We start from the raw sequence: 134,884 nt of genomic DNA on the forward strand, positions 1-134,884 counted from the left end.
TGTCTCTGTAATGTGGTAAAGTACATTTATAGGACTTCTTAAATCCACAAAGGCCTTGTGTGGAGCAGTGGAATTCCTGTATAACTTCAGGGCATATTTCCCACTACCTTTTGCCACTGTTTTTCAACCCATTCTGGTTTGCTGTTCCCTGAACATTTTCCACTAGAGGTTCTGTGACTCTAAGGATGTCGTAAATATAGATTTTTCACATGGCAAAACACAAACTGGAACTCAAAATGCCCTGTGGTTTTTTTTAATGTTGCTCTCAGTAATCATCCTTAGAAGTGGCCTCTTAGAAACCACCAGTCAAAGTCTGCAAAAAATGCTTGAAAAGCACTGCTAATTCATTGATTTTTCATTGAAAACACCTGGGTATTAATGGTTTTACTCTTTCTTTTATAAATGATTAAAAATAATGTAATTTTATTACAAACCTACTAAAGGCTAGTTATTATTACAGAAGCATCAAAATAAGTTAAAAAAAAAAATAAACAGAAGGGTGAACTTATTGCTGTCTACCACTTTCTCCTGAGAGGCAGCAGAGAGAAAGGTGCTGATCTCTTCAGTGACAGGGGAAGTTCAGATTGAATATTTGGAAAAAGATCTTCACTGAGAGCTTGGTCAAGCACTGGAATAAGCTCCAAAGGAAAGGGTCATGACCTCAAGCCTGTCAGTGTTCAAGAAGTTTGGACAACACTCTTAGATGCACAGTTTAACTTTCACGTTCCCTTGTGTGGTTGTCAGGAGCTGAACTCGATGATCCTTGTGAGTCCCTTCCACTTCAGGATATTCTACGAAAAACTGTGCTCTGAGTGTCACTTAAAGCCCACCCACAACATTCAAAGGACAAAACTCACAAGTCTCTTATCACTCTGGACCTGTAATCACACTGAACATCAAAAATTGTGTGAGACCCTCATCCTAAGTGGCCACAAATGTTTCTACTGTGAAACTACAAATCTATGATGTCCCTGGAAATCTTTGGCATGTTGTCACTTATCAGTTGGGTTGAGCTCTTCTGCAGATCAGGGTGTCAGTAGACACCCTGCACAAGAATTTCTAATCAAAGCCTTCTATTTGCTCTGGAAAGTGCTGTAGGATCACAGCTGGAATTCTGCCCAGTGCTGATGTCAAAACAAGCAAAGCCAGCAGCAGATCGGAGATGAGAGATAACTGAGAGCAGCTTTTTAAATACATCTGTGTTTTAAGTTGTCTCACTCTCCATTTGAAGTCAAATCAGCCCTGAGCATCCCCAGCAGGGGATTTAGATCCTAAACAGAAGAAATGCCTGGAATTTGGGTTCTAAGAGTTTGAACAGAAAAATGACGAGAACTAGACCTGGGTTTTACACACAACACACCTCAAAACACAGCAGCTGAGGCCAATAATTCAACAAATTAGTCACTGCCAGGAGCCAAACACTTCTGAAAAAGGGCACTAGCACTTGGGATGTGACTTTCCCTCATAGTCCAAGCAGCAAAGATACTCATTAGTGGGATGAAACAAAATTCCCGAGATTTACTGTATTGGGTTGAAGCAGTTTGCCACAGGGATTTCTTAAGCTGTGATAAATAAGAGCCCATTAGGTTTCTCCTGGTGTCCAGGAGAGATTGAATGATGTTGTACAGCATAATGGAAAGTTGGCTAATCAATACTGTGCTATTTTTCAATTTAACTGTATTAATTGTGCACACTGTTTCCATTTGTGTCTGGAAGAGAAATAAACAGGTGTGAACATCGATTCCTGCTAAATAACACTATTATGGAAGAACATTATTTAGGCATGTCTGAGCCCCTTTGCCATTGTTCTGGAGAGTCAGCATTAAGGAGAGGCCTCTTCTGCTCGTTACCCATGAAAATGAAAACTCACTAAGCGGGACGTCCATCATGCTCTAATAACATGGCAGTATTTCCATGTATCCATGATCTCTGAGTGATTGGGATGGGTAGCAGGGTGGAAAATTAGGCCATACCTCAGTGGGCAGTCACTGGGTCTTGGCTGTAGGCACAGGGAAACAGCTCACCCCTTCCAATCCGTCTAAAATGATCCCAGCAATCTCAAAGTGATGGTCTCCTTGCCTCCAGAAGGCAGCGTGATGGAGTGGTTGGAGCAGCACCTGCTCACAGACTCTTTCCAGCCCTTTCTTAGTGCTTGCTGAGCCATGTGCAGCAAAGCCATTATCTGCAAACACCTCTCCCCCTGCCCAAATCCATTCCACACAAGCCAGAGACAGAAGCAGGTGCCTCATTCCTCGAGTTACAGCCAGAGAAAACTCCTGAAAAGAAGCTTTTGACCAGCGAGATTTTGACAGGTCAGATTTTACGCTTTCAGTGAGAAATTTGTGCGCATGAATCTTGCACCAAACATGGAGCTTTTGCACCACTATAACCCCTCTGACAGTAGCTCCATCACAAGGCATCTCCAGCTCACTGCCACCTCCCTGTGCACAGATGGGACCCAGTCATTATCCCCAGTCTGGCACGGCCTCACTATCAGTCAAAGATGCACAACAGATCCATCACATTATGGTTTTTAGGATGTGAACTAATTAGGTGTCTTGAAAATACCATCTAAGCTTCTTCATATTTCCATTTTGCTGCCTTGGGGGTGTAATGGATGTCCAAAGCCATTTAAGGAAGGAGGATTCATAATGTCTGAGGAAACAAGCCCGATAATAAATAACAGTAATAACAGTAAATTGCAAACTGATAGCACAAAAAATGATAATAAATAACATCTAATACGGTAGATGTTTATCTAATGAGCATTGCCATTTTTCTGTTGACATCAGTAGAGGTGCACTGGTTTTCCCTGCTAGGACTTTGACCCACAGATTCTATAAAAGGTTGTAGAAGTGCAAGATAACTTTATAACCAGACAGTAGCAAAGCAAAGATACAAGCCAGGGAGTACCTTTCACAAAAGGGAATCCTGCTGCCTTCAAAAGCAGCGGTGAGAATCCTTGACCTAGTGGTACATCAAAGGCTGCCTGCTTCAAACACTTACTCACCCATATGAATTCTTGCATAAAAATAATCAATCCGTTGGTGGATCCACTGGCTTTGTGCAAATATCCAGGGGGGAAGGGGAAATGTAGTAGAAACTGTGATATCAAACAGAAGTAAGAAATGGCCGGGGTCTCAGAGTGCCAATGACCAAAACAGAGAAGGCAAATAAAAAATGAATAAAGAGACATAGGAGAGCACAAGGAGGTTGAGGAACAGGGTGACTAAACTGCCTTGCTTCCAACAGGCAGACCATGATGTTGAACTCCAGCTCGGTGCTTTATGCACCGTGGGATTTTGCAGCCCTTCTGCCCAAGCCATGGCCATGGCTTTGTCACTGCAGCAGCGGACAGAGGAAGCCACAGACTGCCCTGGAGACATCAAAGATCCAAACCACTGGCTGTGGGAGCTCTGACAGGCTTCTCACAGAGAGCTTTCAGGCTCCCTTCGGGCACTGAGCAACTTTTACAGAAAGGAAAACCCTGAATTTTTCACGTCCATTAACATAATTCACCCGCATCCTGCCAGCCTTCCCTTCTGTGACCTGAACACAAAGAGTCAGTCACACACTATGCAGATCTCCACCTTTGAGAAGTTTAGAATTTGTGCTGCAGGACCAAACTTTGTTGTAGAACCCCAGGATGCTTTGGGTGGGTTGGGAAAGCTCAATATTTTGCTATCCAAGCCAGAGACTCCAAAGTCCTGGTATTTAAAGTCTCTTGTGACTGACAATGTTCAGACTGACAGAAAAGCTAATTAGTCTGAGGTAGCTTGGGAGTCTTTCTGCTGAATTCACAAGGCTTTGGGATCAATCAACTGGGCTTTGTGCTGCCAGGAATAAAAGACACTTGCCCTGGGCTGCTGTGACAGGCTTTCAGCAGCTTGTATGAGTCACCACATTTAAATTTCCTCTCCTTTTAATGTGGTGCAGGTTCATTTGACAGCCATTTCGCATTGTTTTTCTGCGTCAAATGCTTTGGCAGGCCCTTTGGAGAAGACAGGTGCCCAAAATACATATTTTAAAACCAAGCTCCGTGAAATCCTCAAATATTAGTTGTTGGCTCTCACCTCCCAAATTAAGCTCTATTTTCTTGGGGCCTCTCAAACTATATGGCCATGACCAGCACTCCTTCCACTCCTTCTCAGCTGGCGGTTGCAAGTCACATTAATTAATTAATTTCCTGGCTGTCCCAGGAGAGAAACAGGTCATAGATTATTATCATTAACCCCAAATTGAAAGTGTGTAAACTGAGGCATAGCAGGATCAAGTGAACTGCTTAACAAGGCCAAGATTAAACAGCTAACTGCTAGGCCACCACCTCTTCAAAGAAAAGAGGTAAAAAGTGGTTGCAGCTAAAAATGTGACCAAGTAGCTGAACACTTCAGACCCTGTGCAGGGGGAAATGGGGATCCACATCACCTGGTAGCATTTGTGTGAAGAGGATATGAGAAATAATCTGGAATTGTTTGTTCCTGGAAGGAGAATATGAGGAGTAAGTTGTCCCAGGCACTGCAAGAAATCAATCTATAGAGAAACGGTGATCCAAACAGAAAAGGGGACATCAGAGCAGCTTGGGAAGAAAATGGGAGAAGCCAGGAGCAGTCCCAGGAACTTTTAACTTTCCCCTGAACACTAATTGTCTAAAAGTGATGTTTGCCTGAATCACAATGACTGAATATAAATTCTGTGAGCTGTGGTTTTGTTATGACATGGCCAGAGAGCCTTTCCTTGTGGTCATCATGTGAGGACACAGGCCAACTCATGCCTTATGGGGGTTTTTACACCACCTAAAGAAGGTTTGGGTGAGATGGGACTGCTGGGTTTGTTTCTAAACCCCACAAAATTGGGCTACAGCCAAAACCCAGACACACGAACTGGGAAGAACTAACCCAGTTCTGATGTTGAGTAGGGATCAGTGCATTGCCTTTGATAAGTTATATTTAAAGCCTCAGGTGTTCTGAGAAACTCAACCAACTTCTTCCTAGTCAGACTTTTCTTTCTCCTTTCCTTTTTATTTATTTTTTTTATTTTTTACTGAAAGATGCAGGCAAGTGAGAGGAATTCTGTTTAAAAGACAGCTTTCCATGAGTAAAAAACCAACAGAGTGTGAACATGTAGAAAGCAAGAAAGGCATCAAAATACAGCCAGACCAAAGAATAGAAAAGTGTCAGGCAGGGAACCTTTATTGTGAGTGCTAATCCAGCAATCCCTCCTTTTCCAACACTGTGATATTGTCCACTTGAGATGTGTAGGCTTAGGGTGAGTTTTATTTCTGTATTTACTTGTCACAAAGTACATTTTAATGGTTGACTGAGGAAGGGGAAAGAGATTTTCCCACCTTTGGTCTCCAGACACATTCAGACAATCCAGTGTGAATCCTTGCAGAGCTGTTACTGCAGGTCCTTTTAATTTAATGCCACAGTCTCTGTTGCTGAGGAGTCTGATCCCTCATAATCAAGGATTGTTTTATCTTTATAAGTCATATGACATGATATAATTTATATTTTATAGAAAAGGAGCAATTGGCCGGGGATAAATCAGAGATAAATCACTGAGATACAAATGGAAAACCTGAATTCTTCATTGCACACTTTGGAAAACAACCTCCATTTCCTCTAAAAGGGAAGTTAAAACCAAAAAGTTACTCAGAGATGTTTCATAGAATCCCAGGACAGTTTGGGTTGGAGGAGACATTAAAGATCATCTCATTCCAACCCCCTGCCATGAGCAGGGACACCTTCCACTAGACCAGGTGGCTCAGATCCCCATCCAGCCTGGCCTTGGACACTTCCAGGAATGGTGTGTCCATCCTTGGAATGGGATTTACTGAATGAATTACTGAAAACTTCAGTAATTACATCATCTCCACTATTGAAGTGTAAAAACTAAGTATCCCAGACTGATGAAAACTGCTGAAATCCTGGGAAAATGGGGACCTGAGCAAGTACCAGTAGTTGCTGAATTCAGGGAAGGATGATGTTTTATTAGTGCGTGGAATCACATCTTGTTTGCACAAGTTTAGATGCCTTACTGATGGATCAGCTTAACACATTCCAAACAGAAGGAAAAGGTTTTGACCCTCCAAAATTTCCAGTCTTTAAAAGGAGATAAGACACAAAGCCTGGGTATGTAGGACTGGACTTATCCAGAACCTGGACTGCAGGAGAAAGGGAAGATGGGAAAACTCTACAGATGCAGAACTTCATCAGATGTGCCAAGAGCTCGTGTACTTTTGCAGCTCTTCTACTCACCTCCCATCAGAAAAGTTTACTTCTGGATGGTTGTTAAAATTCAAGGGAGTCAATAAATTGTTTTGCATGAAGGAAACCAGTTTTAAGCCATCAGAACCTATTTCTAATTTAAGTCTTGTGATAGGATCATAGTAAATGGGAATTTGTGGTAATTTTGGAAGGGAAGAGTGAGCTGTGTTTCTGGTTATTTACCAGAAAATCCCCCTAAGCCTGCAGGTTATCACTGAGAAAAAATACAATGTGGTTTCAAAAATTAAACATCAAAGGTAAGAGGTGCCATTACCATCCTAACTCAGAAGCGGGGTAGGAATACAATCTTTAATTCATAAAAATGAGCAATAATTACATTGTAATTAAGCACTCTATCAGCAGATGGGGAGCTGCAGTCCTCCTAAAATACCTGTTTTCTGGATGAAACTATTGCCTCTCTGCCACATCAATCAAGGGTTTGCCCTCACCACCCTCCCAGTAAAGAATTTCTTCCTGATATCTAAACCTACTCTCCTTCAATCTACCAACCTTCCATATCTCTATCATCTATTTAGGATCTTTTAATCACCCTTTTCCCTTTGATATACAGACTATGGTGCTTAGGTTCAAACTCAACTCTTGGATGACTAACATTAAGGTAATTAGATCAACTAAACCTCTAAGTGGTTTGGGGTTCAGTTGTAAGCTTTGTCACTTATTCTATCATGTCCCAAAAAACCTACTTCTTTCCAGCCCTCTGATTTAGGACAGGGATATTTTATCTTGTCTATTTACTGAAGCAACATCTATTTCCTTTTTGGCCTTTCAAAAAGGACTTTTCTCTATAAAATCACTGCGGCTCCACTTGGAAATCGTGTGTGTTGTCATGAGCAATAGGCAGGTGCATTAACCTTTACCAATTAAAAGATTAGTAAATATCCTTCAAACGTTGCAACCAGATAGATGCCATTTTCCTCTCCAGCCTCCCATTTCCAAGCACTGCCTTAAAAACATTCTTGGCATCTTTTCCTTTTGTCATTTCCATTTTTGTGGGAAAATTCTGAGGGGAAGGGAAACTACAGTATTTGTCAGCTGAAATAAATTAGCGTAGAAAGTGTTTGCTTCAGGTTTCTTAATGTTCATTCCCACGACGTAAAAATTTATGATTCGAATAAAATGAAATAAAATTACAAAAGAAAAGAAAAAAAAAAAAAGACAAGAAAAGGTAAAACCCCTGAAGTTGCACTTTTATGGATTTGCATATTGTTTTTTCAGAGGAAGATTCACATCAGGCAACAAAGGCTGAATAAATCATTAGGTACAGACAGAGGAAATGCTTGAAAAGAAATGATTTGCAACAGATATAGTGTAAAACATTACCCACAGCAAATGTTGGATCAGCATTATATATAGAGCTGCCACTTCTGAATTTTATGGGCTTCTTGGGAGGTTGCTTGGGAGTAGTAGTGTGGTCTCTCCAGCACAGGGCTACGAATCAGGAGATCTGGACTCTATTTTCAGCTAAGTCAGTGCCCTTACAATGTCAGCTAAATAAATTACTCCATTTCTCTATTTGCCCTTGCAAAAGCTAAAGGTGAGCTATTCATGCACATGAATTTTGAATCTTATTTAGGAATATGATACGAGATCTTGGGGTGGAAGTTGTTACACAAGTGAGAAATAGTCTTTGTATTAAGGATTTTGAATTATTTCCAAGAGGAAGTTGGCAACTTTTTAGGGTTGTGGGTATTACATAGCAAGATTCAGTCCAGTTTTATAGGGCACAATTATTTGTGGTGGAACAGCCTCTCAGAGGATATAAAAGTCCACAGCTTGGTTTGTAAGCAGATTATATGGATAACAGGTATTGCTTGGGTTAATCTTTTTCTCTCCATCTCTGCAGAAACCAGCAGCAAGAGACTTATTCCAGACTGATTTTTTTTTTTGTCCTTTCTACTTGTTTTTATTTTAAATGAGAGCTTTAGGAGAAAAAAAATAAAAATCCGAGGACATTTCAGCCCTTGACTGCCCATAATTTCTCATCCACCCAGACTGGAGTGATGAAGGAACCTGCATCATGCATATCCTGAAGCTCTGAGGGAGTTCCCTCAGGAAGTTTAAGCAAATTGGACATCGGTTTTATGAGACTGGTTTCATTTTTTGTCATCTCTGAGAGGTCTGTGGCAGCACTAAAAGGGATTGGAATCCCTTTTCACCTTGGGAGCACATTATTATTTGAAATCTCTCACCACTTAGGTATGTGAGTTAGGCTAGATATTTCCCTTAGCTTGAAAAATTGAGTTTAACTCAGAAATCTTCTTCTGCCTCTGGCCGGGAACCATTATTAGATTATTTTCCTAATTACGGGATTTTTAAAGAGGTAATTTTATTTTACAAATGTGAGGCTGTTTTGCACTTTAATTAACCTTTAACTTTGTTGTCCACAGCTCTTAATCGAAGATGATAGGATGAAAGAGTGGCCAAGGCAATGTCTGACTGCTGTGTGCATTAAATAGTTTATACATTTTACATGTCATGTTTTCCTCACTCCAGTGAATCACGGGTGTAAGCTGGACCCCTAAATGCTTTCTGCTGTTGCACATATCAACCACCCATTCTCACCTGGTCTAGTGAAATGTGTCCCAGACCATAGCAGAGGGGTTGGAATTAATTATTTCTAAGATCCCTTCCAGCCCAACCCACTGTGATTCAATGACTCCATTTGTCTTGAAGAAATCAGGTCACACTGTCTGAGGCAGCGAGTGCCAAAAAAGGGGAAGAAACAGGAGATCCAAATGCACCATCTCACAATTTAAGGAGGCCAAAACCAACCCTCACACCATCTGTAAATAATCTGCAGTATTATGTGGATGGTCATTGGAAGGGACCAGCTAATTCCCTCACTTCTGTCAAACAATTTGGGGGTCAAACACAAGCCCAGTACTTCTGGGGTTTTCTTCATAGAAAAATTTCCCAGTGTTTCTTTAGCTAGGATTTTTAGGCACAAAGGCTTGAGATGGTTCCAATGCAACGCTATTAAGTCAAGAGAGGCTTCTGTAGCAGGAGGAATTTGAACATCTCCTTTATATCAACTGCAGAGCTGAGTGCTGTCATCACAATACACAAGTCTCTTGTAACTCCATATGTCCAAGCACTAAAACATGCCCTTGCCCTTATGTTCTCATGTAGGTCAAATCTTTGCCTTGCCATCACTGACAGCAGCTCCTTAAACCAAAGAGAAATGGTCTCTTTGTGATCAGTGTTATTACAATGAATTTCAGGGGAAATTATAATAATGGAGCACTTAAAAGTAAAGAGCCAGCACTTGAGCTGGCTGGCTATTAATTATAAATGCCAATCTCTATCAGGAATTCCTTTTTATGTAAAACCAGTCTGTTCTGAGTGCTATTTTAGTGTTAATTAGAGAGAAGTGAAGATGAAGTGTTATGCAGTGATGAGCATTCATTACAAGGTCTGCTGACCCCCTGTGCTTTCCCTGGGGGTGCACTGGGAGAGCCCCTGTTTTAGCACGATGCATTTATGACCTGGATGTTTTGTCCTAAGGAACAGTAAAGATCTGTAAGAATGAAACCTAGAGAAGCTTTTTGTCCCAACACGAGCATCTATGAGCATCCATTTGCAGCATAGAAAAGGTAAACTAATGAAATAATCATCCAGCAGAGGCCACAGAGAGGATGAGGGGGCTGGAGCATCCCTCCTGTGAGGAGAGACTGTGAGAGCTGGGCCTGTTTGGCCTAAAGAAGAGAAGACTTAGAGAGGATCTCATCAATACTTATAAATATCTCAAAGGCAGGTGTCAGAGGATGGGGCCAGACTCTTTTCAGCGATGCCCAGCAATAGGATGAGGAGTAATGGCCATAAACTAAAACACAAGAAGTTCCACCTCAACACAAGGAAGAACTTCTTTCCACGGAGGGTGGCAGAGCACTGGAACAGCTGCCCAGGGAGGGTGTGGAGTCTCTCTTTCTGGAGATATTCCAAACCCACCTGGACATGTTCCTGTGTCACCTGATCCATGTGACCTTGGCAGGGGGTTGCACAGGATGATCTCCCTTCCAAACCTCACCATACTGTGATTCTGTGATTATGAGGTAAATATTTTACGTAAATACAGGAAAAAAATTAATATTTACTAAAATTACACTAAGCAAGGTTTTAACAGTGCATCCACAAGCCAGGAAGCAGAGAAATGAATTGAACATATTCAAAAGAACCCTCCCTGAACAATCTCTACATTGAAGGCTTCAGATGCCAACGCTGATTTTGATGTTGGTCCATGTCTGTGGAGTCCCTGCCCAATCTCCATACACTCATTAAGAGACCCCAACCAGCTCAACAGAGACTGTGGGTCAAAGTCCAGTAGAAACTCACAGTTCTTTCCAGGTCACTCCTGGACATGAGATCTCCAGAGATCCCCTGCAAGCCGAACCATTGCTGAGATTCTGTGATTCAGTGACTGGTGATGTTCTACAGTGTTTGGTACTGGTGCCTTCACAACCTGCTGTAGGACTGCATTGTTTTCATCAACCCCTGTACCCATTCCAAGGGTCAGGTTGATTCAGGTGGAATAAGAAGGATGAATTTTAAAACCAACTTCATCTTGTGAATAGAAATACAACAGCCAATAACTTTTTTTTTTTGCTTCAAATAGACACTAATAAAAATCATCTGAACCATGAGAGTGAATCAAAGTGATCACTCATTTGGTGCAGGACCCTATATGGCCAGTTCCATATAGTTCACATAAAGGTGTAAAAAGACATCCAAAAGCGCCCTATTTATGATAACTTGCCTATAATATTATTAACTTTTTAAGTTCCTATGACTTGTAAATCCAATTTTTTCCAAAAGTTTTCTTCTCTTCTCTCCAAATGCAGTCAGATACTCCTATTAACTACAGAAAAGTGAGCATTTGGTCTAAAAATATTGCCTGCATCCAGAGTCCTGAAGATTGGGATATAACCTTTCTTTGTTCCTGAATTTTCCTAAGTATCCCTTTAATTTTCACATGCATGATAATGAGCCTCATTTCTTTGCTGACTGCTGCCCTTATGCCTCCTTTTCTGCCATTAGAGAACTAAAAGTTTGGAGAATGTAATTGTAAAAATCATGCTTTAATGTAAAAGGCTCTAGAGACAAATGTCAGATTTTATTTCCGCTCCAGCCGATAATGGCACTTGATAGAACCATTTATAATTTCTTAAGAGGGAGAAATAATTCTCTTGAACTGATTTATTCATACAAAGCCATTTACTCTTTCCCTGTATGCAGCGGATCAAACTGAGTTATGTTCCCTAATTGGCTATTGATATGTGTGGGGCAACTCTAATGATGCCCACCCACATCCTCCTTTGTAACCAGTGATCCTCAAAAGGGGCCCGAGACCTTGGATAAGGCAGCTGGAGACCTGCTGATATCTCCTCTCATCCCCCCAACCTCTCAAAAATAAAGTCATTCCGTACAAAAGAGCTCTAAAACACACAGAGGACTTGAAGGCAGCGTTCCCTCTCAGTCCTACTGGGATATGTTCTGCTTTGGAGGACTGAGGGTTTTCAAAACCCTCTGGGTGGTGACCTCTTGATTGCTGCTGGTTCACCCTTCCTAATGAAACCTCTGCCTTGAGTGTCCCGGCTGAGGGGACCTTTGCCAGGCAAAAGAACCCACGGCTGTAGGTCTGAAAGGAGGGAAGAGGCGCCCTTTGACATCTTCCCTTTATAAATAGGCACAAAGTATGGCAGGGAGGCTTTAAAAATAACATTCCTCTAAGAGAAAGGGAGATGAAGGCCGAGGGATGAAATTCTGACCCCGCTGAAGTCAGGGGAATTTTTCTGACTGATTTCAGCTGGGCCAAAGCCTCATCCAAAGCGCTGATCCGTTTTGAGGGGCTCACAAGGGCTACACAGAGCTGGAAAGGGCCTTTGAAATTGTACTCAGTGCTCCAAGGTGGCTGGGAAATCACCAGCTCTGGAAATCAGGGAAAATGTCACAACAGTGTCAATTATTTCAGCAGAAATGAACCGTTAGAGAAAGTGCCCCCAAAAAAACATACCCTAATTGCTGCTTTAGCTTGTCACCTTATACAGTAACAAACACCTTGTGTGGGCTTGCTTATATGTTTACATCCCTGAAATTTTATGCTGCTGCTTTTTGTTGTTGTTGTTTTTCTGGGCTCTGTCAGAGTTGTTCTGCTGACTTTTACCAAAAAAATCAATCAGTAAAGCCAGGGAAGATTTTTCTTTGTCACAAACTGCTTATAAAATATGTCACCACCCTCAACATTTGCAAATATTGTGGATTTCTTGGAACAGCGCACTCCATGGTAACCAGTGTCATTGCCTCCTGAAAAGGATGATCAGAGTAAATGTGAAAACTAATATTTTTTTAAGGTAAGGCAGCTATTTCTGCCCACAGTTATCAATTTAGCTGAATTGCACCAGCTGGTGATATTACTCTTGTAACATCTCCGTGTTCTTATAAATGTTAAAATGCTTTTATTTCTTGCTTGGCTGTTTTATTTCATGCGTACAACTGCCACAAATGTAATACACAATTATTCCCTGTCTGAGAAGCTCTTCCCACACACCCCTGTACTTCACTGTTCCTTCAAATGACTCTTTTCCCTGTGTTTTATGGGAAGATATTGCCCTTCTCTGATTTCCTGTATAGCCCACTGGTTCTTTCTTATTAAACTCAGTGATCCTCAGATAGGGGTTGCACCAGTACAATATTTAACTGTAATGGAAATTCGGCAACAAATTCCCAGAAGGATCTTTGAAACTTTATCCTTTGGCATTATAATTACTTTCTGCTCTTCATTCCCCCCCCAAGTTCTTTTGTTTAAAGTTCTTCGTGGAGTCCACAACTAGTCAATCTCTGTGTGTGCTCAGAGCAAATGCACACAGCTCGTGGCTTGCACTTTGATATGCCAGCTACTTTTTCCTAGCTTTTCTCCAAAAGGTTGTAAATCTGGAAAGAAAAAATACTTCTTCTACGGGTCATCATAATTTTTTGATGCTTTGAAATAAGAGAAAATATTGTTTTTTTTTTTTTAAAGAGAGGAAAGCAAGTGAGAGAAAAGGGAAAAGGAAATTCAATTGGTGTGAGAGAATTCAACTAAAAATAATATTCTATTAACATAGGAATATCTCTGTGTCATAAAAACTACGTCCTTTATTGAATACACTTTGTGTCTCATAGTCATGAGTGCACAAGCCTAGGTTCCTTTACTTACCTCCTCTCTTGATTTCAAACCCCTCTGATCACACTACAACTCACATGTGCTCTGCCTACATTCCAGGAGAAGGGATTATGGATCTTATTAATGGCACTGTGTCAGACAAGCCTGGAGACTCGTACCTTTTACATGCCTGGCTTCCACTGGCATGATTGCAATTAATTTCAGCAGCTAATTACATCCCTTGCACCCATGGCAGTGGAAGATTACAAGTGTAGTTTCCACAATATCATTGAATCTTTTGTAATCAGATTTCAGCCAGGCCATCAGCACCCTTCTGATCAAGTTTGTAAGCCGTGGTTTGGCTGGGGAAGTTCTTCCAACTGAAATCCATCCAGCAACCAAATTTATGACGGACATCAAAAACTGCATCGTTATTTCTTCCATTGTTATATCCTAAATACAGGGATTGAAATCTGCAGAAGAGACCTTAGAGATCACCTTGTTCCAATCCCCCTGCCATGGGCAGGGACACCTTCCTTTGATTCCACCTGTTTCCTGTGTGTGCCTTTGGCCAATTCACTTGTTCTGTTTTTGTCCCTTTGTTTTACAGATAAGGAATTTGCACTTCCCTGCCACAGAGGATTGATGAGATGGTTGGAGTTTTTAATTCATGAATTAATAGCCAGATACTACAGATTCCACTGTGGAGAAAGTCTTAAAGAGCTGGGGCTGTTCAGCCTAGAGAAGAGCAGGATCCAGGGAGAGCTTGTAGCACCTTCCAGTACCTAAAGGAGCTCCAAGAAAGATAAGGAGGGACTCTTTATTAGGGAGTGCAGAGAGGATAAGCGGGAATGGTGTTAAACTGAAAGAGGAGAGATTTAGATGAGACATTGGGGAGAAATTCTTCCCTGTAAGGGTGACACAGGTTGCCCAGAGAAGCTGTGGCTGCCTCGTCCCTGGAAGTGTTCAAGGCCAGGTTGGATGGGGCTTGGAGAAACCTGGGATAGTGGAAGGTGTCCCTGTCTGTGGAAAGGGATTGGAACTGGGTGATCTTGAAGGTCCCTCCCAACCCAAGCCGTTCTCTGATTCTCTGATCTGTGGTCTGTGATGTCTGAGCGCTGAACTAAGAGTGCTGTAGGGCCTCAGCTTTCATTTTCACGTTGCTGATCTGGACTGGAGCGGGAATGCTGGGAGGGTTAAAGGCAGCTCAGACAGGAAAAGATCCAGATGGACACTGCCTTTCCAGTTTCCAGGTACCTCGAAAACAGGACTGGGTTGAATCTGGTTTTTTAAGAGCTGCACCAAGGAACTGCTTGCAAATATCTGTACTCTGCTAACACAGAGGATAGAAGTAGAACAATGCAGTGACATATAATGAGATTAATCCTAAGGTAAATGGGAGATGGATATCAGGAAGGGATGACTATGTAACACACAGAAGTGTCTAAATGGTCCTTTTACACATGATCGTAGAAGTTCTATGATTTACCTCGAGAAACAAAGCACTAAATTTTTTAATGACCCATTAAATGTTGCTTTCCAAGACTATTTACTATGAGCAACTGGAAAGTGGCTGCAACTCAAACTCAATTCTGTGGCCCAGAGAAATTCCTATTGGTTTATCAATAAACCCAAACCCAATAATAATAATAATAATAATAATAATAATAATAATAATAATAATAATAATAATAATAATAATAATAATAATAAACCAAACAAAACCCCAAAATAAAAAACAAACAAAAACCAAAACAAATGAAATTATAAATAATAGACCTATAAACATTGAAACATTTGGAATACTTCTTAAAATTTCTCCAGATTAAAAAAAAAAAAAAATCTAATATTCAATGGGTTAGAGAATTCGGAAAAGAGACTTACTCTGTAAGTAATTTCTGGAAAAGGGGGAAATGTTAAAGAAATACTGAAGACTTTCCTGCACCACACAGCTGCTAAGCTATGCACAGCCAATACCATTTCTTAAATTAACTCAGCAGAAACTTTTCTGAGTTCCTGGGAAGAACATAAACATCAGCGAAGAAATGAGAACAACACTCTGAAATTCATGAATAGGCTATAACTTGTTGTGAAATATAAGGTCAAGTTAAGCTTGGAAAAGGGCATTTTTTTTTAGTTCTGAAGATAAATAGAACTGAAAAAAAATTATACATTTTATTAGAAGAAATAAAAAAAATAATCCCACACCCCAGGTATCTTTGCAAATGAAATTTGAGAGCAAGTAATGGAAAAAAGCAGAAGTTGTCATAGTTAGAAAGCAGAGTTTTCAAATCCCTCATGTCTCATGAATTTCATGACAGGGTACTCAGGCTGAAAACTGAAGGAACTGCAGATTTCTTCATGGGCATTTGTGAGAACTTCTGAAATGCAAATGAGTGCCCAGACAACTGGCAGGAGAAAATCTGAATGTTCATCTTTAAAAGTCAGAGTGCAGAGAAATCCCAAGGAACTCTAGGCCAGTCAGCTTAACTTCAGCTCCAGGAACAATACAGGAACAAATAATCAAACAAATTATCTGTGTGTGAGCACTTGGAAGACAACAAAAGGATGAGTTGAAGCCAAAATAGATTTGTCAATGCAATATTGTGCCAAGCCCTCTAAAAGTCATGCTCTGACAGTGTGAAAGCCTCAGAGATATAGAAAAGCAATAGACATCTTGTGTATTAGATTTAGAAAGGTGTTTGACACTATTTCTCATGGCATTGTTATTGGGAATATGATCTAAACAGAACTAATGAGGTGTAGGTGCACAGCTGGTAGAAATACCACATTTGCAGTGGGATTTTCAGTGGATCTCTGTCAGAGGAATCCCTGACCGAACTGTCAGAGACTTATCAGTCTTCAGAGCACAGTGAGTTAAAATATGAAGTAAAAGATATGCTAATCTGATTTACAGATATCACTGTGCTGGGTGGGGCTACCAGGAGGACATGGTGGAAAACATGCTTAGCATAAACTCGATAAAATTTTCTTGGCAAACTGGAGTGACAGTCTCAAAAAAAAAGAAAAAAAATTACATTGAAATTCAGTAAGGACAAACACATATTTTTATCCTTAGAGTGTGAATAACCATATTTTTTTTTAGGTAAAAATGAGAAATGCAGACTAGACAGTCTCTGTAGCAGAAGATCTAATTTATCACCAGTTCACAAGCTGAATAGGAGTTTAGAGTCACACAGATAAAAGACAAACACTACGGAGAAATAGTTCAAGGAGCACAAAATGCTTTGTGTTTTATGTGTTTCACAAGAGGCATGTGGAACAACCCTTCAGTTTTGCCCACAACTAGCAGAAATAATGTGCTTTCTTGGCTGATATTAGGCCATTTAGATGCTATGCATAAGTCTTCCTGTTCACTTAGCTTCTGTTTCCATAATCTTTAAAAGACAGCTGAGAGAGCATGGAGAGTATGTCATATCAGCCTAAAGTAGGTCCTTACTCTGATCAGCTGAAGGGTGGTCTTGGTTCCATCAGCCATCTGAGTTGGATCTCCAGTGACTGTAATGGAAGCCGTGGGTTCATCTGGAATTCTGCTTCCAGACTTCAGAACAGCCAAAAGCTGCATCCACATCAGCCCTGGATGTGGCAAGGTGGCTCAAATTCTATAAGGGAGATTTATTTTAGACATTGCAGTTACAGCTCAGTGAAACTTGTAGGGCATTTGTCACCCCTCACACCATCTGACACTTCCTACAGTGTTTTTCCTGGCTTTCACCTCCTTTTCAGAAGGATGTGAGTCTTCTGTGCCTTCTCTGTCATATCTGCCAGCCCATGTGGATGTTTTGGACACCTCAGGGTATCTCAAACAGTGCTAAATGCCTGTACTTCACTAACTGAGTTGACATCCCCTGACAGTTAAATTTTAGCAAACCCTAGGGGGAAAAAAAAAAAAAAAAGAAGTCTTGTGGGGAAGGTGAAGGTGGATGGAAGTTTTCACAGAGATGACACGTGGATTTCATGGTTGGATGTCCCTAGAGAAGTGCTTAGGCAGACATTCCATTAGATCTTTTTAGATGCAGCAGAGTTTACGCTGCCTTGGGGCTGAAGGAAGGGCTGGTTGACAAGGTTTCTCCCAGCCTTCCTCTCCTTTGTGTTGTTGTGTGTAGTGCTGAAGATGGAAGCTGCTTCCTCTCTTGTTTTGGAAACGAGCTGCAGAAATCTGATTGTTCACTTCCCAGCTGAAATGCAGTGTGAGCTGACTGATGGCGAAATCTGTGCCCTGCCATTCAGACTTGTTCTTTTTTGTTTTCCCCTCGGTGGTGTCTCATTGTGTGAGTCTCTATTTGGGTTGTCTGAGGATGTGTGAACTCCTCTTAGAAAAAAGCAAGGAATAGTTACATACACTTTGTCTGTCATATCTGCCTATTACTTGCCAGCTCTGTGGCTCCTGTTTTCTCTCTCTCTCCATGCCTGTATATAACTCTCTTATCTTTTTCGTCCACCAAGCTGAATCTATTTTTCATTTCCTACAGCGATCTTCCTTTGTTTTTCACGTCTACCAAAATACTTCATAAAATCTTCCCCATTGTGGCATCCTCTCCTATCCCTAAACATAAATTCTCAGTGCCCAGGGCTTAGCAAGACACACCTAGAGACTGTGACCTGTTGAAATCAGTGCAGAGCAGGCTCTGCAGACAGGCTGAGAGGGGTGGGGTTATTCAGGGTGGAGAATAGAAGGCTCCAGCAAGACCTTGGAGCCCCTTCCTGTGCCAAAAGGGACTACAGGAGAGCTGGGGAGTGGCTTTTGATGAGGGCATGGAGTGACAGGACAAGGGGGAATGGCTGTGAGCTGAAGGATAGAGTTGAATTAAATATTAGGAGGAAATTCTTTACTCAGAGGGTGGTGAGGCCCTGGCACAGGTTGCCCAGAGACGCTGTGGCTGCCCCAGCCCTGGAAGTGTTTAAGACCAGGTTGGACAGGGCTTGGAGAAACCTGGCCCAGTGCAAGCAACCTGGTCCCTGCCCATGGCAGGGGGTTGGAACGAGATGATCTTTCAGGTCCCTTCTCACCCACACCATTCTATGGTTCTAAGGCCTGGGCATCTGCTCTATTTCCCTGTTAAAAGAGAATTTTTCCACCCTTCTGCTGCTTTAGACACACCTTTGACGCCTCTTGGATATGAGGGACGCTGTGAACACCCAAACTCTCGTCTCTATTCATTTATTGTCTCATCTTTCATGAAGCCTGACATGATCTACCCTTGACTCCAGTTACATGGAAACACAACATTTACTCCTGCAAACAAGAAACCTCTGGTTTGTACAATAGTTGCAACTTAGAGATGCCTAAAGAGGCAATTTTTTTTTGCCGTGGTTAAAGAATTTTGGAGATTTCTGTGTTTAAAAAAATGTTAAAACAACTTTTTGCTAGAGCTTTAATTACAAACTATGTTGACAACGTGACAAAATTACAACCTTTTAATTTTAATAAATCTTTCACATTTAAATTCTCATCTGAGATTTTTAAGACACTGATATAATATTAAAAAAGAAAACCTTAACACATTAAAAAAATCAAGACAAACTACAAAGCTGAGATAAATGCTTGGCAGATAAAGTATCAGGGCTTCAATTAGATGAGAGAAATGAGTCATCAAAATTTTTTCTGATGGTCATGTCAAAGCAATACGTGTAGTATATAAAAATACTAGAAAACATTTTTAAATTTAATTTAATAATTTTTATTTGATTTCGGTTTAATTTATTTTACTGTTACACACATTTGGTAACCCTGAAACATTTTGAAAAGGCACAGTTTTTGCCATTTAATTTGCAGATTAGAGACACAGAATCACAGAGTCACAGAATATCCCGAACTGGAGGGGAATCACAAGGATCATCAAATCCAAGTCCTGGCTCTGATTTTTTTGACATGTTGAAAATTTTGAACTTATTAATTTTATGAATCAAATCTTGCACCACAGTGAAGTGATTTGGTTGGAAACCCCCTTTTTATAACCCAAAGCAAAGGAATCAGTAACTTATATTTACTGGAAATTTTAAAAGGAGTTAATTTCACACTTGAAATTATTTTCACCCTCATTTTGAAATTTATTTACCTGGGTGGGGCTTTGAGCAACCTGGTCCAGTGGGAGGTGTCCCTGCCCATGGCAGGGGGTTGGAAGTGGATGATCCTTAAGGTCTCTTCCAACCCAAACCACTCTATGATTCTGTGATATCATGAATATCAGCCTAAATATTAAAATTACTCCTCTAAGGTGTGTCACATGAGCTGGTTCATGGATTTAATCATATTTGTACATGGAGGAAAAAGTTCATAGCAAAATTTGCCTTAATGAGTGAGCAGTGATAAACAGGGACATCAGTTAAATTTGGAAGTCCTGGGATTTATAGATGAGTCATTGTTGTTTTTTTTCTGCTGGCATTTTCCTCTTGACTCTACCCCAGGTGATGCATCAGAAATTACATTTATATGAACCCTTGCCTGAATCTGCTGGTAATTGTCCCACACAAGGTGAGGGTTATTGGAAGCAGGTTACAATAAGGCTCCTAAATTCCTGATTTCATAGGTCAAAACATCAGTGTTTTAGAAAGCTGTGGCTGCTTTTTACCCTGATGGGCTAAGGCAGGGCTGCTGGTGCTTGACCGGATTTAAGAGTTCATTTCTCAGCAGTCAGTCACTTCTTAATCCTCTGAATGTAAAAAAAAATATTTAAAAAATTACATTAACTGAGAGTGGGGAGGGGGCACCTCTGTCTCCAGCTGAGGTGCTGTGCTGTTGATTGAGTCTCATTCCCCTGTTACACCATCAGATTTCATCTGTAAGGGACAACAAACAGTTTTAGCTCCAAAAGTCATCCCTGGTGTCTTTGTTTCCCTTGCATTAAATGCCTTGCTTGTGATAAATTCATGCATGTTGAAATCCAAGCAGTTTCTGTGTTTTTTCCTCTGGAAAAACAGAGGTGGAGGGAGGAGGGAGGTGAGGGGTCACTCTCACTGAGTTCCCCAGTTGTGCCAGCCCAAATAATTCACTACACCAGGGAGAGAAGCCATGGCTGTGGTGATAAAAGAAACCTGCAGGAAAACAAGCCAAGATCCACCTCACACAAGTGGTAATAACTACACAAAGTGAGAGAGGCATCAAAACTGAGCCTTTAAAGCTCCACTTGATTTGGTACTGACCTCCTCTGTTCCCTTACTCTGGCAATTCAGATAGTTTGGAAGCAGATCAGATCCCGCTGAAACTCCAAGTCTGACACCTGCCTGAAAGAACTGGCAAAATAAGACAGAAACTCACAAAATATTGATCAGCTGTCAGCCAAATCCTGCACCTCCTGCGCCTCCCTCAGTTCTTGGCTCACGAAGCTTTACTGCTGGAATCATAAAATTAATTATTACTAAGGAATTTCAGTGTAATACTCCAATCTTAATGTTTGAACAAAAAGCCTTTAGTGTTTTGAATGCATATTTAAACCGGCGAAGCATAAATTTTAAAAGCAATATCCACAGCAAGATGACAAACGTGTCTTGTTCTTGTAATAACTTCAGATCTCTAAATTAGGGATTGGGGTTTGAAGTAATAACAATGCTTCACGTATGGAGAGGCTTTTCATCTACAAGGAGATAAAGTTGTCTTTCATGGCCCAGGCGAACACAGGCAGGTGTAATTGCAAATACAGACTTTGATTCAGTGGTCATTCAAGTAAATTGAGGTTATTGGTGCTTCTGCAGTCCTGACAATTTGGAATTCCCAGCCAGCAAGCCGTGCAGGGAGCTGCATGAATGAATGAACACAAGGAATAGTCTGCAACCAAGCTGGGGAAGAGAAGGAATGGAAACAAACTGTCCTCCTCTAACGTATACATAGCAGAGGTATCGAGGTTTGTGATTCCAGATTATCATCAAAGAGGTAATTTCGTGTCTATTTACTAATAGAACTTGGGAAAAATGGTATGAATTTTTAAGCCAGAAAATAGAAGAGGTATGTCCCCAAACCATTCTTGCTTGTTTTCAGGCTGGAATGTCTGGCAGAGATAATTTTATCCAAGTCCTGTCTGGTGGCGTTTTCCTGTGCAGCCAATGTCAGACTAGGTTTTGTTTGGGGATTTCACTGGTTTTTTTATGTTTTACTCAGCAATTCTACACAAAGTGACCTGCAGCTCAGAGCAAAAGAATTCACTTTCCCACACTTCCTCTTTTTCCATGTTAATAAACTCATCTGGAGGCACTGAAAACCCAGCTGGACATGTTCCTGTATAATTTGCTTTAGACTGGACTAGATGATCCCCAGAGGCCCCTTCCAACACCAGCTATTCTGTGATTCTGTGATTGCCCATTGGTTTGACATTCCAAACAAAAATATTCAGCTGTTGATCAAAAAACCCTTTCTCTTTTAGTATCTTACTGTAGGGTAACTTTAAAAAAAATCTGACATTAAATATCAAGCAAACACCATAGGATATTCTTCTTCAGTACCTCTTATATTTAACTTTTTCTCAGCCATAATCTCATTTCCCTTCCCTGTTCTTCTGTAGTATCAAGCCAGCATTGATGAAGAGATACTGATTCTCATCTAAAAAAATACCATGTACTGTGGCAAGTTGATTGAATGAGGATGATCCAAGATCACCGACATACTAGAGGTATATACAACTGCTGTTTGTATTCTATTGGTTTACAAATGTGAGACTTAGACATTTTAAAAAGGGACCAGCAACACTTTCCCACACTGGACTGTGGTATGACAAGCTAAACAGTGATAAAGTCATAGAACAATTTTGCTGCATTTTCAGAGACATTATTGTTGAAGGTCTGGTTTTAGTGGACTGGAGGTAATACTGGCTGAATGTAGAGCATGAAAATGGCCAAGCAGGTCCTGCAGTCTTATGGTGTGTGAGAAAAAGAGTCAAGTTTCTCAAGAAACCATGCTAAAAACACTACAAAAGCCCAACTATGTATGAGCATAACTGCAAAAAGAAATGTTGGTCTTTTAGCTCCATAGAAGCTACAGTAGAGTTTGAGGTGAAGAAAGACACAGAAGTCTTGAACCAGAATCTGCGTGGTTGGATGGACAGAGTCACCATCCCTGGAAGTGCTCAAAAACCACGTGGACATGGCACTTGAGGATGTGGTTTAGTGGTGAACGTGGTGGTGGTGCTGGATTGACGACTGGGTTTGATGATCTTTTAAAGGTCTTTTCAAACCTTAGTGATTCTACTGTTCTGTGAATACAAAAGAAGCTAAAGCTGACCTGACACAGTTTATGTGTTGAAGAACACATTTTCTGTCCTAAAAGCTCCTTAGGGTCCTTTAGTCATTTTTGCACACCCAAATTTGAGCCAAACATGCACACAGCAGCAGTGTCAGGCTTGAATCCTCAGACAAAAGGCTTATAACACTGATGAATTCCCCTCACCTAACTCCAGACATCTACAGTGGGGTGTCTGCCTCAGAAATTGCTCTCCAAGCTCTTAAAATAGTCAGTGAAAAGCTGGTCACCAGAATTTATATTGAACCACACACAGGTGCCTATTTGAGGGGATGAATCACATCCTGAAGTCATTGACTACTCAAATGAGCTCTCTATTATCTCTGACAGGAACCCAGGGTGGTTTTCTCAGGTGTGCGCTGTGGATACCAGCTCCTGAAAATCCTAATTTAGTATATTTTACAGTCATACTGATTTCTCATTAAAGAATCATTCTCATTCGTTCCACTCCAAGCTGTTACAAAACCCATCTAGATTTCGGGGATGAGCTCTCAGGTACTCCATGAACAAGACAGGAATGGGTAATTGTCATTTTGTAGCCATAGGAAATCTGGTGTGTAAAATATGTGTTGGAGAAGTCAATGTAGTTGAATCCATTTATTCCTGCACCAAGTAAAGTATCTCTGTGTCCAACATTGTTATTCAGCAGATGTGTCCTGTGGCCAGGGCAGACACCAAGATTACCTTGTAAAGCAGCTGTGCTAAAAAAATGCCTGTTTCTGACCAGTCATTAAGTCAGTACTAACTCTCCCTCAGTCAATAGGAGCACAAGAGTGTAAAATTTATGGGGGATGGAAGTTGCAAGAATAAACTTTTTTTTTTCCTGTGTTTTGTAAACTGTTTTTGTAAACTTTCTTCTCTTGTGAAAAAGGATTATAAACAGACTGATCAGGGAGTGAATAAAAGGGATCTGATTTTATGTTGTCCTGCAGCTTCTCAGATCCAGTTAAAACTGAACTCAACTGTATTTCCATGAAATATTTTGATGGTATTGCATAACTTCAGAACAAGTGGTGTTTCAAGACCACACACGTTTGTTCCACATGGCAAATTTATACCATTTACAGTTACAACATACCAGTTATACCAGTTACAACAGAGATTTTTCCTGGCACCACTTCATGGTGATTTAGGTATTATTTATAAATACAAAATCTATTTTTATCATCTTCACCATGAGTTGAAATTAACTTACATACTATTTTGTCAGCTGAATGCCTTCAATCATGTATTCAATATGTAGCTGGTACTTATGATACCTTAATATGCTTCCAAGGAATGGAACATGTTAGATGGGAGTAGTAAAGCTCACTTGCTCCACTTGTCTCAGTGAACCACTGTCCAAAAGTTGTCCCTCCCTGCTTGTTGTCCCAAAAGTTGTCCTTCCTCTCTAAAATGGAAATATTAACCTGCTTTCATGGACACTTGGGCCATCTTTATCCAGAGGTCTTCTAATGAATACGCTGAAACCTCCAACTGGCTTTTCTTTGAATTAATGAAGTAGATATATTCTCTTTTTTTTCTGGCAGCAATTGATGGCTTTACTCACTGTAGTAAAATAACTGTGAGGATTTAAGGGGTTTACCAATTGCTCTGCACAATGACTGAGTGCAACACCGATTATGAAGAAATTCTCTACTGGTGAGGGTGTGGAGACACTGGAACAAGTTTCCCAGAGAAGTTATGGTACCCCATCGCTGGAAGTGTTTAAGGCCAGCTTGGAGGGGCTTGGAGCAACTTGTTGAACATAACAGTGCTGGGTAAATGGCTGGACTCGATTTTAGAGGTCTTTTCCAACCTTAATCATTCTCTGGTGTTTGGGGTTTGGTAGCAGGCAGTAAGCAGAGAAAAGGTGTTCATTACTTTTCAGTAAAGTCCCTGTAGTGGGATGAACACTCCATATGGTCAGGCATCTTCGTAGGGGAGTGAGATCACAGTTTGTTATCAGACATCACTCCTTTGGCATGTTTCTCTCAGAAAACTTCCAGCTCCCCCTGGCCAGGAGGACAGGTCGTTACTCGAAACAAAAGAGCTTTCAGTCCATGATGCACAAGTCATGCCACTGAATCTGGGCCATGGGAGCATTTGCTGTCTGGTCTAAACTGCTCCTTGAGTTCCCTCCCTGCACAAGGGAAAGGGAGAAGTGCCTGCAGCACGAGAAGCATTGCTGCGTTAAAAGACCTACTTTAGGATGGGATATAGGAAGCAGGAGCTCACATATGCTTTGCTTTTACCAACTCAGCCTGTCTGTTTATCCTAGGACTGTCATTATGGTCTCTGCTTTATTACATTAACTCAGCAAAAGCACACACATGTGTCAAGTGCTTCAGTGAATAGACTTAAGCACATGATTAACTTTAAGAGTGTGCTTAAGTACTTGGCTAAATCAGGACTTCTATGTTTTCTCCTCTCAGTACATCTGGTCCATTTGCATATATTTTCCATATAAAGAACTTCACATTCATAGCAAAACGAAACTATTTCCATGCTTGCACATTCAGTGGTGCTGCTGCTGTAGCTCACTCAAGCAAATTCAGTCTCTCTGCCCTTCCCACAAGTTTTCAAGCTGGTTGTTCTGACAACTGCAGGCATTGTGCCGGAATGACTCAGTGGGCAACCATTTGGGGGACTGCATTAAGGCAACATTTAAGCTGAAAAGTAATCAGAGGATCTCAGAATAGGAGAATGTTTTGGGTTGGAAGGGACCTGAAAGATCATCTCATTCCAACCCCCTGCCATGGGCAGGGACACCTTCCACTGGACCAGGTTGCTCAGAGCTTCATCCAACCTGGCTTTGAACACTTCCAGGGCTGGGACAGCCACAGCTTCTCTGGGCAACCTGTGCCAGGGTCTCAACACCCTCACAGTAAAGAGTTTCTTCCCAATATCTAATCTAAACCTGCCCTCCTTCAGTTTAAGGCCATTCCCCTTTTCCCTATCACTCCACGCCCTTGTGGAAAGCTCCTCTCCAGCTCTATGTAGCCCTCTTGCTGTAGAAATATAATCTCACATATTTAAGTGTAGTTTTGGTGAGTTGTTTTATTCTGGATTAGTTTCTGGTCTGCAACCTAGCTGCAAAAACCACAGATAAAACAGTTATGGGAACATGTGATCAGATTTGGAAGATACTTAAACTGTCATCAGCCAAAGAAATGCACAAGAAACTGCTGATTTGAAGTGTTGTGGGCTATGATGAATTCAGAAGGCATTGTACTACACATGTTCTTTGCAGGATATTTTTTCTAAAAAAAACCCAAACTATTTAATTGTTTCAAAGAAAATGGTAAAAATCAGTGGCTTCATTTTCAGCTAAACTAAAGAGCAAGCAAACTATCAGGCAGAATATCTTGGAACTATTGTAACCATTGGAAATTACATATAATGAGAATGAAGCGTGAGAAAAGTCCTGCTTAGAGCCAAAATAATTCTACAAATGCATTTTTATTTTTCCTGGTTTAGATAAACCAGGTTTCCCATAGTGACAACATTCTTGTGCCAGCAAAGACAGGAGAGCAAATAATGAGCGTTCTTAAAGGTTAATTTTGATCTCAGGTCATATGTGACCATACTGGAAAACAATAATCACTGCAGAAAAGAAAGGAGCGTTTGGGAGCAGTGCAGCTCTTCCTCTGCACTCTGCTGGGTCAACTGGATCAACAAAATATTATTGGATTGGGACATTTTAGGACATCTGAGTAGGTTTAAAGACCTGCCGTCCCTGTAGGAGTCAAAGGACAATATGAAGCTCTCACTTGTTTCAGTTCCTTGAACTACAGTTTTGTATCCCCACAGTCTGTTTTTAAAAGACAGCCTGGCAGACAAATGTGTGCTGCTTTTAATAAAAACATTTATCCCCAAGGAATCTTTTCACTGTCAAAAAGCAAATCAATAAGATTAGCTGAGATTTAATGTGAAGCTGATGAGATAAAAAATATTTGTTTAGTTTTGTTGTTCAGTTCTAGTAATTAGTTTATGGTCTAATAGCCTATTATTGCTTAATGTTTTACTTTTCTACCAATTAAAAACCAATAACTCCTTCCTCTGTGACGCATGAATTTACTCTATGGCCTCATGTAGATGAGACTTGCAACTCAAAATATTTCTATATAACTATTATGTTTTAATTCTATTGAATTAAATATAATTAATTGTTTAATTTAATATATTTTAATTCCAGAAAATATTTTGAAGGATCTTATTAAACCTAGTTCCCTCAGGAATCTTTGTTATTGAGTAGGAACCATGTTCCTTCATTCATTGTCCCAGATATTTACCTGACTTTCTTATTTTCTGGTGTTGGAAAAGACATTTAGACCAAAAATATAAAACCTGAGGATCTTTTGGGAAACTTTAATTTCATTTTCAGCCATTCAAAGGTAGAATTCTGTGTCTCAGGAGTTCTGACTGACTCTATCTCCCAGAAATTGTGACAAAAAAAATTAGTAACTGTCTGGGATAACAAGGCTTTGCACATGATCAAGGGATTATAACAAGTAAAAGCTGGAAATATTCCTGTCAACTTATAATTGCTCATAACTGAATGATGTGAAGATATTTTTAGCTGCTATTTTAAATCAATATTCTGATTGACCAGTTATTTGTGTTACAATACAGGCCAGAGTCTGATCTGCACTCAGAGTGTTTTTATACTCCATGCTGTGCAAAGCAACACGAAGTTCCTACACTCATAACTCAGTCTAAAGAGAACTTATGCCTGAAAAAGGAGGCAGAGAGAGATGAAACAATATACTCTGTCTGTGTGGTTTCCAAGCAATCTGATAAGCAGATAATGGACAAAGTAGTTTAAGCCTTAATTACTGTCCCCAAACCCATTTTAGACGAAGCCTATCAAAGAAAGTCTTGAAAGGTTCGTTTGCTCTTTTCTTCAAATAACGCTTTTCCAGCTCGTGATACAGAAAAAAATTAGAATTGATTTGAGCAGAAATAGTTTGGCTTCTTTATCTGAGAGTGTGGTTGAGTGGATTAGTTGTTGTCACACTATCAACATTTATGAACCATCACCTAAATTAAGCCAAGGTTTAGGTGTAAACAACTGCCTTGGTTTATCATAGTTTGGTACTTAAGGGCAACCACTGTCCACACTTGAAAACTCGAGGAACATAAATTACAAACAAAGCTGGATAATATCCCAATTAATGCATCTTATGAGATGATTAAGCTCACATTACTATTGAGTAAATCTCCCTGGATTTTTCCTTTTTGTTTGCACAGCCTGCAGAATTTATCCCCTTTGCTGATTTAATTACCTCTGGCTATGTTTACACTGACATTATTATGAGATGATAGAAGAATGAAGAGGAGTGTCAATTACTCTCAAAGACAATGGAGTTAATCCACGTGGATAATGGAAAAGGTGATGGAAAGATGCATTGTTCAGGAAAACAATTAGCACAGGCACCTTGAGCCCTAAATGGGTTATCTTTTGTAAATCCCCCAGTCACAGGGAGCAAACCCAGTTAACACATCATTGTTTAGTTCAGCTCAATTAGAGTCCACAGTAATTGGTAAGAATATGTTTTACATGAAGCAACATGCAGTGCAAGCTGATATTAACTCCCAACACTGCATCCCACCATGAGCAGAGACAGAATCAGAGGGGCAGGAGTAAAGAATCATGGAATCATAGAATCATTAAGGCTGTCAAAGGTGTCTAAGATCATCTAATCTAACCACTAACCCCCAGCAATGTCAGGTCTACCACTAAAACACATCCCAAAGTGCCACATCTACACATTTTGAACACTTCCAGGGCTGTGACTCCACCACTTCTCTGGGCAGCCTGTTCCAATGCTCAGCCATCTGTTCAGTGAAGGCATTTTTCCTTTGTTGAATCTAAATATCCCCTGGGACAATTTGAGGCCATTTCCTCTTGTCTTGTTGCTTGTTACCGGGGAGAAGTACTTTGGAAAGGGAGGCAAAGTGCACAGCACTGACCCTGTGTGAATGAGCCGAGTGAAAATGGAGAAGGTTTCATTCCTCTTACAAAGCAGCATTGCTCTGAGTTTCTCGGAGACTTCCTGGTGGTAACGAAGTCATTAATTTCTACTTTCATATTCACTTCACTTTAGTGAAGTGTGGAAAACATGAATGAAGAGCTGTCAGCTGGAAGATCTCACGTTACAGTGCACCTTGACCAGATGCAGAGCAGGCAGGTCAGAGAGGCAAGGCTGTAAGGGGAAGAGGTGGTGAGATTTGTTCCTGGTTCAGAAAAACACACTAGTCAAAAATTCAACGTGGATGAATGGTTCACATTCATTGAAGAAAGAATATTTGGCTTATGAACGCTACCTGCATCCTCTTGTGGCTTTTCCTTATATTTTTATACCTGGTTCTGCTGGCCTGGCAGGAAAATCTTTGGGAATATCTTATTACCCATCTGAAATGTGTAGTTGTCTTGTACGAAATGAGAAGGACATTCCAGGGAAGGGCAATGGTGCTGGTGAGGGGCCTAGAGAACTAAGTCATATGAGGAGTGGCTGAGGGATCTGGGGGTGTTTAGCCTGGAGAAACGGAGACTCAGTGGAGATCTCATTCTTTTCCACATCTACCTGAAAGGATGGTGTTGCCAGGGGAGGGTTGGCCTCTTCTCCCACAAAACTAGTGATAGGACAAGAGGATGCGGCTTCAAGCTGTGCCAGGGGAAGCTCAGATTGGACATCAGGAAGAATTTCTCCATGGAAAGGGAGTTCAGGCATTGCAAGAGTTTACCCAGGGAGGTTGTGGAGTCCCCATTCCTGGAGGTGTTCAGGAAACAACAGGACATGGCACTCGGTGCTCTGGCCTGATTGACAAGGTGGTGATCGGTCAAAGGTTGGAGTCAATGATCTGGGAGATCTTTTCCAACCTTAATCATTCTGTGAAAATAATAGTGCTAAGAACATTTCATTTCACCACGTTTATGTAGATGAATATCCCCACCTTAAAGACTACTTGGCTTTTAATTTGCTGCAAAGCATCAGGCTCCCCATCATCCTCCTTCTTGCCTGGGAAAATATTGTTAGTCTGAAGAAATCTAATTGCAGAAATCATTAGGCTGCTAAACACACTTAAGCCTGCTAGAGGTTGCTATTTAATCCTGAGTATTCCTTTCCTTTGTACAGCTGTCTCAGGAGAGACAAGCACAACCTCAGGGTCTGGCACCAGCTTGTGGTGCTGCCACCAGAACCCTGTGCTGGCAGGTTGTCTTTCTCAGGGGTTGTGTGCTGCAGGTTCATCACACATGTGGATGAGACTTCAAAGGAGAGACAGCAGTGAAGAGAGGAGGCAGGAATTACCATCAAATTCAGAGTTTCTTCCTCTTTAGAGAGCTGATAACCACAAGGTCTGGTGAAGATCTTCACAGCAGAGGAAATGCAACACAAATAGAACACCAATACAATATAACTAGCACAAAGAACACACAGCACCTCTGGCTGTGGGATAAAAAGGACCTGGGGAGCTGGACTCCAATAATTCCAGAAGGGGGATAATCAGAAGTCTTGGACTTCTTATGGAAACTGGCACCGGTACAAAGCACTTTTCAGTTCAGTACAGACACACTATTTTACCCAGTCATCTTTACAACCAACCTCACTATCACCTTGTAACTCTTTTTTGAGTCTTGCCCTTCATTTTTGGAAGATTCACCTCTAGATTCAATATTTCCTTCGCAGAGGAAAAATTATATTCCATCACAACATCTTAAAGTGTTCCTCGCCACGTATTTGAAAACTCACAAGTGCATCCGGTTTGCACAAGAAACATCTCCTTGCACAAATGTTGTTTGCTCATGTTCTGACACAGAGGTTTGTCTACAAGATGAGATGCCAAAGGAGATTTCAGGCAGGTGAATGCTGGTGGCAAGATTTGAGTCCCATGGAGTATTTCAGAGGCAGTAAATCTCCAGCTCAAATATAACTATAGTGAATTAATTCATAATTACCACTGAACTGAACAGCTGATCCTCAGGAGCTGAAGCTCAGAGGAAGGCACTTTGATGAACAGATGTAACCTCCAGGATAGCACAAAGCACAGAGTTTCACACAGCCAAGAACAGGCAAAAAGCAAGAACAGAAGAAATAATTAATCCCTGAAATAAACAAGTAAACAGGATCAGTGCAAGACCCCTTTGCCAAATTAGAAGTGGAAATACTGACAGAATGGAACGAGGTAAACATCTCTATAGACTAATACAAACCCAATCTCTGTACTTTCTGCATTTTAGCTACAAATAAAACCAGGACTTAGTTACATTAAAATAGATTGCTATATATTTTATACCATGCATTAAGACAATTTTTCACTGGAGGTTTTAAACACCATATTAAAAAGTCCTGAAATCACTCATATCAATTGGCTGTGGGCATAATTGAGCTGTATAAAGATTATTGCAATACTTTTGCAACTATAAGAAGTAGTATAAATAATAAGGTGAAATAAATCTTCCTTCCACTTCCCACTGTAGAAAAAACCGAACTTTTCATCATTTACTTCTGTGTTTTTGCCACCAAAACCATCAGTGCAAAGAGACGAATTGTTGTCTTATTCCCTTTGTTTGATTCCTTTGTAAAAGGAGATTTTTCCACATTTGTCCCTTTGAAATTCTCCACTTCCTGCTTGATCCTCACTAGAATTTGCTCCTTTGCATTTTCCCTTCAGAGGGATGTGCACTGAGTGCACCCAGTGACTACATGAGAAAGTTTCATAGGGTTTTTTTGGTTGGGTTTTGAGAAGTTTCTTTTGGTTTTTTTGCTTGTTTTCATGGCGGTGGCTCTGATGCTTTCTGAGAAGAACGTGATCCAGATTTAGTCCTGAAGAAAACTCCCTTGAAATATTTCAATCTGTATAGCAGCAGACTCTTCCTTGTGATGTTTCCATGGCTGTGCAGGCTTGGGAGGACACTCTTCACTCTCCAAGAGACACACTCACCCTTTCCCTTCAAGGGATGACAAGGGCACCCAGTGACCTGACATATTGTGGTGCCAATCTATTTCCATAAATGACCCAGGTATCCCCCTGTGAAGCAATTATATCACCCACCCACAGTAACAGAGGCTCTTATACCCACAAATAAAATGTCAGAGTGGCCATGAGAATCCAATACACCACCTAATATGCTCCTGCAGTCCAATATATTTCATTTACAAGCCAATATATTACCCAATTTATAACCAATCTGTCATGCCCATGGATCAATACAAATCATGAAAACATACATACATAACACACTTCCCATAATTGAATTTTGTGCTCCCCAGACTCTCATTACCCTGCCACAAACTGCTAGAAATAAACACCTCTTATTACCTTCAAGGTAAACACATTGTCAGGGACACCAGGCTACACACCTTTCATACAGAATCCAGGATCAACTTTCCAGGAAGAACATGAAATGAGGAAAAACCTGACTGCAGTTTGCAAAGTCTGCAAGAGATTTCTCCATATATCCTGGCATATCATCCATTTTCAGTGGAGAAAATGAATAGGAGGTCATTTAAATTGAAACATTTTGTAGTTCTTGAGATCTGGAAGAACACAAAGACTTCCATGATTACACTTGGTGTTACCATGAGCCAAACCTGACTTTTATCCCATCCATGAAATGTGATCAGCATCTTTAGTGCATGTTACAAGTAGATCAATAATGTTATTCCTGTCAGGCTATCCCTGTAGATCTTGATAACATCATTCCTGCCAGTTTATCTGTGAAGATCTTGGCTGGGAAGGAATCAGGTGCTCCTAAAACAACCTGTCTCTGTCACAGCTTGGGAGCACATTTATCAGGAAATCTGGCCTTTTGGTCTGATGGAAAGAGTTCAGAGCAACTCCTTGCTATAAAGTTGGATATTTTTGCAGTTGCTAAGTGGGATTATATATCATAGTTGGATTACAGATATGCATATGGATTTATTGAGAATAGAAAGCATTCAGTTCACATTAACAGCAATTCCTATTCCACTTTAGTTGACTAATTCTGATTACACTTTCATTGGAATTGTAACTGTAAAATCTGATTTTTTTTTGCTGCAATTTAAAGATGAGAATAGATTTTACAATACACTTTTCCCCCCCCCATCTTCTTTCAACAGATTTAGATAATTGAAGGCAACTCCCATCCTCTTTGAGGGTATCTTGTGCTCTCAGACACATCAGCTAAGAAGGGCATCTCATATCAAAAGTGTAGTGTATGTGGTAGGAACTGAGAATGAAGCTGTTGTTGTCGTGTCTTGTATTTAGGGAAGATGTGCCTGCTGCATACACATGACTGACATTTCCAGGTATCTTGTATATTCATACTTTTTATCGAGTCTTGTTGAAGCTTTTCTCCTAATTACAGGGTTTTCTCCCAGTCAGTTTGGTTGTATTTGTTTATTGCATCCAAAAAATGCAAACTGTGCTTAAAAAAATCAGAGATACCAAAGCTCCTTCTGACAGGTTTACATGTAACATCTTCCAAAAAAACAACTACACAGCATTCATGTGCATGTGCTTTAGAAGCTGGTGCACAGCACAGGACTGACAAGTGTGGAAATTGAATTTCCTCTATCTAAAAACAGATTTTAGAGCAGAGCCCTACGTGCTGCCCATATGATGGTGTCTGGTGTTGTATCGTGATCTTTTTGAGCTCAGCACATGTTTTGTCCCCAGTCCTTCTGCTTTTGGGTCATTTTTAACTCCCTTCTCTGGGTTTGCAGCTTGTCCTACTCCTTAGCAGGAGACAGAAAGAGGATCAGGCCTATTCACACTAATTTAATGTATTCCCTTTAATTTTGCCTTACAAGTGCTGTGTTGGAGGACTTGAAAAATCAGATCTTGCCTCCTTGCTGGGAGTGTCATTGCCCCAGTCTGTCACTGTGACTGTCATTTATCAAGCCTATTCTGGCTCCCTTTTCTCCGTATTCTCTCAGAGTAAGAGGCAACAGCGTCATATCTGCTACTTTCAAAGGCTCCCAAAGGCTATTCCCAACATTTTTTTTAATCCTAGAATGCAATTTCAGCCTGGCAAAAAATACTTCACCTGCCTGCCACAGTTGTCCTCCCTCTTCGGGAAGGGATCCATGAAAGTTATCCAAAGCAGCTTCTTTATTTCTGTTCAAATCTTATTTTTGTTTAATCTGCCATGACGACCATTCAGGAAGAAAACAAAATTCAGGAATTATCCCTAACTGCATTTCCTTAATGGTCCAGTAATGCTAATAGCAATAGCACATTAAAGTAAAGAGATGGAAACTCTATTTGCTGTAGTTATTTTAGTCATTCACATATTTGCTGTAGAATCCTTTACTGGTAATGTTGTAAGATATTTCAGAAGATTTAACAACATTTAGAGGAACACTTCTAAGTTGTTTCCTGCAGCCATCTAAAGTAAGTGGGCCTAAAAGGGCCTTCAGATCAGCAGGCACAATATTGGAATAAAATGGAAAGGGCAACTCATCTCCTTCTACCAAACAATTTGGGAGACGTGGGAATCACTCTTGCAAATTATTAATTCCGAAAATCAAACACAATTATTCATCAAAAGATATTTCTATTTGCATCAAGAATTCTGAGGTCCTTCTGCATATGTTCTTCAAACCTCTGTGTCTGTTTTCTGTCCCATTCACTTATGTCCCAAATATGCACAAATCCCAAGGCAAATGAATCCTATGCCAATAGAAATGTTGCTTGGAATGGACCTGCAGAGATCTCCAGTCCAACCTCCTGCACACCACAATAACGTGTCCAGCAGTAGATCGGATCCACTGTTGTTTTGCCTCACCAAATCCTAAAATCCTCCACGGGTGAGATCCCAAAACCCTCTGGACAAGCTGTTCCAGTGCTGCACTGTCCTCCTGGTGAAGTGTCTGGTTTTATTTCCTGATGTTCATCTTGAATCTGTGGAGCCCCTCAAGTCGTGGCCATCACCCCTTGTTCGAGTCACATAAAGTAGATGTAAAAAGGCTCTTTCTGAGTCTGGAGAAGCAAATTTTGCCCCTCTCAGTATTACTGGCTTTTGCTGTTATTATTGAAGATTCAGCAATATCAAGAGTATAAGCAACACTAAGTGGGCTTTATTCTGGTAGTTGTTGGATTTGCAAGCAGAAAAGGGAGCCAGTAAACTAAGAGATTATTAATGTCATGAATTAGTCAGAAACACCCAGGAATTTCTAGCCCTTGTGATTTAAATATAATTTTGCATGCCTTTTAGATGAAAATTCCCCAAATTAAATTGGGGGGGAGGGTAATTATTTTAAAGTAAGCTCCCCGTAATGTCATTTAATTGGTGGAAGACCTCCATCTATTGATGCCTTTTTAAGCTTGTACTGTATAAATGAGAATAAAAGGTCATACTGCTGACTTAAATTAACTTAGGATTGAGCCCTCCTCAAACTCCTTGTAAAATCGGAATGACCTGGTGTCAGACTGGGTGTCTTGAGAATGTTCTTGCCATTCAAAGCACTTCCAAACTTTTCAGCCAGGTTATGTGGTTGAACCAGCCAGGTTATGTGAGGTCACAAATATGCAAACTAAAATAAAAAGTAAACTCTGAACATGATTAATGTTTAAAAAAATATAGGGCACATACCTAGAAAACTGCCAAAGAGTACCCTGGTGCCAAAACCTCAGACTGTTTCTGTGTTTTTTTGGGGTGGGCTTTTCGGTTGGTTGGTTGGTTGGTTGTTTTTGTTGTTGTTTTGGGGGTTTTGTTTGTTTGTTGGGGGGGGTTGTGGTTTTGTTGCTTTTGTTGTTGCTGGGGTTTTTTTGTTTGTTTGCTTGTTTTATTCTGGGTTTGTATTTTGATTGTTTGTTTGTTTTATATATATATAGTTGCAGAGAGTATTAAAATGCAAATGCTTTCTGCCTTTTTGTCATCTACACAAGGAGTCAAGGTGTCCAACAGTCGCTGGAGCCAGAGTGAAAAGCCTAATCTCTGCTGTGATTTACAGCTTAAAAACCCACAATAAAGGTGCTGCAGCCCGTCTAAAATTGATTGTGCATCTGGGAGAGAAAGTAGCACCTCATTTGTCCTTGTTCATTTCAATAAAGTCCGAATTAGTCCCCCAGTTCAGGCTCAAATCTCAGTGTGTTCACTCATCGTGGTTATGGCAGGGGTGGTTTTAGGACGTATTGATCAGATTGCTTTGGAGTTTCTATCATAACCCCGTGAAACAGCTACATATTCATTTTGCTGTGCTTCTTAACCCCTTGGCTCACTGCAGCAGGCAAGGGAGAGCACAGGGAGTTTTATTGCAGGCTGGTTGACTCTAAAGGAATCAGAACAGGACAAAGTGTTTCTCAGGATTAATTCAGGAGGTATTTTTCGTGTGCTGTGACCTTGGCAGATCTAGGAGGGCTTGAGTAGGACTGTATTGGATAAGAAACTTCTTAGATCCGGGGACAAGTGGTGGATTTGCAAATCATAGTTAATTATAGAGTGGTTTGGGTTGAGAGGGACCTCAAAAGCCATCTAGTTCCATCCCCCCCTTCTGTGGACAGGGACTCCTTCCACTATGCCAGGTTGCTCGAGTCAGGAGTCCGACTGAGAGTAACACAGATTTGCACCAATAAGACTGTTCTAGTCAGGAGACACAAATAAGATAGCAGGATTATTTTTTTATTACTTTTTTTTTTCCCCCCCCCCATGAAAAGAAAGATTTCCTGTACTCTTCGCAAGTACAGCATCACTGAATTTGGTCTCCTGGTCAAACACAGGTATTTCCAGTTCTCCCTGCTTCAATTCTTTTTCAAATGTCAAATGGATATTATATTGTTTGGTCCTGATCTCTTGAGGAATATTGCAGCACATCAACAAAGAGCCAGGGGAAGCCACACACCGAGGTCACAGGTGAAAACTGTAGATCTGGAGCTGTAACCTTAAGGCTGCTTCCCTTTTAATATCATATAGTAGACTCATGATTAGCTCAGCTATCAGGACAACTGACAGAACTCCCTCCACAGCCCAAGGAAAATCCCTGAGATGCATAAAAATACCCAAATCAACTCCAAAATAACTGGAAAATAACTGTGGTTTAGAATAAAGCAGGCAGCAATAGCTCTGACACCTACAAAAGGCAAATTCAGTGTTCTGGTCCTTGCACTAATTAATTTACTTTCTTAAAGAGTTTTGTTTGATTTAAGGTCTATAAGTAGTTGTTAAAATTACTTCATTCACATATGTCTCAAACATTTGTATATGTTTTATGTTGCCTTCTTGTGTGAACATTTCTTACTTGCCAATGCAGAATCACAAACTGAGTGACTGGAAGAGCCACCAGAATCACATAATCACAGAATCATTTAGGTTGGAAAAGACCTTCAAGATCAGAAAGTCCAATCACTAACCCAGCCCAGCCACTGTGTTCACCTCTAAATCACGTTCTCCAGTGCCACATCCACACATTTTTTGAACCAATCTAGAAATGAGGACTCCACCACTGCCCTGGGCACCCTGTCCCAATGATTTGAAACCCTTTCCATGAAAATATTTTTATTAATATCCAATCTAAACATGCCTGGCGCAACTTGAGGCCATTTCCTCCCATCCTGTCACTTCTTGCCTGGGAAAAGAGACAAACCCCCACCTGGCTTTTATTTGAGTTCTTTCTATTATGTTTGTAAAGATAGATTCAGCTTTAAAAACAAACTTAAATTTACTGTACTAATACAACAGAAGACATCTGGTCTTTGAAGAACACATGATTTCCAAAATGGCATTTCTTCTTGGTGTAAGTGGACCTAAGAAACAGCTATTCATAACCATATATTCTTTTTTTTTTTTTCCCTCTCTGAACATTTTAAATGTCATCAGGACTGAGAAATGTTTCTCTCCAGTGACACCAAAATGTGGAACCTGGCCTGATCAACCAATGATTAATGTCTCACATAAAACATCTCCAGTCTTCGTCACATGTCCTTCATGGGACTCAACATTAATTAGGAGCAGAAGGCCAGAGAATTTGCCAGTGTCATCAAATCCAGACCCAATTATTGCAGATAACCACCTCACAGGACCCTGCTGACAACTCTTCACATCCTGTCTCAGGGCAGTCAGATTTTTTTGTTCCATGGATCTGATCAGTGACTATCCCAGAATTATTATGGACTAAATGTCACAGGAGCCAAGAAGAGCAAGATCCCTCCTGACACACAGTCCTGAAATGTGTCTTTGCTTCTGGATTAACTATTCCTGTACTTGTTCTTCGCACAGATTCCTGATCCTTTGAAGATCCTGGGGAATATGTGACCAGATGTTTCTTTTGCCCTTTCCCACAGCGCTTTTCAAGCACTCCATGAAAAAAAACAAAGTTCAAACCAGACACCAAGTTCGGTGTGTCAACCTCAAGTGCATCAGAAAAACTGAGAGCTTTCATAAAAACAACCTCTTTTTGTCACTGCTCCTTGTAGTGAGTGGGGGGAGGGGGGGGGAATTTAAAAGAAAAACATGTATTTGTATTTCCCACAAGCTCAGCAAGGGGCTTGCTTTATCTCCACTCATTTCTGTGGTGTTTAAATGGTTAAAAATGCACCAAATGCCCTGGTTAAGAGGTTTTTCCTCAGTTCAGGCGAAAGGAACTTGATCTGTCCGTGGTGATAGTCCTTTGTTTAATACCCTTGTTGACCTGCTGTGTAAAATCATAGGATGGTTTTGGTTGGCAGGGACCTTAAAGGTCATCTCATTCCAGCCCCCTGCCATGGGCAGGGTACACCTTCAACCTAACCAGATTACTCAGAGCCTCATGTTGTGGTTTAGCAAAGCAAAGGGTATCTGGGGATAGGGGATGGATAGAATATCAGGAGCTATAGAAAACACAAATAAAATAAAAAGTCAAATTAAAGTTACTGAGTTTTGAATTTGGAAATATGTCATTGTTTTTAGAAACAGAAAACAGACGTATTCTCCGGTTTGATTTCTCAGTGCTCATGCGGTGGTTGAGAACAGAATTTCAAAGAACCAATTTTCTCAAGTTAAGGAAAAATTTCAATGCAATGGCAGTCTTTAGTAATGGGAATGTTGAGGGATTTGTTCCAGTTCTACCTGTGTTATTGTAGGAAGAGGAAATTTAAGTAATAGTTTTAGGGCTGCAGCGTCGAGAACACAGAGCAATATTTCTCAATCCTCACGATATCACATTTTATTATGTGAAAATTTCCCAGCTGGCTCTGGGGATGTAGCAGGATCATGTAAAGACGACGTTGTGTCTCTGGCACTCACTGCAGCCTTTGAGGGAGGTAAAGTTTATTAGGAAAGCAGCCATGGGAGATCAGAGAGTGGCTTTCTCTCTAAGATAAATTGTGGATTATTGTTTGGGGTGTTTTTGTTTTTTTTTTTCTGGACAGGTTCTAGTTCAGTTATGGTCATGGCAAGGAGCTGGACTTGATGATCCTTGTGGGTACCTTGCAACTTAGGATATTCTATGGTTCTCTAAGCAACTTCTTCTGAGATACTTATTCCTTACATGTTTCCTGTTTAATCCCTCATGTGTCCCTCGTTTTATGGGTGCTGAACTATGAGCCCCTGAGCTGTGCACGAAGCCCATGGCAGAATGACCCCCAAAAAGCTCAGAGTTCCATTGGGTTGTGCTCTAACTCTGATCCATTCTTCCCCTCTGATGGCTGCATGGTCGGGTAAGCCTTAAAATAACAAATTACCTCACAGGTTTGAAACCGGAAAACTGACAAATCCTGAATTTCTTACCAAATTATTAACTGCTGGTGGGTTATTTCTCTCATTCATTTTACCCAGAAACTTCATCTGGAAGCGAAATTAAAAATGACATTATCATAAAACTTTAGACTTAGAGAAAACATATTTGTAAAAAAACCCGAATAGTCAGATAATTTCAGAAAAGCTCTGCATGAGACACTTTTGTAAATAGATTACAAAAGCACCACAGAGGATTTGACGTTTTTAACAGTAAAAATATGACAAGAATCCAATCCTGCAAGATGCTGAGTCTATGGGAACATGCAACATTTGGCAGCTCTCAGGAAGCTCTCAATAACTCTTAGATTCAGGCTCAAAGTGCTGTGATCCTGAGTTGCTCATTAAAGATGCACTAAATGTTTCCACTAAGGGAAGTCCCAATTATGTGGTTTTATATAGAAAAAGGGAAAGTTAATGAATGGAAACGTAACAGCTCTGATGCTGCCGAAGCACTGAGCTGTCGTCCTCATAACTTTCCCAGGGAGATAAATATGCTCTTTCCAGCTCCTCAGAAGATATTATTGCATCTGATTTACAAACAGTATAAAGGCAGAGAGGGGGGAAATTGGTGACAAGTTTTTGAGGTTTTTCATAATGAAAATTTTACAAGCTTTTCTTAAATGAACAGTAGGGAAATACCATATGTTTCTTAAAGAAAAAAAAACCCATGGATTATAGACTAGTATCTAATAAAATAGTCATGTTGGCAAACGTGCTAGAAACATCCTGAATTCAAAACATTCTTGATTTCAGCTCAGACTTTTGAGATTCACAGCTGTCCTGTAGAACAATCTGAAGCCACACAGCCCTTCCATTTGGAAAAGGGACCAAGATTCACTGAAGGGGGTTAAGATTAGAGTCTGTATTTTAGAAAAGGTGCTCCTGGAGTACGTGCAATCCACACAGTGTTAGTTATCTGTATTACAGTGAAAAGATTCACCTTCTGGAGGCTCTGCTGTTTCATTTGTCTACTGATGAACTTGTTTAGGCTAGAAACACAATTTTTATACTGTTGGAGTTATTAGATTAATGCAACTAATGCTGTCTATTGTTTCCACCATCTGTCTCTTTGCTTGTTCCTCTCTCTTTTCTTTATACTCCTGGTGGGAGACACATAAAAGCAGACTCACAACCTCCCCTGTTTGACTCTCCAGCTTTTTGCTGTTAGGATGAGAGCAGCTGGAACTCTCCACTGAGAGTGTGCTACAGGTTGCAGATGTACTTCCTAAAAGGCAACTTCAGCCCTAAGGACTGTCCTGTGCAAATACAGCAGGGAAGGATGCATGAAAAAGTGACTATGGGAGGAAAGGCAAATCTGATATAATCCTCAGCCTGCCTTCATTCAGAATCAAACCTGAGCTTGTTGCTGTCAAACTCTGCACAAAACCCAATAAATCTTCACCTCTCTGTGCATTTCCTGGTTTTAGCAGCATTTGGAGAGTGTCAGTAGTGATGCAGATGAACGCAGAGCCACGGCAAGAGACAAGAGGCAATTCATTAAGCCCCAGGCAGGTAAAGTGTGCACCCACCAAAGCAGCCAGATCCTCAGGGCTGTGTTCAAATGTGGGTGTCTGAAGTGTAGGTTTGCCCCAGCCTAAGTGTGAGAGTCAGTCGGGATCCCTGGGCAAGGAGTCCATGTACCAGCGGGTGAAACTCATCTTAAAAGTAGATGCTTATGTTTATTGGGATGAGTCACAGCCTTATTTCCATCAACTCTACTGTCTATTCCGCCTGTTAACTATAAGAACTAAACCCCCAGTTCACGTGGAGGTGGGTGAATTGTGCACTTCCAAGAGGCAGCAGAAGTTCTTTTAGTTCTTTTAAATGAGACCAAGCTGTCCCCTACGGAGACCCTTAGTATTTCTATCCATATGAGCTTCAGTGATTTGATTGTCTGAGTTCAGCCTGGTTTGTTTAATTTTCTGGGGAAAACTCAGAGATTTCAGCTTCCTCTTTTAGAAAGTTCCCTCCCACCCCAGGTTCTCAGGTTCTCTTGGGAGCTGACAGCTTTATGCCCTTTAACTTTCTCTGGGGGAGTGGCAGGTGGGGAGCGCAGAGGAGAGACGAAAAAGATGCCGTTTTGTCCCATATTTTGCAGAGAGCCCAAATCAGAAAATGGAAGCGTTCAGGCTCTTTGCCACCCAGAGCTCCTGAAATATTACGACTGCCTTGTGCACAGTGACCTCTTTGCAGTACTCTGTTTCTGCAGACGCAGCAGGAGGAAACGGAGCAAAGAAGTTGGGAAAGGCAAAATATGCACAGCTCCTCACTGCCTTCAGATTTCCAGTTATCACATTTCAGGCATCCAGCCTTGCCTCATAAAGGGAGAAACAATCACCAGTACATAAAGAAGCCGTGTTCAGCATCCCAGTGTTTGGTGAGTGGCAAAGCCAGCATGCTTGGCGGGGAAATATGTTTATTTATCAGATCATGCTCTTGAAACACATAACATACCTCTCACACCGTCGCTGTTTGAAGTCCCTGTGTTTGACAGAGAGATCAGAAAGAGTTCAAAGAGGAAATCTCAGTGCAAGAGGATAATCCAGAGTGATTTTCAGTAGGAAACAAACAACAGGACTGCTTGTTGCTGCGTGGTGGTAAAGCCATTACAGATAAAACAGCACAGATCAAAAGGGGGAAAACAAAACCCCAAATGATAGCTCAGCTACACCACAAGCCATCTGTTTTAGGACTCCCCAGTTTTTGTCCTCAATTCACAGAATCACATAGCCACAGAATGGTTTGGGTTGGAAGGGACCTTAAAGATCATTTAGTTCCAACCCTTTGGTTGTGCCACCCACCAGATCAGGTTAATCCTCTGTTATTTGTATTGTAATTATAGAATTAATATCCTCTGATAAGAGGAATCTGGTGCTGATGTTGATACACAACGTGCTTGGGATTCTAATAGGCCCAGTAGGTTAAATAAATGCAATTCCATGCTTGTTTTTTTCACTGTAAACTTAAAAATTCCTACCTGTCCTGAGATCCTTTCCAGCTCCCTCTGGAAAGTATCAGCAATTACACAAAACCCAGAAACCATCCAAATAAAGGCACAAGTATTAAAATGCTTATTATTTTAGATCAAGGCTTTTTACAAGGAAAAAAAAAAAAAAAAAAGCTAATGAAAGCAAAACCTGGCTATTCAATGGAGAAATTGTTAGTTTTTATAAAGGATTGGATAATGCATGGACTTTGGGCATTGGAGTTAAATGAGCATTTAAGTAGGTTTTTATTGGGGAAAGACTACGAGATTCCTGTAAAAGGACTAACAAGAGCAGGAAATCTTGCATCAAAATCCTGTTTCTCTGATTATTTTATTTATAAGTCCATGAAGAGGTTTCCACATCAGGTATCTCTTAATGTGAGAAATCAAGGTGTGTTTTCCGATATTTCAAAACAATACAATGCCCACAAATATAAAATATTACTATTTAGTATTAAATCAAATGCCAGAAAAGCAGGCAATGCCAGAAAAGCAGGCATGATTGATAAAAATGTTTGTTCAGTTAAAAGCCATAAACAAAACTATACATAAAAAATTACTGTCATAGATAAAAGAGAGAAAAGGGTTTTTTTTCTGGAAAAAAATTATAATATCTGTCCTTGGTCTTGTTTCTACTCTGCTTGAGAGAGGTTGAGGTAAGAGCAACCAAAGTCTTGTCTTCTTTAAGAAGTTTAATTATTGATTATTAACTTAAGAACCTACCATATTTTGCTATGTGAAAATATTATATTTTCTAAAAGAGCTTTTAATATTCCACGTGACTGTTTAAAAAAGATGAATTTCAAAAGCAATTATTTACCTGGCCTGTCTTTACCTCTACCAAATATTTGTCATTTCAGGATAATTTTTTTGTTGCCTATCATTTGGCTACTTACTGACCTTATCAATCAATATATTTACCCTCCACAGTCTGCAGTGAGGTAAAAGAGTGGCCTTAGTCTTCAAAAAAGAGGAATTAAGGCAAAGCAAATGCAAGAATATTTCAACACATGGAGGAATTGCTTAAACTCCCCATGATTTTCACCCTCTGTTTAAACTGAAAATCTGACTTTCAGGTTGGAACTGGATTTGAGTGTTTAGTTGAACCACCTCATCTACAGTTCTTGTTCTTTTAATGAGCCCAAACCTAATGTATATATTTTAGAAACTACAGAATAGGTTTTGGAAAGTACAGAACAGATATAACCACATTCAGCACATATAAAATTCAGTAAATACTGTAAGAAAGCTGACTATTTCAGTTTTTACCCTGTATTACTTTACATTTCATGAGGAAGTATCCTTTCTCATACTTCATGCAACCACATTACTGAATATACAACAAATAAAGGGCAATGCTGGTTGTTTTTTTTTTTTCATTGAAGTTAAAAAAATAAATAAATAAAATTATTTTCTATGTGCATAGAAATTTACCCTTAGGGTTTACAGTGCGGTTTTCACGTAATTATGGCATTAGCCTGAGGGCAAAAGGCTCAAATGTGGGAGATTTTGCCTTACATGAGTCGTTTTACAGCCTGTCAGTCAGTGCCAGAAACAGATCACCTGGAGTGGCATCACTTAATGAAAGGCTTTGACCAACCTGATCTCACCCTACAACAGGCTGAGCCGGTAATGGATGAGGGAAAGGCTGTAGATTTTGTCCACCTGTCGTGATGACCCACCCACCTTCTCTGGGCTGATAAGCTGAGGGAGCTGGGGGGGCTCAGCCTGGAGAAAAGGAGGCTCAGGGGGGACCTTCTTGTTCTCTACAACTCTCTGAAAGGAGAGTGAAGCTTGGGGGGGTCTCTTCTCCCAGCAAACAAGTGACAGGACAAGAAGAAGTGGCTTCAAGTTGTACCAGAGGAGATTTAGACTGGATGTTTGGAAAAAATTTTTCACTAAAAAGATAGTGAAACATCGGAACAGGCTGCCCAGGGGAGTGGTGGAGTCACACCTTTGGATGGATTTTAAAAGCCTGTAGATGTGGCACCTGGTGACATGTTTTCTTGGGAACAGTTGGACTAGATGACCCTGAAGGTCTTTTCCAACCTAAACAATGCCACGATTTTGTGACTTTATGAATCTATAAACTCAGACTTGGAAAGATCCATCCAGCCATGTGGTCTGAGACCTAATTAGTGCAGCAGCTACACAGTTGCAGCTACACAATTAAGGAGATATTTTCTCTGTCCCAAAGAGGGTTTCTGTCTAGAACCTAAGGATTCTGCACAGGCACTTCTCGAACAGCAGTGGCTGTAGGTACCTTTTCAGAACTGGAAGACACTGTGGGAATTCAGCACAGTAAGTAACAGCTCTTAGCAGGGTGGAACTGAGTCAATAATTGTTCCCTCAATGGTGTGTTGCACCACAGAGCCCCAGATGCTAAATCAGGTGGGAAGACATATGTTTTCTCTGATGAATTAGGTCTTCTCCCTAAAAGAAATAAACTGTTTCCAAGCATTATGTTAAAGATAAAAATGCATCTTGCACAGCAGACTCTCCCTGCTTTCTTGTTCCCTGATGTTGCTTTTCAGTTCTTTTTTTATTGTGATGATTTATTGTTTTTTACTGAAGCCCTTTCCATTAAAACCCTCCAGCCTCCACTGCAAGTAAATGCTTCCTAACTGATTGATTTGGGGATTTCCTCCAATTAAAGTAAAACAGAGAATATATCACAGGCAAAATTAACATTTCCATATATGACAACCTAATGGTTGCCATGTGGGGCTGCAATTCTTCAGATGCATCTCTAACAGTAGAACTGTATTGAAATGGGTCCATATAGACAAAATATGTTATTGAACAAAATTTTTCCAGTCAGAATCTTCCAGCAAAAGTGGAACTGGCTACCAGGGGAAATGACTGGAATTAGACAATCTCTGTTCGCAGCACATTTTGGGATTCACCCGTTATTAGTTCTGACAAACCCTTTTTCTCCCCAGCTCCAGGGAAATTCGAAATTAGAGGCTGCTGCTTTGTTTGGTGTGTTCAGGGAGTTGTACCCTTCAAATACATGTTAAGTGCTCATACATAATGTGGAGCCAAGAAATGAGAAAGCAAATGAACTGGTCCTTGGGGGAGTCCTGCAGATCCTGCTTTTCCCAGGCATTGGTGGTAGCCACAGATAGTCACATGGTCTGTCTTGATGGGCTGAACCAACTCACAAGTACTTCCAGTTACAGATATTCCTTAGGCTGTAGGACTGCAGGTTCCTCCACACACCAGAAATTTTGTTGACTTTGCATTTGATTAGATAAGGAATAGAAGTGGGAACTCAATCTGATTCAATCCAGTGTGGTAAGACTATTTATTGTAGTGACAGGACAAGGGGGAATTGAAAGAGAGTAGGTTTAGATTAGGTATTAGATATTAGATTAGATATTCTTTACTGTGATGGTGATGAGGCCCTGGCACAGATTGCCCAGGAGAGTTGTGGCTGCTCCATCCCTGGAAGTGTCCAAGGCCAGGTTGGAGGTGGCTCTGAGCAGCTTGGGATAGTGGAAGGTGTCCCTGCCTATGGCAGGGGGTTGGAACTGGATGATCTTCAGGGTCCCTTCTAACCCAAACCATTCAAAGAGCCATCTGTCATAATTTCCTTGGCTAACTAATCATGGTTGTAGAAAGACATGTTTGCAGTGTTGTTCAGGGTCTTTGCCCAAAGTTTCTGTGTGAGCTTGGAGAACTTACTGTCTTTTCACCCAGAGCATGGACTTGGATCTTGTCTTCCCCTGTCCTTGTCCAGCAAATCTTCTCATTGCACTGGGCCAAGTACAGGAAGGTGTGGGAGTTCCCAGCACTGCCATGGCACTGAAGTCAATTCTGCTATTCCTGAAATCATCATTTGGGTTGGAAGGGACCTTAAAGATCATCCAGCTCAACCCCCCCTGCTTTGGGCAAGAACACCTTCCATTAGACCAGGTTGCTCTTAGTGCCTAAATCATGTCCACAAGTTTGGTGAGTTTTTATTTTGAGACAGTAGATACTTTATAAAAGATTTCTCTCATCTGTCTCAAGTGACATACAAATGAGTCTGAGCAATTTATCAAAGTTTCCAGTCCATGTGATGGAGTGAGAGGGATAACTACAGAAATTTCTGTAGGAAAAGGAAGGGCAAAGCAGGTTAATAGAGTTTCATTATTAATGACAGAAGCATTTGGTTAAAGAAAGGGAATATTTGTGCTTAAATGCTATTTTTGATTCTTTTTCCTTGAGCTGTACAAGGATTTCTTGACCTGTACTCACAGAGAGCTGTTGGATGCACACACGTATTTGTTTAGCCAGTGACTAGATTAAGTAGTTTCTTCTTCCCTCCAGGGGAGGTTTACATTGGATGTTATGAAAAACAAAACCATAGAAAGGATTGTAAAGCATTGGAACAGGATGCCCAGGGAAGTGGTGGAGTCACCATCCCTAGAAAGTGTTCAAAATCTGTGTGAATATTCACTTGAGGACCTGGTTTTATGCTGAACATGGTGGTGGTGCTGGGGTGATCACTGAACTTGATGATCTTAAAGGTATTTTCCAACCTTAACCATACCCTGATTTTCAGAGCGGGGAGAGAAATGTATAGTTGATATGTGAGCCCTTTAAGATCAAATTTTTGTAGCCTAATGATCATCTCATGATTTAAATAATTTGGAGATTGAGGGGCAGGACTAAACATAAAAACACAGTAAGAATCAGGACCTGTTGCTTTCCTTTGCCCTTGAATTTCAGAAGACTTGGTGAGGTGAAACCACACAGACACCTTTGAGAAGCTCTCAGCAGCCTGGAGATGCACAGAGAGATGCAGGAGCAGACTGTGCCTTGGAAATGTCTTAAACCATTCAAAAATTAATCATTTCCACCAGTTGGGTGAAAAGATAAAAGTTTGGGTGCTTATGTGGCACAGATATCTTCAGAGAACTCACGCAGCTCACACCACCCATTTTAAACTCAGGTTGAGTTGAAGAGGACTGTGTTGAGGCAAAATAGTTTTTCCACTTGTCTCTATTGGGCAAGGCCATTGACTTGCTGAAATCTTCCCCCAGGCTCCCAGGAGGGAGTCACTTCTCAGCACTATTTCTTAAATTGTGAAGCTCCCCTTACATGACATTAAACTGCTGAAAGCACCACCGTAAATCCCTATTAATATGTGTTTCCTTACACACAGCTTTCAGACCCATTTTCTGCTTCTCCATGTCATGATTAAAATCTCTCTGACAAATCTGTCAGCCTCGGGCTTCTCAGAGGATCAGTCCTGGAGCGACATTTAGTGCAACAGCTGGAAGGGGAGGGGAAGGAAATGCCTTTTCTCACTTCACTAGGATTCTCTGAAACCCCAGGAGTTGTGGCTGATTTTGGTAAGTGTCAGAGGATGCAGAGTGATACAACAAACTTTGGAAGGATCCAGAGGGTCACTTGATCAGTACCTGAAAGGGTTAAGCAGACCCATGGCTTTCTGACAGATGTTTATGGACCTTTGCTTCTCTTGAAATCACCCAAGGATAGGGGCTGCCCTTACATTCCTGTAGGGACACCATCTCTTCCAAAGCCTTGCTATCCCTCCTACCACAGAGTTCCTCTAACGTGAAACCAAGAGAACAGTTCCCTCCTGGAAAGTGTGTGCGTTGTCTTCCACCTACAATGAAAATGGAGCAGTTTGTTCTCTTTTTCTCCATGGTACCTCCTTTGAATTTGAAAACTGTTTCATTATCTCTGACTAATTACACAACCCAAACTATTACTGAATTACACAACCCAGAGTATTACTGAACTTTTACTACTAAAAAGACCTTTTTACCCTGCCAAGCACTTACAGAGCTAGTCTGTGATACTCCTGTAATCCTTCCTGAGACAGCCTCTCCTGCTTTATCACCTTTGTTTTTCACACTTTAATTTACCACATCACAACAGTGTGGAGGGGCCAAATTACATGACAATGCGTAGCTTGTTTTTCTCTTATAATTTGCTTTACTCTTTGAGTTTGAAACACATCATTTCTCACCAGTGCTTCTGATTTTCTTGCACGGCCCTTGCTAGGATTTGGATGTGAATCCTGACTTCATCCGACTGAGGCAGGAGCTTGAAGGCCAAGTCTGTGTCTGCCCACAGAGAAAAACTGCAAATAAGTCAAGATTTAATCTCTTTTTTTTTTACTCTGGTGTTTCACACAGGTTGAAGATACAGAAAACATTTCCATCTTGGTGCAATCTTTGCCATCAGAAGGATGTTTGCAGCCCCTCCACCCTGAGGGTTGTTGAAGGAACTGCTTCCTTGTCCAGAGAATGTGGAGAGGATGGGAGGAGGTGGATACATGGATACATTCTGCTCATCAGTTGTGGGAAAAGAGTCAAATATCAGATGTCTACAGGCCTGAGTGGTTTTTGTCATTCTTTTTACAACAATCTTTGATGATTTATAAAACAAATCTCTGATGGAGGTATCTTTCTACCTTTGAAGCTGAATTTTTCATTCTTAGGATAGTTCAAACCTTCAGTGCACCCAAGATTGGATTTTCATTTTTTCTAGCAAAAAAAAAAAAAAAAATCTGTGTTTGTTTTGGATTTTTTTTACAAATGTAGGCCAAGAATCCAAGCAGTAAAAGATCAATATTATCTCCTTAGTTATCTCTTTAATGTTGGAACCCAGGAATAACAATGCAATGAATGATCCACTTTCATATGGAGATATGTGTCAGAGCATTCAGACCTTTTCCTATGAGAAACCTGCATATGCACAATTTTCTTTGAAGAAAAAAAAGTTAAATAAATCATTTAATAGCAGTTTTTCACATGTTTTAAGGATTTTTTGGTTTGGTTGGTTGATTGTTTTGATAGGGTTGGGTGTAGGTTTTTTATTGGATTGAATTGCCATTCAGAATTAACCCAACTGGAGGTTAAGGAAAGGACACACAGGTGTCCTTTAGGATGAATAAAGTTATAAAAGGTAATAAATAAAACATGGCATCACTAACCACTGGAGACATCTAGGGCTTTTATTTGCACTGTCATGAAATACTTAATCAGTGAACATATGATACCTGAGAAAATGATTTTGCCAAGCAACAGGATTTTTGCCCTCCCTTCACTAGAAAAAAAAAGAAAAAAAAAAATGCTGTATACAATCTTACAATGCTTGTGGTTTAATTAATTATTCTTTTGTTGGGTCTTGCAGTCTAATGCAATAGTGATGAAATAGTTTGGAGGGACAGCCCCAGACACTGATGACTGTTCACCTACACATCTGTGGAGACACCTCCATTGCTCTGGACAAACCAACGTGCTCCAGATGTGTCCTGCAGGGTCCTTCTCTAGTGAAAAGGAAACAGAAACTAGTTCAGTCTGCATTGTTTGTAGTTTTCTGACTCTCTTAATAAAGCAGCAGCCCCAGTGCCAGCAGCTGTTTTGATGAATGACCACTCATATTTGGATTAAACCCACCAAATGCATTTTATTTAATGGAGCCAGCAGATAAGTAATGAATTTTGGATACTATAAACCAAGACAAATGAGAACAGATGACTTAGAATTTGAAAGTTACTCAGCTGATCAATAGTCCCTTGGTACCGTCTACTGCCATCATCCACCAGTTGTCCTCACCACAAATTTGCTTCAGCAGAAATAAGGACTTTGCTGTGCGTTGAATGAGGGCAAGAGTGGCAGTAGAGGACCAGAAAGCACTAACAATTTACAGAAACATCTTCCAGCTGCCAGCTCTGTGTTTTGGCTTATCAAGGGCTTAGACTTTGCTCCATATCCTGTTGGTGGTGAGTCCCTAGAGTTGTCCAATACTAGCAAGAGATCTACACAGTATTAAAAAATATATAGAATCACAATTAAAAAATATATAGAATCACAGACTGGTTTGGGTTGGAAGGGACCTGAAAGATCATCCAGTTCCAACCCCCTGCCATGGGCATGGACACCTTCCACCAGACCAGGTTGCTCAGAGCCTCATCCAACATGGCCTTGAACACCTCCAGGGCTGGGGCAGCCACAGCTCCTCTGGGCAGCATCTTTAGGTTTATTAAAGATGTGATCTGTTGATTGAGTGTATTGATGTCTTTGCCCTTCAGGCATATTTTAAAGATACCAGTGAATACTGTGATCAAAACCTCTGGACTCTTTAACTCCACACCCACTCAGGTGACCTTGGGGTGGTTTTCTGCTGCACCTGTCGAAGCGAAATATTACACATTATCACTCAGGAATCACGCTGGGGTCTCTCATTTTGTAGTTTCCTCAGCTGCTTTTGCACCTGTTGTCACATCCTGCAGTGGGTCCTGGGGACAGTTTCCACCTTTCCCTGTCCCTTCTGTGCCAGCCATTCCTGCTTGATGGAAAGTGCAGCTCTTGAGGATACAAAGCTTCATCTTTCTTTCCTCTTTTATCAGCAGTGAAATAGTTCAGAACATTAACAGTACATCAACATATTGATGTAAATGCATCAACAGCCAGCCAACACCTCCTTTCTGTGAATGGGATGGTTTATGTTCTTCTCAGGCAGTTTTCCATGACTCTGCAGTCTCAGGTGTTGTCTCCTTGGCCTGGATGATGTGGAATACGACAACTCCAGAGTGACAATTCCACCCTACGATACCTTTTCAGATTCAAACAATAATCCAACACCTTAGGAGTCTCCAGGTCTTAAAAATAATCTTTTTTTCTCCCTAAGTTGTGCCTTTTTTTTTTTTTTTTCCTCATAAACCTCTAGTTCTCTTAAGGGAGGCATGAGACTGACCTCAGGCAGCAATGATTATTCTTTACCTAAATTTATGTGCCTCTAACCAGCAATAGAAATATGACAAATGAGCATCAGTTGAAGCTGTAACCCCCCCCAGCCTCCCCTGGGATTCAGTAACTTCCTTAATGAGAAAAACAATAACCATCCAAGTCCTGAGAGGGTTGAAGATAAATGAGTGTCTGTGGTTGATATTTTGATCTATGGGACAAATATGGTGTTTCTGTTGAGAGAGAGTTTATATAAAGGCAGCTGAAACCCATAGGCTGTGTTTTTGCAGGTAAATCCACTTGATATCACTGGTAGAGAAGAGAAGAAATATGTTTTTAAATCACTACTTCTGCCAGTCTGAAAAAGGAACTTTGTTTCCCATTCTCTTTTTTCTTTATTTCCTTTTATTATTTTTTTAATTTTCTTTAATATTTCTTGAAATAAGGACCACCTAATGGGTAGAACAATACTTGGAAGGTAATTTTTGCAGCCACATACAATTGCTCTGAAAGCCAACAAATTTCTTTAAGGTCAATAAAATTTTTCAGCAGAGAATAAAAAAAAGGCACATGTAAAGGGACATATTCTAATGGATCTCAGAGGTAGAATTACAGGAATATTTCCCACTATTTCCAGTAATATTGCTATAATATTGCTATTTTTCCCCTTAGCTTTCAGACTATATTGTCATACTCTGTGATGTAATGTCACTATATTGTATGAAGACTGTACATCACACTCACTTTAATTAACCCAGACAACTCATTTCTGTCTCATGGAGAGTTTCTTGGTGTCAGAAAACAAAAAAATAATAAATAAATAAATAAATAAATAAATAAATAAATAAATAAAGGCAGTTCTTATCTTAAGCAGAGGATTATGACATTACTGATACTCTTCTCTAATAGTTTGACCCCAGCTGGCAACCCTCAGCCCCAATGACCCCAATAACCACTCACCCACTCCCCCCTGGTGGGATGGGAGAGACAATCAGAAGGGAAAGGTGACATGAGTGGGGATAAAGACAATTTAATAGGGAAAAAAAACCCAACAAAATGTGTACAAGAAAAGAAAAACAAAGAATTCTTTCCCCATTTTCCATGGGCAGGCAGGTGTTCAGCCATCCCCAGGAAAGCTCCAACTTTGGGGAACAGGAGCATGACAAGAAAACTGCTGGTAGATTTGGTACAACTCGAGCAAGTGAAGCAGGGAAACTTTCAGTAGGGTTGGGTTTGGGTTTTTTTTGTTAAGTGAAGGAATTAATCCCCTGAAATAATTTACCATATTGGATTAGACCCTTTTAGAGTATTTAAAATCTAGATTAGTGTTGGTGAGGGCACACCAGGACACAACCTGCTGGGAAGCAGCACAACTTTTGTGAGATCCTGGAAAAGAAGAGAGAAAAACAAGGACAGTTTCTGTGTTACAGCTCCCAAATTCTCAGAAACTGGAAACCACAACAAACCTGACACAACAGAGGGGCTGTGTTTTTTTGGGACCCAGCAACTGGATTTTCACTGAAGGCATTGGATATGACGGGAAACAGATTTCAAGGGGCAAAGCAAAGGAGGAGAGACACAAATTTCACAGTGACACAAACCATGTTTTCCTTGGGAACTGTGTTTTCTGTGCCCTCCTATCGCATTTCACTTTTCACTCACATTGTCCCCTCCCCAAACTTCTGATCCTTGCCTACTTGGGGTCCTTTTATCCCACAGAGTTCTGCCTCCAACATCTGAACTTTATACCACCTTTCTTTCCAGATTTTCCTTCCCTGTAGCTCAGATGTCAAGGTTTTTTAGGCAGAAGGGACTTGAACAGTTGTGCTCAGTTTTGTTGCAGGCCTCAGGGATTTTATACATGTCCATTAAAATCAAAGAGGAAAAAAAAAGTTACTAAGAGAGAGAGGATTGTTCTTTACAAAACTTTACTTTGCAAAACTGTTGTAGGGCAGAATTGGTAACACATAATGCAAAACCAGTGAGGTGAAATGGAGTTCATAGGGAAAATTAGGTCTGGAAAAGCAAAAATTGTGTGATCAATGAATAAACACTAAAGGGTTTTCAGCAACACTGCTGAGACTTTTTGGGTTTATCCTCTAAATTACCTCTCTTTCTCCTGTTCTCACAGTCCACTCCAGGGATTTACCTCACCTGCAATCAACCCTCTGGACCTGCTGACATGGCCCAGCCAGTTCCCCTGGTTTCTATGTTTTTATATTACACTTATTGGCTGTGATAGAAACCAGCAAGAGACTCTTCTCCCACTCCCAACCTCCTGCCTCCATGTAACTTATAATTGAGTTGTGGTTGGGGAACATTAACTCTCCAAAGGTGTATGGAAATGTTTGCTCTGACTGGTGATCTGGGAGATTTTATTGTCATGATTACCATCTTGCTTTTCTATTCTTAGCTCCAGTTCCTGATTTTTAGTGCCTGCCATATCTCAAGAGGGTCTGCAGAGACAGAAGTAATTTTCGGGAGAAGAATGGGAAAGTTTCCATGTGGTGCAAAGTATGAAAAGGGAGGGTGATCAAGTGAGTAACAAATCAGGATATGAATCAAAGGCTGCTAAAACCAAGAGGAACAATAATATTAACTGCAGGGGCTTTGGGTCCTGGGAGGCAAACTATGTTTTGTAATACCACTGCTTAGTGTACAGGGCAAAAATGTAAAAATATCACAGGTTTTTTTGTGAAAAACTATGTTTAATAATATGTAGGAGGGACTGCTGAGAGCAGGAGAGCAGTGTATTTCTCAGTACTTCTCTGTAATATTTTGTCCCCCTTGTTATAAAGTGGTTTACTGGGAGATTAAATACAAGCCTTAAATCCTTGAGTGTCAACATATCAGAGTCCAAACCAAACAATCCATAGATCAGCAGCAAGCCTTTATTCCTGATCAAGCAGGGAATTAATGAGCTCAGAAGGCAGTGCCAGGATTGCCTCCCTTGGCCACATGTGAGGAGAAAGCTCTGCTCCAAAATGAGCATCTGTGTTCTTGCTTGGACAGATCAAATCACTAACTACACCATCATGAGCTTGGGAGAAATCCATGGCAGAGTGTGAAGAGGGAAAAAGTTTCAGTGCTGTGGACAGAGTGATGGAAGAGAAAAAAAGTGACTTTTTAAAGGTTTCCAAACCTCCTCCCCGCTCCAAACCTCACTGGATTGTCTTCCTAACTCATCCCATCCTTCCATTCTCCCTCTGTTGTTTGTTTGTTTTTTTTTTAACCTGTATTTTTTGGAGGCCTGCCCTCATCTCCAAGCCCTTTCCCTGGAATTCCACCAGCTCATACATACACATGGGATGCCTTAAGAGCTGGAAATGAGAATGAGGATCCCAGAGGTGTCAGACAAGTGTTCTGCTTTTTTTTTGGAGCCACCTCGTAGCTGTTTCTTTTCCCACAGCTGAAAGAACAATGAACTTTCTTATTCAGTTACAAACTTCTATTTCCCTGCACCAGGAAAAAAGAAGCAAATCCCCTCCCCCCCAGAGCTTTTCAGTGGCTGCATGTTGTGCTTTAGTCTTCTGAAACCTCCATTGCCCTTTAGAAGAGGGCAAACTCCAAACACCAATTAACTGAGTAGCTAGATAAAGATAGAAATATTTACCTCAAATAAGAAGCTGAAAAAAGTGAAGTGATGCCTCCTTTCACCATGGTTGCTCTTCAGCTTCTTATACAAGAGAAATACTGAAGATTTTTAGTTCATGGACACTGCAGGGATGTTACTGATCATGGAAAGGCAGTGACTGACTGCCAGGACATAATAATACAGCTTATTTATGTTAAAAAGCACTGACTATTTGTTGTGATTTCTCAGTAAGATCAAGGATCTGAAACATTTTTATTGTTATGGTTTGCTCACATCAGAGATCTACCTGACTTGGAAGAACAAAACATACTGACTGAAGAATTAACAGCCGTTTCCACTCCTTTCTATCTCAGTTCAAACATTGAATGCATTGAAGCTGTTTTGTCTTTACTATATGTTTATATAATCTGATTTCTTTTCAGCCAAAGTTCAGTTTCCTCCTTGTGGATGTATCTGCCGTCTCAGAGTCCTTTCATACCATCCAGTACCAGAGTTGTAATCATGGATACAAGTTCTCAGGAATCATCTCTAGCATAGTTCTTCATAACAAAGTTTTCTGATTTTGAGTAATATATGTAAATCCGTTTATAAATCCTCCAATTACTTTAAGGAATGGAGAGTGACTTTTCTTCAGATTTTGCACTGTGCTTGCATTTTCTCTTTTGGGGACCTTAAATATTTCAGGGCATTTATAAAGGTTGACTTCTCCTGCCTTGCCTGCCTTACCTCTGTGGAGTGTTTTATTTGGTCTTATGTCAAATGAAGATGCAGGCTCAGAAGGTTAGTAACACTTAAAAGCACAGGAAAGATCAATATGGGATTTGGAAAAGTGGGAAGAAGCAGCCCTGATGGAACTTTATAGCCCTCCAGAGAGTGTTTTTATATTGGAGCACCGTGAAGGGAAAATCAGTCTAGACTCATCCCACCTAACTGAGGCTCTAAATTTTGAGCACAGCAACCCTGGGGAAACATAAGAATCTCTAGAGGGTAGTAGAGTCTATCCCAAGATCTTTTTTCCACTGACTGTAATAGGAGCTGAAAGTGGTTGTGCTCATTTTTAAATGCTTGAAGTAAGATAAGGTAAATCCGGGCTCAGCAGTGAATCCAACTTACCTGTAAAGAAAACGAGCTCTAAAACCATCCTGTAGATTGAAGAATTGCTGAGCCTGTGCTCTGAATGAGCAGGACTGGAGGATCCTGGCACAGGCTTTGCAGCACTTAGCATTGCTGCTGAGGAGATCAGAAACACCCCAGTGGGGACATAAAGCAAGGAAAGAAAAGGCAAAGGACGTCACAGCCTTGCCTGATGTTTTCCTGCCTGCTGCTGTCAGCACTGTCTGTCATCACTGCAGGCTCTGCACTTTGCTGACTGCCTGTTTGCTGTGCGTTACAGAGGTTGTTCCAGCATGTCAACATGCTCTGTGGAGTTCTTGTTTTGCTTTGTTTCAGGGGATTAGGGAGTCAGCACAGTTATTGCAATAGTCACTTCTGGGTCCTCCTCTCAGCAAACTGTACTTTGCTCTTTTGAGAGTCCACTTTAAGTCCTGTGCCCAGACCTGGGGGTCCCAACAGCTGTTAGAACGAGTCCAGAGGAGGCCACTAAGTTGATCAGAGGGTTGGAGCATCTCTGCTCTGGAGGCAGGATGAAAGGGTTGGGATTGTTCAGCCTGGAGAAAGGAAGGCTCCAGGGAGAGCTTAGAGCTCCTTCCAGCACCTAAAGGGGCTCCAAGAGAGCTGGAGAGGGACTTGTCAATAAAAGTTGCAATAAGAAATTGAAAATTCAGGCAAAAATTAATTTATACATGCATCTATAGTTGCTATCTGTGATGGTTAGAGGGTTTGACATTGCTCACAACTATTTCCCTGGAACGAAGGTTGCAAAGCAGCAACAACCTATTTTATTTTCTGAATGCCATCTGATACTCTTAAAACTGACTTTCCAGTTACTGATAGAATTCCAAGAATCAGGAATCCCTGTCTTTTATTGTGAAACTCTGGAATTTTTGCCATTACTTTCTATAATCAACAACCAAATCCCAATCATCACCATATTTTTATCCATCCGCCTTCCATGGCAAGGTGAGGGGGAGTCGGCCCAATGTCCAAAGCAAATGATAAATTCCAGAGCCAGTAATGCAAAGAAGAAGCCAATTAAACTTCCTTATTACATTTTACTAAGCTGCTCCAGACCAATTATAACTGTATTTCTTTGTGGTCTAATTAGGTTTGACTCAGTTGCACAGTGTGGAGGCCTGTAATGAGTGAACACATGAGAAACACGGCTCAGACTCCATGTGAGGGATCATTAATATGCTCTGGGCTGCTGCTTTGGAAGAGACTGCACCTAATTATGTGGGTTAACACACTTAAACTAAATGGATGAATTGCAGCCATTTGCAGTGTTTCAAGTCCCCTCAGACTGACAGAACTGTAGATTAATAAGTTGTTAGAGAGTGATCTGTTGACCTGCCCCGTCGTTCTTCACTTTCACTTCATATGCTCTTGGAGGCATGAAATGCTGCAGTGTAGGAATGTGTCAATCACTGCATTTCAACTGTGTGCCTTTCTCTGGCTCTTGCCTAAGAAATGATCCAAATTGGTGAAAGAGGAAAATGTAATGCCTGACAGGTCCAGTGAACTTCAGCTGACTTTGGGTCCAAATGCACCATTCACAGGAGATAACAGGTCCCCTGCCAGCACAAAACAGCTTAGGATAAGGACTGGACTCCTCCCAGCTGTCTGGGGCTGCCTAAAGCCAGGCCTATCCTACAGTCATAGAATGGTTTGGGTTGGAAGCAGCACTAAAGATCATCAAGTTCCGACCCCCCTGCCATGGGCAGGGGCACCTTCCACTATCCCAGGTTGCTCCAATATGACCTTGGACACTTCCAGGGATGGGGCAGCCACAGCTTCTCTGGACAACCTGTGCCAGCGTCTCACCACCCTCACAGTAAAGAATTTCTTCCTAATATCCAAATAAAATCTAATATCTAATCTAAATTTACTCTCTTTGGGGTGTACACCCTCTATAGAACGAGGCTGTGAAATTATGATGAGATGGAAAGGGTGTATTGGGACAGATTGCTAACTATCTTTTTTTTTGGTGGAAGGAAAAAATGGATATGAAATTATAGCCATAGGAGCCAAAATCAATGCAAAAATGTCCTGGAGTTTATGGGTTTGGGTTTTTTCCTTTCTCAGTTGGTAGTAGACCTTTGAAACTCCTTTTTAAGCCACATCATCATCAGGAAATCCCCTCAATGGAAAAATTAAGAATGCAGACTGCAAAGTTATTAGGGAGAAAAAAAATATAGGTACCTTTTCTGTCCCTTTGTTACTTGTTTATGGCCAGTGCTGGAGACAGAATATCAACTGATTGGGAACTTTGAGACAAGGCATCAGAACTGTTCTTATGTCCTACCTTGTGGTGATGAAGACATGGAATGCTCCCCAAGGCTTCCTCCTGGTTAATTCAAGCAGCTGTCTTCCCAGCACAGTAAATTTCATAAAATCATGGGATATCCTAAAGGATCATCAAAGTCCTACTTCTGGATTTATATATCCCATGCAAGCTTTCACAGGTGTCACAAAAAGGGACAAAAGGTCAAGAAATTGTTGACCAGTGGATGACACAACACTATCAGTTTTGACACCTATTTCCTTTCGTGGACCCAACTCTGAGGAACAGTCCTCATTTTTAAAGATCTCAGACCTGAGAAATTTCAGTGGCTCCTGAAGGGCTTTGTCAGTGACAGCAAGAGACACCAAAACACGTTTGTTTTCTCATGTTCACATTTGTCCTTAAGGCACTAGAGACAAAACTGTTTCCTATTCCACTCCTGCCTAAAATGACCTGACAACTTAATAATTGGACTGGGTACTTAGCTCACCACGCTTCTGATGTGCCTCTTCTTAATTGATTTTGTCAGGATCTTTTTAACTTCTGCTGTTTCCATCATGCTGTTGCTCGGCATAATGCCTCTGAAAAGAGGTTTATTAGAATTTTCCCCTGTCATATCCTGTTGTCACATTAACCCTCTGCGTCATGGTGGTTTGCAGGATCTGCCCAAGTTGAACTGCCTGATGTCGGAAAGCTTTGAGCTCCGTGTCTCTGCCAGGGATATTGTAAAGAAGAAGAAACTATGCCTGTATTTTCTCCCAAAGCATCAGTAGCATAAACAGCTGCTTAATGGCACTGTTAGATATATTTTCCACGAGGAAGGCAAAGGAAAATGTGCCCATGAAGTGAGTAAAGCAATAGAAAACATATCTTCACTTGCAGTTGGAACTGAAGCTGCAGTTGATGGCTCATTGTCCAAATGGAGATTAGCAACAAGTACTGTCCATATTGGACCCAGTGCTGTTTAATATCTTTATAAATGACATAACAACAGGATTGAGTGCACCCTTCAGTGAGTTTGTGGATGACAGAGGGGAGAAAACGTAAAAAACAACTCGTGGGTTGAGAAAAAGAACAGGGGGGGATCACTCACCAGTTACTGTGCTGGGCAAAACAGACTCAGCTTGGGGAAATTAGTTTCATTTATTGCCAATCAAATCAGAGTAAGATGATCTGAAATAAACCCAAATCTTAAAACACCTTCCCACCACCCTGCCCTGCCTTCTACCTGCACTCAACCTCACTCCCCAGTTTTCTCTTCCTTCTCCCCTTTAGTAGTGCAAGGGGAGGGGAGTGGGGGTTGTGGTCAGCTCATCACACATCTCTGCTGCTCTTTCCTTCTCAGGGGGAGAACTCCTCACACTCTTCCTCTGCTCTAGCCTGGGGTCCCTCCCATGAGAGAAAATTCTCCATGAACTTCTCCAGTGTGAGTCCTTCCCACGGGCTGCAGTTCTTCACAAACTGCTCCAGTGTGGGTCTCTTCCATGGGGTGCATTCCTTCAGGAACAGGCTGCTCCAGCACGGATCCCCCACGGGGTCACAAGTCCTGCCAGCAAAGTTGCTCCAGCATGGGCTCCTCTCTCCACAGCCCACAGGTCCTGGCAGGACCCCGCTCCAGTGGGGTTTCCTCCATGGGCTGCAGGTGGATCTCTGCTCCCCCATGGACCTCCATGGGCTGCAGGGGCACAGCTGCCCCATCATGGGCTGGGGGGAATCTCTGCTCCAGCACCTCCTGCCCCTCCTTCTTTATTGCCCTGGGTGTCTGCAGGGTTGTTTCTCTCACATATTCTCACTCCTCTCCTCTGACTGCTGCTGGTGTTACACTGGAAGTTCTTTTTCCCAGCTTCTTACACGTTATCCCAGAGGTGATACCAGCATTGCTGATGGGCTCAGCCTTGCCCAGCAGCAGGTCCATCCTGGAGCCATCTGGCACTGGGTCTGTCTGACACAGGGAAGCTTTTGGCAGCTCCTCACAGAAATCACCCCTGTAGACCCCCTGCTACCAAAACCTGGCCACGCAAACCCCACACACCACTCTGGGGTCCCCAAGCTCAAGAAAGGCACTGACATATTAAAAGAGATTCAGAGGAGGGGCACAAAAATGATCCCAGGGCTGGAACACCTCTCCCATGAGGAAAGGTTGGGAGAGTTGGGGCTGTTCAGCCTGGAGAGGAGAAGGCTCTGCACGGGCCTTATGGCAGCATTTCAGTGGACAAAGGGAGCTTATAAAAAAGACAGAGGTGCTTTTTACCAGGGCGTGGAGTGACAAGACAAGGGGCAACAGTTTTAAACTGAAAGAGGGCGGGTTTAGATTAGACATAAGGAAGAAATTGTTTATGGTGAGAATGGTGAGGCCCTGGCACAGGTTGCCCAGAGAAGCTGTGGATGCCCCGTGCCTGGAAGTGTTCAAGGCCATGCTGGGACAGGGCTTGAAGCAACCTGGTCTAGTGGAAGGTGTCCCTGCCCATGGCAGGGGGGTTGGACTAGACAATGCTTGAAAGTCCCTTCCAATGCAAACCATTTTCTGATTCTATGATTTAACCTGAATATACTCATTTATAGCAACCTCATGTTTTGTTTTGGTTTTTTTTTAATAGCATTTGCCATTATAACCAAGCAACTCACAACATTATGTTTGTCACCACATGTTTTCAAACCTGCTCCAGGCCAGACAAGCTTTACAGTTTCAGCAGAGAAATTCTTTACCTGGGTCATTGGTGCCAAATTCATGTGCTGTGTGAGCTGGCTCAGGGAAAGCTCAATCAGTCTGTGTCTGCACTGCATCACACTAATGAGGTAATCACTGAGCTGCTAATGAATGGGATTAGTGACTGGGCAAGAAGTGTTTGTTCTGGATCCCCTGTTCAAATGCAACTCGAAGCTCTCAAAATATTTGCTCGCAATCAGCCACGAGCTGGGCTCGGTTCAGCTCTCACTAACGAGATGAAAATGATTTTCATCACTGGAGGATTTGCCAAATGTGCTGATGGAGAAAGTCTGCACTTTGTGGTGGATAGAGGGAAGGAGTTCTATTTCAGAAGTAAACTCTCTGTAGTAAGGTAAAGCAGTAGGTGTCATAATTCCTAATTTCACGCCAGCACTAAGCTTGGCTGGGAAAAAAAACCCAGTATCACTTTATTAATTAGCTTTTCTCAGTGGCAATTAATGAATATTTAATATTACATGTAACAATCCAGTTACGTAGATTTGGTAGCATAAACCTAAAGAAAAACCACCAGAACCTGTGCCTTCTGTTTCTTCACCAAAGCAAACTGCACTGATTTAAGAAGTTTCACAGCTTTGACCCTGAATGAGCTTAAGCACCTGCAAGATTTCTCTGAGCATTTTCTGTGCTCAACCTTTCCTGAGGAAAGACTGTGTCAGCTTTTTGGAAAGGAAGCATGCAATTGAAATCAGTGCAGGCAAGAATCTAGTTTAATATTTGTTATTCTTTTCTAAAGCTTCACAGTAACCAAAAATCCATATAGAGGCAACTGATTTTTTTTTTTTTTTTTTTATGGTGAGAAGCACTTTTGTCAAAACATTTTACTTTTCTCAAAGAATAAAAAACATATTGTTTTGTTAAATTCTCTTCAATAATTCCTATGACATTTTAATTAAAACCATTTTTGAAATGCTTTATTTACCGGAGGAAAACGGCATTTATAACACACGACACATTTAAACGAGAATTTAAATGGCAGTTTCAATCATGTTGTCAGCAGAAAATATTGTGGGTGAGGATGGAACAAAATCCTAAACGCTGGTTGCATTGCAACCTATGAAATGGAATCTAATGCAAAATTTATTTTTTTTTTTAATGACATACCTTGCTTGATTTTTTTTTTTAATAGATTAAAGGTCTTTAAGAAATTGTTACATTATGCCTTGCTTATTTGTCCTGCTCTTTCAGTAGTGTTTCTCATAAATGAGTGTGGTGTTCTGTGCATACAGTGGGATCAAAGAAGCATCTAATTTAAGTGTTGTAAATGGCATATATAATTGTGGTCGTGCTTAGCTCAGATCCAGCAGAGCAGAGTCTAAAGCAGCAGTGCACAGCAGGAGGGGGAATCTGAGCTAAATTAATCTTTAAATGTACAAAAACAGTAACAAACAACAACAACAAAAAAAGAATCAGACAAAACATCTTGACTTTCATGGTTTTAAATGGGCAGAACTGGAGACCGGGAGCAGGTTAAAAACACAAACAATGGAGATGAATTAAAAGCTACTTATCTTACAGCACATTGTTTAGCAAATCTGAAGGCAAAGGAAAGAGCATTCCCCAGACACGGGGGACGTAATTAAAATCTGAGGTAAAACGTGTCTACAATGAAGGGGGAAAAAAACCAGGCAAAATGATTCACAATGCTACCAACACACAGTATGAAATTTAGCTCTTTTTTTTCATACAGCTTGTGCCTGTTGGTGGAGCAGGTTCAATGTGACGTGTCAGTAACGCAGACATGGACGCGGGGCCTGAATGTGCAATGCCTTGAGAATCCATTCCAGCTTCCCAGGGGGATCACAGGCTCTGCAAAACCAAGAAGAACCGGTAAGTAATTACAGGATTTCCAGGGAGTTTCTGATGTAAAGCTGTTACCGACGGAAGGTGGTTACTCAAGGGGGTCCCGAAGTGCAGAATCAGCAACAAAGGAGATGGAAAGTCAGAAAAGTGTATTTTCGGTGACTGCAGCCCAAAGTAATCGTGGGAGTAGAAGGGGTGAGCAGACTGGTACAAGATGCCCTGGGAAGCTGTGGATGTCCCATCCCTGGAGGTGTTCAAGGCCAGGTTGGACGGGGCTTGGAGCAACCTGGGATAGTGGAAGGTGTCCCTACCCATGGCAAGGGGTTGGAACAAGATGATCTTTGAAGTCCCTTCACACCCAAACCGTTTCATGATTCCATGACTGAGAGCATAGACAAAACAAATTTATAAAGAAAATGCAGCACAGAGCTGCTGTAGCAAGGAAAAGAGCAAATTTTGTGCTGCTCTTCAACGCCAGCAGTTCCCACACCTGCAGAACACTGCATTTAGTTTTAAAAATACATTTTTCTGCGAAGTGGACAAAGTATAGAAGGCAGAGTGTGACACTAATGCACTTTTCAGGAGAGAATAGATCTAAGAAACCTCAATCTACTTCCCATTTTTCCATGCAATGAAAACCTTGGACAGCTTCCTCTGGCTAGGAAGGACTCACTATGCCACGTGTAGATCTCCAATTAGAGATCAAAACCATGTAAATCTAAACTATAAAACGTTTACAGTATTCATTTAGTCAATAGAATTAAAAAAGGGTATTTTTTTATGAAAGAGCATGTTGCTCTCCAATTACCCTAAAAGAAGCCTCCTAGGATAGACATCAGCAGCAGAATAGCACCTCCAAGATCAGCCCTATGGACTTCTAAGGTCAGATAAATTGTATTTTTGCACTCACCACCCCATGAAACAGGTCTGTGAGCAACCCTAGGAAATGCATCTGCAACCTTCTGTAATGTTTGTGTTTAGTCTACCTCTACTTCCTTAGTAAATATTGTTTGTGTATCTCTACACAAAAAAATCTAGAAGAAAATCTAGTTAAACTTGCTATCAAGGGTGAGGAAAGGAATGAAAAAATAGTCTGCTATTATTATTGAAGACATAACTGGTAAGAAGTTCCTTTTTTTTTTTTCCCTTCTTTTTTTTTCTTTTTTTTTTTCCCCCTCAATACAGGTGCCAGCCAACAAGGTGTCAAAACAGACCAGTGACCAGACACCCCCCTCCCTCAAAGCAGCCAAATACAGACACAGCCATATTTTTATTTATGCTGATGTTCAAACTTACTCATAATAAGGCCATTTGGACAATATTTTGAAATCAGATGTCCATTGTGTGCTGTGCTGCATATACAAAGCATAGATGACAGTTCCTGCCTTGTATTCACATAAACACCTCAAAGAGGCACTTAAACCACTCTACTCTAATAAGCAAGGCTATCCTTCTGCAGATGACATTCATCTCAGCTAATTTAAGGTGCAAGTACCTCCATCTGAGCATAATAACTCCCAGGCTCCAGGCTCCTATTACAGTAATTACAGATCTAATCAATACAGCCAAGGATTTTTAGGGTGGGGATCATTTAAATGAAGTCATCAACTTCATATTGACCTAAATTTCAATGCCTGGTATTGACTAGTATTAGTTACAAAGGGATCTTCGGGATGACTTTCTCAGGTGCAGGAAGGTACACCCTGGACACCCACATTTAGCTGCACAAATTCAGTAGCCAAAGTCCTTTTAATGTCACAAAAGGATGTCAAGTCACAGAATGACTGAAAGGATGGAGTGGGAAGAGACCTCTGGAGATGGAGAAGGGTGATCAGGGCTGTGTTCAGTTGTGTTTTGAATGGCTCCAAGGCTGGAGACTCCACAACTCTCAGCAACTATTTCAGATTGTGCCCCTTGCCTTTTGTCCTGCCAGTGGAAACTACTGAGAAGAACCTGATTCCATCTTTTTTATCTCTCCCCATCAGGTGTATGTAGATGGATAAGATCCTCCTGAGCCTTCCCTTCCCCAGGCTGCAATCCCAGCTCCCTCAGCAGGAGAGAAAGGATCAAGTCAGGTCCTGTGGACCTTGGATAAGATCTTATCTCCAAGGACCAGGATGAAGGGACCATATGTTGGACATGAATGCAAACCCTACTGCCAGCATTGCTCTCAGCAGGCTCTGCACTACTGGGGATTGTGAATCTTGATTTGCAGGCAGGGAAAATGTTGCAAAAGCCATTTAAATTAAAAATAGATAATCTACAGACTTGGAGTGGAACAAGAGAGAGTCACATTTAACATTGCAAAAGCCATTTGAATTAGAAATAGATAATCTACAGACTTGGAGCGGAACAAGAGAGATTCTCCAGACACAATCTAATTAAAGATATTCTGGGCCAGCAAACCAACAGACTTAAAACATGTTTCTGGTTTAGCTGAGGATAAAAATGAGTTATTATGAGTTACTGAGGAAGAGTTTGAGTTCTGTCATACTTTTAGGTTTTTATTAAAGATTTTTTTTTTCTTTTTTTTGCTATTTGCTGTAGTAATAGTTATGCTGAGTTTAGCAGTTCTAGTCCTGGACTGTGACTATAGCCTCGTGTTAGCTGCTGTACAAATAGAGAACTAAAAAGAAAGCTCTAGGAAAAAAAAAAAAAAAAAGATGCAGCAGACTTGTGTTTATTTTTTATATCTGGGAAACTTTACTAGTAGAAACTTGGCTGACTTAAGGCTTTGTCTGTCTGTATTTCAGTGAGTCATTCCTATTACCTTCATAGTCAATAAAAGGAAACAGGCATATTTATCTTATTTCTTTTTTTTTTTTTTTCCCCCATACAGAGAGGGCAAGAAAGGAAAGGACAAATTAAAAAAACCCAAACCCCTGCTGCTATCAGGGTGCTAAAATTACTCTTCTGTGCAGGCTGACAGGTCTTTTTACTGAGAACTGCAAAAACAGACTGGAAAGAGCTGCTCCAGCCCTGTGGTAGCTCTAAGTTGGAATGGCAATGTGAGCTGTGGATCCTCCCTGGGCTTCAGAGAACCATCTTTCACCTCTTTGTGGTTCACAGTGTAGACTCTGCTCGTTTATTTAATCCAGGCTGTTCTGCCTAAATTAAAGAGGTAGTCTCAAGGGAAGATAAATTATCCGGAGTAATAAACCAATTTGTTCCTACCTGCTGCTGTTTCAAATCAAGGGAGATCTCTGTCCAAGTAACATGAGAAGTGTCACTCTGCGTTAAGGAAGTTGTGATGATGCAGCTTTGGAATTTTGCACATTTATGAAGATTTAAGGCTTTCCCACAGGTATGAACCTCAATGGACTTCTCTGTGGGAGAAGCTCATCCAGAGAAATTGTCACCCATTGTCAACAGTAGATGACCATTATTTGTGCAGAGCTTTTTGGGCCAGTTGGATGATTCTTTGAAAGTGTGAAACGATGACATTCATTACAAGCTGGCTGAGATGATCAAAGGTAGCCTATGAAATTACCAAGTCAATGAAGGAGGAGAGATGTTCCAAAGCTCACTTCAGTCCATGCAAACAGCCTCACTGACTTTATCCAGCTTTGCATCAGGCCCATAGGAAAGTTCTTACTCTGCAAAGTCATGGGCTGTAAACCCACACTGTTGAAGGAAGTCTGATGGATTGTCCAAAGGACGGAGAATTAAGGACAGAATGAAGATACAGATTTTGGTGGTGAGCACAGAAAACATGGATGTGTAAACAGCTCGTCAAAATTATCTATTGCCTCCTCCTCAACAGGTCAAACACACAGGCAGTGAGCACGTGCCAGAACTGAACCCTCAGCAGAGGAATCCTGAGCTGCAGCCCACAGAAAAGTAAGCCCTTCACTCCATTTTGCCATTTTTTTGCTTAATTCAGTTTTGCTTTCCTTTGTTTTGATTTTTTTTTCAATGCTCTAATGAACTGTTTCCAAAGCACTGATGTCCTTTGCTGCTTTAGAACTGACACCTTGACATACACAGGTTTACACTAATTAAACCCATGTCACAATATACTTTATTTGTCTACTTTCCTCTGAAAGTGTTTTATACTCCATACCAGTTCCAGATGTAAATTGCAAAGTAGCTTCTGAATATGACAGAGCTGAAATCCTGCAGCATCATCTCATTCATGACAGAGAACCTAAATTCATCTGTGAGGCTGAGGGTGGAGACAGCACCTTGTAACATGGGGACCTAAATTTTCTATTTCTGAAAAGCCCCAAGAGAATATTGTAGGGAAAGTAGGAAACCTCTGGCTGTTTATGTTTTTCTGGTTCTAGTCACTTGTAGTTGCTAATATTCTTAGTTTCTTTTCCTGAAAACATGGAAAACAAACTTAGCATATGTTTTCAGGATCAAATTTACCCCCACGTAAGAAAACCTTCCTCTGCATTTGGGGTGCAATTCATGCCTTAACTAATTTGAACTGAATCTCTTCCATCTGTGATAGTGGGAATGGGCTCTGAGGGCCCATGTCTTCCCTTTCTGATCAGTGTGATGAGGGTTTCAGCCTGGGCCTGATATAACTGCTTTATTATATATGTAAAATTTTAATGATTAATTTTGAGGATAAGAAAAAAAAAAAAAAAAAGATGAGGAAAAGAAGACAAAAGTCACAATACCAAGAAAATCTGTGGTGGTTTCTGCCTCTTTGAAGCTGGAGCTCATCAGATACCAGATTAGTCTGAGAATTACATTACTGACATCGTGAACCTTCCAGACCTAAGTCTTTAGCTGGGCCTTTGTTCAAATGCACTACATCATGATGAGATTTTTGCCTTCAGTAAAGCCTGTTGTTTCATCAGCTAAAGTTCACCTTTTTAAATAATCCTTCCCACTAATTTTCTAGGGAAGTAAATGGTATCCACTTTTCATTACAGAATTTCTTCAACCCACAACTGCCCCCAGCAGAAAAGCTGCTGTTTTAATTCAGCCACACTGGCCATTTCTGCTTTTACTGGAATTTTAACAACAGCTTCTTAAAATAGGACAGACCTAATAACCCAGGAGTCTTCTGTCAGGAAGAAATGAGATAGCAGGGTGATGATATACCCCATGCAATATTGCTTTATATTCTCTTCCACATTTATTTCCCCTGTGCATTCTCCTAACGACATCAATGGTTCCCAGCAGCCACCTTTGATTCAACTTCACTGAAATAATTTCTTTTTCTGCTTAGAAATATACCCCAGTAGAACTCCAGTTCCTTTGGAATTATAGAGGAATTTTGGCCCTGATATCAAGGTCTTCTAATTTGGGAATTGCAGATCATTGTTAATACAGGAGTTTCAGGTAAAGACATTGATGAAACTACCTGGGCCATCTTTCAGGGACCACCACACAGGTATCTTATGGATAGTAAAGGCTGATCCTATAGCAAAAGTAAATAAAGAAACAAGATGATACTGGGAACAAAACAAAACCAGAAAAACCCCAGGAACAACAACAACAACAAAAATCCACCAAAGACCAAACTACAGGCGCTGTTTGGTGGTCCAAGAAAGATGCTGTTTATCTAAGCCAGCTGCCTGGGATTCACTACACTAAAAGCCATCCTGACCATTTTCCATCTTCAGGCTTGAAGTTAGTAATTCCTTCCTAAAAGGAATTTACTCCAGTGCATTTCTCTCTGAACTCTGAAGGTTTGTCTTAGCAGCGCACAGTACATGGCAGCTGTTAAAAACCAAGCAACTGATGGTCATGTAAACCTATAAAAAAGGTCTGTAGCAGGTCAGAATTTGCACCTGGGAGCCAAAACTGCAGAGTAGGACATAATTATGGCATGAAATATAAGAGGTGATATCACACTTCAGAACTGAATATTGCCAGCTGAACTTTGGGGATGAGGAGAAAATTCATTTCACAAAGGTGGAAATGCCCAGAGCCTGGAAGGTGACACAAAATGAATGAGAATAATTTCGCCAACCTCTCAAAAACAAATGCTGTTACAGAAGCAGCAAGACTATCTGCATAAGGATTTTTAAATTACCTGATGCTGAATATGTGAAACATCAGGTAATGACATTGCAAACTCAGCTCTGATTAAATGGCAAGTGAAGAGCAAATCTCAGCAGCGTTGTCTTATCACATTAGAACAAGGGGAAAATCTATTTATGAGTGAACTGACCTCATCTTTATTTCTCATGGCACACTGCACGTGGCAGAGTCGTGTATGATTGAAAAGTCATTACATAGTTCTTTAACATGACAATGTTTAATCCAACGCCAAGTTCCTTTTCAACCTCCAGCAACTTCTATTATTTGACTGATACAGTTGATACAAGCCTTCTATCTGGGTTGTCCCCATGTGTGTCACTCCGGCTCTGGCTCCACCAAGACACCCCAACAGTGCTGTGGCAACACTGAAAAGGCAGGGGAAAAAATGAAGATATGTCCAAAGCTGAGCTATGGAAATAACTAAATGATCAGTTCCATTCTCCGAACAAGGTGAACTTAAAGGAAGAACTCCTTCATGCCTCTTGCTAAAGCAAGTCAGGAGAGAGAAAGGAACAAAACCCACTTAAAAATAAGGCTTTGCTTCTTCTCAAGGGCATAACTCACAGGAGATGCTTCCTCCAAAAAAATGTGCACTTGTTTTCTCTTCATATAATATTTCTTGTAGGAGCATTGTCATCCTGTTCAGCCTGGAGGAAAGGAGGCTGAGGGGTGACCTTATTGCTTCCTACAACTACCTGAAAGGAGGTTCTGGTGAGGGGGGTGTCAGTCTCTTCTCCCAGGTAAGAAGTGACAGGCCAAGAGGAAATGGCCTCAAGTTGTGTCAGGGGAGATTTAGATGAGATATTAAGAAATTTCTTTCATGGAAAGGGTTTTCAAGCACTAGAACAGGCTGCCCATGGAAGTGGTGGAGTCACCATCCCTGGAAGTGTTCAAAAAGCATGTGGCACTTGAGGACATGGTTTAAGGATGAACGTGGTGGTAGGTTGACTGTTAACCTTGATGATTTTAGAGGTCTTTTCAAACCTTAATAGTTCTATGATCCTATGATTCTACTTCTCAGAAAAAACATCCTTGTCACTTGGGTTCTCCTTCACAACATTCCAAAAACAAACTAAAGAAACTTCTCTGGAATCTTCTTCTTCAGAAGAAGAATGAATTGCAGGAGAGTGAGGCTCAGTGTGCAGAGAAGGGCTATGAATTTATTTTGTTGCCTTGAAAAAAAAGCAAAAAAAAAAAAAAGGTTAAAACTTCCAGCAATGTGTGATGTAAATCTAAGTGACACTAAACAGATGGCCAAGAAAATACTACTGGTCACTGTCCATCCATGTGTTCACTTTGCACTTTGAGCTGCATTAGTTTCCCTGAGCTACAAGGTGCAGCCCTTTTCGTCACATCCATCTCTTCCTTTTTGGGTAGCAATTAGGAGAGCTTTTGGAGTGGAGACACTGTTAGTTTAATAGTGAGAAACCCTGTTTATCATGAGGAGGATCAAAAGGAGAACACGGCACAGAGCTGCTGGATTTGCCAGTATTCCAGGACAGGATGTTTCTTCCAGTTGCCACTCGGAACAAAGAGGTGAATGATTTTGTTCCCCCTTCTGCAAGTGGTGTGGTTGCCAGGTAAGAGCTGCTGGCAGGGAGCAGCAGGGACAGCGCTCCCACTGCACCTCTTTAATCAGAGCTCTCCAGTGATGGAGGCAATTTGAAGATGTTATCTTTAAAGATAAAGGCACCATCCCTTACACAGCCTATTTCCCTCCCTCTTGACTCAGCTTCAAAGTGCTTCAAGACAATCTGAACATTCACCTCTTTATTTATTTATTTGTTTTTTTAACAGTCTTTAACCTCTGTGTCCTCAGGTGCAACTTAAGTTTTGAGCCAGACAGCAAACATCTCTATTCCCCAAATTTCATGAAGAAGTAATTAGAGCCTCTCTTGCCTGGGATTGTTCTAGGCCAGGTGGGATGGGGCTCTGAGCTAGTGGAATTTGTCCCTGCCCAGGGAGGAGCATTTTTAAGATATCTCTTCCAACCCAAGCCATTCTGCGATTTTATAATTCTACTCAAGAAGCCACAACTCTTCTGGCCTGAGCAGTCACTGCCTGTCTCTCTGTACCAAGACAGGGCTCCCAGACTCACATTGGGCAACTCCTGTTGTGTGGAGGGAGGAAGGAGAATTAAAAAAAAAAAAAAAAAAATAAATCAGCTTTATGAATATGCTGAATTATTCTGGGAAGCACTCAGGATAACATCAAAATGAGAGACATAAAACACTGCCAGCCAAGACATCGTGTGCTGGAGACTGATAGAGATTAGATAGACCTGAGGAGTCATCAGTTTGCACCAACGTGGCAAATCTGATGTCCCTCTGGGAACCTGCAGAATTATGGGCATTTGACTTTCATCTTGGATTAACTATCAGGAAGAAAAATGCTGACTCGGGCTAAAATATGTCTGGTTGCAGGAAAAGACAACTTCAAGGAGATGGATGCTTAAGCACCAGAGTACAGAGCCAAGGCTGTCAAGGATGCAAATCACTCAGTACCCATCCAGAGTCTCTTTACTATTTCACCATCCCTGAGAAGCTGCCATGGGGAGATACCAGGCTTTCACCTTGCAGCAGCATTTAACTACAGAGCAAGCAAATCAGAGCTGTAAAAGCTGACAGAAACCTTTAAATTCTCATTCACGTGTTAGTGGAAATGAACCTTTAAAAAGCTCACACAAGACACACCACAGCACGGTCAGCATTAAAGTGTTTCAGCTAAGGGAGCAGGAACCGTGTGCTCCAGTTCTGCTGAAAGGTAAGTGGTGGGAGAATAACGTGGTTTGTGCAGAACTGGAGAAAATGAGAGTTGAAAAGCTTCCCTTGTCAGGAAAGAAAAACACACTTGCATAGCAAGTGTTGCTGCTTATCCACTGAGGGGTGTTTTCAGTGCAGCAGCCATGCATATTTAAATACAAGAAGTACCTACCTCAGATAATTTTTTTTTTTTAAAGACTATTTAACTCTGAAGGAAACAAAACTGATTTTAGTCAGTGAGGGCAGAGATGGAATGGCTAAAACTCCCAGCATTACGAACAGAACTGCAACTTAGAACGTTTTCATTAAGAACAGCACTGGAAGTAAATTGCCGCATGGAGAACTAATTAAAAAAGAGCTAATAAATCCCATAGATGTAAATATAATGCATTTTTTTCATCCATCTGAACAGTGGCTGTTATTAAGTCTGGGTGATGCTGGTTTTCCATACATATGTTGGTGTTATTCATACAGATGGTGCCAGGGCTGAAGCACTGAATGGGAGGATGATGCTTCACATGGTCGCTTCACTTGCACTCCGGCAATAAATAGCAGATTAATGCAAAAACTAATCCCATCAGAAAGGAGATATTTTAGTAGACACCAGGGAGGATAAAGCAGTTGATCCCTGCTTACAGCATGAAAATGCACATACGCCGGGGATTTCACCCTGATATATGTAGATAACCTTGGCAAGTCCTTTGGACACCCCCTCAGTTGGACCTTAGTTGACTGTTCATAAACAAGGGTAAGAAGAACTGAGTTGATTTTCCTTTTGATCTCTCCCTTCTCATCCTTCTCATGTATGTGGATGAAGTTTATTCCCTTTTCTACTGCCCCACACTAGTACTGACTGATGGAGCTCTGTGGATGAGATTCTTTTCATCCAAATTTAAATGCTCCAGATCAACACAAATCACCCTCATTTCCCTTCAGAGAGTAGAGAGGACAGTCTGGCTCATCTTTAAGTCAAAAACATGCCATTTAACCTCTCTTTATCTATCCATTGACCTGAAAGGGAGCATCAAGTTCAGGTTTAGCTGTCTAAGCTTCAGTGACATTAATCCCATCCTGATGTTTTATATTTTACTTCTGAAACAAATATTTCCATACTAACTTATTCTGTTCATAGCTTTTAATGGTTTATCTTGTATGTGTTTTTTTTTTCTATAAATAAATCTTCAATCACAAGACCACTGGTATCAGGAAACAACCAATCTTCATAAAAATGTGTCCTGCCTAATAGCATCTGCCCTCCCTCCCTCCCTCCCTTCCTTCCCTTCTTTTTTTAATGCACACCCAAAGTGTTCCCATTTTCATATGAAGACCAGATTATCTTACTTTTCTTGGGAAACAAGCACAGGTATTAACCCTCATGCCAGATCCTACTGAGACCCATCTAATGAAAGCCTCATCAATTCTTTAGTTACTTCATGGATACAACTTCCGTCTTGTTTTCCCCACAATGTTCTCCATGCAGAGAAAAGCAACCCCCTCCTCCATTGTGCATGTTCTCCTGCAAGCCCCACCACAAAATGAATGACATAAAACCCACAGACTGAAGGGAAGAATAGAAAAATGTTTCAAAGAAAGGTCCCCGAGTTCCTACGGAAGCAACAGTGTGAGAATTCCCTGAGCAGGAAACAATCAGAAGCTTGGAGGGAATATCCTGTGTACATGATCTGTTATTACTCTTCCCTGGTTGCCTGTTTTTAGGTGTGGCTGGAGACAGGTGAAACGGGTGAAACATTCCTTTTGCACTGGGAAGAGTGGGTGTCCTGACACTCCCAAAATCAGCTGTGTCAGAGTTATCAGAGTGCTGCATCTATTCAGCTCCTCTCTGTTTATTATCACTGCTGGGCACAGCATCACTAAAGGGATTACGGAGAGTTCCAGAAGCGTCTCCATTTTCTTTTGAAAAGAAGCAGGGGTTTGTTGGGGAGGGAAGACAACCAGGAGTAGTCACTGAAGAGCCAGTTATACATTCCATATTCTGCACTGTGCCTCTGGTCCCGGTTCTGTGAACGGAAATGATTAAGATTTTACTTAGTCTTTAGCACGTAGTACTGTAAGGGATTAAGAGATAAAAGAGGGGAGATAAAGTATTTAAGGGCTCCAGGAGACACAGAGGGAACTTTTGGGTATCAAAGATGCCTTTTTTACAGCTCAAGTCAGTTAAACAAAAGGCAGAGAAAGAAAAAAGGGATTTCTTTTCGGGTATTTTTAACAGATCTTGGATACTACAGCGACTGAGGTATTTGACGAGCTTAACATAAAAGCGAAAAACTAGTCTAGACAAAAGGCAAGAGAGTAAACTGCAGGCAATCACTAAGAATCCATGGAATGGAAAGAGATTTTTGAGTTATCTTGATGTCTCTATAGCTGTTTGAAAAGCAGAATAATTTTGGTAGTTGATGCACAGTTTTCTCTGTCCAGCACAACCGAGATCTCCAAGACAATGATAATTAGCGACCAATTTTGGCACTGCCCATTGTCTTCTTCAGAGCCATTTTACTGGACATCATGTTTAGTGTGACTGAAACAGCAGCCTACACATCCTCAACAAGCAAGAGGAGATCTTCTCTCCTCAGATTCTGAAAGTCCACCTTCATAAGATCAGCGTTGAAAAACCAAGGAAGCAAGCAAATAAACCCCAAATTTGTAATAGTTATTGTTCTTCACCTGCAGTTGGTATCAGCTGGAAGAATCAGAATAAACTCAATTTACACCTTGTCTGGATTCCTAGTTTGGGATTCCTTGTTTAGAGGTGGTAAATTCCTGCAGCACGACGACACTCTGGTCCGTCACTACAAGTGACACCTAAAAGCACACAGTTCCTCTGTCTTTCCCCCTCTCCAATAACACAAAATTGCAGCTGCCCCTTGGAATGAATAGCTCCCTCCTCCTCTGTGGCAGGTGGTTTCTGTGCAGCCCAGAGCACACACCTGTCTGGAGCAGCAGTGATGAGGTTGGAGAGATTCCTGCACGGTGGGAGGGATCAGATGCACTCAGGAGACCACTTTGCCTGTAATTCCCAACCCTGAAGATGAAGGAGACGTGAATCATTACAAGAAGGATGGGAACACACTGATACATGCCAGGTTGTTTTTTAGATCAGCTTCATCTTCTTTTTTTTTTTTTTTTTTTTTTCCCCTTTGGTGAGGAATAGTAAATATTTTAAGGGGAAACTGTGCTGCTACTTAAAAAGCACTTACCTAATTAAACCTCAAGTGCAGGGATCTTTATTGGCTGTGTGATGCTCAGCACCTCAGGCTGTACCTCAGCCAGATGGCACTTTAATAGACACTACCAGAGGGAGCCCTTTTTATATTTTAACAGATGGGTGCATGCAAGCTACTGGGGTTGGAGCAGAGGGCTGAAAGAAAGGAAATGTAAGGAAAGAGAATCAAGAAAGGAAAACAAAGTTCAAAGGATGAATTCTTCTTGAACTCTTCTGTTTCTGCTCAGAACAGCCTGAGGTCTTGTTTCTCCCCTAGAAAGAAGTGTTGTTTCCAACCCCTTGGACTCAGACTCAGCGATCCCAAACCATTTCACAGCAGAGTTACCGCGTGGAATGTTGTGCTGGCAGCAGAACTGCCACTGCTGGTTTCAGGGGCCGCTGCCCCAACAAATAGTTGCATGAGTTTAGGAGTAGAATTGAAGCTTTTCTGTTGTTTCTTCTGCTTCACCTGTGCCCCCTCCCCAGTCATGCTCACAGGGTATATTCTAATCTCAACAAGTTTGGGCTCTATCAAAAAAATGACAAGAAGACCCCAGAAAGGAAAGTCAGTACAGGAACATATTGCAGAGGAAACACTCTTGGAATCCTTAAGGTTGGAAAAGACCTCCAAGATCATCAAGTGTAACCTTTGGACAATCAACTCGACTTCATCAACCAGCCACATCCAGTCCTTTCTTGAACACCTCCAGGGGTGGTGACTCCACCACCTGCCTGGGCAACCCCTTCCAACTTCTGAACAGCATTTCAGTGAAGAAATCCTTCCTGCTGTCCAACCTGAACCTCCCCTGGTGCAGCTTGAGGACGTTTCCTCTTGCTCTGTCACTCGTTTTCTGGGAGAAGAGACCAACTCCCACCTGGCTACACCCTCCTCTCAGGTAGTTGTAGAGAGCCAGAAGGTCTTCCCCGAGCCTCCTTTGCTCCAGGCTGACCCCCCCAGCTCCCTCAGCTGCTCTTCATATGACTCTTCTTCTGACATTATACAAAGAGAAAGGAAAGAGCCTTCCTTTCCAAACTGAGAGAGAGAAAGGAGCTGTGATGAATCCTTGGTTAGAAATAGGAAAGTGGGAAGAGTTGCCCCATCTTTGGGAGGCTGATTGTAAAACTGCTGTAAATACACTGGGTCTGGTTCTCACACTAGAAACATTTTATGCTTAATGTAATTCAGTTTATGGCCCCAATGCACTGCCAGAGTGGTGTAAATTGGCATTAAAGTTAATGAGAATCAGGCCCAGGGAGTCCAATATTTGCTTTCTACTGTGCTTGAAATGACTTCTGTTGGTTTATAGCAACGTTTAAAAGTCAGCATGGAGACATTATAAATAAAAGAATCCTGGGTCACATCCATCCATCCATCTACCCATCCACCCAAGAGAAATGCCATGCAACATTTGATCCAGAGTCTAAGCCTTGATTTAATTACAAGTAGGATTAATTAGGCCTTTAAATGCAGATGTTGATACAGTACTTTTTCCAGATCTATGTCTTTCAATCATTTCAAATCAGCAACACTTTATTCAAAGGTAAAAGTTTTCATGAGCCTCATTTCACATTTTTTTCAGTGAGTAACAAAATTATACAAGGATAACAATGATAAACCTAAATGGTGTATCATGAATAAGTTTCAAAACGCTGACAGGAAATATTTGCCCTTGCATGAAAGAAATGCTTGGGGAAAACAGAAATTTCCTTTACCTTCAATTGTAATAACATTTTAATGACTTGTGAGGCATCTGATTGTTTGTTATGAAACTCCCTGTTTCTGCTTATGTAAGGATTTTGTTTATTGTTATGGTAGTATTTGTCTTTACCCAAAATTGGTCGGTGCCCAAAGGAAAGCTTTAAATAAGAATTCAAAGATTTCTGATATTTCATCATTTCAGTTTTATTTTAGCAAATATTCAGGTCTCTCAGGTACTCTCAGGGCTGTATTTTGCAGAGTTGTTATATTTCTATAAGGCTGGAGAGAAATATCCCAGAAATCCCATAATACAAATGCATTAAGACCATTCTTTTTGGAGGAGGGAAAGTCTCTATGACTACAAAAAAAGCAGCTGCAGCACATGCAGATATTCTTTGCATATATCATTGCGTTTTCTTATTAAAATTGAACATTTTTACATAGACTAAAGTAATACAAAACAAAGCAAAAGAAAAACTTTAAGTGTATTTATGGTATATATTACTTGAAGGCAAAATGCAGTGGATAAACCTCAATTATTGATAAGAAAGGGGAGATGGCCTCAAATTGCACCAGGGGGAGATTCAGGTTGGATCAGGGTTGGATATTGGGAAAAACACCTTCACTGGAAGAGTAGTTAAGCATTGGAACAGGCTGTCCAGGGAAGTGGTGGAGTCTCCCTCCTTGGAAGGGTTTAAAAGACAGGGCACTTTGTGCTATTGTTTTCTTGGTATTTAGTCAGAGGTTGCACTTGATGATCTTTGAGGTCTTTTCCAAGCTTAATGATTCTGTGATTCTATGATAGAATAAAGAAATTTAGAACATTTCTTGGAAAAGGTGTTTAAAGTTCAGTGTTACCTGTCCTGAAATCCATCTACGACAGCAGAGTAATAATGTTCAAATGGTGAAGGAGATGTCCTATTCTTCATTTATACTTAAACATTCTTACTTTTTGAAAATTCATAGATATTCAAGGTATCTATATGGGATAAAAATTCAGTTAAAGCAAAATTTTGTGACTAATGGATTAATGGACTAATTATTTGGGATGCTGAAAATATTAGAATCTCTGCAAAGATCAGTGACCAGATAAGATGCTCCAGGTTTGAGGTGTCTTCCAAATAGTGGAAAAAGGACACAAAGCAATGCCAACAGGAAAGAAAATATTCATATACATATTCAAAATACAAACTGGCCTCCAAAGTAGAGCCTAGAAAACCACACAAAGGCTAAAATATAAGCCCTTGACATTAAAAAAAAAAAAAAAAAAAAAGGAGCAGATCTTTTGGAAACCCAGGGAATCCTCCTTCACTACTCATACAGTTTGAAATGCTCAAAATACACGTAAATATAATTATTTATCTTGGGTTGTTTTTTGGAAAGGCATTACAGAGGATGTTTTAATAAGAGACTTGAAGAAGAAAGGGGAAATAAACTTCCTTATCTTTCCTGTCCAGTGATCAAGAAGGTAGAAAGGCCAAGGGGCACTTCATGCCTTGAAACACAAAGGCTGACAAATTAGGATTTCCGTTTAGAAGTTGGTGTAATTTTCTCCCCTCCAATATTTGTTAATTAGCTCTGGAAGTGCAAAATATGTTTGTGTAACTTTGTGCCTTCCCATTTTTTAAACTTCACAATCAGAAGGACAGAAATTCCAATGAATGCCAATCTTCTGCCTGATGGTTCTCTTGTTTCTTCTTTGTTTGTTTGTTTAATGGATTTTGTTTTGTTTTAAAGCACTGTCAGTGCTTTAAAGAAAGAACTACATTTATCTTATGGAATCTATTTCTAAACTGAATAGAGGGATTTCCAAACCCTATAAATCCATAATTTTTAGGATAAAAGAAGTGAGGAAAAAAAGGACAGTTGGATGAAGCAAAAAGAATTCACAGCTACATGGGCTACCCTCAACATCAGCAGAAAAATCACACTTCCACACAGTCATGATAGTTTATATGAAAGAAAAGCTAAATATTCCATGCCCAGCACATCCATCTTCTGCCATATGCCATTTCCCTTCTCCTTTTTGCATTTGAAAGTCTTCTACTGCACTGCCTTCATATCATATTTGGGTAAGAGACATCATGAAAGAGAAACATCTGTCAGGGGCCCTGGTGTAACGTGCTACGAGTGCTCTGTGGGGCTGACAGTTCGTTTGAAGTTCATACTCCTGTTTTTGCTACTTTCAGTCGTTTTCTTGCACTGCACATTCTGTGCCCTGAAGCCCTGACACCCCAGGCATTTTTTTTTAACTTATGGACTGTAAAGGCATACTATGTTCATGGAATAATAATAAAAAAACCCCGGTGGTTTGGGTTGGAAAGGACCTTCAGGATCATCCAGTTCCAACCCCCCTGCCACGGGCAGGGACACCTTCCACTAGATCAGGTTGCTCCAATCCCCATCCAACCCGGCCTTGAGCACTTCCAGGGATGGGGCATCCACAGCTTCTCCGGGCAACCTGTGCCAGGGCCTCCCCACCCTCACTATAAAGAATTTTTTTTCTATAATCTAAAGTTTTTCTACTATCTAATCTAAACCTACTCTCTCAGTTTGAAGCCAAATGTTCTACCATTTATACAAGCCAAGTGAACATAAATGAAAACTCACTGGGACATCAGGCTTCTGCCTTATCTCCGAGGAATATAACTCCCTATCTACTACTCTTGTTTCAGTCCCTGTCTGCTACTCACTGTTTTTGGGATGGGCCACCAAAAGCAGAAGGACCTCATGGAACCTGGAGGGACAAACTGGAAAGTCCAGGTCTCACTTAAGTGTTTTACAATAGGGAACACTTAGAATGATAGAAAAGCTTTAGTGATGTTCTGCAGAGAGGCACTGACCCCAAAATGATTTAGAACCACAGAATCAAAGATTATTCCAAAGTTGGACCCATAAGAATCATCAGGTCCAATGTCCTGTTCCTCACAGGGCTACCTAAAACTAAACCACATGACTGTGTTTATAAAATAAATGCAAATTGTGGGATGCTTTCCCCTTCTTTTCAAAAACAAAACCTAAAAAAAATTTGGGAGGAAGAGAGAATGGAGCATCTTATTTTCTGTTTTAGCAGTGTCTTGTTTTATATGAAGTCATTAAGAACAATTAAGTGATACTATTGAATGTTTTCATAATGGAATTAGAAACCTGAGAAAGCACAGGAAACGTATAATCTCATAATTTGGGTCCCAATTCACCCAGTTCTGCTGCTGTTATTGTTTTGTGGAGCTTCCTCACAGCAGACTGGATGGTCTGTGTGACTACCCTGGCACAGAGTAAGCAAGACTTTGAATTCCACTCCATTTGTGTGAATACATGAAAACTCCTTGGATTTTAATATTAAATCCAATTGATAGTGGGCTGCGTTTGGTTTGTGTTCAGAGAAGAAAGCCACATTTTTCAAAATGACCAGAAAAAAAAAAAAAAAAGAAAAACAAAAGGGAGAACAAAACCCATAACTTGCAGCTTAAAATGAAATTGTTGGGGATAACTTATTCAAATTCCTTTCTGACTACTGACTCAGGGAACTTGTAAAGATGGGAAAATGGTTTACAAAACTAATATCTTTTTCATCCCAATTCTGGTGGCTGAAGGGACTGTGACCAGCCTTAGTGGAGCACAGGACAGGGATTTGGGGGTTGTTTTATATCTGTTAAAAGAAGCACAACTTTAGCTTTTGATTTTACCTCTGGATAAAAGGATTTTGCTTTCCTGTGTCTGCAGCATCACTGAGTCCTTCTGGCACCAAACACCAACCAGCTGCAAAGTTCATTAAAAAACAATGTCCTATCATGAGTCGTTACATCAACACTCCCGATCTGAACCTACTCAGAAATGGACTTTTTTTCTTTTTCTCCTTTTTTTTTCTTTTTTTTCTTTTTTTTTTTTTTTGAGTAACAGTAAACCAAACAAACAAAAAAGAAAAGGTAGGAATTTAGTCAGATGAATATTTCATCACTTGGTTTACTCCTCCACTTTGAACACAAAATGTTGTTTCAGCAGGACTGGAAGGCAGGCAGCCACCTACAGAACTTCCCCAGGCAGAAATCAGATGTACTTTTTGAAGTCAAACAGAAATAAGACAGTGACAATTTTTTCCGTTTTGTTCCCTTAATTGCCAGACAAAGTGCAATTTGCTGTTCTGTTCTATCAACCAGCTGCCCTTGTCATCCCCCACCCTGCTGCACTAATGGAATTCGACGTCCTCTTTGTTGTTTCTGCTGCATTTGTGACTCACTGTTCAAAATAAAAACCTACTAAGAATAACAGAGGTTGTTGTAATGGCAAAGTTATGAATTTCCCGTTATCTAATTGCTCTCAGATATATTTTTTATTTTTTTTTCATTGCTGGGGGTCTTGAAGTTGTCTTGGTACGCTGTGAGCACTCAGACATGGAGCTGTGTACCAGACAGCACATCAGTTCCAGGGGAAATCCTGCTGGGGAAAAGTTTCCCAAGGTACTTTGGCACCTAAAGCACTAAGGACAGATTTGTGCAAACTCCCAAAGATATGGAAGCTGCAGAATTGCTGTTGAATGCTTAACACAGTTAAAAAGCTGGGCAGAAATGGCAAATGGACACAAATTACCCCAGAGCATTCCAAGGTGTTGGCCCTCATACCTCGAGGCTCTGGAGCATCACAAAAGGCCAAGAGGAAAGGAAGGATTTGTGCCTTTAGTTACTGATGTTGAAACCAAACTACACAGGGAAGTGTAAGCAGGAGAAATTACTTTCATTTGTTTAGAATTAAGAAAGGAAATCAGCCATTCCATGACTGCTCTACAACTCTACAGCAGGAGAAACCTCAAACCCACATTTATTTGTGAAAGGAAAAAGGAAAAAGAGAAGGGGGAAAGAAGGGAAGGGAAAGAGGAAAAAAAAAAAGGGAAAGGGAAAGGAAAAAAAAGGGGAAGGGGAAAAGGGAAAGGGGAAAGGGAAGGGGAAGGGGAAAGGGGAAAGGAAGAGATCATCAAACCAAGTGATACATTTTGAAGTTCAAATCGCTCTTCTTCTTTCCACCAAAGAAGATGCAGAAATGTCAAAACAAGCACAACAAATACTGAAGCAAGACTGAGGTAGTGACTGACTCATGGGGGAAAAAAAAACATTTAAAATGTAATGTATTTAATTTTCCTGAGTGATTTTGAAATGTGGGAAGAATTTTCTACAACAGGCAAATGTAAAATTAGAGGTGGATCATTTAGAGCTCAAAACTGAATGAGGTCAAGAGATGGTGGTGATGTAACTACTGGTGAGAGGAAAACACTCTCCCAAACAAGAAAATTATTGGGAGCATAATTATTCAAATTCAATGACACAGCAATGTAGTTAAAAACATGTAAAATAATTTATAGCTCAGAATTAACTCCAAATTTGAGACTAATAGAGAGTAGGAATGAATTTTATTACACTGAAAATCTGTATTCAAAATGAGTGACAAATTCCACACTGTCAACCTCTATCTGGACTGTGAAACCACTGCCCTGTAAATGCATTTCAGGTCTCAGCAGAGCCCTTGGCTACAAGTGTAAATAATGTGATCCACCTTCACTCCAAAACATTTAAAAAATTTGAAAGGGTGTCACACCTGTTAATAGCTTTAAATCCCCACTTTGGGGATTACCAATTAGCATGAAGTGATAATTTGGTCAAGGTGCAGGAGGAAGCATTTTCGTCTTATATTTAGAGTAAGCTGCATTTTATTCTGAATATCAGAGCTCAGGGATGCCCCTCTCCTGTGTTCCCAGCCTGACTTGAGCCAAGCAGGTTTTAGGCTGAATGGAAGTTGACATGTAAATCAATAATGTTCTGGGAAGAGGAGAGAGGTGAAAATCCTGCGGTGAAGATACATTTATAACAAATCACTTCACAGCAGCACCTCGGCCAGACAGGAGCCTCTCTCTGCAGCACCAGGGGCTGTCCTGTGGCAGCCTGATGGCCTCAGAGATTTGTTCCAACCCCTGAGTCTTGTGAAGTTTGAATACTCTTATTTTAAAGGATTTTCTTTTTCCTGCCATTTACCCTTATGCTTTACCCTCCTAAGATTTGATCCAGGCCTGAGCAAGCCAGATGTTACACAAAATGCTTCTCACCCCAGAGTGGGATTCACCACGTCAGGAAAAGCTACAAACTCAATTATTTCCACAGTCAAAAGGAGTTGGCAAAGAAAAGGCAAAATTCTTAAACCTCAAAACAATAACCTCTGTTTCAAGAGAGGCCAGAAGGACTTCTCCATGCTCCTGCTCCCACAACCAGTGTCTGATTCCAGGGACAAGGAGCTGTCAGTAAAAAGTTTGCTTGAGTTAGGGAATGACACGCCCAGGTTTCCTTCCCAGAGGAATTTTGCCGTGTTTTGGGTATCAGATGGCGAATGGAAGAGGCAGTTTTAGGGTCCTTCCAGGCATTTTGAGCCACAAGGGGTTCAAATGGCTCACCAAGAGCTGCACAACAAGGAGATGACAGAATTAGCTTTTCATCACAGAAGTGGATAATATAAGGCTCACAATTCTGTTGCAACAGCTGTTGGAGAGTGACCCCTGTGCTTTAGAGCATTTGTTTTGCATTTATTTATTCTATAATTAGCATAGTGTTCCCACCTTTTATGCTGAAGTTCCCTACATTTATTTCAAGCTGGAGTTTCTGCTCCCCAAGGATTTATCTCCACTGTCACTTGGTTTATCGTGGCTCTTGGATCACTGGTTATCTCTGAACAGCAGGAGGAATGAATTGGCTTTGTCAAAGTTTTGGCATTTTGTTTCCTTCTTTTTCTCTCTGTTTTGCTGACCTTTTTTTTTTTTTTTTAATTCTGTTCTTCTCCTTCCAAGTCTGTATCCATTGCTGGAAATAACATCAGCTTTAATGGCCTCACTGATGAGGCCATAAGGGGGCACATAACCATTGCAAGGAGCTCACTCAGAATTACTGGCTGCCAAAAATCCTTGAAACATCATGTGCATCTTTTCCTCCCTTTCAATGAGTGCCATTGTTTACTTTCTGATTACCACAGATCACCTTATACAGCGATGCAAACTCAGTAAACTGATTAAACTTTGGTTTTTTTTAATCCTCAGCCCTAAAATATTCTTTGGAGGCTTTGCTGAGAAATCCTAATGTGCCCATTTTTCAAAATGGCATCAAGAATTTTTGTTATTCACCTGAAAAATAGATTTGGCCAAGATGCAGGGCTGTGTTTCTCTACGCTCAGTGTGAGCATAAGGGTGTCCACTTCTAAATTCATCAGGAATTTAAAGTTCTTTAGAAGTGTCACCTGCATGATCCATCCAGTTGCTCCTGTGCTCATCCCACAAGCTCACAGTTAGTGCAGGTAATGGGAATGACTCTTCCCTTGACTTCTGCTCACAGGATAAGCAACCACCCAAACCTCTGGGTAACTGTAAAGCTTCTGGTCATGCACATCTGCTACGAAGACCTGTTCTGAACCTAAAGGCTGTCATCCAGCTGAGCCCTCTGAAACAAGCAAGAATAATTCAGCATCCAAATGCCACCCATCACTTTCGACAACAACATCTCTGCACTTCAGGTCCTCCATAAAATCCAAGCAAAACGTCTTCCCACATAAAAGGGATGTTTGGGAGATAAAATCTCACATGCTGTGGTTAACTGAGACGTGGATGTTCCCAGTGAAGTGATTGACTTTACGTTCTGGACAGGATTTGTCTGGCGTGCAGTAAATTAGGCCTGTGACCACATGTTGGTGAAGATGAGAGGGAGAAATGATTCATCACTTACCACTCCCCATCCTGTGCCTAATGTCATGTTGATTGGATAAGTGAAGTTTATGTAATATGCAAATATATGCAAAAAGAGGACTGTTATATAAGCAATATTAATTTGATGTTTGGTAACCGTTAAATAGTTTATTTTTTAACCAATACTTCTTTCATCTTCTATACCTTTGCTTCTATGGATTAAAATCACTACACAAAGAACACATCCCTGAACTGTTAAAGAATCACGATTATTTTTTCAGAAATAGATTTTTTTTTGCAGATTCCTCATGAGGAAAAGTGGAGAGGCAGCACTGACCTCTTCTCTCTGTTGACCAGTGATGGGACATGAGGGAAGGGCCTGAAATTGTGTCAGAGGAGGCTTAGATTGGATATTTAGAAAAGGTTTCTTCACCCAGAGGGTGGCTGGGCAATGGAACATGCTCTTATGACTCCCTCACTAAGTGTTCAAGGCCAGGCTGGATGGAGGTCTGGGCAGCCCGGGCTAGTGGAAGGTGTCCTTGCCCACGATTGGAGTTGGAACTGGATGATCTTCAAGGTCCCCTCCAACCAAGAATTAAAAAGAATTAAAAGATTTAAAATTAAAGAATTAAATTCTTTATTTATATGGCTCTCTAGAATGTGGACCAACCAGCATCTTCAAGGGACCAGCGCTAAGTACCAAGCCAGCAGGGACAGGACCACACGTACCCTGCTCTCATTGTTCCTCACCCATTACAGCTCTCACTGAAAGAGCAATCCATGCCAGGATGAACTGTGAGAAAATACCCGTGAAACTCAATCCATTAGAGAAGAATTTGGGAGCAGAGCATTTGAGATCCTGCCACCCACAGGAGGTCCCACCGGCTAACGAGAGCCTTCAAAGATGTCTTCACAGAAAGAGAAGGTTCTTTCATCTGCCTCCTGCCAGGGAAGCAGGTTAGGAGAAATTCAGCAGCGCTTTTTTCTAGAGATGCTCAAGGGGAGCCTCGCTGCAGAGATTTAGATGAAAGAGGCATCACCTTCTCAACGCTGGAAACTTCAATTTGGTGGCAGAGACACTTTGCAGCCTCTCTAAAGGAAGCCAATGGTCTCATCACCATTCCTGGGAAGCCTTGATGGTTCAAGGTACCAGAGGGACGCCAAGTGATAAATTCTCTGTGTGTCTCAAAGGTTTTAGGAGGTGACTTTGAGAGGCAGCATGAGAAACCAAACCACTCTTCTCGAGCTTCTTGAGCTTTGATGACACTTTATTCCTCACAGGTGAAATATGTGCACATATATATATATATATATATATATATATATATATACACACATATATAGGCAATTTTATCTGATATAAATTAGCAGTCCAAATTCAGGATGTGAAATGGGGAGGATGTGACTGGGGATGTGAAATAAGTCCTCTTTAAAGACACACCAAATGGGGTGGACATCTTGTGACCTCTATTTCAGCAAAAAGCAATTTATCAAAAATGCCTCGTATTGTTGATATGCTTTTCTTTTCCTCTTTACACACACGGTCTATTAAGATCCTGCTCAGAAGATGAAGCTTCATCTCTCCACATGGAATTTTCGTGAACTTCTTTCTTCAGATACAGACCTAATTACACTTATATTTAACTCTGAAATCACTGGTGTCATTTAAATGACTAGAGCTTGGCACATGCAAAAGAACTTTCCTGAATAAGGGACTAGAATTATATATTTTATTGAGATATACATTGAAGCAGGATCCCACATGAGGGTTTCTTTGGCACAAAAACAAAGCCAAAAATAATAAAGACAAAACTAACCTTTGATTCTTCTTGTTCTACCTTCCCTTCTCATAAGCCAGTTTTTCATCCTACTGTCTGAGACAGGAGTGAGAAGAAAAACACTGTAGGATGGACCAAAATTGTTTGGCTGCTGGACTTCACTATAAATGTTCTACCTACCCGTGGCCTTGGTTATCTTAGATGCTGATACTTTTCCTCTTCAGTTCTTCCCTGAATCTCTCACATTATTCTGCCTGAATTTTTAGTCCCTAAACATGAAATTTTATTATATTAATTTTTTTTCTCATATTTTCCCTTGTGCTACCTGGCTGGAGAAGTATAAAATGTTTCAAGACAAAATGTTTCTATCTCAGTATTTGAAGGACGTTCATAAACAAGAGGACAGACCTAGAGGTTATTACTGGACTTGAAATATGGTTTTCTTCTGAATTTGCGGATGAAAAGAGATAACTCAAGAACTGTTAACAAAGGCATTGGGGTTTTGCCAAAACTAAAATTAAAAAAAAAAAAAATAAATTAAAAGAAGCAGGAGGATAAAAATCTATGCTTAGATATTTTCAAAAGCAAATAGAAGGAATTGGAAAGTTAAACAGTTTTATTGCCAGTTAAAATTTCTAAGTTTAGAAATTAATTATTTTTAGAAATAAAACTAATTTCTTTATTAAGAAATTAAAATTAAACAGAAGAATTTAGCTTTACCCAAAGTCTTCCATTTCTTTTTTAAATCTTTTTTTTGCTTGATCCTTTTTATTTTGTTTACTTGTTTACTTTCCTATTTGACACCAAAATTGCTCAGGATTTGCTTAAATGTTGAAATGAGAACTGTTAAAAATAAACAATGGTATCAGTAGGTTTTCATCCCAGGAAAAATTTTCTTCCAGTGAACTTGAGTGAACTAAGGAATTAAATTATGAAAAAATACTTTTCTTCCTAGCTTTTATCACTACAATGTGTCTGGGGGGAGAGATTCCCACAGGTGCTAAAACCACAACTGCAGTTTAGAATAAAACCAGATACAAACACGATTCCCTGTTTATATTCTGGAGTTCAAAAACATTCTATTGGTCATTTTTTTGGGACTAGTCCCACAAAGTGACCTGTGAATGATCCCCAGTTTTAAATTCACTGCACACCACAAGAGTTTTTAGCTCTAATCTCTATTAGTCATTTCTGCACTCACTGTAATAGGTGCAGGTAGATGCATTTTTTTCCTGTGCCTGAGTGTAATTCTGCAGTTTGATGTGTCAGCTCCAAAGTTATCAGGAATCATTTCAAGCAGGATTTGCTACAGAACTCCCCTTGACACCTCCCAGGCTACTCCAGACGTCCTACAAACCATCTAAATGACATAACTTCAGAGAGCTGACACCTTTTCTCTTTCCATATGAGATATTCTCGGATAGTTAATAGCAATGAAACCCTCTTTTAAAATTGCTTCTTTGGTAGCCCTCAGCTGAGACATGAATATCATTGGACAGAGGTGAGAGGCTCATCTTGTTCCCTCCCACAGATATTCCAAACTCTGTGTTGTGTCCAAGCAAAATGCAGATCAGCTGATGGCAACTACGGCGGTGCATTAGGTGTTGGTAGGAGGGAGATTTGCAAAGGTACAAAAGCACAGCCTCCTTCTCATTTGTTATAACATTTTGTACTTGATTTGGACAGTTAAAGGTCTCTCCTTTCTCCATCAAAATCATCCTGCTGACTCACTCTGTGCAGATCTCGTGCAAATAAGCCCTAAAACTCAGAGGAAATGCACACGGGGACACAAGCCCCTATTTGTGCATCTGCCAAAAAAAATGGGATTCCAGATGTTATCTGGAGACCACCAGCATGTGTCAAGCAGCATCCAGGCAAACACATCAACTACAGATTGAGGTGGAAAAAGACTCTGTGATCCCCTCCTGAACCCCAAAGTCTTTTTGAGCTCCAGCACTCTCCCAGATTTCCATTCCCTCTGTTCCTAACTGAGGCCTTTCTGATTTTAAGCAGCTTTGCAGGGGCACAGCAGTAATAACCAGTGATGGAGAAGCTACAAAATTCTTTGAAAAGAGCACTTGCAAACCCCATAATCCTGGAGAAATAAAAGAGTTCCCCTTTACCACTTAGCCAGTCAGGAATTTATGGGTTTGGGAAGGTTTTTTTCTTCCTATGCATAAAGAAGATGCACAGTGTGCTCTCCTGTATTGGGCATTCATTGGTTTGCACTCTTCCCCCAGTTCCTAAAAAGTGTTTTGAAACTAAGAAAGATATTGCTTGAGTGGGGTGCTGGCATTTTTCCCAGCCAGGATCTGAGCTCTGGTAGTTTTCCTGAACTAAAAGGGACATTTCTATCTTGTCCCTTTCTGTTTCACTTGAGGAAGGATAAAAAAAATATATGTTCAGCAGTAAAAGGAATCAGGAAACCAACTAATCCTGCAGTTAATTCTACTTCAGAGTCCTGCTATTTCACTCAAATGTTGTCCAAACCACTCTCATTTTCCTGGATGCCTCTGCATGACACACCTCGATGCTGCAGGCCAGGTGGTGACTGTGGAGAGCAGCTGTGCCCGGGCCTGGATCTGAGCAAGCAGCTTCCCTATCCAAAGGCTTTGCACTGGAATCATTCCATATCTGTGATCAGCATCGTTGCCTTCCTTTATATTTCGTTTCATGTCGCTCCAACTTCCAGAGGCAGAGCAATTAGCCTGGCACACAGCTCCTGTATCAGTGCACACTGTGAATTTGCAGACCAGCTTAATGACGTTTTCTGGTTTGCTCTCAAACAATTTCCAAATAATTCCTATCATTACATTTGCCCTTTTGGCTGCCACTGAGCACTGAGCTGGTATTTACAGGTGATGACTTTACAATCCCTTTCCTACGCAGGAATAGCAAATTCAAATAGTGACAATATGTCCACATGTTTTCCATATTTTTTTTCAATGCACCTGGATTTGTTTTTGCCATCAGAGAATTTTATTCTTTTGTGCAGTCATTGAGATTGTCTGAAGACTCTTTTGTCCTAAATAATCTGAATAATTCCCTGTCAGCAATAATTTTACCAGACCATTACCTCACTCCTTGCAAGAGTATCATGCACAGCACAGCTAAGGCTCATAATTCCCTTCATCATGAAAATCAATCACCTTGGTTTTGATATCGTTTGTTTCTGATCTTTTTCCCATTATTAGTTCTCAATAACTCTCCTCTCCTTCTCTTCTCCTCTCTTTCTCTTGTCCATTGTGACAACTTTTTTCCCTGTGGGTGTGAAAGCATTTCTTTGCTGCAGGAAACTATGGACTATGCTGATCACTTGTGTATTTTGGGATCTGATTTTCTGGATCTGACCCTCTGCTCAGTTTATTAAAAGCTCTTTTTTTTTTTTTTTTTTTTTTGCTGTGCTTCACTTATCCAGCACTGCTGAGGATTCCTCTGAGACATGATCCTCCTGGATTGTCATTTAGGGTTTGTAACACAGAAATTATACCAGCCAGGCTGAGGAAGACTCACAAAAGGACAACAGAGAGAGACAGAATAAGAGCAAAGCAGAGAGTATGACAAAAGCCCAGATAACAAACAGCATATGGAATTGCAGACTTGGGCTGATATAAAACCAGATAACCAGGCAAGGATGCATTTTCAGTAAAGCTCCAAGGATGGGATCTGCAGTTCTCAGTCCACTCTGCTTACCCTTCACACACAGCCTTGGTTTGCTCATCCAAACCTTGCCTTAAAACATCTGACAGGTTTTAAACCATCAGACTGGGTTTATTTGTCTGCTGGGCAAGGGCCTCTTCTGAAGACTAAAACAAACTTATGGGGACTGACTGGGTCAGTGAGATATTTCCATTGCCTCAGTGACACAATAGCAAGAATTTAATTAGTGGTAATCAGTGCAGGACTCATCCTTTAAACAGTGAAATTTAAGATCTGCACTCCTAACTCTGCATTCCTAAAAAATTTTTAACTTCCAAAATGTTTTAATTCCAGTTTTCACGAGCACAGGGCTGTTGTTTACTGCTCAAGGTACAGTACTATAAACAAAGGGTGCAAAACACATATATTGTTTTCTTCCTGGTTATTCCAAATTTGGGTGGTTTGTGTGCCTACCTAAAAAGACATCAACGTGTCTTGATGTTTCCCAAATGTATGAAATTTTCTCTAAGTAAAAATAATCATCATTTTCAGAGGTAACCTCTGACTTCAGGGGAATTGGGCTCAGTCTTTTTGAAGAGCCTTTTACTTCTTGCCATGGCATGAGCAAGTTATTTGTGCAAGGAATGCATAAGAAAAAATACAAATGTGAGTAGGACTTCTGAACTCTGTTTGACAACACATGATAATTACCTGCATTTTCAGCTCTTTGTTATTTTAATAGATTTATTAGATCTATGGGACTACTGTGGCAATGGAAAAGTACACGATCAATTTTCCAAATTTGTTGTGTTTGAAGTTGTGTTCAGTTATTATTTGAAAACATTAAAATCATGTGAATTTTACCCTGGGATCAACAATGAATGGAGTAATTTACATTAAAATTAATTTACATTTGAAGTAATTTACATGTAAAAGTAACATCTGTAAATGTAAAACTACATTTACTTTTAAAGTAAAAGTAATTCACATGAAATTATTTGGAAATCTGAAGATGAGTGATATAATGCCTCAAAATGAGTATTTTTGGTATAGGTCAAAAATCAATAACTAGAAATCATTTTCATTTGTCACTGGAATCACAGAGTCACAGAACAGCTCGGGTTGGAAAGAACCTCGAAGGATCATCTGGTCCAAAGTTTCCTGGGAAAAAGGGAGCCTCCATGAGAGCATCTAACACCATGTCCTGGGGAACTTGTTCCAACGATTGATTGTTCTCTCTGTAAATAATTTCTTTCTTTTATCAAGACAAAACCTTTCCTTTTACAACTTGTACCCCTTGTCTTCTCCAGGTGCCTCCTGGTGAAGAGGGAGCCTTTGTCCTCTTTGTAGCCACTCTCCAAGTACTGGAATACTGCAAAGAGCCTTCCCTTCTCCAGGAAGGGAAGGTCTAACTCCTCCAGTCTTTCCTTGTTATTTTCCTTATTGGTTTTTTTCCCACTTTTATGAGGGTTATAATAAAAGTAAGCCTATATTTGATACCGTGATGCTTCAATTGGCAGCTCTGTAAATCTCCCACCAGTGTTGTGGAGTTATAAATCAAGTCTGTCTTGCACTTTTTTTTTTATCCAGAATTCCACCCTGATCCCAAAAAGCCGCCCTTAATTCGCTTCCAAAATTTCACACACACCATGTGGATCACTTCCTCATCTTATGGGGCCATTTTAGAGGGAAACTCTCCTTCCAAACATCTCCAGCCCCCAACACTAAGTGAGATTAATGTGAAATTAAGAGCACTTTGGGGAGGGTTTGTTCAGCTTGTACTCTCTGCAACCCCGTCTTTTCGCATGGAACGTTCAAATTATGCTCATTAGAGCTGAAAAATCACTTCTGCTGCAATTGAGTGTTTGCAGCATCCTTTTCCTCCTCTTTTTATTGGAGTCAGAAGGCAAGTTTTACTAAAGGAAAAGGTGGGATTCTTGCTGAAAGGGCCCCAGCAAGGGTAGTAGTGTTGGTGTTCCCTTGATTCCTGAGTGAACAAACCAACCTGAGTATCATTACATCACCCTCCTCTCAGCCAAATTGGAATCAATATCACTTAGGACAACATTTCATTAGAATTTTATGCTCCTAATTATAATCTTCACTGCAGCCACTGCAGGGCCTGTTCCCTGCTTGTCGATTCGGGTGCCCTTGCCAAGGTAACCTGTAAACTGCATTATATAGGATTTATTACATCATTTCCTTTGTGCATATAAGGTGATTATCACCTTCATTACTAGTCAGAGATGTATGCACTATTGTATTTTAAGTGTATTAGTGCCTTCCACGTGGCACAGGGTAATTTACAATTACAATCACTTCCCCTTAATCGTTATACTACAGTCTATTAGCAAATTGCATTTCCTAAGGCCTAGAAATGTTTTGGGGTTTTTTTCTAATCATCCTTGAAATGAAAGGGTTTTGGGTTTTCAGTGGTTGATTGCTGTTTGACGTTTATACCACCCCCTAAACTGTTTTTCAAAGCCTCCTATTACCTTTGAAACCAGTATGCTGAAGGTACTGACCCAGCAATGCCCACCTTCTAGAAAACACAGAAATATCAGGACCCAGGATGACAACAAAAAGTACCAAAAATTAAATTAAATTGTCCTTTACCTTACTCTTTCAACTGAAACTGTTTGATTCTGTGCAAAAAGCATCTCAACCTCAAAGCATCTGCAAAGCAATTTCTAAACCAGACCTAGATGGGAAAGAAGTTGCTACTTCATGCCCTGAGGTCTTTTTTTTTCTTGTGTTTTAAAACCCAAAGCCATCAATTAATCATCACTGTCACACTTTATCCAGAATGTCACTGTGATTATTGCTAAAAAGCAAACCCCTTCCCAGTGGAAGAGAGGAATAAAGAATAATATTTTACTATCTGTGGTAACATATTTGTTCTCCTTTAACTTCATCTTCAGTCCTCTTCCCATATAAGAAGGTGGCTCAGATGTTTTTTTATACTTTTCTATGCACATGCACTGCTTACTCCTCAACTTATCAGGCCAGATTTGAAGTATCTGCAGCTTTTTTGAAACTCAGGGGGTTGGATCATATCACAGAAGTTAAAAGAAAACTTTTGAAAGTTCTGAATGGAAAAAAAAATAATATAATGATCTGTCCTCGAATTTGATCACTGGGAAAACGTGCTGGTATCTCTTAATGACCAACAGTTTGACAACTCACTCTGCAATACTTGTTTTTTCTGAGATTGTTCAATTCATATTGATTCAGAAGGAAGGAGACTATATTTTGGAAGCAAAACCTGCAATCTCCCATCCATTCTTCTCAAGGCTTTTTGGCCAACAGCAGCAAGGAACAAAAAAACCAAGATCTAATCTGAGACAGCACTGAGTAAAAAATCCATGGTGTAAACCCAGGAGCATCCTTGAACCTAGGAAACCATCCTTTGGAGCCTTCCACATGGCAGTGGATAGATCTCCACTCCTGAGAATGGTTTGGAAAGTGACAGTAAGAAAGGTTTAGAAAGTGAGAGCAGAGCTGAGCAAACTGTGGATGTTGTATTGAGACCTACGTTTCCCCATGGGAAAGGTTCTGGATGAGTGAAGTTGAACAAACGAGCCCTGAGTAGATATTCTGGCTCCCTTATCTCCCTGCTGCAGTCCACACTTAGCTAAAGAGCAGATTTCCTAATCTCTGTTTCACCAGCATTAGTGTCAGGGAATGATGGGATGCTCAGTGAAGATTGCAAGGTAAACTCTTCCTTTCTCCCCCTTTTGACATTTAGAGATTTAATTCTTCCTGATCTCTGTCCACCAAAAGCTGGTTTAACCCTTTGCTTGTCTCGTTCAGCATTTTTGAAACAGGACTAAAAAGTATCAAAAAATCCCCTCCGAACCAAAAACCAACCACACTTTTGAGCAGAGCCCAGTTCCTGGACCCCCTAATGATCTGTATCAAGCACAGGAATGGGAAAGGAAGAAAAATTATATACAAGAGAACTGGCATTTGGGGCAACGTATTGATTTATTCACAGTTATAAAAACTGAATCTGCAAATCCTTCTCAGCTGGATCAACCCTCATAAAGGAATCCATCTTCTGGACTGATTTTTAGAGAGTAGCTGTATCCACTCTTAGATTCCATTTTGCAAAAAGAAGCAGCACAAACCCTTTTTTGGGTTTTGTAATGTTTCTTTGCACTAAGAAACATGCAAGTGCAGAAAGAGAAGACAGAGTAAATTGGGAAAACTAGTTTAAGTGACCTCTATTATCTTTAGATTGGATCAAATATCCCAGCCTAGGAATGAAATAAAGCACTGTTCATGGTCCAGCTAGGCTAACTGAGGTTCTCCAGAGCTCAGTGGCAGAGCAGAACCTCATTAGGCACCTTTTGTAAGACAAGGTCTCCCCCTTGTCACAACAACCCCAATTCAGCACTCCAGGCTGGGTGCAGCGTGGTTGGAAAACTGCCCAGGGGGAAAGGAAGGACCTGGGAGTGCTGGTTAACAGTGGCTGAACATGATCCTGTGTGTGCCCAGGTGGGCAAGAAGGGCAGTGGCACCAGGGCTGTTTCAGCAATAGTGTGACAGCAGGACCAGGGCAGGGATTGTCCCTCTGGGCTGGGCACTGGAGAGGCCACACCTCAAATCCTGGGTTCAGTTTTGGGTCTGTCATAACAAGAAAGACTCTGAGGTGCTGGAGCATGTCAAGAGAAGGGCAACAAAGCCGGGGAAGGGTCTGGAGCACAATGAGGAGTCTGATGAGGAGCAGCTGAGGGAATTGTGCCAGGGGAAGTTCAGGCTGGATATTAGGAAAAATTACTTCACTGGAAGGGTGTTCAGGCATTGGAACAGGCTGCCCAGGGAAGTGGAGGAGTCACCATCCCTGGAAGTGTTCAAAAAACAAGCAGAGGTGGAACTTCACGATATGGTTTAGTGGCCATGGGGGTGTTTGGTTGAACATTGGACTTAATGATTTTGGGTGCCTTTTACAACCTTGATGATTCTGAGATTCACTAAGCAATAATCTCCTCCTACCTCTGCTCCGTCTTCCCAGCTTGAGTTTACATTCCTTAACCATAAGTATTCCAGCTGGTAATCCTGTCATTGCCTGTGCAATGCCATAATTGCTTGTGTATCTCAACTGGAAATGGATGAGCTGATAAAGCCCTCATGAGCCCCCCCACCTCAGAGGCCCCACAGCTCCCTTCAGATCAGTCACATCCCTGGATAACGAGAAGAAGAATTGGTATCATTGCTCTGATTGTCTCTGCATTTCACTGGTAAAAATAAGCTTCGTTTCTCTAAACTATCACTGTGAAGGAAATCAGACGGATTCTACTCTGCCTCCTATATAATGCACCATATATTTTGTCTGAGTATCTCTGACAGGGTGTACTATTAGTAATGATGGCTGATTCAGAAAGAATAGGTGGATTGTCATCTCCCAGCCATGATCTGGTCTGTGTCGAATAACAAAACTTTCAACTGACATATAGAAACGTCAGTTCATTTTGTAGGAGTGATTTTCCTTTCTCTTTCCCACTGGAGAAGTGCTATCTTTGGATTTCACTGCAAAGTGATGTGAAACTCCCTTGTCGTGCTGAAGAAACAACTGTTCTTGTGGGTAGAAACGGCAAACAAAAATGCTAAATGACCATCAATCTTGAGATTCTGATACAAATTTAATGCAGAGGAATATTTTATGATATTTTAAGCTAAAGGAGGAGACATTTAAATTAGATATTAGAAGGAAATTCTTCCCTGTGAGGGCGGTGAAGCCCTGGCACAGGTTGATCAGAGAAGATGGGGATGCCCCATCCCTGGAAGTGTTCAAGGCCAAGCTGGATGGAGCTTTGAGCAACCTGGGATAGTAGAAGATGTCCCTGCTCATGGCAGGAGGGTTGGAACTGAATGATTTTTGAGGTCCTTTCCAACCCAAACTATTCTGTGATTCTATGGTTCCATGATTTTTATATTTTTTATTCTATTCTATATAATCTTCTTTAACACCTAAATAGTAAATTGGGATTGTGAGACAGTAAAAACCTGTTGGTTTTCTCTGTTCCAGTAGAATCCTAAGCACTTCTGTGAAATGGGAGAGATTCATATGTATTTTATAAAGGTAGGGGAGATAAAAGCACTATAGAATGTATGTGTTGCACAGCTGCAAATATTTTAGATATTGCAGATGACCACTGTGTGAACAAATGGCTGTTTGAGAGCCCATAAGAGAGAACACATTAACAAAGCACAAGTCCATTCTCTTACATTCCAAGGAAGGGCATAAGGATCTCACTAAATCTGAAGTCAGCCAGAAAATGCTGTTCTTTTTCACAATAATACTCAAGGTATTGATGAAACTTCTAATAAGTAAGTACTACAGAGTTTTCCTAAATAAAGAAAAAAAAATCTAGATTCCTAGTGCAAATGTAATAAAACATTGATCTTTAATATTCCAAGATCAAAATCCACAGGAGAAGGCAGTCCTGTGCTGACTGCTCTGACAGAATAGCAAGAATCAAAAGAAAAGACCAGATAATACATGTGGGCAAATGTTAAATGAAAATCCATGTAGGACAAAAGAATTATCTTTTAACAGAAACAGTTCAACCCTCTTTGCTTTGTTCCTATAAAACTGAGCTAAATAGACAGTAAAAACAACCTTATATTTTAGAGTGTAATGGAACAGATGTTCCTTTTTTCACCTCTGATGCCTTTGCAGAACAGGGTTGTGTAAAGATAACTTTTAAGTAATGGAACATCTAGTACAGTAAAAATATCTTATCTGGAAATGTGTTTTTAAGAATAATACAGTGTATAGTAGGATTATGAAAGTATTTAAGTTTACATAGTTTTCACAGTTCCTTAGTTTTAAAAAAAATAATAAAAGGAACATTTCAGAAATGCCAAAAAGACTTTTTTCTCATTCCTTACAAACCTAAATTTAGTCCCTTTAGAGTTTTTTATTTTTGACCCCTTAAATCCTGGTGTTTTTTTTGATAAACTAGTTTAAGAGATTAATTTATTAGACTACTAAAAATTAATGGCTGAAATTAAAAGCATTCCTGACATGTAGAGATATATCAGCGAGGAGTGTGCCCTCCCACTGTTTGTGCTAGTGTGAGTCCCTCACTTACAAATTACTGATTATTCAACCAGCACAAAACATCCCAAAACAAAAAAGTTCCCAAAAAGGAACAAAATCTGAAATAGTTAGAAGTGGTGGAAGGTGAGCAGTTCTCTGAAGGAGATGGCTGACTCCTAAGGAATTACTGGAGAGGAAAAGGAGATTACAGCGAATTTGAGCTCTTGGAGCCAACACATCCTGCTGGGCAAAAGGAATGAGGTGGAATCATTTTTGTGCATTCATGAATTTATTTAGATTATGAGGGCTGGAGGGCATGGAAAATGCTGCCCTGGTTTCCTGTTGGCAGGCAGAAGCATCCCAACACAATTAACTCCCAAATCCATTCAATAAATCCACAAATCACGTTGAAAGGCAGCAGTAGGTCTCTCCCAGATGTCCACAGAGCCAAACACAAAGCACAAAAGCCAAACTCAGCCATGGGAATTCGGGAAAGGAAGTTCATGTCACTCCCTACCTCCTTGCTAATGAAATTTGGGAGAAGCTGCAAACTTGATCAGGCTGCTGTTTGAGGATGTTTGGCTTTTCCAGGCAACAAAGTTTCCAGTTTTCTCTCTCTAATTATTGGTACTTGGAATCAGAGACTCACGAATGGTTGAGGTTCAAAGGGCTGATGTCCAGAGGGAGGCTCTTGTGTTTCAGTTTGTTCCCATTGCATCTGGTCCTGCTGCTGGAAAGAGCCAACAAGAGGCTACAACTTCTTTGCACCTTCCCTTCAGGTTTTTATAGATTTTAACAACATTCCCCTTCAGCCTTTCCTTCTCCAGGCTGAACAGTTCCAGCTCTCACAGCCTTTTCTCACAGGAGAAAAGCTCCAAACCCTTCATCACTTCTGTGGTGCCTTTCTGGACTCTCTCCAGTGTGTGTCCGTGTCTCTCTTGCACTGAGAAGCCCAGAACTGGACACACCATTTCAGGTGTGGCCTTGAAAAGTGCTGAGCAGAGGGTGAAGATCACCTCCCTCATGTCTGGCAAGGCATTAATGCAGCTGAGGACCCCCCTCCTTGCCTTTGCAGCAAGGTTGGTGTCCATATTCAGCTTGGTGTCCACCAGGACCTTCAGGCCCATTTCCACCAAGCTGCTTTCCAGATAGCTTTTTTTTTTTATTTCATGAGTGGAAGGATCGAATTCTCCTGAAAGGGTCAACGTTTCACTTGAAGGGCATGCAGCCTTTGGTTAAAAAAGTTGGAAAGATTCAATATTTGATTTCCAGACTGGAATAGGGCAGTAAAGTGCACAGCCATGTGAGGACAACAAACTGTGTGGAATTAAACCAGAGTGGAAGAGAATTGTGTGACAGTCAACAGGATGGTTGCTTTGTGGATGTGGATCATTACCAATCACAGAATCCCAGAAGGGTTTGGGTTGGAAGGGACCTCAAATATCATGCAGTTCCAACTACCTTCTACTACACCAGGTTGCTCAGAGCTCCATCCAGCCTGGCCTTAAATACTTCCAGGGATGGGGCAGCCACAGCTTCTCTGGGCAACCTGTGGCAGGGCCTCACCACCTTCACAGGGAAGAATTTCTTCCTCACATCTAATATAAATCTGCTCTCTTTCAATTTAAAACTGTTGTCCCTTGTCCTGTCACTCCAGGCCCTTGTAAAAATTCTCTCTCCATCTTTCTCCCTTCAGGTACTTGAAGACCATAATAAAATCACCCCAAAGCCTTCTCTTCCCCATTCCTTAAAGTCAGCATATATTCATGACTTGTGACTCTCCAGCAGTGTGTGTATAATTTTGATTTAGCAGTTTAGCAAAATGCCCTTGACGAAGATGACCACATCATCTTGCACTCAGAGAGGGGAATAGCATTGCATTTGAGGTTATTCTTACAAGGATCCCACTCCTATTACACAAACTTGGATAAATTTAAACTCTTACTTTGTGGCCACGGGTTTCACACAGGTTTTAGTGTGCATGAACTCTGCCCACAATGCACATCAGACCTGATAAAAATTGGTTTCTAACTCAAGTAGTGCAATCTACATTCAAAATTGTTGTATGTAGTGGCTGCATTAGCTCACAGGAGCCAGCGAGTCTGGCTGCTGGGCGAGGCACTCAGTCATTTGATGAAGACTATTAAACTATTTAGCCATTACTGATAATATAATTTACCTTGCTATTATGGCCATTATTATCAGTATTTATGTCGCTCTTAGAAGGCTGAATCCCGGACAATGCATTCACTAACCTGGAATTTACCTGAAAACATAATAATTTCCTCCAAGGCCCCTGCAACTACAGTTAGTGCAGAGGAGCAGAGAAGCCTTTTTCAATTCACAGAACCATTCCTAGCACAGTTTTGGCCTGGGACAGCCAGTACTGCTTGGAAGAACTTGTAACCATGGCTGGATGGTAGTAAGGACCAAGACAATGGACCATTCCCCACATGGATGTGGAAATTCCACGCCAGTTGAGCCTTGACATTGTTTGCTAGAATAGATGTCATAGGAGAGCTTTGCTCTTCCCAAACCAAGAGAACATGTGCAAGACAAACCACATCTATTTATATTATTGACTTCACTGCCCCATGAAGAATTCTGATGGGTCTGGATGAGCCCCCAGGAGAAGCAACCCCCGCTTGGGAAAAATACCACTCCCGATATCCATTATTTTACCTTTTTCTTCCCCTTAAACAAAATCCAGGCGTTTTTTTTGCAAGCTGGGGCTGCTGAGCAGCACCCAGCTGAATTCCTCTTGAGCTGGTGCAGGGTACTCCTTTGCAAGCTGGCTGATCACAGGGATCCCATTGTGGATGTCCCCTCCAGACCTCCAGGGATACTTCAAAGCAAACAGATTGAGATGGGGGAGGAGGATGGGAAGGAATTTGCATTTTAAATACGACACTTCCATGAATGAATAATAAGGGATTTGTAAGGCTGGCCACCAAGAATTAAAAGAATAAACCCCTCTTCATTGGTGCTACAGCTAATTCTTCAGGCCTGTTTTCCAGTGATATTAACACACAGTTCCTTCCTGCAGGGCTTTGTGCAATCAAAAGGATTAAAGTGTCCATCAGTTAAAGAACAAGCTACTCCAGGGAAGGTGGAACCAAGAACTTAATCTTATGACACTTGAAAGCTGCCAAAGTGGGCAGCTGGACTTCCATGTGAGGTCTTCAGTCCTTCTTAGGAAACGACTGCACAGCTTAATGATAGGAAAATTAGCACAATGCAGTTTTCCCAATTCTCTTTCAAACTAAAGTGTTTATTGAGGGGTTGGTTTGTTGTGGATTTTTTTTTTTTCTTTGCTTGTTTGGCTTTTGTAGGTTTTTTGTTTGTGTGTTTGGTGGGGGGGGGGTGATGTTTGTTTGTTTGGAGGTTTTGTGGGGTTTTTGTTTTGTTTTATTTTTGCTTTTCCACTACATTTTCAGTGCTCTCTGTTTCCCAGGTTAGGATATTCATGAGGAGTAACTCAGCAGCATCTCCTCAGTGCTTGGGCCCTAAAACGCTGTGAAAGAAACTGGAGGGTGACTCATTTACTGGGACTTTGTGTGTCCTTCTTAATCCTGACCTCATGATTGTGAGCATTTTAATGACCCACAGAAGACAGGACTCTTTGCCACCCCTCATTTAGAGCCCCCCAAACAGTGGCCTTCCAGCAAGAAACTCTTCTATGACATTGCACGTGCTGAGAAGCCTCGGTGATGAGCACAGCACAGGAACCCCATCAGAAACAAATCAATAAACCCTTACATGAATAAATAATGAATCTCATCTCTGAGTCTCAAACAGCTTCTCCCCCCATTGACGAAGAACTGCATCCTAAAACTGTGATCAATTTGAAAGAGAGGAGATTCCTCCTCTCCTGTCATCATGGTAATGATAAAAGATGGATTCACCGTTAACCAAGTGCAAAAGGGTGCAGGAAATTCCACTGACAGGGGATGGGAATGGGTTCAGAGGGAATAAAATAGGAGGAGATGTGGTCCTGTGCTTGGCTTTAGTGTGGACTTTCAGTGGGATATTGGGAATATGACTTAACTCTGTGCTGCTGTTTCCTCAGTCACTAAAGCACAGTTAGTATCAGGTGCTTTCAAAAGCATTTGAAGATCTCCAGATGAGAAATTGTGCTGTAGAGGCAGACAAAATGCTTCTCCTTGTGATGATTATTATTATTGCTGGACAAATTTGGGGTTGTTGCTTCCTCTGTACTTTCCAGGATCATTTAGAAAGGAAAATAGAAAGCTATTTCTGGAATCATGAAAGGTATAAAATAAATAGCAGAACCAGTATCTCACTAATATCTAATCTCTATCTAGTATAAGAATTATTTTGAAATTTAGATGATTAAAAAAAGAAGGAATTATTGGAACAGACAACACACTGATTCCAGAAGCTGAAAACAAGTTATATATGATGCCATTTGAGCTGCATTTTCAAGGTAAATTTCAACGAAAGAGGTCTGAAGCACAAATAAAATTTATTTTTAGACACCTTATTCTAATATTTCCCTTATTCTCATCTTTCAAATATAAGGGACAAAATAAAAACCCTTTTCTGCAGAAGTACCAAGTGCTTCTTGTGGAGTCCTGTCCCTTATATTTGTGGCTGTGAATCACATTCCAGTGGAAAAGGCAGCAGTCCTAGTTTCAAACACCCTTAGTATAGAGCTGGATTATGTAAAATATTTAGGCATTCAGTAAATGTGGCGTGAGTTTGGTAGGTGCTGGAATATTGCTGTTACTCTCTGGATTTTCAACAAAGCCAAAAACAAATGAACACAAAGCACTGGAACAGGTGGAACCCAAGGCAGACCACAATTCTACACTTCACACTGGCCTGTTACAAGTATTGAAGGGCTACTTTGAAGCAGTTAATAATTTTTGTTTACCTGCTGTCCTGACTGTTAAATCAGGGTTGAGGAAAATGACCAACAATTTGCAAATACCAATAAACTAGGTAGTCCTTTTTTATTATTATTATTTAATATTTAGCTGTCCTTCTGCCTACATCAGTTTGTCCTGTTTTCTATTTTGTTCCCAGTTTTAGCAGTGGGCTCTTTCCAAACACATGGGACAAAGCTTTATGCACTTCCCCACCTTCACTGTCTAGTTAGGTGAGTCAGTGGCAGTAAACAAAAAGTTGAGTTGAACTCCAGAGTGGAATTTTTTTAAAACCTTTCAGTGTTCTGATTGGCTTCTTTAAATTCTTCCTGTGCTTTTTTCTCATCCATTTTCTTAAACATCCCTAAACAGCTCCCATCAAAAATCAAGGGTATGGACTCTGTCTTTACATTCTTCTCTTCCTCTTCTCTTCCTCTTCTCTTCCTCTTTGTTATAAGTTAGTATAAGAATTTAGACAACTCAATTCCAATTAAACATTGATAAATTTATTAAGCAAGTGATAATAAAAGCAAAACAGCGCTGGGTGGCCTGAAGGGCAGGTGCCCCGCCGAGGCACACACTGAAAATGTAGTAAATGTTCCTTTTATACATCCTCAAGTCCCAGGTTTTTGGATGTAAATCTGCTTGTGGCTTGAGTTCGTGGCTCATTAAGTGGTCGTCTGGCACTTGTCAGAGATGAAAGGTGCAGTTCTTATCAGCTGTAAATTTTACTGATACTTGTTTGTTTACTGACACTTGCTTGATTAGCAAGCTGCCTGTGAAACTTACCTTGTTTAATTACAACAAAAAGTTTCTGACTCCCTCATACACATAAGATTTTATGAACAAAGTTAACCCTTTTATTACACTCTCTATTAAAAGACAGACAGGACTGCTCAGCTTCTGGGGATACCTATATTTTTTGACTCCCCTAAAGGGGAGTTCAGAGATCTCACTTAGACTGAAGACCAAACTTTTAGATGGATGAGTTAAAGATGATAAATATGACTTTCTTAATTTGATTTCAGTCGGCCTCTTCTTTGGGAATCGTTACACAGGGAATTTTTTGCATTAAGTAAGGTGTAAGAAAGAGAATCAGTTTAAGTTAAACATCAACACTTTCCTCATTCAGAGGTGTCACAAACAACATTTGACCCCAATACAACAGTGAAATTATTAGCAGGGGTTGTTGGTGGGGGACACGCTTACATCTGAAATTCCTTAGCTGGTGAAAAATGTAGGGGAGTGGAAAATAATGGGATGTTACTAAAACCAAACAAAATTATCCACATGAAGACCAGCAACGTGCTATAACCCAACACAATCAATTCCACAGCAGCCCCAATAGATGGGCCCAGTGTGCTTTAAATCCACACAGCTGAGTTCCTGCATCTACCAAGAAACGAGCAGATCAAATTAATCCCTAAAGCACTTCTTCTGAAATCTTCAGATTTATGCCAAAGATATTTTCCCTTCATTTATCTAAACATGTACTTTGAAGGGAGTGTGGTGCAAATAAAATCTCTTTGAGCTTGAATGGTGAGAGCTTGGGAGCAGCTGACACAATTGAGCTTCCCTAATAGCCTCCAGCAAGTGACTTAATCTCTTTATATCTCAGTTTTGCTGCCTTTAAAACAAGGATATTGATAGTTCTGCACCTCAGAGGGGTGCTGGGAGTGGGAAGTTAAGACCTGCTGGATGAAAGGCTTGCAGGGCTTTTATTTACATCTGTATTATAACAACTTCAGCTCAGCACACTGCTTAGCAGTCCATTATGAAAGGAATGTGAGGCAACAACAACGTTTAGCGCTAAAAGCTTCAATCTCTGCTCATTCTAACAAGATTGGTACTTGGATTCCTGTGGAACTCCAGGACAACTCAAGAACTGCTCCCCCCCCCCTCCTCAATATCCTTTTATAAATCCACTCTTAATCTATTTTTTTACACTTGGCTACCTGCAATTCTTGTACCTCTTGCTTGAGAATCAAGCCCTTGGTCTAAGCCTCTGCAAAACCTGACAGAGCATTTCTCATCATGTCCAGGGTAATTTCAATTATTTCCCTTTGTCTAAGACTTCCTTTACGCTTTGATGCCTGTGGACATTTTAAGTAACTACCTTTTTTATTGGCTGACTCAACATATGACAGATTATTCTGTCCAGTTCTTCTCCTAAAGTCTTTTTATCAGCCAAAATCCTCATGTGACCTCTCTTAATGTTACCTCAGGATCTGCAGGGCTGGGAGCACTTAGTGAATTTGACATAAAAACACACCTTTGAGTCAGAGATTTACATCCTTTTTTTAAGAGAAAAATTGACCCAAATGACCCCCCAAAAATTATATAATTGAAACAATTGCTCCAAACACCATTGTCCAAATCTGAGAAAGGGAAACTAATACGAAAATAGGATGAAGGTTTTCCCATGGAAACAAACGTGTCAAAAGCAAAAACTAAGCTGGGATTGTCACTTCTCCAGCCAGTTCCTTATCAGTCATCAAATCAGTCTTTTAATACAAAGACGGAAAATAAAAAACAAAATAGCTTAATTGTTTCTTAGAGTTTCCTTCTCTAGAAAAAAGAAAGGTTGAAGTCCCTCAGCTGGAGTTATTTTTCTTTGAGAATATTTTTGGTTTTGTCACTGTCTGTGTCTCACACTGGTCCTCAACAACATCAGAGCAGTCAAATATGTTAAATCTCTGATACCTGAAGGTTCCCCTGACATTTTGGGGCAGAACTCACCATTTTCCTTCTACCCAAGAGTCTTTTTAGGGGTTGATGCCTCAAGCCTATTCCATTCTCTTCCATTCCATTCCATTCTATTCCAGCCCAGCCCAGTCCAGTCCAGTCCATTCCATGCTATTCTATCCTCTCACAAATCCACACCTACGGGGTGCCTCTCCGTGGATGACTCAAACCCAGAAGTTTTAGGCACAGCCTCTACCCCAGCTCTGCCAGAAGGTTTCCCTACTGAAGCTAAAAAATCTCTACACCTTTTGCAGCAAGTTCTGTGACACATCTGAGCTCCAGCTCCACTCCTCCTTAGCAGAGTGTAAGAGTGTGGGTACTCCCAGGGACAAAAACACAACTAAAAATGTTTAATAAAGTCTTAGGACCACAAGAGAACAACAGAGGGTGCAGAGAACACTGAGAGTCAAGGAATAGGAGATGCTGCTGTGCACTATGGAACTGTAAGAGATGCTTGAGTACCAAAGATGTATAATTTAGCCTTGAGGCAAGAGAAAAGCTCCTTGTACTTTTAAAATAAGCAATACAGTTGAGGCACCTGAAGGTCTTGGTTGAGCAAGAGCAAGGGCTGGGGATGGAAAACATCTGTGCTTATATCCAAGCATGCTTTAGTCTGCTTTTCACTTGCATGGCAGGCAGTTTTCCTGTCGGTATCACAATCACACCGAGGTTTCAACACTTCTCTCCCCCCAAGAAAAGCAACAGCAAGCAAAGTTTGCATCTGGAGGAAAAATCCTCATTAACAGTCTGAGATAAGTAGAGTATACTGTGACATTTGCAAGAGATCTTCCTGCCTCTGCGATTCGTTTCTCCAGGAATTTAAGTCAAAATGTACAGAAAGCAACATCAGCGTCAGCGAGTGTGTCTTCTGTCAGAAGAAAAAAAGGGCAAAATAACAAATAAAAATTTACCAGCCCCCTGAAACAATCCCCATCCAAATGAAAGCCTTCCCTTCCTTCTGAAATAACATCCTCACCTGGAAAATGGGCTCGATGATGAAAGAGTTCCTGCTGTTTCGGGTTCTGGATATCGTGAGTTAAAAAAAAAAAAAAAAAATCTGAAACTAATATTAAGTTCAGAACAAGTCTTAGTAATCTCACTAAATGCTAATAGAGCTTTAATGCTGTTTTCATTAACTTTGTGCCCTTTCATGTAAAGCTGGAGGGCTACTCAGTGATAAGAAAACCCCACCGACACAGTCGTGTGAATGGATGCTAAATGCAAATTCTGGAAGCACTGGGCAATGCTCACAGCAGGGCTTTGACAGGATAAAGATTTTATGGAGTGTCACATCAGGACTTGTTGAGGAGGCTGAATGTCAAGAGTAAAAGCAACAGCAGGAAAAAATGAAAGGAAGAAGGTCTCTGAAGTGATGAGGGTTTTTTTTTCTTTCATTTTTTTGTTCGAAACCGCAATTAAAAAAAATTAACTTTCTACTATAAGTAGCTAAAAAACCCAATAGCAAGCTCATCGAAAGGAGATTAAAAGTGAAAAATAAAAATGTGACAGAGAGCAAAACCTTGCCTTTCACTGGAAAGCCTGAGACAGGCTGACAAAATATTTCTGGCAGGCCTAAACTTTTCCAAGACATTTCAGTGAGGGATTTGGTTATCTGAGCTGCAGCATCGAGGCTAATACTTGGGCTGAGGATATTTTTTAGGGGGGGGGGAGGGGGTTGGTTCTTAAGTATTTGTAAGTAGGCTGGAGGGAGGAAGAACTCACATGAACAGGACAGTCTGACAAAAACAAAGTATGTCCCTACATGGAAGTGCAGAGAAGGCTCTGGAGAGACTTAAAGCACCTTCCAGTACCTAAAGGGGCTCCAAGAGAGCTGGAGAGGGACATTTTACAAGGGCATGGAGTGTCAGGACAAAAGGGAACGGCTTCAAACTGATAGAGGGCAGGTTTTGATTAGATATTAGGAAGAAATTCTTTACTCAGAGGGTGGTGAGGCCCTGGAAGGGGTTGCCCAGAGAAACTGTGGATGTCCCATTCCTGGAAGTGTTCAAGGCAAGGTTGGATGGGGCTTGGAGCAACCTGGGCTAGTGGGAGGTGTCCCTGTTTATGGTGGGATGTTGGAACTTCTCCAATGTTAAAGTAAGTTTTAAGGACAAAAAAATCCCAGAAGAGTGAGCTAACTTGTTCCAGGAATTAATTTTTACCACTGATGAGAGAGAGGATCAGCAGGACCCAAAAGCCCTGTTTTCAGACTCACTGGATGGAGGTAACATCATACTATGCCATGTCTTGTAGGAACTAAATTTGGGTTTGTTACACAGACTCTCTGAAGTGAGAAACCACAATGTATTCTTTGTTCTTTTGGGAACAAAGGCTTTCACTTGCCTTTTCCTTGGGTGCCTGATGCACCTTGGGTAGGAGCCAGACCACTCACTGAATCAGCATAATTTACTGTCTCGGTCTGAGCAGGTTAATCCCATGGGATAACTCAACTGCAAGAGAACACTTCAGTTGTGTTCAGCCACGGGAATTGTTGAAATGCACCAGGTGAATTAAACTCATCATAAGAAGGTAACATTTCCATATTCTCCTATCCAGCCAGCCTTGTGACAGGAATTCCCTATGGCTACTCATTTTGGAGCTCTTCCTCAACCACTTCAGGCAGGTGTTGTAGCTCATTTGGCTATGCAAATATTCCTTATCTGCTGGAAAGGAGGGCAGATGCTTTCCTATCTTTCCTAAGAAAGTCAGGATAGTTATTGACAGAAAATAGAGAAAAAAATTCAATTGCTTAGAAACTCAGGAATTCTGGAAAAGCCTGAGCATCTTATGGATTGTCACGCAAAGAAGCTGCAGAAACCAAAACAGGGAAAGGTTTGTGGATTAATCTGTCAGTATATAAAATTGGGCAAGAAGAATTAAGGTGAGACATTTGGAGTGATGGTGTTTGTCTTCCCAAGTCACCATTTTGCCTGATGGATCCCTGCTTTCCTGGGGATGTGGGGAATGAATTCCTTGGGTGGCTTTGTTTGCATGCAGAGCTTTTGCTTTATCTATTGAACTGTTTTTAACTCAACCCACAAATTTTTTCCACTTCCCATTCTCTCCCCCATCCTTCTTGGGGGAAAGTGAGAAAACAGCTGAGTTACCCACTGGGGTTAAACCACAGCAATTTGGGACTGAGAACTCAGCTCAGATTTAAAGCACCCATTTTGGGCATCACTGGTTCTGGGGAGTTCAGAACACTTGGCACTCCTAGAGGTGCATTAACACCCAAAGACCTCTCTCACACTTTAATTTCAGATTCACAGTGGATGAGAGAAAAAAAAAAATATGGTGGAATGACCTGGAAGATGAAAATCTGCTTTCCTGGCTACTGAGGAGTTTTTTCATTGTGTCTGTCTGTGTGCATCAAGATCTTACCAGAAAAAAAGGGATTATATGGACTCACAGTGAGATTTTCTGTTCCCATGGAAGTAAGCTCATTAACTTGCAGGGTGTTTAGACAAAAGCAGCCCTCATGACCACTCATTACAAATAACACAAAAGAAAGAATAGTCACATCTTTCACTCAGAAAAATGTTTCAAAGGGAAAACATTCGGTGCTTATTCACAGCAATAAAGAGTAATCTCAAAGCCCTTTGTTTTGTGCTGAACAACTGAAACCAACAGTGTCCCATTTGCACAACATTTCATAGTGAAAATAAACTGTTTTTAACAAAGATACTGATCGTATAATCAGAACGGTTTGTGTAGGAAGGGACCTTAAAGACCATCTAATTCCAACACCCCTGCCGTGGGCAAGGATGCCACTCACTAGATGAGGTTGCTCAGAGGCCCATCCAGCCTGGCCTGGATCACTTCCAGGGATGGGGCTTTTTTTGGCAACCTGTTCCAATGCTTTACCACTCTCTGAGCACAGAATTTCTTCCTAAATTCTAATCTAAACCTGCCCTCTGTCAGTTTAAAACCAATTTCCATTGCCTTGTCTCCATCTGCCTATACAAAGAAGTGCCTCTACCTCCTTTTTAGAAGCCCCCTTAAGGTACTGGAAGGTGCTCTAAGGTTTCCCTGGAGCCTTCTCTTCTCCAGGCTCAACAATCCTTGCTCTCTCTCAGCTTGTCTGATGCACATGTGAAAGAAAAGCACATACACTTATACACACAGATCCACGCACATAATACCTAATCCTGCCAGTGCTTTCTCCTTCAGCTCCAAGAAAATGGAAGGGAATGGCTGTGGGTTAACATCATGCTCTTTTATTCCTCTTCATAAAGGAATAAATCTTTCCTTTATCCCTGACTGCAATCATTTTTGTGAGCTTGTTTCCCCCACCGAGGTCAAGATTTTTTTTCCTGATTTTGGGTGCACCAAAATTCCCACAACAGAAAACTGAATTGAAATTGCCACCTGAACACCAAAGATGTCAGCAGATTCTAAAATTCAATATATCCATAATTTTAGAAAAAAAAAAAAAATCCAAGATGAATCCCTTTCCTCACCCTCATTTGTCAGCAGTTGTAGGACACTCAAATTTTGCTTTATCCCTGTGAGAATGAAGGACAGAAATGGCTCTGCCTTTGAGTGGTCCTGAATATTGTCATATTGGTTTCTTTAATCCCACAAGCGGGAAGGAAAACAGTTTAGTACTCCTCCTAGTATTCCTTCTGGCTTTGGTCTTCCATGGTAAAATGGGAATACAAACCTAGATCTTGCCTTAAATCCAGAGGAAGCTTCTCAGCTGGATTTCTACCATTAGCCAGGGTTGTGTCAGGGATGCAGAAGAGGTCCCCATTTAATCTGTTCTGTAGTTGCTTCCCTGTTCCACGTGTGTTAATGACTTTAAATTACAGTTTATATATGTAAATGTAAATGTGTAAAATGTTCAGACAGACATTGAAGAGGCACAGTTCCATAGCTTGGTAGCAAAGACACAGGAATGAGAGGCAGAATGTTTTAATTCTGGCCTTTTCATCAATAAATATTTAAGCATTCACTGAAATTGGAAAAGGTGTAAGAAAAAGAAATCAATTCCTCCCTGTCTCCCATGTCTGAGCTGATGGGAGTGTTCCCTTTACCCAGCTGTGCATCAGTCTGTCTCTGAGATAATTTATTAGATTGAAGGTAAAGCTGCTCTTTAGTTTCTCATCAGAACAAAATCAGGAATGAATTAGAGATGGAGAGTATTCCCTTGTGATCTGTTTGGGAAACTTGAACCATGGAAAAGCTGCCTATCTGTGGCAGTGCAGCACCTGTGCAGCCCAAATCTGCCTTGGATAGGGCAGGTCCCCTCTGGCTCAGAGAAATAATGAGCAGAGGGCAGGAGGAAACTCAGTTTTGCACAAAAAAGCTTGTTAAAAGCAACCAAAGAACATATAACTCCTGAAAAATTGGCTTTCCAGACTGGTGGGTTTAACTGTATGTTCAGCTACTATGATATGCTTTGATTACATTAAACAGTACACCACACATCATAATAACCAGCCCCTTTGACCAAGGAAAAGCAGATGTGAATGAATACATGACTGAAGATCAGCACCTGCTGCTGCCCAGAAAAAATGTTGATTAAAAGCCACCACTAAGTAGTTCACAGTAAACACAGTGGCAAATTATCTATGATTAAAGAAGAAAATCAGAGACTATTGCTAGCAGTAGATGGCAGAGAAACATTAAAAAAAAAATAAAAGAGGAGGCAAAAATGGCTATTAAAATATATTTTGTGCTTATAAAATTAGCCTTAATGAACTATAAAATAAATAAGCCTTAATGAACTACAGCAGCCACTTGCAATTATTTCTGTACTAATAAGCTTGGAGAATATATTCGCCATGTCTTGGTCATTAACGAGATATTATTTGAAATATGTAATTCAGCAAAGGGGAAGTTGTCACAAATTAAAGGCATTTCAGGAAATTTGTGTGTCTCTCACCCCACAGCAATATTTGAGTGTCAAAGGAGAAAATTTCCTAGGCCAATAAATACCCACATTTGTTCGTACAAGCCGAAATGCAGGTTTTATAGCTTCTCTCTTGCATTAAATCCCCTCTCTATTGTCTTTTCAATGCCGTGTTTTGGAAAAAATGTAAATAAACATTGGTTATTGGGATCTGCCTTGTACGGAACATTTAATAGGAATCCTTAATTGCATGTTGTAAACATAACACAAATAGTGGTTACAAAACTAAGAACGATTTTGTTCCAAATAATCAACAAGAGTGCCTCTTCATAGACAAAAAACTCTTAAAAGGCACAGTGCCGTACATCAAAACCACCCAATCCTTGCAGGAATTAAACCGGAGGAAATTCCATCTGTGGCATAAGAAAGAAACCCTTTTTCGTTGTCAGGGCGGTAACACGGTTCCTCGGGGAGTCTGTGGGATCTTCATCCTCAGAGTTGCTCAAGAGCTGGCCAAACGCTGCCCTGAGCACCTGCCCTAAGTGCTTTGAGGAGGAACGTGGTCCACATGAGCCCTGGAGGTCCCTGAGAACCTCAACCCTTTGTGTGGTCCTGCAGGGCACTTGCATTTTAGAAGTCTGGCTTTTATTTAGGTAGAGGAGATTTACAGCCAAATTTTAGTGCAGGCTGGGGGATGAACAGGTCAAGAGCAGCCCTGCGGGGAAGGACTTGGGGGTGCTGGTGGATGAGGGGCTGGACATGACCCAGCAACGTGCACTGACAGGTCAGAAATCCAAACATATCCTGGGCTGCTTCCAAAGCAGCGTGGGCAGCAGGAGAGGGAGGGGATTCTGCCCCCTGCTCTGTTCTGGTGAGATCCCACCTGGAGTGTTGTACTCAGCTCTGGGATTCTCATAACAAGAAGGACACTGACCTGTTGGAGTGAGTCCAGAGGAGGCACCAAGATGATCAGAGGGATGGAGAACCTCTGCTACGAGGAGTCCTATGACTCAAACACAAGCCCTATGAGGAGCAGCTGAGGGAGCTGGGGGAGCTCAGCCTGGAGAAGAGGAGGCTCAGGGAAGACCTCATCACTCTCTACAACTCCCTGACAGGAGGAGAGAGCTGGGTGGGTTTCAATCTCTTCTGCCAGGAACCAGCAGTAGGACAAGAGGGCTCAGTCTTAAGCTGTGCCAGGGGAGGTTTTGGTGGGATATTAGGAAGGAATTTTTTACAGAGTGATCAGGCATTGGAATGGCCTGCCCAGGGAGGGGGTGGATTCACCATCCCTGGAGGTTTTTAAGATGAAGCTGGATGAGGCACTGAGTGCCATGATCCGGTAGTCACAGTGGGGTTGGAACAAGGGTTGGACTTGACGAGCTCAGAGGTCTTTTCCAAACCAATTTGATTTTATAATTCTATGATTCTGTAATTCTATGAAAGGCTGAGACAACTGGGATTGTTCAGCCTGGAGAGGAGAAGATTTTGGTGAGACCTTATTGCAGCCTTCCAGTACCTGAAGGACTTCTACAAGAAAGATAGAGAAGGGCTTTTTACAAGGGGGAATGGTTTTAAACTGAAAGAGGGTGGATTTCAGATATTAGGAAGAAATTCTTCACTCAGAGGGTTGTGAGGCCCTGGCAAAGGTTGCCCAGAGAAGCTGAGGCTGCCCCAGCCCTGGAAGTGTTCAAGGACAGGTTGGATGGAGCTTGGAGCAACCTTGGCTAGTGGAAGGTGCCCCTGCCCATGGCAGGGGGTAGGAATGAGATGATCTTCCAATCCAAGCCATTCTAGGACTCTATGAAAAAGCAGATGCCTTGAAAATATTCCACAGATGATAATAGCTTTTTTTTTTTTTATCTGAAGACCAGATAAACCATCAAAAGGGATCAAATTACTGCTCTTTAATGAGCTCCTGCTTGTCAGCTGAGAGGCAGCAATGGATGGGATGTTATTTTGATGACATGTCATCAAAACTAATGCATTTTTCTCTGCACCCTCAGCAGGCTGTCCATGGACATCTACAGCAGGTCAGCTGACAAGAGGAAATTCAATCAACCACAGCAAAGTGCAAATTGAAATGATCTCTCTCTCTGCTCCACCTTGCTCAGTTGTTTCAGTGACAAGAAACTTTGCCCACCTTCTGAGTGGGGATGATGAGATTCAGTTGAGATGCTCAGTTGTAAATCTGGTGTCTCTTTGCACAAGTCCTCAACACAGTAATTTCTGATGATCTACTTGTGAGAGGAATTAAATGGTTTATGCACTGTAGAGCAAAGTCATGCAACGCTGTAATGTGAAAAGCCAATTTCAGTGTCAAAAAATGACTATTAATTGAGGAATTAATAATCCGTCAAAGCTTAAGCAATTTCCTTACCAAACTAAAAAGTGTAAAAAAAAAAAAAAAAAAAAAAAAAAAGCCATTTCTCCAGCAGTTTTTTTTAGGAAATAAAGACTAATGATTACTAAAGTCAAAAGTTTCCTTTTCCAGATACATCTAAAAAACCTATTTTGAGAGCTGAAGCACATTCTGTAAATGAATGGTTGTTGTGAAGCAGATTCCAACTCCTTTTAAAGCCTAATGAAACTACAAGGAATATTTCAGAAAATGCACTGATTGCAATGGACTGATAGTTCTCTTTTTAAAGTTGAATCTCTCAGAGAGATGATTGCAAATAGGAGTTTATTATTTGTGTACTGAGTAGACTATAAAGAACCAAACATATATCACCAAAATGTGGACATTTCTAATTCTATCCAAGGAGGGGAGTAGCTAATTAAGACGTGGTAACCACTACGTTAAAAAGAGTGCAGAGAAGTGGGATTTTTAGAATTTTTATATTTTTATGAAGGCCTAGGAAGAAAAGGAGGCCACAGAAACATCCTTGAATAAGCTTTCTACACTTTGACTGATTTCTCAGTTTTTAAGATACCTCCCAGTTCATTCTGTTTGCTTGGAGAGAATCATGGGGTTGCAAAGGAAAACACAACAGACTACAACACATCACGGGATGGGACCATTTCCCTAACAGGTTGACCACCAGCAGGGCTTCAGTGGAGACGGCTGGGATAAAGCACAGCAATTTCAAGAGAATATTGATTCACTTGCAATGATTTTCCTCTGACACTGAAATGCTATCCAACCTGTTGGACATCAAGTTGTTGAAGCTGCAGTTCCCAAAGACCGAACTCAAATTTTGGCACTGAAGAAACAGAACAGTCTTCTCATCTACTTCACTCTGAGAGGCAGAAAACCAAACAAACTGTCCCCTCTAACATCACTCTTCATGAAGAGATAATCACAGAAGTGCTGCCTTTCTAAGAGCCTTTCCTGCTGGGACTCTACATTTTCGAGCTAAAGTGACAAAATATTTCTCCTTTAACGCCCTGTTACCAAAGAAAACCTCCTGTTCTGCTTTTTAGGTTTTGTTGCAGAGAACAGTGATCCAGAATTACTTTGCTTTGGCACCATCACCAAGGATAATCGTCATGAAACCCTTTCAAGCAGCTTGTATGACAATGAGAGAACCATTCCCTGTCATGTAGTGAATAGCACTGATGCACTTTGTGCTGCCCTATTCCCAAGAAAATCTAGGAGAGTCTGTGGTGGGTTGACCTTGACTGGACACTGAGTGATCCCCAAGCTGCTCTGTCCTCCTCAGCAGGACTGGGAAACAGAATGGAAAAGAAGTGTGGGATAAAGTAAAGGCAGGTCAATAAGGCAAAAGCAAAGAAGCAAAGGAAAACAAGAGATTTATTCACTGCTTCCCATTCACAGGCAATGTCCAGCCAGTTGAGATGATTGAAATGCTGTTGAAACACAGAATTTGTGGGTTTTGTTGGATCAAAACATGCCAGCACAGAACTGGCCACGCAGGTCCTCCCGTTCCCCCCCTCCCACAAAGCTCTTCACTCAACAGCAGCAACTTCATCCTTCTCCCCATCACACCCAGGTCAAAAGGAATTGCTCCTCACAGGAGAATAAACTGCTTCAGCCTCACCAGAAAGAATCACACACCTTCCCAGACTGACTTCACTGAAAGTCCACTCACCCCAGAGTCAAGGGGCACCAGGATCAATCAATCACAGAATCACAGAATTTGCCAAGTTGAAAGGGATCCACAAGGAATGATGGACTCCCTTGTGCTGATCTTTGCTCTTGTCCCTCCCACAACAGTAAAGCCTCACTGTATTTTTGGGTCTGGACAAGACAGGATAATTCAACTGAAAATATCAGCCAACAGTGGTGGAGTGACGTGAGAGCAGTTTATTATAACTCTGTGTTGCTCTTATAAAGAGTTTAATCCTCCCTTCTCCTGTGGGCTGCTGATTTCTGCCTCAGAGAACCCTCCTGAGCCATTAATCACTCCAACTGCTCCCCGAGCCCAGCACCAACTGCTCCCTCATCAGACATCACTGCTCCTCAGGAACTGAGACTTCCAAAGGGAAGAGGATACTTGGCACTGACTCATTCAAAAAGATTTTAGACACGCACTTATAACCACCTTTTCCAAGCTGGGACCAAAATTTTTAAGTCACCTCAAGCCACATTTAGGCAGTTAAAGGAATGACTGGTGCTGTCCACAACTCTGACTGAAATGTCAGCTTTTCACATGGTATTTTTCTTCAGCATCTGTGAATGGGACACTGTGTGAGGCCACAAAGACCATTGGTCTGGATCAGCACACCCATTTTTGTGCTGTTTCACAGTTCAAGCTCAATGTGCTGAAGCTCAGCCTCTTCTGCCAGGTCCTTGGAGGTGGTTAAAGTTTAAAGACGTTACAAAGCATAAATAATTAGTGTCTTCAGATTGCTTTGGGAAGTTTAGATCAAAGCCTTGGCATCCATCTGAAGGGTCAAAATAATTCACAGCCACTCGGGGGGAGTATCCCATTTTCCTGCTGATTGCAAGGAAACCTGAGATGGGATGAAGAAAGCTGCTGACTCTTCCAAAGTCCTCCTGACTTTGGATCCAAATCAATGGATTCAAGTTACTACAAGTTAATTGAGCTGCAGGAACTGTCTGCATGTCAACTCTTTAGCTCGGGCAAAGGCAACATAATCCATCCTCCCTTAACTCTCTTTCACAGTAGATTTAATGACCTGGCATTTCTGTGAAGCTTTATAAAGACCAAAGAGCATGAAGGTGGGCAGCAATCAAGGTCACCCTGAAACACATTAAATCACAGCGACCTGATCATGTGATGTCCTATCAAAATATTCATGTATTTGAAGGTTTGGAAGAGATGTGCATAAGTGGTGAAAACTTTTTGAGAGTTTTCTTACAGAAATTCTTAGAAATTAATCTCCCTATTTCCTGGCAGTTCTGCCTTTCTTGCCCTGTTATTTTGAGGGATTTTTTTGCATAAAGCAGACTCTTGTCTCTTAAAATTTCTTTTTCTACTAGTAATCATTTCTCTCTTCTACACATTTGTGGCACAGATTTTAATGTGCTGTCAGGGAAATAATTTAGCAGAGGGAAGTGGAGATGCAACCATTGGAATCAGGAAAGTCTTACAAAACATAAATGTTAGCCTAATATAAGAAACTGGGCCAAATCATAAACCCAGACCCATTACATGTTATTAAGTGAAAATTCAGATCTCAGTTCAGATAATTTTTGACTTATTTAAATTTTAAGCAAAAAAATTACTGCAGAATCAGGACGTACCTCACTCTTCTTGCCTGAGCAAAAATTGAGCAAGAACGCCAGGATCCAGCAATTAATTATAGACTAAAAGACAAGAATTGAAACAACAAGAATTGACATCTGACTCTGACTTCTGTAGGAACCTTTTCAAAGTAATAGGATACAGCAGAGGGAAAAATTTTGCAGAGCTATTGATTCCTGATTGTGCTGCAGAACAAACATGGCAGCAGTGCCACAGCCAGGGCAGAGGGGTGAGTTATTTTAGGATTTCAAAGACAGCTGTCCAAAATACTGTGACCCTTATAAAGCTTCAAATACTGAAACAAGCTTGAAAACTGAGCTGATATAACTCACAGAGTTATTAAGCCATATGTGGATGTGTGTAAAAACAGAGGCACTAAGCCCTGTGATATCAATTCAAAAGGCAAAAGCAATGCCATGAAACATCCCTGTCTGTGTTCTGCCCTTATTTGCAAAGTTCCTTGGGTTGAATGATTACTCTGTTCAACACTGAGCAGAAGCTGCTGTGCTCCAGCAATCAGACACTGCCAGGGAGGGATGCACTGGGCAAATGTCACAATTTCTGTTGTGTGTGTCAGGAGAAGGTGCCCAGACTTGTCTCCTGCTTGGAAGGAACACCAGACCTGTAAATGCCACGTATCACAAAGCCTCTTGTCAATCTTTCCTCCCCTGCCACCCACGGCCCTCCTGACCCTGACACACACACAGGCTGTGATCGCATTTGTTGGTGGGATCAGGTACAGGACACGGGGACTCTAAAAATCCCAACCAACCGCGAGTTAAAAATCATAAGGTCTGAAAGAAAACAAAAAACACCACAAAAACAAAACACCAGAAATGGACTGTATAAAACAAACTGTCTGAGCTTCATCCCCATTGATCAGGTTACATAAAACACTTAATCACATAAGAAACCCATAAATGAATTATGCAGGGAAAGCTTTAACTGTGAAGGAAAGGAAAAATAATACAAACTAAACCAATATCTTCTATTTTACTATGATAATTAATTCAATTTAGATTCAAAGCAAGGCAGTTGCATGTTCAGGAAACACATATTTGAAGCTGGAATATTACTTTTTCATCAGGACTATAGCCCTGCTCAAGAGATGCTGTCCAAGATGTTAGCTTAGATATTAGAAAAATAATCTTTATGTGAGGGTGGTGAGGCACTGGAACAGGTTGCCCAGAGAAGTTGTGGATGTCCCATTCCTGGAATTGTTTAATGCCAGGCTGGATGGGGCCCTGAGCAACCTGATGGAGTGGAAGGTGCCCCTGCCCACAGAAGGGAATTGGAATCAGATGATCTTTAAGGTCCCTTCCAACCCAAATTGTTCTATGATTCTAGGGATTTTTATCTGTACAGTCAAGATCACATGGTGAGTGTAATCAAGAGTGGAACTCCTTGCTCAGGATATTTCACATTTTAAAACTTTATAATGTTTCAAACGCAAATGGTCAAATTATCAGGAAAGGTAATAATCAACGGCTGTTAAAGATTTAATAACTATCTCCTATATCAGGAAGACTTTGAGCTTTAAGTCACTGAAGGTTGGGAGAATTTGATGAATCATGGAATCATAAAGGTTGGAAAAGATCTCCAAGATCATCAGGTCCAACCTTTGACTGAACACCACCATGTCAACTAAACCCTGGCACTAAGTGCCACATCCAGTCACTAATGATCACTTGCACTCTTGACTGTTGTTCTGTTTTGAACAGCTGAGCCACACAATCAACCATTGCATAATCCCCCCAAGAAGGGAAATGCTGCTTTATTCCTCTGGGCTCTTGCCTCTTTATTCATTGACAGATTCTAAGGCTGGAAAGCACAGTAAGTCCACAGAATTTAAGGAATCTCTACAGCAAAGTCTGTGTGCTCAGTCCAGCAACCTTTGTCTGACAGAAATGTGTCTTGGCAAAGAGGAAGGCACCCTCTGTTGCAATGACTTCTTCCAAGAACAGGGAGCAGTCGAGTCATCATTCCTTCTCTCTTTCTTTGGCTAACAGGATTGAGATGATTAAGCTGTCACTGGAAAGCACATTTTCCAAACATCAAATCCATTTAGCATCTTTCTCAAAGTTTGTCACCTCTATTTTCCTATAAATAACACTCCAGGCTTAGGATTCAAATAGCCTTGATTGTCACTTTGGGTAAGTGTGCACTCATCCAAATGAGTCAAGAGAAGGGCACAGAAGGTCTGTCTAGGTTGAAGAAAAATACTGACACTGTACAAAGATGTTTTTAACAAAAAGGCTTCTCTCAGACTGCTGCTGCAATCCCATCCTTTTACATGGGCGCTGATGTTGACTGTGGCAGCAAGAAGAGCAGCTGCAGTGCTGCCACAGGATGTGCACAACGTGACTCAAGAGCTCCTGGGCTATTTTCCTAAGGTGTCAGCAAACAAACACACAGACAGAAGTCCTCAGGAGCTTCTCTGTGTTCTCTGTAGATGCTCTTCCCTCTCCCTGCCAGACAAAACTGCCCCAAGGGAGCAGTGACACACTTATGGCAGGGGCCTGGACAGGCTTGGAGCTCTCCTGAACATCTGGGCCCTCTGCACGCACTGAGCCAGAGCCAGGGGTGGCACAACTGCCTGCAAAACTCATGGGGAAAAACTGCTTTTTACTTCTCAAGATTCATGAAGTGATTTTTGCCCTGGAAGGAATGGGCTAGACTGTCCAAGGCGTGTCTGAGCTGTGGCGTTGAGATGAACCGTTGATTCAGCATCATTATTGCAAAAGTAGAAACATCAACCAAATAAAAAAAAATAATAATAAAAAGAGGAAGAACACTTTATATGCTAATGATCAAAACAATGTTAATAATCATAGATATTAATGGCATCATTTCTTTGACTCAGTGAATAGTGACCTTCATAATTCTCACTGCCACTCAGGAGAGCTAAAGAAGCCCCTACCTTTAATATCCTGGAAATGGCACTTAAACCACTGGAATGGAGACGCTGGTGCTGTTTCTTTTTGGCTCCTGAGTTATCCAGCATGGAACAAACTCTTTATGGTAAGTTAAAAGGAAGTTCTTGCCAGTCATCACTGAACTTGGGATTTTATTCGGTGATTTGTCCTGTGCCAACCACAGTTTCAGTAACTAGTTCCCTAACTTGCTTTCTTCTCTCTCCTCTCTGAAGAGTCATGCAGAGCTGCTACACACTAAAATCCAGCTGTTCTTTCTCTCCCTGTAGTATGTAAGACAGTTTTATATGAACCAGTTTCTTGTGGCAGTCGAATCTTTAAACCCACTGATATTTTAAAATCCACTTACATTTTAAAACCCACTTGCATTGAAGTTCAGAATAGAATTGCATGCATCACTGTGGACATGGAAATCCTGAAAATATTCTGTTCTGGAAATCTTCAGACTATAAATATGAAATCTGTTGCACACCATTTGGGTTAGGAACCATTTCTAAAGATCAGAAATCATACTTGTTCCAGTGTATATTAATGCAGGTTCTGCCTTCATTTGTACTGTTGGAAAGTAACTCTTGTTTTAGAAGCTTAATAATTAGTTTCAAAAGTGATGATGAAAAGTAGAGGATTATATTTTTTCCTGGGGCTCTCATCAGTATCTTTAGGTTCACTTCCCCCAAGAATGGATCTCTTAACAGAAGATTAAATTTAGTTTTCCAACGGAGTTTTATTGTAAGAATATTTTGCCTCTCTGACTTTCTCCACTTTAGGGGTTTAGATTAAAATATGTCTAGATGTAGCCAACTGATGATAAGATTTGTAATTTCTAGTAGATAGGAATATTTAACTGTGTTAAAAGAAATTGTATTATATTGCAGATTATCATGATGTAACACATCTCCAAACTAATGCAGAGTAAAACCAGAGTAATGCAATTAAAATTATTATAGTTGCTCCAGATTTAAATTATCAGAACAGATCACTGTTTGCACTCATAAGCAGTGTCTCATGTAAAAGAGGGATAAAAATATATATAGAAATTACAGATAGATAGATAGATAGATGTGCTGTAAGAACATTGATATTCAGTCAATTAAAGGACCATTTTCCTGATATCCTCACTTCAGGGCTGGCCAAACACCTAAGAAAAATATTTAGAGTTTTTTCTCCTTGCAATAATGTAGAGCTTTTGATCATCCTCATCCAAACCCAGTGAGGTGGTAGATATCATTCCACAATTTTTTTTTTCTCATGTATTTGTATAATTCCCTCTTGTACCCAAATTTTAGCATCTGCAACATGCCAGAAGGAGTTCCAAAGGTTAAAAAGTGTGAAGAATCATCTTTCTCTGATTGTTTTGAACCACCCCCTCTATCTTCTAGCAGAAAGAGGGCAATTCCTTCATCCTCAGGTGGAAGGAGAGCACTGCCAAGCAGCACTGAACTCTTGAAAAACCAAATAATTAATAAAATCTATTAATCCTTTGTGCTTCCCTTAGTTCAGGCTAACAGATCTCCACCTAAATTGTTGCAAAAGGTCCCAGTGAGCCTCAGTATCATTCAGGATCTATTAAGGACAGGAGTGATGTCACACGTGCTTCATTCAAGTCTCTGAGGACATGAGGGTTCCCTAAATTAAAAATTGTGCCCACCCTCTATTCTTTTCTGCCTCAGGGTTCCTGCTTTTTCTCTGCAGGAAAAGTCCCACTGATATTTTTGGATTCAGGTTTTACCAGTTGGAACCTTTCCCACGTCATCAGCCACACAGACCCCCTCTGGGTGGTAGAAAAATCTGCAAATCTCATAATCTCCCCTTGAATAATGGCCTGGAAACCTTCTAAAGAAGAAGACACCCAGAGATGCTTTGTTGTATCAGAAGGGAGATTATCAGAAATAATTTATGAGTCATTTTTCAGGGGTAATGAGGCAAAAGAAAGGAAAATAAAAACTTTCTTTTTGTCTTATACTTTACATTTAAAGCACAGTCTTTACAGAGACAGTATGTCATAGTTTAAACTTCACCAGTGGGATGAAGTTGCTTTGATATCTCACCTGTGTTGCCAAGGTTACAGCCCAGTCCTTCTACTACAGATCAACACACCTTTACGGTTAGATGCAGGGCAAAGATCTCCAAAAATCCCTTTTTATTTTTCATCCCTGCTGAAATCTCCAGTGGTTTGTCTTCTGCTCCTCAAGAGAGTCTCTTTGGAACATCTCAGAAGGTAGATGTGCTCTGGAACATCTCTGGGCTGCTGGATTGTCCCTGACCCCGCTTCTATCTGGAGCCTTCAACACTGCTTCTCTAATTCATGTGGAATTAGGATCCATCAGCCAGAATTGCTATGAGATCCATGTAAAATCAAGCCCAGCACAAACAGCAGAGAAAATGTATTGTTTGAATATCACCTTGGTTCACCTTTCAGGACCCACTAAGGCTGCTTCTGAGAGAGAGAAATGTTTTAGAAGGCCAGACCTGAACCTACAGGTGAAGACATATTTTTTTTCTTACCATAATCAGCTCCCTAAACTGTCTCTCAGCCATCTCACAGAGTGGGAGAAAAGAGTTAGTTAAAGGCTTTTACCTGTGGAAAGCACCACCAGCTCAGCGCTTGACGGAGACCGCGATGATGATGACAATGAGCACCAGAACAGCCAAGGCGATGGAGAGGAGGCAGCACTTCATCTTCCTGGCTCGTAGCTGAGGAGAGAAAGACGGAGAAAGAAATACATGGATGCTCAATGGGAAGATGGAGAGTAAATCCATGAGGAAACGTTGCTATTTTTTCATTGAAAAAATGGCTATTTGAAAGCAGTCATTGCAACATGGAGAAATTATCTGGTTTTTTTATCTTCCGGTGAAAATCCCCCTTAAATACAACACCTTCTTGACACTACTTTCTTTCTGCTTCAATCATCATGTCACACTAAATATCCAGGCTTTGCCTGGAGGGCTGGACTTGGGTAAGGCTACTCAGTTTGTTTTTGGTCTTTGGAGGGGTCAGATCTGCTTTCTGGCTGCCAGGAGAAAACTGGCTCCTGTAAGATAAAGAGGTCTCTCTCCACTCTGCTGTGCAGTGAAACTGAGACAAGCAATAACATGGCCTGTTTGCAGGGCAGGCAAATGTACTTCCAGTATTAACCACCCTGATTTCATTCCATTTAAGGTGTGGTAAAAGAGATTCTACAGAGTTTTAACTTTGATGCCTGTTTCTACTTCAACCCACCAGCCTGCCCATTGACCTCCATGGACATAATGTTATTTATTCCTATTTAAAATCTTTTGCAGATAATTCAATTCCTCTTCTTCATTTTTAGATAGATTAGAAGGAGAGTGTTTCCATGATCTCACAGTGTAAGTTAACTTCTCATCCAATACACACACAAAAAAGTATCTTCAACAAAACAGTCAACTTCGACGTTTTCTTTGAGATCAGATCAACCAATCATGTAGCCACCAGACTTGGTAACATCCTCTTGATATGAAAAGACATTTACTTATTTTTCAACCACCAACCAAACAAATTCTTCTTTTAAAGTGTGTATTTCCAAACTAATTTTGTTTTCCCAATAAGACACTGTGTTGTCCTGCCCCCTTGGCAGATAATCGGGAAGTCATCTTGGCTCTCCATCAGATTTTCAGTTACTCACACAGATATGTTTATTTTAGGTTTTGGGAAAAAAAAAAAAAGTTCTTTAAATGTATCATCCCATCTGCATGTGTTAAGAAGGTTCTTTTTGTCAGGCATCGACAGGAAGGAGTGTGCAAGGGGATTTCCCAAAACCTTACTTTGGGGTACAGATTTGTTCACACTTTTCCATCAGTTTACTGTGAATCTTCAGGGAGAATAAAGGTGGACAAGGGCTCACAGAAATTGTTGTGAGGCCCTGGCACAGGCTGCCCAGAGAAGCTGTGGATTCCCCATCCTTGGAAGCGTCCAAGGCCAGGCTGGATGACCTTGGAGAAACCTGGGCTAGTGGAAGGTGTCCCTGCCCATGAGAGGCGTCTTGGAACTGGATGATCTTTAAGGTCATTTCCAACCCAAACCATTCTATGATTCACATTCTCTTAAATATTTTTTCCTCCCCACAAAGTGATGTTTCCTCATGGTGGCTTTACACCTGGAGCTTTCATTTCTAGAGGGGTAACTGCAGTGCACACTGAAAGCTCAGCACATGAGACAACAGACCTGCTGAGACATCCCCTCTTATTTTAACCTTGACTAATTCCAAATCAAACCAGGAAACCTCTGCTCCCAACTGCAAACTCTCTCAAGGCACTTAGGTGCCCTTGTCCAACTCTAAAACATCAAAGCCTGTGTTTGGTCAGCAGAGGATGCTGATGGGTCATTTAGCTTCAAGCAGCAGTATCAAATAGTCCTAAAAAGAAGCTTCAAAGGTTGCACAATAATCACTTCAGAGGGCTTTTCCAGCATTCCCTTTGCAGAGAGACACCCTTGCTTTCCTCCTTCTGCCCTTACGAAGTCCTGTTCACTCTAATTTTGCATTTACATGTTCTCTCCCCCTTCCTAATTTTCTTGGTTTTAACCAACTAAAGTAAACATAAAACTCAACCATAAACAGACTAAGACTGATCAGAGGCAGGAGAGATGCAGCCCAGCCTCTATTCTGGTATTTGGTCCACATTTTATGAGCTTGTCCTGGCTGGCAAGTCAGGATAATGATTCCTCCTGCTTACAACACCTCCCAGTGGATTTAGTATCACTGTCCTTCACAGCCTTACAATCTGGGGCAGGATTCTCCTGTTTATTTCTAGTTCTTTTTTCTTATTTTTTTATTTCAGGAAGGAAAATACTCAATACTTTGAGTTCCTTTAGTCTCCAGCCATAAATCTGTACGTGCTGGTGGAGCACTAGAAACTTTTCCTGAGCTCTGCCTGATCACACCACCTTTCTTATAGATCCTGAGGAAGAGTGGCTGGATAGCCCAGCTTCTTTTTGTCACTTAGTTAAAAAAAATACTGATATTTGAGCAAAAGGCAGCAGCTCCCTTCACTCTACAGGTGCCCAGGCTGCTTCAGGAAGGGTTATGGAATCATCCCTTCACATGTGACTTGACACAGAGGTTGGACTTGATGATCTTGGAGGTTTTTTCCAACCTTAATTAATCTTAGAACAGAGCAGGTTGTACTGATTATCTCACCAGACAGGATCTAAAGACCATGGTGTGAGCACCCTCACCTGAATATTACATAAATCCAGATTAATAAACAACACAACTAATAATATCAGATCTAACAACTCTGGTTATTATGCCCAGCTCAGGGTAACAGAATCTGAGGTTATAAATGGTGTCTTGGTGCCTCACTGCCATTCTTGGGGGAAATTGGGACACAAAAGGAACATCCATATTTTTAATAACACCAAAGCTACAGCACACACTGGAAGCCCATCAGCATCAGAAATGTAAGCATTCAACAGTTAGGAAATGTTGCATTTCCCATTATATATATATTTTTTTTTTTTTTCCCCAACTCCCTCTCAGACAGGATTTCTGCCTTAGTCAGTAAATGAGCCATTATTATGCTGTGTATATCATGTATCTTCACAAATTTTGTATACCTATTCAAGTTTCCTTGGGACATCTATCTAAAGTCATGTTCACACGAGACCACACAAACCTTTCACTTTATGCAAAGGTCTTAATTTTCCTGTGGGAGTTCCGTGACAGTTGAACCATATAATTAATACTTTCTATCTTAAACATCCCACACATCAATGCAATGATTGGGTTGTATCCATTTTAAGTGAAGGAAGTGGAGACACATTTCATGAGGGAAAGCATAGCTGATGTAAAGAGAACTCCAATTTTCCAAAGGAATAAAAATTAATAAGAATAAAAAAGAATAAGAATAAAAAAGAATAATAATAATAATAAAAAAAAGATAAAAAAGCAAATGTGATTCCTCATGCCATCCCTTGGATCAAATTTAATCTACACTTAGATGGAAATGGTAAATCATTTCCCAACCTGTAATGGGATTATTTCTCATGCCAGATCCTACCAGGTTTCCGCCAAAGCATTAGAGGTCTCAGAGCAGCAGAGCCACAGCCATAGAAAGGTTAAGGACAAATAAAAAAAAAAAAAAAAGAAGAAGAAGAAGAAAATCAAACAACCCACAAAAAGCCAAACCACCTGTAAAATGAACCATTTCTTTTACAACATAATTCTTCAGAGAGCATTGCATGTTTGCAGCGTGTCCCACACAGCAATTCCACTCTTCTTTTCTTTCCAGCTCTTTCTACTTTAACTGCTGAAGATCTTTCTTTCTCACTGTGCACCTCCTCAGCTCTCCTGGGCACAGGGAGCTCTGAGGCACCGTGACCCCCTCTCAGTCCCTGCAGCTACACCCACAGTCGCTCCCAGGAGCAGTTTGAGATCATTTTGCCCAGCAGCTTCCACTCGCACTTGAAGCACACTCGGATGTTCACAAAGACAAGGCATTCCTAGAACAGCAGGTGGATCAACACCTGAAGTGCACTCTTAGTACAAGTTGAACTTTGAGAGTCTTCTCTTCAACTTCAAAGAAGTATCAAGAAAACCCGAGTAAGTGTTTTGTTGTTTGTTTGTTTTTTTTTTTTTTCTTTCCCAGAGACTCGGAGTTTTTGCCAAACACTCCTAGAGGCCGCATGGCTGCTTTCCCCATCTTTTTACTGCTAAATTGCAAAGCTCTGTCCACATACAGGAGCTAGACAGAATTTAACAAATAATAGAATTTAAGAAAGCCTCCTAAAAAACATGTTCTGCCCAGGCAAACTTGTATTCTGGCACTCCCCTCTGGAAAACACTGACTCCCGTTAACTTTAAATGAGTATCTAAATAGAGATACAGAAATCAAGGCAACAAACAATTTCAGGCTGAATTTGGGAAAAGTTCAAAGCTACCAGACTATCTTCTGCTAGAAAATGCCTGGGAAGTAATTATAAGCTCAGTATCTGATTTAATTTTAATTATATTAGCTTATTCTAAGCCTTGAATGCTATGCTGCAGCACTGCTCTGGTTTTACAGCTCTGTTCCCAACCTGTTGTAAGTCCATTACCCAGAACACCTCGAATTTGTTGATTAAATTGCATCTAATCTATTTTCATTGTACACATTTTCCCAAGATGAAAAGAATGAAGTGTGGGACAAAAAAAAAAAAAAAAAAAAAAAAAAAAAAAAAAAAAAAAAAAAAAAAAAAAAAAAAAAAAAAAAAAAAAAAAAAAAAAAAAAAAAAAAAAAAAAAAAAAAAAAAAAAAAAAAACAAACAACAAAACCACAACCTAATCCTGTAGCAAGATGTAATGGCTTTTTACAGTTATTTTTGCAAGGCTCTCGGGGTTTTTTAGTAAAATAGGTAAAGATATATTTTAATCCTGTCAGAAGCTCTTTAAACACACATGTGAAATAGGAGTGAAAAGCGGGGAAGGCAATTTAGGGACACAGCTGAGAAGCACTTTATATTGACAGGAAAAACAGGATGTGACTGAGCCTGAGAGAAATCTTTCCTTCACTGTTTCAGAAATGAAGCTGCAAGTCATATTTTACTACCTAGAAGTTATTTATTTCTTGGGGGTGAAATGTGGGGAGACATTTTAATTATGTCACAACAGATAGTTGAGTAATTAAAAACCATTAAAGCCCATTAGGGCCCCAGGCCCAGAGAAGCAAGTTTCATCTTGGAAATTCCTAAGCTAATATATTTACAAGGAGAAAAAAAAAAATGTTTCCTTGTTAAGGATTCAAAAACTAGCTGGGTCCAAGCATTAATAATAGGAGAGGCTAAAAGAAAACTGTTTTCTCTGTATTTATATTGAATAGGGAAAAAAAAGAAAAAAGACTTGATTCACGTATGGAAAATCAGCATCGAGCTTTTCTACCCTCTGTGGGCTGGTTAAACTTTGCACTGCAAGGCAGGATGGTAAAGATTTCTCATCTGCCTCCACAAAGGAGGCAAAAATCCCTAGAAACAGACATTTTAGTTCAGGCAGGGATTTGTACCCGAACAGCTGCTCTATTCTGGGAACATCAGAGCATGTGGCACCACCTCAGAGTAGAGACACACCCTACAGCTCCATGGTTGGGACATTTTCTAGGTCTCCTGCAGGACAGAATCAGGGGGGCAGGTTGCTTTCATTAGCTAAATTAATCTCACCAGTATCCCATTTTTTACTCCATCTCTCCCCAGTCTTAGTCCTTGCCCTTGGATAAGGATTATGAGGGTGACCAAAGAGCTCCATCCAACATGGTCAACCCAAGACCATGTGTCTCTGCCCCTCCCCTCCTGCAAAGTCAAATAATGTAAAACTTTATGGAATCACTGAATCATTAAGGTTGGAAAAGACCTTTAAAATCATCAAGTCCAACCATCAACCCAACACCAACGCCGTGTTCACCCCTAATCCATGACCTCAAGTGCCATATCCACACATTTTTTTGTAACATTTCCAGGAACAGTGACTTCACCACTTCCTTTATTTGCTGGACAACCCTTTCAGTGAAGAAATTTTTTTTTTTCCAGATATCCAATATAAACCTCCCCTGGTGCAGCTTGAGGCCACTTCCTCTCCTCCTGTCACTTGTTACCTGGGAGAAGAGGCAGAAAACCACCTCACCACGACCTCCTTTGGGGTATTTGTGGAGAGCAATAAGGTGTCCCCTGAGCCTCCTTTTCTCCAGGATGGAGGAAAGGCCTAGGAAGAGGCTTAGATATACCCCAGGATGCTCAGTTTGGTTCTATGGGCAAGATTCTGTCTCCTGGGGTGAAAGGTCCATTTTTCAGCTATCATTTCTTAGGCTTTTCTGGCAAGCAAGCAAAAATATACCCTTCTCTCAGTGCCAAAAGACACAGTGAGATGACCCATTTTGCTCACAGAAATGCTTACAAGAATTCTAAACACAATTTTAAAATAATGAACAAGTCATGAAGCATTTTCCAACAGAGCCAGGATTATAAGAACTTCTGAAAGTACAGTTCCGCTGCTTGAGCAAGGAAACCACTTGCAGCTTTATCTGCTCTGGAAATTTATTTTCTGCAAACCCATTCAGCAAATAAACCCCCAAGATTATTAAATGTAGTAACCACACAACGCCAGCCTACAGTTATCAGGTCAGGTCCTTTTCAGGGCCTCCGTTGGGCAATGAAAACCCACCTTGATTAATTTTCAAGTGCTGTTTCCTTCATTGTGAGATTAACAAATCTGTTTGACACGAAATGGTTCACTTTATATGCAAATCTCTGTAGAGAGTTTTGTGACATTAAAGAGGTTCATACAATTCTGCTCACCCTGCCCTCAGAGGTCATTTGGAATTGCATGAAAGCATTTGTCTACGCCCTTAATATGCATTTTGAAAGCTAATTTGAGGTCTGCTGGCTTGAGAGCCCAGGTCCTTAATTACGTTTGGACGTGTTTCTACAGAGATGATATTATGAATCTGAAATTGCTGTCATTCCAATACACAATAGCACGAGCTCTGCTGAAGGCTGGGGAGCTCTTCATGGGAGGGGAAAAGGGAATATTGGAGCAACACAGCAGAAAATCAGACCTTGTAGATGTGTGGTTACCTCCAAGCTTTATGTAAACATATGGAGGGGGAAAAAATCCCCTTACACTTGCAACAGTGCTTTCATTACTATTATTATTATTATTATTTCATATTCCATTTGCATTGATAAGTCACACACAGTAAACTCTGATAAGAGAGTAAACACGCTGTGTTATTGCAGTGGAAGTGAGGAACACGACCTTTAATGTGTGTACAAATTAAAATGCACTGACCAAATTTGGTGACCTTTATGGTATGGCTTCCTTATGGAGGAACAATGAATTTGCTATCAAATATCACTGCTTCTGCAGGCAGGCTGGAAAAGGCCAGTGGTATTATTAAGCACTTACAGTGTTTTTAAATGAGAACGAAGTAGACAAGTTGCATATGAGTAAAACCCAGAAGATATGAGAGCAAGAGGGAAAGGCCAGCCCACAGCAGCGAGGAAATATTTCACTTTGCTTTGACACATTGTTTTTGGGCTTTTACTTCCACATCATATGGACTGATTTCAACTTTCCCTTAATATTGTGTCTGTGTATTTGCCTCTTTCCACTAATTCTGTGCACTCTTCCCATTCCCCATAAGTCTCTTGTTAATTATTTTCCTTGCATTCAACCCTGGAAGTGTTCAAGGACAGGCTGCTTGGGGGCCCCTAAGCAACCTGGTCTTGTGCAAAGTGTCCCTGATTATGGGAAGAATCAGATGATCTTTAAGGTCTCTTCCAACAGAAACCATTTCATGATTCCACATGATTCTGTGATATATTCCAGGTGCCATCACTAGGTATGATTCCTCAGCATATCCTAAAGCAATACTCCATTTTCTCCTCAGTGATAACCATCCAGGATTGAATTTCCCATTCCTGTAATCCACCTCAAGTTATTTCATTTAAATGAAAGTATTGCAGCCGAATCAAAGAAGAAAACTACTGGAAAATGTCCAAGTGTCCCACCCTGAAAAAGATAATGGAAACATTTTTTTTTCTAGTGCCACCATGCTTTGGGGAAAGATCATAGAACCATAAAGGCTGGAAAAGACCTCCAAAATCATCAAGTCCAACCTTTGATCAGTTATCCCCACCCCAGTAAACTACATCGAGAAATGCCACCTCCACTTGTTTCTTGAACACTGCCAATGGTGGTGACTCCACACTCCCCTAAGGAGCCTGTTCCAAAGCTCAGCCACTCTTTCAGCGAAGAAATTCTCCCCAGTATCCAACCTGAACTTCCCCTGGTGCAACTTGAGGCCATTTCCCCTTGTCCTCTGTAAGGAATAGGAAGGTAACAGCTGTTACATCAGTGAAAGTGCACTTTTTAGTGTTTCTAGGAAATTTGGCTCAACTTTGGAAAGATGTGACTTCTCTCAAACCCCAGTTCATGTACATTCATGACTAGTTCAAAATCTGAGATGATTTTCACCATCAGCACCCATCTCCTGTCGGTGTTTTCTGATACAGCACAGAGTTTATGGTGGTTTGCCTAAAAGCTGACAGGGGCTGATGTTAAGCCTTGTGCACACAGATTTAATTGCTGCATTTCCTACCTTCTGAATGCTTGAATTAGCAATCCTAACATTCCCCTAATACACTTGTTTTTCCTAATGGCTGAGCCATCATTTGTAATAACACATGATAATGGCTTACATTTCTGTCACGTCTTTCAAGGCAGCAAACCTCCAACGTGATTTACAAATTCACTATGAAGAGGATTTTTTTTATTTTTTTTTTTTTTTACCAGCACTGGAATGAAGCCACATTCCTCTGGCAGCTGTTTGAGTGCTACAGAGCAAACCCAGCCAGCAGCTTAAAGCAGGTCCTGACCAGTGTGTGCACCTGAAACACCAGAGACCACGTTTTCCCAAACCAGAATTCCCCCAAGGCAGCAAAGCAAATGCCCTCATACTTTTGCAGAAACCACCTAGAGATGCTTAAAAGTCCCACACAGACTCATGGAGAACTTAATTCCCTCAGCAATTTAAACCAAGGAACACATCTGCAAGGCAGCAGAGAGCAGAGAAAATAACTTGCCACGTTCAAGCAGTGCTGTGCTCAGAGAAAACCTTCCTGCTGAGCCGTGTTGATTAGTTAGATTATATTATTTTAGGAATAGGAACACTTGGCTGGATTGGATATGACTGTCTTTGGGTCACTGTGCTGCTGATCTCAATGCTTTGAGCCCATCAGTTTTCACCCACCTCACTTCTATAGTTTGTAAATCATCAGTTCCTCTGTGAGGGAGTTGCAGGGGCCAGGGCAGAACATCTTAATTCTTGAACCATATATAGCTTATTCTCTGTCCCAGAAAATGCTTTGGCTCCCCACATTGGCTCCTTTTGCCACTAACAGCTGGATCAAACTTTGCAGAATCTTGTAAGGACCAGAACCAGAGAAGTTATGTAGTCTGGTTTAAATCCAGTGTACTCTCATGAGATCCTGGTCCAAATAAGTTGAGAATTTCTCCTGTGTAGCCAGATGCAACATTTTTATTTGAAAATTCTAATAAAAATAAAATGCTAAAGAGTGGAACATCAGCCACGAAGGGTCTTTTGGCCAGCCTCAAACAAATGTGTGAAATAAAGAAAACAAAGATTCTTCTAGGGGGTGGTAGGAAAAAAAAAATCATAGAATCGTTTGGGTTGGAAAAGACTTCTTAGATGATTGAATCCAACTGTTAATGTAGAACTGCCAAACCGTGTCCCCAAGTGTCACATCTACATGTCTTTTAAAAACTTCCAGGTGTGGTGACTCCATCACTTCCCTGGGCAACTTGTTCCAATGCTTGACAACCCATTCCATGACAAAATTGTTCACAGTATTCATTCTAAACCCTCCCTGGCACAACCTGAGACTGTTTCCTCTGTTTATACAACAACATTTTTCACACCGGGACTGAGAAAAAGGATTTTCTTTCTTCAAAGCACAGTATTCTTGAACTAAGACTTGCCTTCAGATCTCACCAGTAATTAAGACAAATTCTCCTTAGTGTAAGTGTTCAGGCAGGAAAGAACAAAGTGGAGGTCTGAGCTGGTTTGACTCTGTCACCAGAAAGTATTTGTACATAACAATATCAATCAGCTCCTCCCAGCCCCAGAAATCATAAATAAACACAAATTTTGGAAGGAGTTGCAGGAAGTGCTGTGCCAATAATGCTTTAGGTAGTCAGTGTTAGGAGGTGATGAATCTCCAGAGTGAAAATGTCACAGAACCATAACAGGCAGTGTTATGTGTCTGTGTTTTCATGGGACTAATTGATAGGACTGAGGGGAAAAAAAACCCAAACAAACAAAGAAAAACCAACCAAGCAAACAAAAAACACCCCCAAAAAACCCCAAACAAATAAAAAAATCAAACCAAACAACAACAACAACTAAAAACTCCACCACAACCCAAAAAGCAGAAATGACTCCTATTTCTTCTTTCAAAGTCTCTGTTTTTTCCTTTATTGCGTTCATTGATTTAATATAGGACATTACTTCCTACAAACTTTGCTCATTGCTATCACTGACATCACTATTATTCTGGTAATATCTTTACTACCATTAAAATATTCCCATCGTTAGCACATCAAGCAATGGTTGACAGGCACAAACTTACCCTGCATTAGTTCATAATGTTGGATGACAGAGCTGACTTCTACTGCACTGCTTTAAATAGATCTCTGAACACAGTAAATAGGTTTATTTTCCTGGTACTGAAGTCCAAAGAGTGTAGAAATAACAAATTACCCTTAGCAGAATCTTCCCCCTCCTAAAGTGGGCTTATTAAAAGGCTGGAGGGGGACTTTTTACGAGGGCATTTGGTGGTAGGACAAGAAAGAACGGCTTTAAACTGAAAAAAGGCAGGTTTAGATTTGTTATTAGGAAGAAATTCTTCCCTGTGAGGGTGGTGAGGAGTTGGAACATGTTACCCAGAGAGACTGTGGATTCCCTATCCCTGGAAGTGTTCAAGGCCAGGTTGGGCAGGGCTTGGAGCAACCTGGGCTAGTGGAAGGTGTCCCTGCCCATGGCAGGGGATTGGAACAAGATCATCTTCAAAGTCCCTTCCAACCCAAACCTTTCTGTGATTTGACAAACAAGACGAAGAGAATCTCAGGATAACCACTGGATTTTGCAACCAAGAACACAATGAAAGCTCAAGACTGATTTTTTCCTCCTAGGGATGCTATTTTTCACCAGTTTACAAGGAACCACCATGTCCCTGCTGCTCCTTTGCAGCATGAGGATAGTTGGGAACAAAGTGCTAAGGAAGAGAGTAAATTAAACTGAGATCAAGCACGACAATCTCACTTGTGAAAAGTGACAAGTTCTGTTCTAGGAACCCGAGGAATGCACACCTCCACACTTTGCCTCATACAGGCAGACTAAAAGCTATTTTACAGCTTCTTAACCCCATGTTTAGTTTTACATATGAGAGTCTTCACCTGTTCAAAGTAGATAAAAGCTGAGCATCTCAAATAATTGCTAAATGACAAAAGGATGTTTTCTTTTTACTACTTACTTACGTCTGCCACAAAAAAAAAGAGGTGAATAAAGTCACATCTACTGTAACAGCGGTGAAACTAAGAAGAAAAAGTGCCTCAATACCATTAATTAGGTGGCACAGAATTAAATTTAATGCAGTTTGATTTTCTGTAGATTCCATAGAGAATTGGTGAAATTCCTGATCTAAGCTTTTGTTCAAACCTAAACAAGCTCTTCCAGGTTTGAACAGTATTTTGAGTCTCCAATTTTTTTATCGTTTTCAGTTTTCTGGTGGATTAAATGCACAAATGCCAGAGGGCAGCCCGAGTTGATACTGCACTTCTGACTCTAAGAGAAAGCACAAATTATTGGAAAATCTTGTGTGAGAGAGTATTCTCATGAGGTTTGCTGCTCAGTTTTGCAGATGGAGATCCAGGGAAAGTCAAGCAAAGAGTGGAGTTCAGGGCTTGTAAGAACAGCATTCAAATATAAAATAAAAATATCTCAAAACATCAGACAATGAGGAGGACTGTACAGGCAGATATAGCAGTTATGCCTCCCTTTCTCATTAAATTATGTGATCCTCTGAAAGTCATTTAACTTCTTCATTCCTTAATTGCCCCTTTTATAAGATTAGAGGTGTTACTTCATTAAATAAATTGAGCAGAAGTGGTGACACCTGTGATGATAGATCTGTCATGTGCCAAGATCAGCACACGAGCACTGTTCTCAAAACATCCAGGTTGCACATGGGTGGATTTTCCTTTGGTTTTGTTTCATGTAAATCTGTCCAGACAATTTTTACATTAAAACCTTTAAAGTCTTACAGGCTGATAGCACTTCTCTTTAATTACGTAGTCACACAATAGTTATGGCATGAAATGGAATAAAGTGTAGTCCCTTCGTTCATCTCTCAACCAACCATTTTAAGATCTCAGCAGCTTTACCCTGAAATTCATGTCCTAAAGTGGAGCTTACTCAGAACTAAGTGGAGCTTACTCAGAACTAAACTAAGATGAACAAAGCCTGATATGAAAGCTGAGAATGATCAGAGGTCTAAACATTTTGCTGCTCCTCAGTCCCTGGCAATAAGTACTCAGCAGCACTCTGGATTTTTCACCACCATCAGAGCTGTGAGTTCCCTGCCTCCGTGTCAAAATCCTGGTGTATTTGCAAATTGTGACGGGCTCTGAATAAAAGAGATGAATGTTCCAAACAATGGAGTATCAGCATCGCTTCACAAACGGCCCTGGAGCCCGACCCTGCTGGTCAGAACTGTAACCCCCATGTCTAGGCAGAGTCTTGTCAGCACTGCCAGCACAAAGGGCTTTTTATGTGAAGTGTGTAGTAATAACTTGACTGTGATAGACAACATAATAGAGCTCTGGGAATGTCACAGAGCGCGGTGCCAACAGCGGGTCCTACAGAGCATATCAATTCCTTGCAGCAGCAACGAGAGGACAGGGCTGAAAAGGGAAGAATTAAATGAAATTATGAGCCCATAAGGACAGGAGTGAAAACAATTTCAGTGTTTGAGTTTTACCTCATTGCAAGGATGGGAAGGGACAGGAGGCAACGAAGTGTAACAAATCCACCATATCTTTGCGTATGTGTGTGTGCATTCCTGTCATGGTGCCAATTTGCAGCCAGTTTGCCAGGTGCACATTGAGAAGCACATCTACTCCACCCAGTCCTGCTGTGTAAGGAACAAACAACCTGTAAACACTTCCTCCAGTGAACAAAACAGCAGAGAGATGAGATTCTCTAGAATGGCAGAAACTAGGGCATGTAGTCAAAAGACAACATGTCGCTCAACTATAACTAACTTTTAGCCAAGAAAAAAGATATTTCAGTTACATCTAAATAAAAGTTCATAGAGGTGAGCAGCCAACAAATTAATAAACTGTCAACTGATCTCAGTTCAAGAAGTTTTTATGTAGTTCAGTTTGTCGTGACATGGTTTCCTTCAAAATATTCTGGGTGGCTCTCCTAGGCTGCTGAGAAGATGAGGACGTTAATCAGTTTCCTGGATAAAGCTTATCTGAAAATCCTCCCAAACTTATCTACAAATCCTCTCAAAGTCCTGAAAACTGAACTGAACGACCGGTTTGAAGCTCTGAGAAAGTTTCTAAAGTAGTTCTGAGCACTTCCATCCCCACTGAAGCCTCGGTGGGAGATTATGCCCTGGTGCTATTTGGAGAACGACTCACAGGCAGCATCTCCAGAGAGGTCCCGCTTATGGAATTTTTTGAGGCTGACATTCAAGCAAACAGATACTTTTGAAGAGTCCAGAGAAAAAAGTGAAGGGGAGCTCTGGACTTGTGAAGTGTCCCAGCTTTTTTTTTTTTTTTTTT

At 40.9% G+C, this 134,884-nt stretch overlaps 1 long non-coding RNA gene across 1 annotated transcript; it reads right to left on the reverse strand.

The window, feature by feature from the left end:
- Nucleotides 1-61,929: 61,929 nt before the first annotated feature.
- LOC114069053 lies at nt 61,930-121,220 on the reverse strand. The gene is made up of 2 exons (XR_003573710.1): nt 121,108-121,220; nt 61,930-62,585 (listed from the first exon to the last, which is right to left on the reverse strand). It is a non-coding gene; the product is annotated as an uncharacterized LOC114069053 (long non-coding RNA).
- Between the last annotated feature and the right edge of the window lie 13,664 nt (nt 121,221-134,884).

Source organism: Empidonax traillii, unplaced genomic scaffold (assembly GCF_003031625.1).
Source record: "Empidonax traillii isolate 1590-97213 ecotype Southwest subspecies unplaced genomic scaffold, ASM303162v1 scaffold1171:size163621, whole genome shotgun sequence".
NCBI lineage: Eukaryota > Metazoa > Chordata > Aves > Passeriformes > Tyrannidae > Empidonax > Empidonax traillii.